The sequence below is a fragment of the Camellia sinensis genome, chromosome 5 (assembly GCF_055761805.1).
Source record: "Camellia sinensis isolate YWXY chromosome 5, ASM5576180v1, whole genome shotgun sequence".
In the NCBI taxonomy this organism is placed as follows: domain Eukaryota; kingdom Viridiplantae; phylum Streptophyta; class Magnoliopsida; order Ericales; family Theaceae; genus Camellia; species Camellia sinensis.
In genome coordinates, this window is record NC_138965.1 from 135490683 (window position 1) to 135634861 (window position 144179).

General features: G+C 35.9%; 9 protein-coding genes across 14 annotated transcripts; 5 read left to right on the top strand and 4 right to left on the bottom strand.

Annotated features, from left to right (window-relative positions):
• Window positions 1-329: 329 nt before the first annotated feature.
• LOC114308857 (uncharacterized) lies at window positions 330-8220 on the top strand. 2 transcript variants are annotated; one of them, XM_028254541.2, is made up of 9 exons: window positions 330-797; window positions 2554-2707; window positions 2978-3139; window positions 3254-3359; window positions 3703-3885; window positions 4149-4314; window positions 5644-5969; window positions 7059-7148; window positions 7744-8220. In XM_028254541.2, the coding sequence occupies exons 2-9, from the start codon at window positions 2693-2695 to the stop codon at window positions 7812-7814; spliced, it is 1119 nt and encodes a 372-aa protein (XP_028110342.2). In that variant the 5' UTR covers window positions 330-797; window positions 2554-2692; the 3' UTR covers window positions 7815-8220. The 2 variants fall into 2 exon arrangements, with proteins under 2 accessions (XP_028110342.2, XP_028110345.2); XM_028254544.2 differs by having other exon boundaries at window positions 341-797; window positions 2554-2715.
• An 8334-nt stretch (window positions 8221-16554) lies between these two features.
• LOC145791700 (zinc finger BED domain-containing protein DAYSLEEPER-like) lies at window positions 16555-17473 on the top strand. The gene is made up of 4 exons (XM_082872117.1): window positions 16555-17060; window positions 17144-17152; window positions 17253-17272; window positions 17427-17473. The coding sequence occupies exons 1-4, from the start codon at window positions 16555-16557 to the stop codon at window positions 17471-17473; spliced, it is 582 nt and encodes a 193-aa protein (XP_082728243.1).
• A 2238-nt stretch (window positions 17474-19711) lies between these two features.
• LOC114258422 (protein FAR1-RELATED SEQUENCE 5-like) lies at window positions 19712-26810 on the top strand. Its single transcript, XM_082872118.1, has 10 exons — window positions 19712-19879; window positions 20971-23091; window positions 23187-23255; window positions 23548-23616; window positions 23712-23774; window positions 23870-23932; window positions 24028-24090; window positions 24181-24270; window positions 24355-24439; window positions 26764-26810. Exons 1-10 carry the CDS (start codon window positions 19712-19714, stop codon window positions 26808-26810), a joined length of 2838 nt encoding a protein of 945 aa, XP_082728244.1.
• A 23116-nt stretch (window positions 26811-49926) lies between these two features.
• LOC114311536 (uncharacterized) lies at window positions 49927-50574 on the bottom strand. The gene has a single exon (XM_028257679.2). The coding sequence runs from the start codon at window positions 50572-50574 to the stop codon at window positions 49927-49929; it is 648 nt and encodes a 215-aa protein (XP_028113480.2).
• A 2992-nt stretch (window positions 50575-53566) lies between these two features.
• LOC114308858 (cyclic nucleotide-gated ion channel 1) lies at window positions 53567-65849 on the top strand. 4 transcript variants are annotated; one of them, XM_028254546.2, is made up of 9 exons: window positions 53567-53792; window positions 54958-55084; window positions 56060-56627; window positions 56929-57141; window positions 57970-58265; window positions 58673-58784; window positions 58877-59113; window positions 64748-65142; window positions 65295-65849. In XM_028254546.2, the coding sequence occupies exons 2-9, from the start codon at window positions 55056-55058 to the stop codon at window positions 65608-65610; spliced, it is 2166 nt and encodes a 721-aa protein (XP_028110347.2). In that variant the 5' UTR covers window positions 53567-53792; window positions 54958-55055; the 3' UTR covers window positions 65611-65849. The 4 variants fall into 4 exon arrangements, with proteins under 4 accessions (XP_028110347.2, XP_028110346.2, XP_028110349.2 ...); XM_028254545.2 differs by having other exon boundaries at window positions 53733-53792; window positions 54944-55084; XM_028254548.2 differs by lacking the exon at window positions 53567-53792 and adding an exon at window positions 53826-53892.
• A 264-nt stretch (window positions 65850-66113) lies between these two features.
• Window positions 66114-78008, bottom strand: LOC114308859 (beclin-1-like protein). Of its 2 annotated transcripts, XM_028254549.2 has the most exons (10): window positions 77707-78008; window positions 70893-71242; window positions 70600-70770; window positions 69213-69337; window positions 69027-69075; window positions 68280-68438; window positions 67788-67873; window positions 67424-67495; window positions 66802-66951; window positions 66114-66550 (listed from the first exon to the last, which is right to left on the bottom strand). In XM_028254549.2, exons 1-10 carry the CDS (start codon window positions 77861-77863, stop codon window positions 66313-66315), a joined length of 1557 nt encoding a protein of 518 aa, XP_028110350.2. In that variant the 5' UTR covers window positions 77864-78008; the 3' UTR covers window positions 66114-66312. The 2 variants fall into 2 exon arrangements, with proteins under 2 accessions (XP_028110350.2, XP_028110351.2); XM_028254550.2 differs by lacking the exon at window positions 68280-68438 and having other exon boundaries at window positions 77707-77997.
• A 5503-nt stretch (window positions 78009-83511) lies between these two features.
• Window positions 83512-86873, top strand: LOC114308860 (uncharacterized). The gene is made up of 3 exons (XM_082869848.1): window positions 83512-84339; window positions 85455-86076; window positions 86499-86873. Exons 1-3 carry the CDS (start codon window positions 83687-83689, stop codon window positions 86643-86645), a joined length of 1422 nt encoding a protein of 473 aa, XP_082725974.1. The 5' UTR covers window positions 83512-83686; the 3' UTR covers window positions 86646-86873.
• A 589-nt stretch (window positions 86874-87462) lies between these two features.
• Window positions 87463-98089, bottom strand: LOC114308861 (putative F-box protein At3g61730). Its single transcript, XM_028254551.2, has 8 exons — window positions 97951-98089; window positions 96133-96332; window positions 95976-96020; window positions 89978-90142; window positions 89827-89874; window positions 88925-89095; window positions 88430-88537; window positions 87463-87749 (listed from the first exon to the last, which is right to left on the bottom strand). The coding sequence occupies exons 1-8, from the start codon at window positions 98037-98039 to the stop codon at window positions 87667-87669; spliced, it is 909 nt and encodes a 302-aa protein (XP_028110352.2). The 5' UTR covers window positions 98040-98089; the 3' UTR covers window positions 87463-87666.
• Window positions 98090-104417: 6328 nt separating this feature from the next.
• On the bottom strand, window positions 104418-120560 carry SDG14 (SET domain protein 14). Its single transcript, XM_028270603.2, has 23 exons — window positions 119127-120560; window positions 118947-119002; window positions 118678-118864; window positions 116631-116759; window positions 116466-116534; window positions 116319-116387; window positions 116116-116207; window positions 115894-115986; window positions 115472-115607; window positions 114506-114578; window positions 114270-114369; window positions 113997-114121; window positions 113760-113905; window positions 112101-112205; window positions 107846-107910; window positions 106680-106908; window positions 106356-106442; window positions 106144-106200; window positions 105973-106062; window positions 105569-105655; window positions 105096-105170; window positions 104897-104997; window positions 104418-104760 (listed from the first exon to the last, which is right to left on the bottom strand). The coding sequence occupies exons 1-23, from the start codon at window positions 120006-120008 to the stop codon at window positions 104670-104672; spliced, it is 3144 nt and encodes a 1047-aa protein (XP_028126404.2). The 5' UTR covers window positions 120009-120560; the 3' UTR covers window positions 104418-104669.
• Window positions 120561-144179: the final 23619 nt, after the last annotated feature.

Consider the following 144179-nt stretch of genomic DNA (forward strand, 5'->3'; position numbering starts at 1 on the left):
AAAAAATACAAATTATTTCAAAACTATTTTCAAAACTCATATTTAAATAAATTTTCTTTTTCCAAATCATAATTTAAAAATTCAAAATTTAAAATACAACCACACACCCGTTTGGCAAGATTTTTTTTGGTTATTTTAACCACAAAAGACAAAATAGGCTATTTTAGTCACAGCAAACAAAACATCACATTCAATCCATAATCATTACACTCTTCTCTCAGAAAAAAATTAAAAAAAAAACTAAAAAATTCTTCCTAAACAAATTTTTTAACCCAAATTTAAATAATCAAAAAAAAATGAAAAAGCCAATACAATTCCCAAACGAAGACTAAACCCCACGGAGCGTTGGTTTGGTGAGATATTTTCTCTCCGTTTCCTTCATTTTCTATTCCGCCTCCCTTGCTTCGTCTCTCTAGCTGAAACGTCTCTTCCAAACTTTCCAACTACTCACCATCACAAATCCTAAAACCCATCTCACCAAACTCAATAGATTTTCCAGTCCACCATGGATGTACCTCCACAATTTCTCTGGATCTTCATCTACATCTCTATGCAAAAATTATCATTTCACTCCTTGCAATGCACCACCACTTGAACTCATACCCACTGACTCTGAGCATGTCTTTTAGAGCTTCACTCTGTCATCATCTGTAATTTCGTGAACCTATCTATGCTCGGAAGAGCCTTTTTTTTTTTTTTTTTTGGTGAATCTATAGCTCTTCAGAGTTAGGGTTTCAAAATTCGTCGATACAAAGCTAGTCTTCCTCCTTTTGGAGTGTCCAAAAGTTAGATATAAGGTACATAATCTCTAGATCTCGTTTTGTATAAGTTTGTGTATTTATATATATACTAGCAATGTGTTCAAAAGTGATAGTATGCAAAATTTTTGATGAGTTGATAAATGAGGAAGATGGGTTGAATTTGAAAGTTGTTAGTAGTGACAAGATAGAATAGATAGACACTATATGTGTGCAATTTTACTATATCTAATATTTTTTTAGGCGATTTGATGAATGAGAAATATGGGTTAGTTCGAAAACTGATTAGCAGTTAATTTACTAGATGTGTCATGTTTATTCATTCAGTTAGCAATTCTATGAGCATTTTTGAAAATCCAAATTGCGTGACAAAGCTTCAAAAATTGAGTTGTGGGCTTTATATAATGGAATAGATGTGAATACAGTTAGCTTCCAAGTTCAACTATAATTGCTCTGGGCTTCCGAAATAGATAGATTTGAAAGTTTTGTGTGTATTTATATACATGTTTGGTATAGTTTTCTCTGGGAGTGTGTATTAGCTGATGAGTTCTTGGAGGATTGAATTGGTGAATTAATTGACAATTTGGTTAACTGGGAATTATCTGATTTTGAAATTCTTGGATCACCCAGGTTATAGGATTGTGTTTGTGACAATGTTTTGCTGATTGTTATCGATGGCTCTTGGCAAACCTTATATTTAATTGCAAAGCATTATTCAATAGTCAAAATGTCATGTGGATTCTGGATACGTGTACAGAGATTTCTTTTCACAGATGATGACATAGATTTGCTTGTCATAATATGGGAATGTTTTGTCATCCCAACAATTGAGGACACTGTGGTATGGAGATCCTTCTTTTAAGCAGTGGGTTTATTGAAGTTTTGGAAAGTGTATGAATTTGTGAGTGTGTAATAGGAGATTAAAATTAAAATGACAGTGATTATAAAAGATGCACCGAGGCATTTATACACTGATGACATGCGGAAAGAGAGCATGCTGGATAAGTGCAGTTTGGATGAATCATGGATTCATAAAGATAGTCAATACATGTTTTGATTTTGGTTCATACTCTCTAACGATAATTGCTAATCATCCTTCACCATACTCTTATAAATTATGATGGTTAGTTCTATGAATTGTCCACTATAGATGAAGTTTCCTGACAACCTTATGTAGTCACTCATCATTATGTGCAAGTGTAAATTTGCTGCATTTATCTTTGGTTCATGGAATAGCAATTCTAGGCTGCTAGCTCAATCAAAGAAAACTCCATGAGCTTATTTGGATTGCTCTTTTGGTGGAAGTGGACGCACAATCTAGCTACCAATCATGTGTGATTACACTAATAACATGCATCCCTACAATCACAAACACTGTTTTGCTCATCACTACCGCAATGTTCACATTGCCTTTGGGCTTCCCCTATTTATCACATCTCTCTTCACCCACCTTTGAAGTATCTATAATAGACAATATTACAATCTGAGTCTTAATCTAAGTGTTAGCACCCTATGCATGTTGTTATGGTTTGTGCTCATGAATTATCATGGCTGCTGTACAGATTTTGCTGAGGTTTATGCATGGAAATTTTCCATTAAACAGATAGAACACATGAAAGCATTAGAATCTGTACTGTACATCATGTTTCCAGTCAGTTCATCAGGTCAATGAAGACAAATAATGCATGATGTTTTCTTAGTCGTATGCTGTACTTGGCATTATGTCTTGTTTCACTCTTAATCGATTTCATATTCTACGTGGTTAAATTTTATATTGGTGATGTTCTCTTTCCAGGTAAAACTACCACAACTTATTAAGTGTGATAAGGTTTAGCAGCAAACATTTAAACCTTGGTGAATTTGATGACCATAGCCATAGTCTGCAAGATACCAGAGATTAACGAGGAGATGCAATCAGCTTGCATTCAACTGAAATGAAGAACGTGCAGGTTCTGATGTTAGGACTTTAACAAAACTCATTTAGCCTTTATGAAAATCTGCCTTTTTGTTTTCTCATATTTGTTTGATAATTTCTTATATCATCAAAATCATATATAATATGGTTTCGTTGACTTTAGAGCTTATTTGTAGTTTTCCATCCAACTTCCTAAACATTTCTCTTTCTTTTTCTTTTTCTTTTTCTTTTTTTTTTTTCTATTTATTTATTCTGAATGTGATTTGTTTGTTGTAATTCTAATCAAAATTATAAAATTTCACAGGATCCGCAAAATACACCGGAAATACAATCCTCAACCCAGGTTTCTCATGAGTCCCAAGCTGACCAACAGAATAGTGCAACAGAGGCTCCTGTAGGAGACTCGGGTTCAATTTCTACTCCAAGCCATGATAATAGGAAAGTTTCTCGGGAAGATATTGAACTTGTAAGCCAGTCTGGTCCTTCAATTGATAGGTTTTTCTTTTTTTATATTAATTCCCACCCACTGTCACATGACATGTTTTTTTATTTTCAAACTTAAATGATTGGTTTGTTGCAGGTCCAGAACTTGATAGAACGGTGTCTACAGTTGTATATGAATAGAGATGAAGTGGTAAAAACCCTATTGAATCGTGCAAGGATAGATCCTGGATTTACAACTTTGGGTAAGCATCTTCAAACCTCTGGAAAAGTTTTTCGTAGTTATCACTTCTTATCATTTTGCAATTTTCTAACTGGTACTTTGGTTGCTCATCAATTTATGCTGTTGTATGAATTTTTCATCCAATCTATTGAAGATGATTTTGTAGTCCATGAATTTCAAACAGATTTTATATTATAACTTATAACAGACTAGATATGTTAGTTCTGATTTTTATGGCTTAAAGATAAAAAAGACCTTTCGAACTAATTTAGTTTATTTTTTTGCGTAATCATCTTTTAGCAGTCATTTAACTGTAGCTATTTATTTTCTTACTTTTCAACTGATCATTTTGTTTGTTAATTCAGTATGGCAGAAGTTAGAAGAAGAAAATGCTGACTTTTTCAGGGCCTATTACATAAGGCTAAAATTGAAGAAACAAATTATCATGTTCAATCATTTGCTTGAGCACCAGTATCATCTAATGAAGTATCCTGTACCTCCAAAGGTTCCTTTGGCTCCGATACAGAATGGTATTCATCCCATAGCAGGTGAATTCTCACTTTCATTGCTGTTGCCTTAAAAACACAAAATACAACTATTGTAAGAATAGAACAGGAATTGTGGTTGATGTGGGTACTCTGCACTTATTGAAGTGTCTGTGTAACTACCATATGAAGATTATAGAGTTACACCAGAATAAAGGTAGGTTAGTTTGATAGAATGATATACAAGCATGGTTGTGTTGTGTTGGTGTCCTGTCCTTGTATAATTTATTGTCATCATTGTTTAATACCATGCATTTGCAGTGCAGTTAACAACTTACCCATGGGATATCCTGTCCTACAGCAACCACCAGTTCCAGCTACAGGTCAACCTCATCTTGATTCCATGAGCTGCGGAATAGCTAGCTGCCATGTTGTTGATGGAGTGCCTGCACCAAACAATTTTCATCCCATTCGGATGAATTCTGGAAACGAGTGAGAATTATTTCCGATCTTCACCTCATTTTTCTTTTTGATTCTCCGTTAAATAGTTAACACAACCATGTCACAAAGGCATGTTTCTTCCCTGTTCCCCATTACTTTCCCCCCCTTCCTCTAACTGATCGCATATTCTTATGTATGATCGTATAGACATATTTCCATTTGTGTATATCCATGAAGCACGAGTACGGATACGAGTATTGGTACAGGTACGGTACGGGTAAATCGATACAGTAAAATTAAAAAAAAAACAGGGTACAGGTATGGGTACAACTTGGTACGCTTGTAAAAAAATATTTATTTTTAATTGAGAGTAATGCAAAAATTAATTAAATGGTTTAATTTGTTAAGGTTCAACCTACAATTAACATTTAATGCCAAAAGTAAAGATATAAATCAAAATTAAATGTCAATATATTAAATAACTTACAAATCATAGTTTAATTTAAAATCATGCTAAGCATAAAACAAAAAATAAAAAAGAAGTCTAGTGAAAGGAGTTTTATTTATGTAGTAGAAGAAAATATTATTTCAACTAAGGTATGGTGCAGCTTGGCTTGGGTATATATTAGGTACATCTAGGTACGCCAAAAATTAAGAGAAAAAAAAATTTGATTACGTGTTTCGTGTATCTGGCACGTATACAAAAGCATCATATGAGGTATCATACGCTGGTAAGTACCCGGTACGGGTACGACATGTTTTTCGAAGTAGTCATGCTGCCTCTAGGCAATCATTGTATTTTTGGAGCCCATGCTTTTTGTTAGCATGACAAAGGAATTTAAAAAAAATAAAAATAAAATTTGCTTGTAGTAGAAGAAAATATTATTTCAACTAAGGTATGGTGCAGCTTGGCTTGGGTATATATTAGGTACATCTAGGTACGCCAAAAATTAAGAGAAAAAAAAAATTGATTACGTGTTTCGTGTATCTGGCACGTATACAAAAGCATCATATGAGGTATCATACACTGGTAAGTACCCGGTACGGGTATGACATATTTTTCGAAGTACTCATGCTGCCTCTAGGCAATCATTGTATTTTTGGAGCCCATGCTTTTTGTTAGCATGACATAGGATTTAAAAAAAATAAAAAATAAATAAAATTTGCTTGTTTTCAGTTAGAATTGTAGAAATTCATGATGTCATCAGTAGTGGGGCTTACTATTATCCTGTCACTGCACAATGGCATTAGCTTGTGTTATTGTCTGTGGTCAAACTGTTACTATCTTAATGTAAAGTAATTCTATTTTTCCTTTTATCATCATGCAATGTAATTTACTAGAAATTATGCTCATGGATGTTTCTCTTTCCTCTGTTGAAGGATGGTGATGGGCAGCAGCGCAGCTGATGTGCCGCCTGTTGTTCCACCAGGCAGTGCTGTGTCATCCATGTCAGACATGGCTGTGAGTCCTCCATCAGTGGCATCTACTGGGCATTTTCCCTTTACTGCATCGGAGATATCGGGAATGGGAGTAGACACATCAGCGCTTGACACAGCATTTACTTCTGATGTGGCAAGTTCTGTAGGATTGCAGCTTCCACCAGATACTGGGGCTGGGAATTCTAGGGATTCCCTCAGATCATTGGCTCAGATTCCTTGGAATTTTAGCCTTTCAGATCTGACAGCAGATTTGTCAAACTTGGGAGGTAATTTGGAACATTTTCAACTGTTTTATAACTATGTACTGCAAGTTGTAATTGTGTGGTTCATTTTTTGAAAACTGCTTCTGAATTTTTTTTTTTTTGGTGTTTAGTGAGCTTTTTCACATTTTGCTCATTTTTTCAAAAATAAAAAATAAAAAAAATTAGATGCACCTAATCTAGTAGATTCATCTAAAAAGTTAAATATTTGTGAAGAAATCTGAAAAGGTTCACTAAAGACAAAGAAATACATAAATGTGTTGGAATTTTTATTTTTCTTTGTCTCTAGTGTACTCTTTTCTTTTTCTTTTTTTTTTCCCCAAAAATATTTTACTTTTTAGGTTGCATTTAAAAAAAAATTAAAAAAAAAACTAAAATATAGAATAAAATTCATTAAAGACAAAAAAATGATAAATAAAAAATTCAAAAACTGTGTTTGAGTTATGAACCAAACAGGGCGATTGTTTGGGTTTCAAGTGCTAAATGAGTAGACTTGATTCAGTTTCTGTAAAACTGTATTCTACTAGCTTAGCAAACCTGCAAAGTCTACTAAGAATTAACTGTAACCGTAGGCAAATATTGTAACGGTTGTCACTGTACAATTGTTTGCATATCCAGTTAATTGGGCATTCTATCAATAGACGTAAATTAAAATTAAAGACTATTGGGGGAACCAAAAATCTTTTCCAGAAGTAAATGCCTTTTTCCCAAAAAGATTGGAGGGTCAGCAAAAGTGCAACACTGTTATCTGTAATTATTGGCATCAATAAAAAATATAATGTGTGCCTACCACCACCTGTCTCTTGTTGTTAGACATGCAGTCATTGAGAAGTTGTCTGATCTATTGCTTATTTGTGTGTGTATATATATGTATAGAGAGGATCTAGCTACTTTTTCTAAGTAATCTTGTTCTAGCCCTCTCAAATGACATACTGGTGGTTTTAATATGGGCATGATCCTTTTAAACCTTTTTGGTTTGCTTAATTATGGGCATAGATTTCTTGTCTACTTTATTTTGATTGATTGTCATGTTTCATATGGATTTTTTTTAAGTGCTTTGGTTAATTGCACCTCTCACCTTGAAATTGCTTACAGATCTAGGAGCCTTGGGAAATTATCCTGGTTCTCCCTTTTTGCCTTCTGATTCAGATATTTTACTTGATTCTCCAGACCATGAGGGTATAGGTATGCACAATCATTTCTCTTGCTTCGGTTTTTGCAGCATTTGACTGGAAATGACAAAACATATATGGGAATGCATGCTAGCTTTCCATTTGTGTAGATGTGTATAGCTCTTCTATTTGAAATAAATGGTTAGATTCAAAGGTAGTAGTGGCAGCCAAAGAACCTAATGTTCAAACTACTTAGGTTTGGGTATTTCAAATTCATGGAAAACAACTAAAGCAAAAGAAAATAGAACATTATCTCTTGGAAGAATGATATGCAAATTAATTGCAAAAGTTCAATAACGAAAATTTTAGATGGCCCTTTGCTCTAAAGCTGTATATAATTAGATGGGCTGTGATGGATGTGGTAGTAAAAAAGATGAGAAATTATTGAATTTAGTTGATGTAGTCCTTGTCAGAGCAGAATAGCAAAAAAAGATTCATGTAAGCGGACCTGACCCCACCTGAGTGGGACATAAGGCTTAGTTTGGTTTGGTTATCGTTGAACTCCTTTCTCTGAAATTTTTAAAACAATGTAATTATAATTTGAATGTGCCTCTCCTTCCCCCTCCATTATGTGATTGTTCTTACACTCGGCTTGTTCTTTGTTTCAGTGGAGGAGTTCTTTGTTGATTCAGTCCCTGGGCCTCCAGGCTCTCAATCTGATGAAGAGAATCTAGGTTAAGGTAAGGCCTACCAATTTCTTTTAATTATTTAGGATAGGGCAAGTTTATTGTACAATAAAAATGGAGAAGAAACTGTTGACATTTACATATGTTAGTTAGGCATTCAGGGTTTAGTTATTAATCACTTGAGCTTTTGAGGCTTAGTAATGTAGTGGGATCTATATTTGCTTAGTACGAAGCAGTTGTTATATTAGTTCCATTTCTCACAATGTTAGCATAATGATTGGATATCGAACATCATCATTTGGAATGCTTGACAGTCTTATTATGTAATCTTGTATCTATCTCCGTTGTCACGACTCCTTCGAGGCTAGAGGTAGGTGTTCTCTCTGCGGTACATTGATGGGATTTCCGCATTTGTAAATTTGCTATTTGAGAGAGAATTGAACATCTTGTTGCCTGTAAGTGTCGGTTCTTTCCATTTTGGCTTATGTTTACTTTGTTAGGAAGCAACTAAACTTGTCAGGGCTCTGTTTGGTTGATTTTTCTGAATTTATTTCTGAATTATTTTTGTTGAAATTTTTTTAAATTAGTTTGACATCAAACACTTATTTTTATTTTTCAGTAGTTAGTTCTGTCTCAAAAAAGAAAAAAAATTATATGAAATAAAGAGTTTTCATTTTTGTGTGTTTTTGTTTCTAAAAATGTGGCAATAGTATAATCTTGTGTTTGGATCATGGATTTGGAAAGATAAAGATAATTAGAGAAACAATTTAGTTTATATTTTATTCACGTCTTATTTTTTTATCTTTTTTGTTTTTCATCTTTTCAATCCTTTACCCAAATTCTCGTTTTCATTTTTTTATATTTTGGAAATGTTTGTATATACTAAATAAGTTTTTTGTTTTTATTTTTTGAAAGGCCAAAAACAGAAACTAAAAAACTAAAAATCAAAAAGGCCAAAAACAGAAACTAAAAAACAAAATCAAAAATGTGTATTTTGTGTTTTCAGGAAATTGACAATATGAGCAAACAAATACTATTTGACATAGAGAGATGGGCTTTATGATTTTGTAGTAAATTTTGTAGTAAGTGATTGGAGAACATAAAAAATGTAATGATTTGTGATTTTGTATGAAGTGGTGGGAGAACGTAAAAAATGTAATGATTTGTGATAGAAGGGTTATGTCGATTGGTAAAAAATGTGAGATTTATAATTTTATATTAGATGATGATAATTTTCCTTGACGGAAAGATTTCAAATGTTGGATGGTTACTTTGATTGTGGTATTATTGCAATGAATTGAAGGTTCATGGAAAATGGGCTCACATGATGGGACTTTTACAATAGGTGGTGAAGTGGAACCATCATATTTCTATCATATGTATGGTGCTCGTCGATATACATCAAATGTATAGACATCATAATAGAACAAGTCCACTTCTCTCGTTAATTATTTAATAGTCTAAAAATATTATAATTATTTAGTAATCTTAGAATATCATGAGACATTATTTATGTAGTGTTCAAAATTAATCATTTAATAGATAAGTTCATAAGTCAATTTGTTAAGTAGTTAAAAGGTAAATAGTGATCTATTTAACGTGTGTTGTGATTTTTCGTCAACAAAAATATCATAAAGACAATTTCACATAATATTTTTAGAGTATCTAACTAATTTTCAATTTGTCTCTGGGTCATTGCATGTGAAAAACAAGGAGACGAATCTCACATCCATCACTCTAATAAAAAGGTCTAATTTTGTGCAAGTCTTACCAATAATAATGAAAATTTTTATCCTAAAGAAAAATTTATATAACAATTTGTATTTTAAATAAATTTTAAAGGAGTGTATTTGTAATTTATTTAAAAAATATCAAAAGAATAATATAATAATGTCATTGTTAAATAAAAATAATTTTTTATAGATGCTTTGTTTTAAAGTGTAATATTCATATTAAGTCATATTATTCTACATATGAATATTGAAATTTTGCACAAGTCCTACTACTAATAATGAAAACTTTCTTCCTTGCCAAAAGAATTATATTAAATAGTGTAAATTATACTAACACTTTTTGAGATTTCTGTTTGATACATATCTCCTTTTATATTTGAAAATTTACATTTTCCTCTTTGAAGTTTGTAATCTCATTACGAATTGCTCTTGGATTGTTGATATCATGTCCTAAATTTTTTCAAATAAGCATCTTGCCCTTTTTCTTGACATTTTCTCTTCATATTATCATTATTACATTCTACATCTTCCCATCATTAAATTATACCTGAACATATTCTTATTGAGTGATGATATACAAACATAAATTTTATATAGAATTTTCAAACGCAGTGATATAACTTAATGGTGACATTTCAATTTAAATCAAAACACCCATAAATATGATTTATATTTATAACAATATTACCATCACAAAATTTTTATGATATTTTTATATATGAATATGATTTTTTTATTTTTATTTCCACCATCATTTTTCTTTCTTGTCTATTCAGCCACACTAATTACAGTATTATCAAACATCATCATTAACGTAAAATCTAACTAACCACCTAATCAAACTTGAATATATATATATATATATATATATATGTTTGTAATAACAACAAAAATGTACTCGTCACCATCATGGAGTTGTTAGAAATAATTTTTTGACTTTTAAATTTATATTTTTGTATTTTTAATAATTTTTAAAATATTTTAATCAATTCATTTTTTACTTTTTAGATCAATTTAATCTAGATATATTAATGTATAAAATTTGTACAAAAAAATTTATAAAAAAAATCTATTGAATATAACAAAATAAAATAATGTACTGAATTTTTATATTTTTTTTTGTATTTGGTAAATTTTTAAAAAAAATTACAAAATAATATATTTCTTTAGTATATCTAAATTAAGTGTATCTAATTTTTTTTAAAAAAAATGCTTAAAATATTAAAAAAATTCACTAAAATAAAAATAAAAATAATTCAATTTTTTGTTTGAGTTAAACCAAAAAAGATGATTGTTATTTCTCTTGAAATAATATGAATAAAATATTTGTATTATTTTATTATTTGATATATATAAAAGTTAAGGGACAAATATGTCATTTTAATCAGACAAGGGGATAAGTGTAATTTTTCAAATGTGAGGGGACTATATTAATCAAAAATTTCAGGGGGTGTCAGTGTAATTTACCCTTATATTTAAATAATACCATGTAGTATTGTCATTTTTGTAAATAAAATAATTTTTATGAAGGTCTTTTGTTTTTGTTTTAAAGTATAGGGTTTAGATTAAATCACATCATTTTATATAAAATTATGTAATTTTGCATTAGTCTTACTATTAATAATGATTTTTTTTTAACTTTATAAAAAAAAATAACACAAGAATAATCTGGTGGGTGTTAGAGAAGAAATGAGTGACAAAAGTTATATTAATGTGATTAAGGACATATATGAAGTGGTGACCACTATTAAATCGTCTGTTGAAGGGACAAGCAAATTTTCAATTACTGTAAGGTTACACCAATGATCAATCTTAAGTCCTTATCTTTTTGCTTTAGTTATGGATGAGTTGGCGAGAAATATTCAGGATGATATGCCATGGTGTACATTTTTTGTAAATAATATCGTGCTAATGGATGAGACTAAATGAAGAGTCAATACTAAATTGGAGAATTGAAGAGAAACACTTGAATATAAAGGATTTAGGATAAACAGAATTAAGACGTAGTACATGAAGTGTAGTTTTAATAACAGTAACAATAGAAGTAGAGGATAAGTGAAAATTGAGAATCAAAAACATCTAAGAGTAAATATTTTCATTATTTATGATCGATTATCACAAGGATTAGAGAGATTAGAGTGGATGTGATCCATAGAATTAAGGCGGGTGGTTTAAGCGGAGGAGTGCGTCTGCGGTACTATGTGATAAACGAGTACCCACTAGACTAAAATGAAAGTTTTATAGCATGGCTATTAGACCAACGATGTTGTATAGGACGAAATATTAGGCAACTAAGAAATAACATGTAAATAAGATAAATGTTATTAAGATGAGAATGTTAAGGTAGATGTGTGGTAAGACTAAAAGAGATAGAGTTAAAAATAAGTATATTTGTGAATAGATAAGAGTAGTACTGATAGAAAAATTGAATAAGAATAGATTGAAATGGTTTAGTCATATACAACGGAAACCAACAAAGACAGTATTTAAGAAATGCGATACAGTAACGGTAGATAAAAGCGTTAAGAGAAAGGGCAAACTTAGATTGACATGAGCTAATTCTTTAATTTAACTAATCAAATAGTCGTTGATAGAGTCAAGTAAGAAAATGAAGGATTCATATAACTAACTATTTAATAAGAATTAAGACTTGATTTGGTATCTAATGTGCTAGTCTACTTGTCAATACTACATTACAAATATATATTAGTAATGAGACTTATTACACTATACTAAAATTGTGTTGAGAAGTAAAATGGTAAACAATGACTTAAAAGGCCTATTGGGTGAAAATTAAGAAACAGCAACTAAAAGTACGTCTATTTGCACTTTTCAATAATTAATTTTTTTTGGAAACACAAAAAATAAGTCATTTCTTTTTTTTAACCTTTGGTGATTTTTTTTTTTCAAAATTATACCATTTTTTTTTTGGGGTCTGTTTTTGTATAAACGAATTAAAAAGTAATTTTTTTTTATAAAAATTTTCAAAAATAGAATATAAAAAACTGAAAAACTAAAAAAGTCCACTATTTTTTATTTATTTTTGTGGTCGTGACACTATGATAGGAGAAGCTATTCACTGTGCCTCAGGGCATGGTCACCTGGTAATCCGACTTATTTTTGTAGTCGTGGTAGGAGAAGTTATTCACTGTGCCTCAGGGCATGGTCACCTGGTGATACAACTCAAACGTCATTGACAAAAATGTAGGGTTCATTGATTTATGCTGGTGATTGGGAGAACAATAGAGAATCTGGATATTTTACGATGCTTTGTTTTAGGTCGTATTTGATTTATGAATTTAGATAGAAATTTAATAAAAAAATAAAATATAAATAAAATATAATTCATTTCAGTCACCTTTTGTCCTTTCGTCTTTCCAAACTCTATTCAAATGACTTTGTTTTGAGTGACTAGTAATATTATTGTGCCCAATCTCATTAATATATCAAATCACTTCAGTATAGAAAAAGTTCACTTTAAAAGAAGTAAGGGGTTGGTAGCACATGAACATAGTTGATCTTCTTTATTTGTGGAATTAATTAGGTTATATTTTAGATTAAAAATTTGAATGATAATTTATGAAAAGAAAAAAAAAAAAATGAAAGGGACACATTTTATTATTATTTTTCTTTTATTTCTTAAATTCATCCTCAAAGCATTTGTTTATACACAATTTTAAAGATGTCTTTAGTTATAGGCACATCATTTTCTTCGTAGTATGGTCCTATTTGGTGCAATTTAAAAGCTACTTATTTCAGTTTTCAGCTTAATTTAAGTTATTTTGATATTTTAGTTTAGCTTATAGCTTATAGCTTATAATTTTTTAGAAGTCAAAAATCAGCTTATTCTTTGAGTGTGGCAGAAGATGCTTAATTCATAAGTCAGAAATCAGCTTATGTTCATAGTTATAAGCTACAAGCTGTTTAAGCATAAGCTATAAGTACTTTCCCACATCTCTACCAAACAGGACCTATATGTTGCATGAGCTATAACATGTGACTTAGAGCATTTCTAACGCTTCATCAAATTAGAATAAAAATTTGATGAAAATTTTGATATGATGTAACACACTCGAATAGTAAATTTAAATTTTTTATCAAATTTTGTTATAAGCACGGTTGTCCAGGCGGATGTCCAGCCATGAGCAAAAATTGGTGTTCAAATAAAAAAAGTTTGGTTGTCCAAGAAGAGATCCGGTGGACGTCCGGCCCAACCGCCATTTATAAAATTTGATGAAATGACAAAACTTCCTTAATTTGATGAAAAATTTAACTCTCCCTTTATTTAATATTGATTTGATAAAATGATTGGAGCTGAGTTTTAATGCGCTTTTCATCAAATTTAAATTTGGAGATCACCTTACATGCTATTGTTTAATATGTTATTAAAAAATATTAAAAAATCCAAATATTGATGGAAATTAATAGATTAATAAGATGATTATCTAACTATACAAAAACTTAATTTATTAAATTCACACTTTTATATGAAATGATGTGATAATATTGAAATTTATAGTTTTAAAATAAAAATATTTACTTACAAAATTGACACCACCGCATAATTGTAATGGACAATTAGGTATAAATTTCAATACAAATAATATTCAAACAGAATGCTTAAACATAGTTTTTGACAAAAAATAATATGTTAGTGACATTTTTTAAAAAATTATTTATTAATATATATTCTTAAAACACATGCTGAGAAATTTTTTTAAAATTATATATTTTTCATTACACGTATTTATCACCAAAATGTATAATTTTTAAATATTTTTTAATATGTGTTGGACATGTGAACAAATAGAAATGGCAATTGAAACTTGACCCGACGGGGACCCGATCCCCGACCCCGAATTGAGTGGTTATTCCCCGAAAAATATCCCCGATAGGCCGGGGGTGGTATTAAAAATTGAATCCCCGATGATATTCGGGCCGGAGATGGGGATACATGTTTCAGTCTTGGACCCGGCCTAACCTCGGCCCCGATCCCCGCCCCATTTGCCCCCAATGTAAAATTACTATTTTGCCCTTGTATATATATATATATATATGTGTGTGTAGGGTTTGGTTTGAACACTCACTCTCACTCAAACACATACACAGAGCTCTTTCTATCTCACGGTCTCACCATCGCTATTAGGGTTTCGCCTCCCTCTCTCTCTCTTTCACACAACAACGGCCTCCGATCCTCCGTCACCGCCGCTCATACCTCACTGTCGATCATCCTCTCTCACCGTTGCTGCTATTTAGAGTTTCACCTCCCTCTCTCTCTCTCACACATGATGGCTGCTGCTCCCTCACCGCCGCTCCTCCCTCTTACCGCCAATCCTCTCTCACCACCGATTGTCAAAGGGTATCTCTTTCTCTCTCTCTCTAGGGATTTCGATCTAGGGTTTACACACACACACACACACACACACATATATATATATATATATATATATATATATATATATCTGAGGCCATGTTTGTTTAGGCGGACTAGATTAGGTTGGATTAACATTCCCATGATTCATAGTCCTAAGACTACGAATCCCTTTGGATTGTATATCCTATCCTATGTTTGGATTGAGTTAGGATTATAAGGAGGGATTAATAAAATATTATCCAATCCAATGTTTGTTTAAGGGAATTGGAATGGATAGGACATGAGACATCCAATATATTGAACATATTATATTCATTTGATAAGTTAGTCCAGACCTTGACTTAGTCCCCTAATTTATATCCCACCCTTTATATGGGATTGAATAGTCCATCATATGTGAGATGTCATATCTGAATAGATTGTTAGTCCGTACTTTAATTTTTTAACCAAACATCGGATTAATAATTTTGTTGGACTATTAGTCCAATCCCAAGCACATGTTCGCCCAAACAAACATGACCTGAGTGTATATATAGTATCAAGTTCAGAATTTATTTTTTTTTCGATCTAGGGATTTCGACCTCTATTTTTTTTTTCTCTAAATTTTTTTTTATTTTAAATATATATAATCTGTTATTTGTATATGTATATATATATGATCTATTATTTGTTTCTCAGTTTTAAATCCCCGAAAATTTGTTTCTCATTTTCTCAATAATTTGTTTTAAATAAATTGGGAATTAGCTCACTTAATATTTAAAATGGAAGACTTGTGGCCAATGAGATTTTGTCAACTATGAGATTTTGAAAGATGAACACATTTGTGAGAACTTGAGAACCAATACGGCTAAATGAATGATATGTGTGTCTGAGTATATATTCTTCATATATGTGTGTCTGAGTATATGTTTGTAAATTTGAGGTATATATTTGTAAATTTACAAATCATTTAAAAGTTCTATCTTATTCAGTTCAATTTGCATATTATTAATAATTGTTCATGAATATCATATTTTAGGTTTATTTACGTTCCATGTCCACACACAAAAGAAGTTATTTGTGATACTTTGCTTGAGTGTATGATGGATTGGAATATTGATAGAAAAATCTCTATTGTTACTGTTGATAATTGCTCCACAAATGATGTCATGATTACTATGTTGATGGATAAGTTGAGTAATACATCGCTTTTGTTGGGTGATACTTTGTTTCATATGCATTGTTGTGCGCATATTTTGAATTTGATAGTGAAAGATAGATTGGATGTCATACGAATGGGTGTGAAGAAAATTCGAGAGAGTGTAGCTTATTGGACAGCAACACCAAAAAGACAAGAAAAATTTGAAGAAACAGTCAATCAATTACGTAATTCACATACTAAGAACTTAGGACTTGATTGTGCAACTAGGTGAAATTCAACCTACTTGATGCTTCAGACTGCCTTATTGTATAAGGATGTTTTTTCTCGGTTAAAAACTATAGAGCCCCAATATAAGACTGTGCCAAGTGAACAAGAATGAAAGTTTGCTAGAGAGATTAGTGGAAGGTTTAAGATATTTTTTTTCTATCACAGAGTTATTTTCTGGTACTAAGTATCCCACAACCAATATTTGTTTCCTAGTTTTATGTGAGATTAGGATGACATTGTCTCAATGGCTCTCTTGTGAAATTGAAGTGATTAAAACAATGGCATCAAAAATGGTGAAAAAACTTGATAAATATTGGTTAGTGATATATGATGTTATTGGAGTTGCTGTTGTACTTGATCCTAGGTATAAGATGAGTGTATTGGAGTTTTATTTTGAAAAACTTTATGGAGACAAAGCTGAAAATGAAGTTAATAGGGTTTGTCAGATTTGTTATGATTTGTTGCAAGAGTATCAGCACCGAGTTGGTATGGAGACAGATGTTGTTGGTGACTCTTCTATTCATCTAGAAATTGTTACAAAGACCCTTTCAGAATTTGATTTGTTTATTAGTAGAAAGAGAAGTAAAAAAGTGAAGAATGTAAGATTAGAGTTGGACCATTATCTAGAAGATGATGTTTTGCCAAGAACTTCAGGTTTTGATGTTTTGAATTGGTGGAAAGCCAATGGATCAAAGTATCCGACCTTACAGGCAATAGTTAGGGATATTTTAACTATTCTTGTATCCACTATTGCTTCTGAGTTAGCATTTAGTACTAGTGGAAGGTTGGTGAGTCCACATTGTAGTAGACTTCATCCAAACACATTAGAAGCATTAATGTGTGCACAAAGTTGATTGTGGGGTGCAGAGATGAAAGGTACTCATATTGTTATTTCATTCAATCTACATATTATTATTTCACTTTTATATTACCATGGAATAATTTCAATACTGAATTTATATTCTTTACTTTTTAGGAAATTCAACATTGGAATTGGTGGGCTATGTGACTATATATGATGATGATGAGATCGACTCGGATGAGTCGTATGCCACTTTTGTGTTATATCTTTATTATTTTAATTGTTAACATTTTTTACATCTTATTATTAGTATTGATTATTTGTTTTTTTCCTTATGTTATTTAACAGGAATTCAAGTTGAAAGAGATGATGAAAGTTGTGGTGTGGTTGTATGAGTATTGGAGAAACAATGTTTTTTTTTTTTTTTAATTTTATATTGCAATGGATTTGATTTTTTATATTGCAATAGATTTTTTTTTTGGTAGCCTATCCCTTGCGGGCTGTGCTTGGGACTATTTATTTTCTTTGCAACTTGTTGAATTTTCTTTTGTGTGTGGGCTGCTGGATAGATGCTATTTTGCTGTTTAGGATATATTGATTTGAACCGGATGCTATTCTACTGGACAGATTATTGAATAGGATATATTGACAGATGCTATTTTGTTGTTTAGGATATATTGATTTGAATAGGATGCTATTCTGCTGGACAGAGTTATTGAATAGGATATATTGATAGATGCTATTTTGTTGTTTACAAATTTTTTAATTTGAAAATATGTTGACAAATATGTTTGAATTGGATGTTTGTAGATTTTTTTAATTTGAAAATATGTTGACAAATATGTTTGAATTGGATGTTTACAGATTTTTTTAATTTGAAAATATGTTGACAAATATATTTGAATTGGATGTTTATAGATTTTTACAAATCAAAAAAACAAAAAATAATAATAATAATTCGGGAATTTTTCGGGGTCGAGGATACCCGATCCCCGATTGGGAGTAGGGGCAAGGGTGGGCGATGGGTCCCCGTTGGGGATTGGGGGCGGAGAATTTATCACTTTCAGAGATCAGAGACGTGAAGTGTAGTCCCCGGCCTCGGTCCCGTCCCGCTCCGTTGCCATTCCTATGAACAAAATTTTTAACAATATGAGAGAATTACACATTAGTGAGGATAACAAAAAAATATTTATAAAAAAGTGATAAGTATTAATAATTATAATTAATTTTTTTTTTTACATTATTGTAAATATTTTTTCTGATTCTACTTATGTGTGATTCCCTCTAAAAATATAAGCTACTTTGAGTATTTTACTCTAAAATACTAAAATCAGGGGGAAATTATAAAAAAAAAATTTCACTACAAATGGAAAATTTTTTTTTTTTGGTTACAACACTAACACATAAGAATAGTTGCACCAAGCACATGAAGGATTTACACCATGCACACAATAAAATTACACCACCATGAAAATACAAAAAAATTGACTATGTCACTGATTTGATATTTCTCCTAAAATCAAGTACATTATTACTCACATTTAAAATGGAAAATAATAGTTAAATAGTAAATTCAAAATATAATTTCAGATACATTATAAAGTTTATAAAATTATTTTTTAGTGTTACAAAATTTATCATTAATATATATATAATTATTTTTTAAATTACACTGAAATAAAATTCTCCCTATTTAAAATAAGAAGGAGGATCCCTTCAGTCCAGATTTTGGTTTAGAGGGCGCTGTTTGAGCTTGTGGGATTCACCGCAAGCCCGTTTTGATGATCTGAACTGTTTATTTTGTCAGGTATTTTGTGTATTTCGTTTATAAAAAAAATTAGATCGATTCGATAACTGTAACTTATTCAATTTATTACGTTTGTTACTAAAAGAAATATATAGTTTATTTTTAAAAATACAACAATTGTGTATTTTTTAGTAAAAAATTAAACAGTTACAATTATTGAATTAATCTAATTTTTTATGTAAATGAAATACATGAAATACTTATTGAAATGAGACTCGTAACGAGTTTAAACCGTGCCTTCCAATCCAAAATGAGAACTAAAGGGGATCTTTCTTAAAATGACAATAAATAAAAATTAAGTATTGTATTACTAATTATTTAAATTTTAATATTTTGATTGCCCATTTTTTTTTCATCGGACCAACCACTTTATCCACACACAGATGTACATCTGGGTTCCACAAAAAACGTCAAATTCTTAATGGGGAATTAGACTATTCTCCCGCCAAAGTTTTTTCTCTCTCTACTCTCTCTTTAAAAACGGTCACTGGTCACTGCAGTCTCCACGAGAATTCAGATCTTCGGTAACCCTTTCCTGTCACCCTCCCTGTTGCCCTTACCGAAACGGTGTCGTTTTCATTAGTTTTTTTTTTTTTATAATTTTTCCACAAAATTTGAAATTCTCGCTTGTTTTCTACTCAGCTCTGTGTTTTGTTTTGTTTAGCCCTAAGACAGAGATGGTAGACGAAGCGAGAGAGAGAGAGAGAGAGAGAGAGAGAGAGAGAGAGAGAGAGAACTGAGCTGAGAGATGAGACAGATGGTGGGGGGGCGCGACGGCGAGGGCGAACGAAGGATGGTGGAGGGGCGCGACGGTGAAGGACGAAGGATGGCGGAGAGAGGAGACTACCATTGCGAAGGACGAAGGATGGCGGAGGGAGGAGACTGCCATGGCAATGGAGGGAGCATGGCGGAGGGAGGAGACTGCCATGGCGAAGGACGAAGCATGACGGAGGGATGCGACGCGACGGCGAGGCAAGATTGCGGCCCTGAGGAGGTAAAATAAGTGAATATCTGTAGCTGATATTTTTCAGATTATTGTAGCTGATATATACATATATATATATATATATATATATTTGAATATCTGTCTGAAATTTTTGATAAATGTTTCTAGAAGTCAAAAAAGATTATAGAAAAATATTAATTCTGGGTTTTTCAATTTTTTTTTTTTTTTCATTTTTTGTTGTTATGTTCTTCAATTTTCTGTGGCTTTCAACTTAATATTGTGATGGTGACCCAAATATTTTTTCAGTTATTTTTTCAATTCTGTTAATTTTTTCAGTTAATTTTTTGACCTAGTGATGGAATTGTTCAAAAAGGTATATTCCACTATCAAACATTACAAAAATGTTAACAGAATTCTGTTAATTGAAAAAAAATTTGACCCAGAATTCTAAAAATTAACAGAATTGATAAACTATTATGTGTTCAAAAAAAATTTCAATTAATTCTATTAATTGTTCAAAAATGAAGAACATAACAACTACCAATTGATTTAATATTTGTGTTATGTGTTTGTATGACTTGGGCAAAAGGTATATTCCACTACCAAACATTACAAAAGAATGGAATTGGTGTTATCTGGAATTCCAAACCCCCTCTCTCTCCCTCTATGTGTCCCAGGAATTCCAGATAACAAATATTCCAGGAATTCCAGATAAAACAAATATGACTTGTGCTTCATCTTGCTGAATTGGTCTTGGAAGTGTTTTTTGAATCATCTTGCTGAAAATTTCACCACTAAAAATACAGTAATCTTTTGACTTGGGCAAAAGCTAGACATGGAATATTGGAAAAGCTTTATCGTGTGTATTTCAGTACCAAATATTACAAAAGATAACAATCAGAAAAAAATAGGTAATAAAAGAAAAAGAAAAGTTAAACAAAGCTGAAGCATATATATATATATATATATATATATATATAATTATTCATATCATTCATCAGTCCCACTAGTATATTATATGTATAGGAAAATGTTATATAAATTACTCAGTAGTATTTGTAGGCACACTTCTAAAAAATCCTATCCATCAATTTTTGGGAAGTAGCTTATTTTATTATTTGTATGGTACTCAATTGTAGGTAATGGAAGAAAATAATGTTGTTGATGAGTTGGGTAGTTGTGGTTGGAAGCCAAAATTGGGCATGCCATTTGACTCTGAACAAGCTGCATATGACTTTTACAATAACTATGGCGGAAATGTGGGCTTTAGTATTAGGAAGTCGTATGCACACAAGAACAAACAAACCAAGGAAATAACTTCACGGATTTTTGTATGTTATAAAGAGGGAACTCGGGGTATTGACAAGCGAGATCCACTAGTAAAATTTCCAAGACAAGAGGTGCGATGTAGTTGTGGTGCCCGATTGAGTATAAAGTTAGATAGAAATTTAGGGAAATATGTTGCAATTGATTTTGTTGAACATCGTAATCATGACCTTGTGCGTCAAGAGTGTGTTCATATGTTGCCATCCCAAAAAAAAATATCTACCACCCAAGAAATTGAAGTAGAATTGGCTTCAGAATCTGGAATTCCTCTTAGGTCTGCTTATGAGCTATTGGGTAGGGAATGTGGTGGAAGAGCATCACTTGGCTTCACCAAATTGAACCAAAAAAATTATTTAAGATCGAAGAGACAAAAAGATTTGGAATATGGAGAAGCGGGTAGTGTGTTGCAATACTTTCGTAAGAAAACTGTGGAAAATCCATCCTTTTATTATGCAGTCCAATTAGATTGTGAAGAGCAGATAACTAATATATTTTGGGCCGATGCTCAAATGATAATGGACTATGCTCAATTTGGTGATGTAGTGACCTTTGACACTACTTACAAAATAAATAACGAGCATAGACCTTTTGGAACCTTTGTTGGATTTAATCATCATCGAGAAACGGTTATATTCGATGCAACGTTGATGTATGATGAGACTGCCGAATCATTCACATGGTTGTTTCAGATTTTTTTGGAGGCAATGTCAAACAAAACTCCAAAAACTATTTTCACAGATCAAGATGCTGCGATGGCTAAGGCCATTCCAATTATCATGCCTAATACAAACCACCGACTTTGCACATGGCATTTGATGCAAAACGCTGTGAAGCATGTAAGTTGTCTTTTTGGAGATGTGGAGGTGAAGGGTGTGTTTGCAAAATTTATGCATGAAATTGATGATGAAGAAGAATTTAGAATACGATGGGACCAAATGCTTGATAGGTATGATGCACACAATAATCATTGGTTAAAGCAAACTTTTGGTGTGAAGGACAAATGGGGATGGCCATATGTTATGAATTCTTGGGCAGCTGGAATGAGTACTACTCAACTAAGTGAATCATTCAATGCATGTTTGAAGGATTATCTCAATTGTGATAATAACTTGATAGAGTTTTTCATGCACTTTGAGAGGGTGCTCTATGACAAGAGGTATAAAGAATTGGAAGCCGAATATAATTTGTCCCAAAAATTGCCAAGGGTTTCCATTCCAACTTTGATGTTAAAGCAAATGGCAGATATTTACACCAAAACAATTTTTGAGGAATTCCAAAATGAGTACGTGCAGTCCATTGAAGCATCCATTGTAGGCACTCTTAATGGTGGTGAGAGTACCATATTCACAATTCGAACGGTGGTAGATGGAAACAAAGATAAGAATGTGATAATGCATAGAGATGATTTTTTGAGTTGTAGTTGCAAGAAGTTTGAAGTGAAGGGCATAGTGTGTCGACATTGTTTGAAGGTGCTTAGAGAAATATTGAATGCAAAAGACCTTTCTGCACAATACATCTTGAAACGATGGACTAAGAAAGCAAGGGCTAAAAGTGTGAAAGATAGCCGTGGGTATGATGTCAAGGCTGATGTCAAACTACATCAAAGCGATCGATATAGGTCATTGATGAATATGTTTAGGGCAATAGCAAGTAGAGCCACGGAAAGTGAAGAAACTTATCATTTGTCACTTGCAAAAGGTGAAGCATTGAGCGTAATGGTTGAAGAGAAATTAAGTGTGCACACTTGTGGTGAAGTGGAGGTCACTGAATTGAGAAATTCCTCAACTAACACATGCCCACAGAGTGAGGAAGTAGATTGTCCAATCCAAGCTAAGGGACTGAAGAAAAGACAAGCAACTAGTAAGGGAAGAAGGAGGATCAAGGGCGGGATGGAAAAATCTATTGCGAAGAAGAAAAGAATGCAATCTAAGCAGGTAATTAATTTTGTTATGTGTGATTGTTATGTGTTATCAATTTTGTGTTATATGTGTTTGGAAAATCATGAATGAAATAAATTGGTTGTTTGCAGGGTGATGGTTTTTGTACTCTTGAAGGTCAATCTGAGCCTCCTGTCGCCATGGGTAATATTTGTAGTCAGGTAATATTTACTATTTTGTGCAACCTTGTATTAATCTTGCAATATTTATTATTGTGTGCAACTAGTAGCGTGATATTTATTATTTTGTGATGCATGTAGGGTGCTTCTTTTTCTGCTTCTCAAGGTCAATCTGAACCGTCTTCCGCCTTGGGTAGCCATTCAATATAGGTAATTGAACATGCATACACCTTAGGGTAATTGAACCTCATACGGCACCAACATATCTTCAATTGCTTCTTCTTGCAATATTGTCATGTGAATTTCTGTTTCTTTTTGCGCATTGGTTCTATAGGGTGTTACAGTTTACACTCCGCAAGGTCAATCTCGACCTCTTTTCGCCATGGGTAGTAATTATGTTAAGGTAATATTTCATATTGTCTGTTTTTTCAAAATGAAAATGCATTATTACTTTTTTTCATTTTCACTTATTCTTTTGTTTATGTTGGTTTAATTTAGGGTGTTTATACTCCACAAGGTCAATCTCGACCTCCTTTTGGCATGAGTCGTAATTATGTTGAGGTATTCTTTTCATATTGTATGTTTTTTAAAATGAAAATGCGTTATTACTTTTTTTGTTTTTCACTTATTCTTTTGTTTATGTTGGTTTAATTTAGGGTGTTTATACTCCACAAGGTCAATCTCGACCTCCTTTTGGCATGAGTAGTAATTATGTTGAGGTATTCTTTTCATATTGTATGTTTTTTAAAATGAAAATGCGTTATTACTTTTTTTGTTTTTCACTTATTCTTTTGTTTATGTTGGTTTACTTTAGGGTGTTTATACTCCACAAGGTCAATCTCGACCTCCTTTTGGCATGAGTAGTAATTATGTTGAGGTATTCTTTTCATATTGTATGTTTTTTAAAATGAAAATGCATTATTACTTTTTTTTAATTTCACTTATTCTTTATGTTGGTTTGCTTTAGGGTCATGATCGTGCAATTTATAATTCTCAATCCCAATCTGGACCTGAATCCCAATCTCAACCTCCCTTTGCCATGGGTCGTACATATGATGTGAGTTGTAATTGCTTACATACTTTATATTCAAGTGGTAGTATAGATTGTATAAATATTTTAATAAATGTATCACTATTGCAGGGAAATAACGCACCCCAGTCAATGCCGCCTCATTCAATGCCTTTAGTATATCCCACTCAAACATCGTTTCAGGAGTTGCTTCGAGGTACTAGTGCAGTCCAATGCTTCGTCCTTCGCCATGGCAGTCTCCTCCCTCCGCCATGCTCCCTCCATTGCCATGGCAATCTCCTCCCTCCTCCATCCTTCGTCCTTCGCAATGGTAGTCTCCTCCCTCCGCCATCCTTCGTCCTTCACCGTCGCGCCCCTTCACCATCCTTCGTTCGCCCTCACCCTCGCCCTCGCCCTCGCGCCCCTCCACCATCTGTCTCATCTCTCAGCTCAGCTCTCTCTCTCTCTCTCTCTCTCTCTCTCTCTCTTCATCTACCATCTCTGTCTTAGGGCTAAACAAAACAAAACACAGAGCTGAGTAGAAAACAAGCGGGAATTTCAAATTTTGGGGAAAAATTTAAAAAAAAAAAACTAATGAAAACGACGCCGTTTCGGTAAGGGCGACAGGAAAGGGCTACCGAAGATCTGAATTCGTCTCCACGAACCTTCTCTCTCTGCTTTTGCTTGACAATAGGCTTCGTTTGAGATTTGTTTATTTTAATTTAAAATTAAGGTCAAGTTTGACAACTTTAAAAAAATTTAAAAAGTTAAAAAATTATTTAAAAAGTTAAAAAATTATTACTATTCACCAATTAAAAATATAAAAATATTAATTTACACAATATTTCCATACAAAGACATGACTGGTGGTACCCGCAGTGCACTTTACTGGGCTGTCAATGGGGTAAAAAAAAAATTAGGTATATCTATTCATTAAATTAGAGGGTAATATTAGGCAGTGCGGGCCATCACAGATCTCTTTTTCATAATCTGAATCGTTCAATGTGTAGAACTTGTCGAGTACTATATGCCTATAAAAAATCACGTTAATCGGATATCGCTAACTATATTATCAAATTAGTTTTGTATAAAAAATGGATGGTGTTATAGTTAACGGTTAACAAAAAAACTAACACGATCAGATAGTTATCGATATTCGATCACCATGATTTTTTACAAACATATAGTACTCGACGAATTCTACACATTCAACGGTTCCGATTAGCAAAACGTGACCCGTGGTGGGCCCCCCAAGGGCCGGACAACACAGCCAATTTAAACCTGAGAAGTAGGCAATAATTTCCTATCTCCTAATCTGCCACTACTCTGCCAGACTGCTGTACCGGCTATCAATAACGAGCAAGGATCCTCTCCTTACCTTCTCCACTTCACTTCCTCCTTGCAATGGTTAAGATTCATTTTAAGAGAATTTAATGGTGGAGATCATTCTAAAAAAATTATTTTTTAATTTTTAATAAAGTAATCTGAGCCATTAAATTCTTTTAGAATGAATCTTAACCATTGCAAGGAGGAAGTGAAGTAGGGAATGTAAGGAGAGAATCCTTACTCATCAATAACTTCTCTTATACATTTTTTAATACATATTTTTTCGTGAAAAGTCAAAAAGTTAACTCAAACATTCATATTTTTTTCCTCAACTTTTTAGTTCAAAAAGACAAAAAATACACTTATTTAGGACATTCCAAACAACCCCTAAATGTTTCGTTTGAATTGAATTTTTTTGATTTGTCTAATTTTTATAAGAAAAAAAATAAAATAATTATAATTTAAATATTATATTTTATTTTATTAATATTTTAACTTATTTTATTTTTCACGACTATTTTAACCAACAATAATGCTAGATAGTCTGAATTTTCTTAACTTGAATGACTCAAATGTCTTAAAACGACGTCATTTTAACACATTCGAACCATTCAATTCAAACCACACAAATTCCAGCTGCCAAATATTTTTCTTTTAACTAAAAACCAACCCAACCAATACGCCAAACGAGTGCTACGACGCTGTCGTCTTCAACTCTTCATTCGAACATTCAATTCAAGGGAAAAAAAAACACACGTCAAAACCGTTTGGTTTCCGAGAAGAGTCAAGAAAACAAAAGCAAAGTCTGCAAAGATAAGTGATACATATATATATATATATATATATATAATTAAATAAATTGCGTCGGATAATATACAGAACCTCGTGCTTAAGCGACCTCCACACAACTGCTTAGCTGAGGTGAGGTTTTACTTTGGTTTTCATCTGTTTTCTCGGCAACCAACCAGGAAATTACATTGGTGCTCTGTGTTCTTGTCGTTTCTCCGTTTTCTACCTTTGGTTAACATGGAACTTCTGTGTCGATATTGAATTTATGAGAAAATTCTTTAATTTTTGTTCATTGTTGTTGTTTTGGTCTTAAACATAATTTTTGACAAAAATAATATGATAGTGACATTTTTTTTAAAAATATTTATTAATATATATTCTTATAACACATGTTGAGAAATTTTTTAAAAATTATATATTTTTCAGTGTTTTTAAAGGCGAAAGCGCAAGGCGAGGCGTTTTACCCTTGTTGAGGCGAGGCGTAAGCCTCAAGGCATTGAGGCGTAAGCCTTTCGAATTTTGATTTTTTAAATTTTTATAAAATATAAAATTAATTAAATATAGCATAAAAAGAGTAAAAAAAATAAGAATTACCAAATAAAATTCTTAAAGGCCACTCTAAGCATATAACCAAAATTAATTAATAATTTCAAGTATTATAAGTGTTTTCTAAGTCATTCTCATTAATACTATAATAAAAAATAACTTAAGTGATAGTCAAAATAACTTAAATTCCAATTGTTCAATAAACAAAATAACTTAAAACTCTAATACTCTATAAACAAAGCAATAAATAAATAATAGGTCACTCTAAGTCATCCTCATTAGTATTGTCATCATCTTCGTCTGCTATATCTATAATGGGATAGGTTCCATCATCTATTCCACCAACTTCTTTCAACTCTATATCTTTATCCACAAGAGTGTATCTTGCTGCCTTGCCTTTTCCTCTATCATTTCCTATACAAGAAATAGGATTCAAATTAATTAAATAGACACATATAATAATATGTATGCAACTAGTCCATAATTGTTTAACAACTTACTTGAACCTTCACCAACTTTTCTTTTCTTTGCATTCAAAGATGAGTCAACATTAATCGTAGTCGTAGTTAATCGATTCTCCACACTTCTATCATATGTAGTGATAGACACAGTCCTAATTGCTTCGGCATCGAACAATTCTTCTTCATCAAGCCAAGAAGCATCAAAGGAGAGGACAGGATCTTTTTTTCAGCAATCCATTCATCATCCGAATCAATTTCATTAATTAGTATTGGATCATCTTCTGATACTACTCTCTCTTAGTTTAGTGTTATACTTCACATAGACCAAAGCATTCAAATGTTTGTGCTCAAGCAGATTCCTCTTTTTTGTATGAATATAATATAATAATATAAGAAACTGTAGACCGCCCCGGAGAACTCCCGGCTCCGCGCCCGAGGGCGCGAATCCGTTTTGTTCTTTAGCTACTACAATTCGGACTCAATGTCGCTGTTTTGAATCTAATCTCACAAAGTGCAATGCAAGATCGATAAATCACCAAAGAATCCAAATCCGTCAAATTGTTTTGGAAAACTGATTTTTATAAAGAAGTGTTAAACATGGACTGCTTTGCCAGATACAGAGTCGCCATCTAAATGTTTTATTTTGGAGGAAATTTAGGAAATCCTGACTCGTGCCTAAGCTACGTATTCATCATCACCAAAGTTGTCTCGGCTTGGGAACTTGGGTACGAGAGGGGAAGGTCATGCAATGAGCACCTCCGCTGGCCCAATCAAAAGATCGGCCTTTACTAAGCATGATATTTTGTTTTTGAAAACACATGTGTTCTTATTCTGGTTATTAACCTAGAATTACTATGTGATGCGCACAGCATAAAAGTATAGACTAGATCGCCTAAGTTGAAACAAAACATTTCATGTTCGTTTGTTTGAAAACGGTTTGAAGTTTGCTACTCGCAAGTAGGCTAAGACGATGTTTTTGATGAATTGTTCCAATTCAAGCAATCTAACCTTCACCCACAGGCATTCATGCAGTCAATCAACTAAGCAGTTAGCCTCATGGCAAGCATGCTAAACATGGCAACATACACATCTCATGCAGTATGCTAAAGCGTAAACACTCACAGTGTACTCCGAGCCAAAACAGAGAACTAGTTAGAAATCATGCATGATCCTAGTTCATGTTAAGATGGCTAATGCAATGCATGCGAGAATGTAATTAAAATAGGCTCGGCTATTCTAATCATGTCATATGAAATGTAACTTGGTATATGTATTCAAATTGAAATTGAAATACAATGCAGTTTGTATGATGGGCCGAGCCCGATGCATGCAAAACAGATGAATGATGCACACATGCGAAGCATAAGGATGCTAATCAAAATATGCCCTAAAACTAACCATCGTAAGCGGTTAAGTAAAAGGGAGAAAGAAATGGAGGTTGAAAAACATGTATCGCACACACGCACGCTTATTAAAACAGTTGGCCCTCTTGACGGAGGGTCCGAATAAAAAGCTAACTAGCTAATCTAAGCTAATTAAACTAATTATTACAAATCAAAGCTAATTAACTACTCCTAGTTAACTAACTATTACAAAATGAAGCTAATTAACTAACAAGTTAACTAACTAGTTATTACAACACAAATAAGCAACTAAACGCATTAACTACTTATTTCCGGATCAAAGCATAAACTAGCTGAGGAAAGTAGTAAAGAGAGGTCCTCGGGATGAGGAGTGCATGCATGCTCGGTCGCCTCGTTTGGAAATCCAATGCGATGCCCCAACTTGCCTCTGTTTGTAGTTGTTCTCAGAACCTTGTACAAAGCTCCAGAAAGCTTCTCACTCACCATGGGGATCTGTAGGAGCATGGCCGACCACCTAAGGGTGTTGCCAGCCACTGGCCGACCAGTGTAAGTAGCTGGCCGACCACTTCAAGTGGTCGGCAGCTTTTCACCAGTTTTCTGGAGATATTTTCTCTCTAGCTGTCAGAGTTTGAGGGTACAAAAACCATCCTCCATACACGTGTATGGAGGGATGGCTTTGAGCCCTTGGCTTCCTCAACAAGCTTGAGGCTTGGTTCTTTATATAAGAGAACCTCCCCCGTCCTTCTTCAGGTTCAGAACTTTGTGCTTGAGAGTTATAGATACACATTTGTCTCTATCTTGCTCTTTGCTTCACATTTGTGCTTCAAAAGTGCCTTTTATCACACTTTAACACACAAACACACACTCAAACACCATACTCTTGTTGCTGAGGCTTCTTGAAGTTGTTTTTGAAGTTTTTGGACTAGTTTTGGTCAAAAAAAGTTGCTGGAGTTATAGCTTCAAAGCGGTTCTTCAAGGGTGAGTCAACTAGCCTTTTAAACCTTATTTTTGATTAAGCTTTTGGACCTATTTGAATGCTTATTTAGGCTTAACTTTAAACTACAAAAAGCTCTGATTTTGTATGCTTAAAATATTTGTTTAAGGTCACTTTTGTGTTGGGGGTGGTCTACCCCCCCTCTTAGGCCTTGTTAGGCCTTGTTTTGAGTCATCCCTTTAGGCTCTTGTTTAGCCTTTGCATGACCTTTCTACCACTGAATTCCAGAGGAATTTCAGTGGTGGAAATGGTGTTTTGAGGTCCCAAACAGGAGAGGGTCACCCCCTCTCCTTGTGTTTTTGAATGCTTGCTTCATTTGCCTCATGTTTGAGCATGTTTGTTAAGCTTGTGTTGGCCACATCTCAGCCTATTTTAGGCCTTATTTCAGCATGGCATACCACTGTTTTGACTTGGTTTTGTCATCCCTTGCACGCATAATACACTTGTAGTGTAATCCTCATAAACTAGCTTTGTATGCTTCATGAAGTAGCATGTCATTCTAGCTTGTTTTGAGTCTATCTCAACATGTTCTTGGTGTTGTTTTGCCATCATATACCTCTGTTAAGGTTTGGTTTGATAGCCCCATGCATGCTCCATGCACTTGTAGTGCAATTCCATGAATTAGCCTGATGTGTATCATGCTTTAGACTGTTATTCTAACGTGATTTTGGCTTAACTCCAAGAAGATTTTGTCCATGTTTTAGCATGATCTAGCTCTGATTTGTGTTGTTTTGGTCATGCATGCCATGTTTTGTATAGCTATAGTGCATTCTAGCTTGTTAGCTTTGTGTATTGAGTCCACTAGCATGCATTGCTTGGCCTCTTTGAATGATTTGGCATCATTTGAAATATGGTTTCAGTATATGTAGTGTGGCCACACAGTTGCATTTATCACTTTTTCCATACTTTGAAAGGTTGGTCCTCTATGCCTTAAACATGGGTCATTGTGTATGCCTTCATGCCTAAGCTTGCGAGCTATCATTTCAGTGTGTTTTTGAGGTTATTTTTCCATGATATAACTCTGATTTTTGTTGGTTAAGTCATCTTATGCTTGGTCTTGGTAGGCGTGGTGTAATCCTCCCTTTTGGCCTCGTATGTATCATGCTTTATGCCTCTCATGCTAACTTGTTTTAGCTTCCTTCCATGCATGTTTTAGACTCATTTTGGCATGATCTAGGACTGTTTTGGGTTACCTTTGTCACATGCTTCATGTATTGCATAGCTGTAGTGCAATTGGCCTTGCTAGCCTTGTGTTTTGATGCCTCTTGCATGATATCTTTGAGCTATTTGGATGATTTGGCATCATTTAATACTTGATTTCAGAGCATGTAACATTGTCATATTCTCATTTCTTTCACCCTTTGAGTGCCTCTAAGGGTTATACATTGTTGCCTAGTTTGTGGCCTAGCATGTATGCCATCTTGCCTAAGTCCTTGAGCCCTCATCTCAGCATGTTTTGGTCCTTGTTTAGGCCTATTTGAGCTCTATGCATGATTGGCTCATGCCTTTGGGCCATGTATTGCATGCCTCTTGTGTAGTCCTCTTTGGTAGCTTCATGCTTTAAGGACCCTAGCATGCCATACTTGTGTTGTTTGAATGATTTGGCATCATTTCATACCTAATTTCAGTACATTTAGTGTTGTTACACTTCCATGTTTGTCATTCCTTGAGCACTCTTGAGAGTTGTGCTCTTATGCCTAGTTGATAGGCCAATGCATGCGCATGCTTTGTCTTGCATTTCATGCCTTAGTTTCATCATTATGGCCACTGTTTTGGCAAGACTGAGGTCTGTCCATTTTGGTTTAAGTCCATCGAGCATGTTATGTGAATGTTGTTACATTGTATCATGTTGTTGCATGCTTATGTTACCTTGCATTGTGTATACATGCATTAGCATTGTTTGCATGTCATTAGCTTTGTTAAGTTGATCATGTCACATTGCATTGAGTATGCCATGTTGTTCTTCGTATTGTGTATGCCATGTTATTCTTTGCATTGTGTTTTGCATGAGTTGCATCGCATGTTTGCATGCTTGAGTTGCATTGCATGTTTGCATACTTGAGTTGCGTTGCATTTGTTTGGATTAGGTGTTAGTCCAAACACGAGAAGCGAGGGACATTTCATACTTGAAGTGATGAAATGTGCCTCAATTCTCGGTCGCCGACCCTCTTGATCATACATGATAGAGGTCAAGGCACTTATGTGTTTATGTGTGCATTCATTTCATATTGAATTGTGCAATTTGGATTCTCGGCCATCATGCATCGAGATGCGTGATTGGTGGCCTGAGGGTCGAGAACCGCACTCTCTTGAGCTTATGAAATGATAGGGAGGGTGGTTGTGCACACATATCTTGCAAATACATTGCCATGCCCTTTCTTGCTTTCTATTGCAGCAAACTGGAGAAGTGCAGCAACAAGTGGCCGGCAGACTAGAAAAACTAGCTGGCCGACCACTTTTTCTGGTCTGCAGCAATGGTAACTGGTCGGCCAGTGGCTGGCAACACCCCTAGGTGGTCGGCCATGCTCCTACAGATCCCCAAGGTGAGTTAGAAGCTTTCTGGAGCTTTGTGCAAGGTTCTGAGAACAACTGCAAACAGAGGCAAGTTGGGGCATCGCGTTGGATTTCTGAACAAGGCGACCGAACATGCATGCACTCCTCATCCCGAGGACCTCTCTTTACTGCTTTCCTTAGCTAGTTTATGCTTTGGTTCTGTACTTAAGTAGTTAATGCATTTAGTTGCTTATTTTTATTGTAATAACTAGTTAGTTAACTTGTTAGTTAATTAGCTTCATTTTGTAATAGTTAGTTAACTAGGAATAGTTAATTAGCTTTGATTTGTAATAATTAGTTTAATTAGCTTAGATTAGCTAGTTAGCTTCTTGTTCGGACCCTCCGTCGAGAGGGCCAATTGTTGTAATACGCGTGCGTGTGTGTGATGCATGTCTTTCAACCCCCATTTCTTTCTCTCTTTTACTTAACCGCTTACGATGGTTAGTTTTAGGGCATATTTTGATTAGCATCCTTATGCTTCGCATGCGTGCATCATTCATCTATTTTGCATGCACCGGGCTCGGCGCATCATACAAACTGCATTGTATTTCAATTCCAATTTGAATACATGTGTCAAGTTGCATTTCATATGACATGCTTAGAATAGCCGAGCCTATTTTAATTACATTCTCGCATGCGTTGCATTAGCCATCTTAACATGAACTAGGATCATGCATGATTTCTAACTAGTTCTCTGTTTTGCCTCGGAGTACACTGTGAGTGTTTACGCTTTAGCATACTGCATGAAATGTGTATGTTGCCATGTCTAGCATGCTTGCCATGAGGCTAACTGCTTAGTTGATTGACTGCATGAATGCCTGTGGGTGAAGGTTGGATTGCTTGAATTGGAACAATTCATCAAAATCTGCGTCTTAGCCTACTTGCGAGTAGCAAACTTCAAACCATTTTCAAACGAACATGAAATGTTTTGTTCCAACTTAGGCGATCTAGTCTATACTTGTATGCTGTGCGCTTCACATAGTAATTATAGGTTAATAACCAGAATAAGAACACATGTGTTTTCAAAAACATAATATCATGCTTAGTAAAGGCCGATCTTTTGATCGGGCGAGCGGAGGTGCTCATTGCATGACCTTTTCCTCTCGTACCCAAGTTCCCAAGCCGAGGCAACTTTGGTGATGACGGACACGTGGCCTTAGGCACGAGTCAGGGTTTCCTAAATTTCTCCCAAAATAAAATATTTAGGTGTCGACTCTGTATCTAGCAAAACAGTTCATGTTTGGCACTTCTTTATACAAATCAGTTTTCCAAAACGATTTGCCAGATTTGGACTCTTTAGTGATTTATCGGTCTCACATTGCACTTTGTGAGATTAGATTCAGAACCGTGACACGAGTCCGAACTTGTAGTAGCCTAGAACAAAACGGATTCGCGCCCTTGTGCGTGGAGCCGGGAGTTCTCCGGGGCGGTCTACAGTTTTTGGCGACTCTGTTGGGGATTTAGAGAACTTGACTCAAACTCATGATATCTTGTTTTGTTTACACTTATGTGTCTCTTTGCATTGCATGTGCATTGGTGTGCCTAGGACACCGTGTTCGCCGTCTACTATTCCTAAACGATTTGTCGGAGGCTGTGTGCCATAAGGTTGACCAGTTACGGGCTCTGCCACGATGGGAACACAAACCTCGGTTGTTACCGAGGCACCCTTTTTGACCATTCAACCTAGTGCATGTCGGAATCCATAGTGACCATTCCAAACTAGGACAGGTTGCTTACCCGATTATAGGTTATTTGAAACCACTGTGTGCGTAGTGAAACCCTAGCTCCTGACAGAAATAGGACAAGGAAACCCTACCCCAATATAGGGGTGTTTTGGCTCTCACTTGCTTGCTATGTGCTTTTAGAGTGTGCTTTTACAGGAATGCATATATCAGTTTGCAAGTCTGGGTACCAGGCCTGAGGGCATCAAAATTTGAGGAATCAGTTTTACCTAAGGGTATCAGTTTACAGGCAGAATTCTGGGCAGACTTCAGTAAAAAACATAGTCATTCAGTTATGCTTATATCTGTTTTGATGAAATCAAGCTGAGATGCTGTCTATTTTCTCTTTTGCAAGGTAGTCTGGGAACCATAGCTTTAGAAGGCTCCACTATTCCCCGGGTACATTGGGCTTGTGCTGATAGACTTTGTTAGGTCAGAAATTCAGTTCAGAGCAGCCAGTGTTTTCCTTTGCTGAGGCAAGGCAGAGAAAGGTCAGTCAAGGCTCACCGGTTCGTCTGATCCAACAGTCACCAGTCACATCACTTTTGTTCAAACTTAGCAGACCGTAATGACGCAGAGTTCGGATGAGGTTGTGGTCATGGCAGCGGCATTAAACAAGGGAATCACCATGCAAGGTGAGACCGATGCTGAAATGCAACGCCCATCTGGGGCACCTACCACATATCCAGTCTTGGAACCCCAATCATCTCAAACCTGTGAGCTCACTACTTTTGAGCTGATGGGAATGATCGGCGATCTTCAGAGAACTGTGGCTGATCTAGCCTTTGGACCATCGGCTCCGCCATCAACCACATCACATGCTGAAAATTTCACACCGGAAGACTCCCTACTCCTGGGGTGAATTGTAATTGAAATTGGCCAACCTGAAGTCATCCCAAGTTTGGGCAATGACATGTCGACAACAACAGGGCTCCGCTCTGATGCAGCGACCCAAACCTTCGACCAAGCTGAGGCGAGTGAAAAGAACAAGGTAGGGGCAAACATTGATCCCTATGAACACCTTCTGTGGGTTGTTGAGGCTTTGAGAGCCGGAGGACTGAACAAACAGCAAGTGCTTGCAGTTGTTGCAAAAACTGTGGATGACACTTTCATCACTCAGAATGAGAGCAGTTCAAATTAAGGGAAAAATCGGGAAAAGGGTCGTCGTACCAGAAATGATCTTGTTAGCTCTAATCCTGCACTCGGAGAGATCAGAAAACCAAGTCAGCACCTGCCGACCCCTTTGCTAGTGCGGCCAGCAAAAATCCACAAACCTCGAAGTATTTACCCCGAGGTCGCAGGGTCTTCCATGCCCTCTATATGCCTTTGTCCAAGGCTCTTCAAATCCTTGTTGAGAAGGGTCATCTCAAACCTCTTGAGCCTCGACCTCTCCTTGGTCGTCTTCCTCCCGATCATGATACTACCCAGTACTGTGCGTACCATCAATAAACCAGTCATAGCACAGACAATTGCTTCCGTCTTCGCCACGAAGTACAGGATTTGTTTGATAACAAGGTCGTCATCCCACCAGCTCAGCAAGGTCTATCGTCTTTAGATCAGTGAACCTAAGGAATAATGTGATGTGATCGGGGAGGATCAGCCACCCGCGGATGGCATCCAGTTTACTCTGGATGCGACAGATGGCCCGTACTGTTTTGAGCATTGTGCGAATGCTAGTTTTTGTACTTTCTGACTTGGGTATTGAGTCAGTTTTGTTATGTTGTTTAGAGTTAGTCTCGTTGTTTTGAGTCAGTTTTTTCATACTGTGTCAGTTTTTTTTTTTTTTTTTGAACAGAATACTGAGTCGGTTGGGTCTGTCTTGTTGAATCGAGTTAGTCCTGTTTTGTTAGAGTCGGGTGATTTTAGGGGTGTTACCTCGGACATCACTTGCTCGTTTTGTGTTTGTCTTTTCACTTTCTATTTCTGCCTTGGAGCCAATTGTACCCACAGATTTGAATGGAACAGCAGTGATTTTCATGTTTTTGTGTTTGTTTCTGCCTTAAGCCAGTTGCACCAGCAAATTCGAATGAAACGGCAGTGCATTTTCACCTGTTCTTCTGTGCCTTGAAATTATTGCATTAACCTAAGTTTTTCAAAACTTTTTGAACATTGTGATAAAAATAAAGAGGAAGAAATTCCTTGGGTTTTGCAAAAATTTGATCAACTGAGAGAAAAAGAGACGTCTTAAGCCCTTAATGAATGAGATCATGTTTGTTAATGTGAGTACTAAGAAGGATCCTGGCTTGATCCAGATTGGTTCTATATTGTTTTCAGCGCGAGCGACTAGTCGCTTTCTTAAAAGATTTCAAAAAATGTTTTGCGTGGTTCTGCAAAGACCTGTGTGGAATCGCTCTTGAGATTGTGCAGCTTAGGATCGCTCTCAGCCTCGAGATTCAACCCCTTTGTTTTCAAACCTTGAACTTGGATTCAGAATGTTCAACGGTCAACCACGATATGAGGCTTGCGTGGCCAGATCAGAAGCAACCCTTGAACTAGGGGCAAGAAAAGTCAGATCAAGAAGATCAGACGTCGTCAAAAAAAGCTTGCAAAGCTGGATGAGAAACACCCCTCGAACTAGGGGCAAAAATGTCAAATGTGCTCGAAGAGTCAAAGTTGGGGCATTTCTCGAGCTAACGAAGATTGGCAAGAATGCCAAATCCCAGAAGGGAGAAAAGAAGAAAGTATTGTTGAAGGACAATCGAGTTCCTATCCACAACAGTAGGGCCAAATTCAGCCCCCATTGGATGGACTCCTACATCATCAGCGAACATCAGCCATTCTCCTGGATTTAGATGGCTTCGAGATCCTAAAAACCATTTGACATAGACAAAGCTACACTTTTACCCTTGAGAGGCTCGCTGGGCCGAAAACCCGGAAAGACGACCCAGACAAAAGTTAGAGCAAGAAAAGAAAAAAATAAAAAATAAAAAATGCAAAGAATGAAAAAAGAAAAGAAAAAAAAAAAGATGAAAAGAAATGAAAAATAGAAAAGAAGAAATGAAAAGAAAAGAAAAACAAAGCTCGTAAGGTTGAAAACCCAAAAAGGGCGGCCTTGGCAAAAGTTAGAGCGCAAAAGAAGAGGTCAAATACCCGAGTGTACCTTAACCTGGAACTACGTCAAGCTTGATTCTCATCTTTGGGATACATAGGCAACTTCATTCTGAAGTCCAGCCATAAAACACTTTAAATTCAACTGTCCTGTCTATGAGATTAAATGGGTCATCTTTGTCTTCTCTGTATCCGAGGGTTCGGTTGTGGTTGTCACTACAAGAACTGGTTACAGTGTGCTGCGGTGTTATTCAAACAAGGGGTAACTTTCCGTTGCCATACAGTATGCTGCGGTGCTATTCAAACAAGGGGCAACTTTCCGTTGCTGTGCGGTGTCATTTAGACAAGGGGCAATTTTCCATTATTATGGATTTGAGGTTGTGCATCTCAAGAGTAAATTCCGTGCTGGTCAAGCAGTGGCCATTTGTAAAATAGTTTTTAAGGATTTTTAATAAGATTGACTAATTCTCTCGAAAATTATTCCTTTTTTAAAAAAAAACTGGACCATTTCTTGGACCCCCCAAAAAAAAGGAAAATTTTCAGTGCTCATAACCTGACTTGCATGATTTTGAATCAAAAAGTTGAACAAGTATGTTAATCTAACTCTCATATTGATCAAAATTGTTTTCGTAGAAAACCAAAAAAATGGTCAAAATAATGAACTAGGGGCACAGTTGAGTCAGGTGTTCTGTCTTTTCTCCATTGTCAACATACTTGCCAGAAAAGGCACTCTACTTGCCAGAAAGGGCACTCTACCTGCCAGAAAAGGGCACAACTGAAGCTAACAAAGGGCTGAAAGCTCTCTCACCCTCCAAGCAGCGAGGTATCAAAAGTGCGAAGCGCAAACTGGAATGGATCAAGATATTCCACTCCCTTGTTCGAAAAGGTCTGATCGCATCCAAACTGGCCAAGGGCATCATCAATGTCAGCTGCGGATCTACTGCACATCCTGTCACAACCCCTTTGTGGGAAAGTTCACTGTTGTGAGCAGAAGAAGAAGAATCTAGCAGAATGCTAGGGGCAAGAGCCCACAACTTCTCGCCTATCCATCAATCACCCAGGGGAGGGATAAAAAAAAAGAGAGATTGAAAAATAGAGGGGTGTGCGTGGAGAGAAAAATGAGAAAAGGGCTTTTCAGAAAAATAAAGATTGAGTGCCAGAGTGATGTGAGGCTCACAAATGAGAAATGGTGGGAAACAATACCAGAAGAAACTGGCTCCTCGTGAACTGAGAGGTCTCTTGCCAATGGAACACATCTGAGTGTTGTATGTGTGTGTGTTTTTGTTTGTCTCGATTCTTGCTTTGAGTCGTTTCGGGTGTCTATAGATGTGTTTAGGTTGTTTTACCTTGTCTTTTTTTTTTTTGTTGAGTCGTTTTGGCTGTGGTCAGTCGTCGGCTTAATACCTGGTTAAGAACTCATTTCTCAATTTCAAAAAATAATTCGTTTTGTGCTTAGAGTGCTGTGTCATTCTCCACAATTGCGCAAAACAGAATTTGTTCTTTCGTAAAACCGCAGGGTTCAACTTGGGTCATGTGAAAACAGTAGAACCAGGACCTATTTGAAGCTATATGGGTTCCAGACTGCAAAAAAAAAAAAAAAAGAGGGAAAATCGAAGCATCTGAGTTTGTTTCGACTTCAGCATGTTCCGAGATTGCATTCCGGATGTACCTTTTTAGGCCTTGTCAATGCTCCGAAGTATGAGTGTGCCTCTACCTCAAGCTCAAGACTAAGCCTGCTTCGAGCCAGAATGGCAATTAGAAGTGCTTTCCCTGAGCACCATTTCTCTGCCAAGGGCATCCTGGCCGTGTTTGCAATGAGTTCCTAGGAGATCAACTGCGACGGTGGAAACTAGAGTTCGAATGGCTAATGCCTAGAACATAAAGGTTTGGAATTTTCGAGACTGAAGTTTGGTTTAAATACGCAGGGGTGTATCCCCGGCTTGAAATCTGTATGAAAGCCCCATAAGTTGAGGTAACGGGTATGCGCCTCGGTTTTGGATGCTGACCAACCTAGTCTGCTACCTCGTTGGAGAATAGGGAAAGTTGTGAATATGATCAGGAAGGAAAACGGCATTTGTGGTTTCTACATGCAGAAGTTACCCTTGGTCAACATTTCAGAGCCTTTGTACTGCGAGTTGAAGGTAAGTGTTCGAGGAACACAAGGGGAGATCCCCGTCAGAGTAGAGCAGTTCACCGCCACTCACCCCATGAGGTGCTTTCTAAAGTTCCGCTTTGTTTGTTTATTGCATTCCCTAAACATCATGCTCTACATTGCTTGTAACATATATCGTATCATCGCACTTATTGCATTTATTTACATCTTGTGTTACCTTGTATCGTTTATCCGTTCATGCTGCACAGCGTTTAGGATCGTTGTCCTCCGGGGCTTTCTCAGGATGCGTAAAGCGCGGCCTTGGGCGTGTTTTATCTCAGGTTGAGTTGTGCACGCACCTGGATGGGTTGTCTTCTTACCTCTTCTTACGATTTCAGCGTGGTTAGAGTTTGTTCCTTCCTCACACGATTTCAGCGTGTTTGGAATTTATTTACCTCTTCTCACGATTTCAATGTGGTTAGAGTTTGTTTCTTCCTCACACGATTTCAGGGTGTTTGGAATTTGTTTACCACTACTCACGATTTCAGCGTGGTTAGAGTTTGTTCCTTCCTCACACGATTTCAGCGTATTTGGAATTTGTTTACCTCTTCTCATGATTTCAGCGTGGTTAGAGTTTGTTCCTTCCTCAGATGATTTCAGCGTGTTTGGAATTTGTTTACCTCTTCTCACGATTTCAGCGTGGTTAGAGTTTGTTCCTTCCTCACACGATTTCAGCGTGTTTGGAATTTATCTCAGGTTGCGTCGTGTACGCACTTGGGCGGTTTGTTTTCGGACCTCCTCTCACGAATTTAGCGTGGTTTGAGTGTCCCTTTCCTCACATGATTTCAGCGTGTTTGGAATTTATCTCAGGTTACGTCGTGCATGCTCCTGATTATTTGTTTTCGGACCTCTTCTCACGATTTCTGCGTGGTTTGAGTGCCCCCTTCCTCACACGATTTCGGCGTGTTTGGGATTTGTTTTTCCTCCTCTCATCATTCCAGCATGGTTGGAGTATGTCATCCTTTGCATCTACTATACTATCTGTTGCAGCGCACTGTTTTGTGCAGTTTTTCGAGCTCATCGCACAGTCTTGTGCACTCGCGTTGTTTAGCGCATCGCACTTTCTTGCGCATCACACTGTTTAGCGCATCGCACTGTCTTGTGCACGCGCGCTGTTTAGCGTATCGTATTGTCTTGTGCACTCGCGCTGTTTAGCGCATCGCACTGTCTTATGCATTCACGCTGTTCAGCGCATCGCGCTTTCTTGCGCACTCGCGCTTTCTTGCACATTGCACTATCTTGTACATTTCATTACGTGCTTTCATCTTGCATTGAAAATGCTTGTATCTGTTACATTGAACTTGCATTATTCACGCTATTTTGCGCACCTTACCTGCATTTGTTAGTGCATTGCATTGTTCGCGCTTTCTTGCGCATCTTACCTACACTTGTTAGTGCATTGGATTGATTGCGCTATCTTGCGCACCTTAGGTTGCATTGTCATGCATCTCTTTACCCGCGTTGTCACGTATACTTAGGTTGCATTGTCGTGCACCTCTCCACCCGCGTTGTCACGCACATCTTAGGTTGCATTGTCATGCACCACTCTATCCGCATTGTTATGCCCTCATCACTTGCATTGTTATGCTTGTTTCCCGTGCATTGTTATGCACTTTTCACTTGCATTGTTATGTACCTTCACTTGCATTGTCATGCACCTTTTCATTTGCATTACCATACATGTTTCTATCGGCATCGTATGTACGCGTTTATCTCATATTGGAATTGTACCATGATGTAACGCGGAGCATGTGTTTCTAACTATAATGTACTTGTTGAGTTTCTTTCTTATGCAGGCACGATATTGTATATACGGTTCATTTGAGGCTAGTGTGACCAGACGGTATTGTATGTACGGTATTGTATGTACGGTTCATTTGAACTTCTCTTCCTTCTCCACGTTCCGACGCAGTGAGAATTGTATAATTTTCTTACATCTTTTTTGCATAAAATGTAGTTTGGTTCGTATTCGCTTGCTTAAGCTGTTACATTTATTTTGCATATTTGCTTCATTACAGCTTTCTTTGCATGATCATAAGTTATGTTTGGCATTGTGCATGTCATTTGCATCTTACCCTTGCCTGCGGGCACATCTCTTTGTTATCTTGCTTGTTTGTCTAAGTCTTCAGTCTTGTCAAAAATGGGTCGTCTCTGGGCATTGATATTCACTCCCGTCATCTTATGACTTTCGAGTTTTGTCAAAGAGAGGCAACTGTAGACACCCCATTTTTTACCGATCTTAAGATTCAGACGTCATCGATTGAGTGCTCGGTGATTGTGCATGTTGTGCTCGTTCGAGTTTCCGGAGTTTTCAGCTGGGTGCCTTGCCTTCGGGCCTCTAAACTCTTTGTGCTTTGGCTCAGTTTGTGGACCGAACCTTGTTTTCTCTTCCCTAAAGGGAGGGAGAGGTCTTGTAGACCATCCTTTTGTGGTCGTAGATTACTTTTTTTGCTTGGAGACTAGTTTCTGATTTTTGGAGCCTTCGGCAGCGCGCCTTGTCTCGGGACTGCTTAACGTTCTCCGTTTGGCGTGGTTTTTGAACCATACCTTGTTGCCTTGGCCTAGAGGGCCATTGTGGTCTGGGAGACCACTTTTGTGGTCATAGACTACTTTTGGTGCCGGTAGACTAGTTTTTGAGGCTCCCGGCTGCGCGCCTTGCATCCCGAACTCTTGTCTTGCATCCCTTTTGGTTTATTTTTGGTAAAAACCTTGTTTTCCTTGTTTGGAAGGTGGTATAAGGGTGGGAGACCAGTTCTTCCCCTTGGGGACCACTTTCCTTTCTGCCAGCCAGTTTTCTAGTCGGCTAACTGGTTTTCTTGGTCTTTGAGCCACCTTTTCTGGTCAGCCACCACACCACCACCTTGGTCTCATGTTGCAGACCACCTCTCCCCTGTGGCCAACCACTTTTGCCCCTGGCCAACCACTTCCACTAGTCGGCCGAACACTTGAAGTGGTCGACAGCTTTTCACCAGCTTCCTGGAGATATTCTCTCTCCAGCTGTCAGAGCTGGAGGGCACAAAAACCATCCTCCATACACGTGTATGGAGGGATGGTTTTGAGCCCTTGGCTTCCTCAAATAGCTTGAGGCTTGGTTCTCTATAGAAGAGAACCTCCCCCTCTCCTTCTCTAGGTTCAGAATTTTGTGCTTGAGAGTTATAGATACACATTTGTCTCTATGTTGCCCTTTGCTTCACATTTGTGCTTCAAAAGTGCCTTTTTATCACACTTTAACACACAAACATACACTCAAACACCATACTCTTGTTGTTGAGGCTTCTTGAAGTTGTTTTTGAAGTTTTTGGACTAGTTTTGGTCAGAAAAGTTGCTAGAGTTGTAGCTTTAAAGTGGTTCTTCAATGGTGAGTCAACTAGCCTTTTAAACCTTGTTTTTGATTAAGCTTTTGGACCTATTTGCATGCTTATTTAGGCTTAACTTTAAACTACAAAAAACTCTGATTTTGTATGATTAAAATGTTTGTTTAAGGTCACTTTTGTGTTGGGGGTGGTCTACCCCCCTCTCTCAGGCCTTGTTAGGCCTTGTTTTGAGCCATCCTTTTAGGCTCTTATTTAGCCTTTGCATGACCTTTCTACCACATTTTAGTGGTGGAAATGGTGTTTTGAGGTCCCAAACAGAAAAGGGTCACCCCCTCTCCTTGTGTTCTTGAATGCTTGCTTCATTTGCCTCATGTTTGAGCATGTTTGTTAAGCTTGTGTTGGCCACATCTTAACCTATTTTAGGCCTTATTTCAGCATGGCATACCACTGTTTTGACTTGGTTTTTTCATCCCTTGCACGCATAATACACTTGTAGTGTAATCCTCATAAACTAGCTTCTATGCTTCATGAAGTAGCATGTCATTCTAACTTGTTTTGAGTCCATCTCAACATGTTCTTGGTGTTGTTTTGCCATCATATACCTCTGTTAAGGTTTGGTTTGATAGCCCCATGCATGCTCCATGCACTTGTAGTGCAATTCCATGAATTAGCCTGATGTGTATCATGCTTTAGACTGTTATTCTAACGTGATTTTGGCTTAACTCTAAGAAGATTTTGTCCATGTTTTAGCATGTTCTAGCTCTGATTTGTGTTGTTTTGGTCATGCATGCCATGCCTTGTATTGCTATAATGCATTCTAGCTTGTTAGCTTTGTGTATTGAGTCCACTAGCATGCATTGCTTGGCCTCTTTGAATGATTTGGCATCATTTGAAATATGATTTCAGTACATGTAGTGTGGCCACACACTTGCATTTGTCACTTATTCAATGCTTTGAAGGGTTGGTCCTTTATGCCTTAAACATGGGTCATTGTGTGTGCCTTCATGTCTAAGCTTGCGAGCTATCATTTCAGTGTGTTTTTGGGGTTATTTTGCCATGATATAACTCTGATTTTTGTTGGTTACGTCATCTTATGCTTGGTCTTGGTAGGCGTAGTGTAATCCTCCCTTTTGGCCTTGTATGCATCATGTTTCATGCCCCTCATGCTAACTTGTTTTAGCTTCCTTCCATGCATGTTTTAGACTCATTTTGGCATGATCTAGGACTGTTTTGGGTTGCCTTTCCCATATGCTTCATGTATTGCATAGCTGTAATGCAATTGGCCTTGCTAGCCTTGTGTTTTGATGCCTCTTGCATGCTATCTTTGAGCTATTTGGATGATTTGGCATCATTTAATACTTGATTTCAGAGCATGTAACATTGTCATATTCTCATTTCTTTCACCCTTTGAGTGCCTCTAATGGTTATACATTGTTGCCTAGTTTGTGGCCTAGCGTGTATGCCATCTTGCCTAAGTCCTTGAGCCCTCATCTCAGCATGTTTTGGTCCTTGTTTAGATCTATTTAAGCTCTATCCATGATTGGCTCATGCCTTTGTGCCATGTATTGCATGCCTCTTGTATAATCCTCTTTGGTAGCTTTATGCTTTAAGGACCCTAGCATGCCATACTTGTGTTGTTTGAATGATTTGGCATCATTTCATACCTAATTTCAGTACATTTAGTGTTGTTACACTTCCATGTTTGTCATTCCTTGAGCACTCTTGAGAGTTGTGCTCTTATGCCTAGTTGATAGGCCAATGCATGCGCATGCTTTGTCTTGCATTTCATGCCTTAGTTTCATCATTATGGCCACTGTTTTGACATGACTGAGGTCTGTCCATTTTGGTTTAAGTCCATCGAGCATGTTATGTGAATGTTGTTACATTGTATCATGTTGTTGTATGCTTATGTTGCCTTGCATTGTGTATGCATGCATTAGCATTGTTTGCATGTCATTAGCTTTGTTAAGTTGATCATGTCACATTACATTGAGTATGCCATGTAGTTGCATTGTGTTTTGCATGAGTTGCATCGCATGTTTGCATGCTTGAGTTGCATTGCATGTTTGCATGCTTGAGTTGCATTGCATTTGTTTGGATTAGGTGTTAGTCCAAACACGAGAAGCGAGGGACATTTCATACTTGAAGTGATGAAATGTGCCTCAATTCTCGGTCGCCGACCCTCTTGATCATACATGATAGAGGTCAAGGCACTTATGTGTTTATGTGTGCATTCATTTCATATTGAATTGTGCAATTCGGTTTCTCGACCATCATGCATCGAGATGCGTGATTGGTGGCCTGAGGGTCGAGAACCGCACTCCCTTGAGCTTATGAAATGATAGGGAAGGTCGTTGTGCACACATATCTTGCAAATACATTGACATACCCTTTCTTGCTCTCTGTTGCAACAAACTGAAGAAGTGCAGCAACAAGTGGCCGGCAGACCAGAAAAAGTAACTGGCCGACCACTTTTTCTGGTCTACAGCAATGGTAACTGGTCGGCCAGTGGCTGGCAACACCCCTAGGTGGTCGGCCATGCTCCTACAGATCCCCAAGGTGAGTTAGAAGCTTTCTGGAGCTTTGTGCAAGGTTCTGAGATCAACTGCAAACAGAGGAAAGTTAGGGCATCGCGTTGAATTTTCGAACAAGGCGACTAAGCATGCATGCATTCCTCATCTCGAGGACCTCTCTTTACTGCTTTCCTTAGCTAGTTTATGCTTTGGTTCTGTACTTAAGTAGTTAATGCGTTTAGTTGCTTATTTGTGTTGTAATAACTAGTTAGTTAACTTATTAGTTAATTAGCTTCATTTTGTAATAGTTAGTTAACTAGGAATAGTTAATTAGTTTTGATTTGTAATAATTAGTTTAATTAGCTTAGATTAGCTAGTTAGCTTCTTATTCGGACCCTCCGTCGAGAGGGCCAATTGTTGTAATAAGCGTGCGTGTGTGTGATGCATGTCTTCCAACCCCCATTTCTTTCTCTCTTTTACTTAACTGCATACGATGGTTAGTTTTAGGGCATATTTTGATTAGCATCCTTATGCTTCGCATGCGTGCATCATTCATCTGTTTTGCATGCACCAGGCTCGGCGCATCATACAAACTGCATTGTATTTCAATTCTAATTTGAATACATGTGCCAAGTTGCATTTCATATGACATGATTAGAATAGCCGAGCCTATTTTAATTACATTCTCGCATGCGTTGCATTAGCCATCTTAACATAAACTAGGATCATGTATGATTTCTAACTAGTTCTCTATTTTGGCTCGGAGTACACTGTGAGTGTTTTCGATTTAGCATACTGCATGAGATGTGTATGTTGCCATGTCTAGCATGCTTGCCATGAGGCTAACTGCTTAGTTGATTGACTGCATGAATGCCTGTAGGTGAAGGTTGGATTTCTTGAATTGGAACAATTCATCAAAATTTGCCTCTTAGCCTACTTGCGAGTAGCCAACTTCAAACCATTTTCAAGCGAACATGAAATGTTTTGTTCCAACTTAGGCGATCTAGTCTATACTTGTATGCTGTGCGCATCACATAGTAATTTTAGGTTAATAACCGGAATAAGAACACATGTGTTTTCAAAAATAAAATATCATGCTTAGTAAAGGCCGATCTTTTGATCGGGTGAGCGACGGTGCTCATTGCATGACCTTCCCCTCTCGTACCCAAGTTCCCGAGCCGAGGCAACTTTGGTGATGACGGACATGTGGCCTTAGGCACGAGTCAGGGTTTCCTAAATTTCTCCCAAAATAAAATATTTAGGTGGCGACTCTGTATCTGGCAAAGCAGTCCATGTTTGGCACTTCTTTATACAAATTAGTTTTTCAAAACGATTTGCCGAATTTGGACTCTTTGGTGATTTATTGGTCTCACATTGCACTTTGTGAGATTAGATTCAGAACCGTGACACGAGTCTGAACTTGTAGTAGCCTAGAACAAAACGGGTTCACGTCCTCACGCGCGGAGCCGGGAGTTCTCCGAGGCGGTCAGAGTCGCCAGAAACTGTAGAAGTGTAACAACACTAAATGCACTGAAATTAGGTATGAAATGATGCCAAATCATTCAAACAACACAAGTATGGCATGCTAGGGTCCTTAAAGCATAAAGCTACCAAAGAGGACTACACAAGAGGCATGTAATACATGGCACAAAGGCATGAGCCAATCATGGACAGAGCTCAAATAGGTCTAAACAAGGACCAAAACATGCTGAGATGAGGGCTCAAAGACCTAGGCAAGATGGCATACATGCTAGGCCATAAACTAGGCAATAATGTATAACCCTTAGAGACACTCAAAGGGTGAAAGAAATGAGAACATGACAATGTTACATGCTCTAAAATCAAGTATTAAATGATGTCAAATCATCCAAATAGCTCAAAGATAGCATGCAAGAGGCATCAAAACACAAGGCTAGCAAGACCAATTGCACTACAGCTATGCAATACATGAAGCATATGGCAAGGGCAACCCAAAACAGTCCTAGATCATGCCAAAATGAGTCTAAAACATGCATGGAAGGAAGCTAAAACAAGTTAGCATGAGGGGCATAAAGCATGATGCATACGAGGCCAAAACGGAGGATTACACTACGCATACCAAGACCAAACATGAGATGACTTAACCAACAAAAATCAGAGTTATATCATGGCAAAATAACCCCAAAAACACACTGAAATGATAGCTAGCAAGCTTAGGCAAGAAGGCACACACAATGACCCATGTTTAAGGCATAAAGGACTAACCCTTCAAAGCATGGAATAAGTGACAGATGCAAGTGTGTGGCCACACTACATGTACTGAAATCATATTTCAAATGATGCCAAATCATTCAAAGAGGCCAAGCAATGCATGCTAGGGGACTCAATACACAAAGCTAACAAGCTAGAATGCACTATAGCTATACAAAGCATGGCATGCATGACCAAAACAACACAAATCAGAGCTAGATCATGCTAAAACATGGACAAAATCTACTTAGAGTTAAGCCAAAATCATGTTAGAATAACAGTCTAAAGCATGATACACATTAGGCTAATTCATGGAATTGCACTACAAGTGCATGGAGCATGCATGGGGCTATCAAACCAAACCTTAACAGAGGTATATGATGGCAAAACAACTCCAAGAACATGTTGAGATGGACTCAAAACAAGTTAGAATGACATGCTAGTTCATGAAGCATACAAAGCTAGTTTATGAGGATTGCACTACAAGTGTATTATGCGTGCAAGAGATGACAAAACCAAGTCAAAACAGTGGTATGCCATGCTGAAATAAGGCCTAAAATAGGCTGAGATGTGGCCAACACAAGCTTAACAAACATACTCAAACATGAGGCAAATGAAGCAAGCATTCAAAAACACAAGAAAATGGGGTGACCCTCTCCTGTTTGGGACCTCAAAACACCATTTCCACCACTGAATATCCTCTGAAATTCAGTGGTAGAAAGGTCATGCAAAGGCTAAACAAGAGCCTAAAGGGATGGCTCAAAACAAGGCCTAAGAGGGGGGGTAGACCACCCCCAACACAAAAGTGACCTTCAACAAACATCTTAAGCATACAAAATCAGAGCTTCTTGTAGTTTAAAGTTAAACCTAAATAAGCATGCACATAGGTCCAAAAGCTTAATCAAAAACAAGGTTTAAAAGACTAGCTGACTCACCCTTGAAGAACCACTTTGAAGCTACAACTCCAGCAACTTTTTCTGTCCAAAACCAGTCCAAAAACTTCAAAAACAACTTAAAGAAGCCTCAGCAACAAGAGTATGGTGTTTGAGTGTGTGTTTGTGTGTTAAAGTGTGATAAAAATGCACTTTTAAAGCACAAATGTGAAGCAAAGAGCAAGATAGAGACAAATGTGTATCTATAACTCTCAAACACAAAATTCTGAACCTGGAGAAAGAGGGGGGAGGTTCTCTTATATAGAGAACCAAGCCTCAAGCTTGTTGAGGAAGCCAAGGGCTCAAAGCCATCCCTCCATACACGTGTATGGAGAATGGTTTTTGTGCCCTCCAACTGTGACAGTTAGAGAGAAAATATCTCCAGGAAGCTGGTGAAAAGCTACCGACCACTTCAAGTGGTCGGCCAGCTGCTTACACTGGTCGGCCGACCAGTGGAAGTGGTCGGCCAGGGGCAAAAGTGGTCGGCCACAGGGGAGAGGTGGTTTGCAACATGAGACCAAGGTGGTGGTGTGGTGGCTAACCAGAAAAGGTGGCTCAAAGACCAAGAAAACCAAAAAACTGGCTGGCAGGAAGGAAATTGGTCCCCAAGGGAAAGAACTGGTCTCCCACCCTTATACCACATTCCAAACAAGGAAAATAAGGTTTGTACCAAAAACAAACCATAAAGGATGCAGGACGAGAGTCCGGGAGGCAAGGCACGCAGCCGGAAGCCTCAAAAACTAGTCTACCAACACCAAAAGTGGTCTCCCAGACCACAGTGGCACTCTAGGCCAAGGCAACAAGGTGTGGTTCAAAAATCACGCCAAACGGAGAACGTTAAGCGATCCCGAGACAAAGCGCGCGACCGAAGGCTCCAAAAATCGGAAACTAGTCTCCAAGCAGGAAAAGTGGTCTACGACCACAAAAGGGTGGTCTACAAGACCTCTCCCTCTCTCCAGGGAAGAGAAAACAAGGTTCGGTCCACAAACTGAGCCAAAGCACAAAGAGTTCAAAGGCCCGGAGGTAAGGCACCCAGCCGAAAACTCCGGAAACTCGAACGAGCACAACATGCATAATCACTGAGCGCTCAATCGATGACGTCTGAATCTTAAGGTCGGTCAAAAATGGGGTGTCTACAGAAACGAAATAAGAAACATGAATATTTTATTTTATGCATAAGAAAGTTTAGGAAAGAAAGATATATTATCGACTCAAAGGTGCTCCAATTCCTCTCACATCCCGAAGCACTACAAGTTATACTAAGTATTCGAATAGCAAATTTTGTTAACTCTGGTGTTTTGCTCCCAAAACAAATCCACCAATCAGCTACATAATTTGAAAAATGCACAAATAATTTCAATCTCGTATTTTAATTTTATAGAATGTAATTGGAAAATTATTTTCATATTAGTTACTTACCGGGAGAGCGTATCACTCTGGAATCAATTGCAACACGACTTCCGAATTCCCCTTTTGCTTGATCATAATAGTCCAATTGGATATTAGCCTTGAGACACTCATCATAACTCAACATTCTATCCATGCACTGATACAATCCTTGCCTCACCTCCTCAACATTTAGATAATAACCAGCAGCATGTAAAGGTCTATGAAGTTGTGGTGTCCACCTTGCATCTATCTTATTCCAAATTGGTCTGTACTTTCTAACATTTCCTCCACAATTGAAAGCAATCTTTTCTTTAGCCAAATCCATCAACTCATAAATGTAACCCATAGAAGCCCTCTCCTCTGAATCAACTTCTCACAAAACACTAACCAAAGGTATTGTGCTTTTGATACAAAAAGCAACATTAGGCCAAAATTTTGGATCAAACAATACAATTGCACGAGCCTTTACCCCTTCAACCTTTTTTGCCCAACTACTAGAAGCCCACTTTTCTGAAGAAAACATAGCTTGGAGTGGTTGCTTTTGTTTGTAAAGACTTTGGAGAGTAAGATAAGCAGTGGCAAACCGTGTTACTGCTGGACAGAGTAGTTCACTGTTCTTTGTAAATGATCTCATCATTGAAAGAACCCAACAATGTCCATATATAAACTTGACCACTTGCCTAGCTAACGAGAGAGTTTGGTCACAAACTTTCAATTTTCCAATGTCCTCCAACATTAAATCAATACAATGCGCAGCACATGGAGTCCAAGACAACTTTTTCCTCTTCTCCATAAGTCTCGACCCGACATTGACATAGTTTGAAGCATTATCAGTAATAACTTGAACAACATTATCTTCCCCAATTTCATCTACGACACTATCAAGATAATTAAACATCAACTCCCCATTTTTTATAGTATCAGATGCATCCATTGATTTTAAAAACCAAGTTCCAGCAGGGCTATTCACAAGAAAATTAATAAGAACTCTACTTTTCCCATCTGTCCAACCATCAGACATAATTGAGCATCCATATTGTTTCTATGCTTTCTTATGTTCCTCCATCATGACATTTATATCCTCTACTTCTGTTTTAAGAATCCAAGTCCTCAATTCATGCATAGAAGGGGGTTTGAAACCAGGTCCATAATTTGCAATTCCATCAACTGCAACTACCCAATACGGATCATTTACTAAATTAAATGGAAGAGCTTTGCAATATATAAAACACCCAATCTTTCGACACACATCTTTTCTTTCTTCTTGTTTCTATTTGGAGTTCAGTGTAGATTGTCATGCTTGAGAACTAGCAAATTTATCCATTGGACCCCTCGGTTTTGGTGGTTGTGTCATACCACCAGTATCGCCTTCAATAGATTGAGAAACACCACTCTCGCCCTTTGCTCCAGCACCCATCCCAATTTCATATAGCATCTCATTACGGGCACTTTTTTGCTCAAAGAAATTTTTTAATGCTTGTTGGCATTCCAACTTTACATTTTCAGGAACTTTTGAACACGGTTTAATGCCTTTATGCGTACCGGCTAGATGATTTTTAAATCGACTTACAGTACCACTACAAGTTTGATCACAAAATTTGCATCTAAAATATTTTTCCCCATCAATTTCTTTTACATACTTCCAGACAAAATCTTTTATTTGGCCTTTGGGTTCAGTCATATTTTTTTTTGTTATCCCCACCAACTTATCTACTACAAAAATAAACAAATAAAAAAAATAAAAACAAAAAATATACTGGTTAGGTGGGATGGGATGGAAAAAAAATAAATAATAAATTAATAATAATAAATTAAGATTTATAAAATAATAATAATAATAATAAACTAAAGGAGAAAAATCTCAATAATAATATTAAATAATAATATATTAGACTAATAATAAATTAATGAGGGAGGAGCTCAGTTATATAATATATTAGACAAGTACAGATATTTGTGTGCACTAAAACAGAGAAGAGAAGCATCAGCCCTTGATAAAAAAGATGCAACGAGAGCAGAGAGAGAGACGATGCAGACAAAACGAGAGAGAGAGAGAGAGACGATGCAGACAGACAGAACGAGAGAGAGATGATGCACAGAGAGACGATGCAGACAGAACTGAACGAGAGAGAGACTCGACTCAACTCAAGAGAAAGAGAGAGAGAGAGAGACTTCGTACCTGGAAAACCCTAGTTCGTTGGAGAAGATTAGAAGACTGATTCGAACTTGTTGGGACTCTGATTTGAAGAATATGGACTTACAAGGTATTTATATCTTCTTCTTGAGCAATTTCTGTTTCAATCAAAGTCTTTTTTCTTTTTTGATTTTTGAAATCGAACTCCTCAAAAGGCTTGCGCCTCGCTGTCGAAAGCATGAAAATCGTATAAAGCGTGACAGGTGCTTATGCCTCTGTGTTTGATACATACGCATAGCTAGTGTCTCGCCCAAAAAATAACGCATCTATGCGTTTTCCGTATGCCTCGCCTCAAGTCGCGTCTCAAGTCGCGCATCGCATCATATACGCCTTTGAAAACTTTGATATTTTTCATTACACGTATTTATCACCAAAATGTGTAATTAAATTTTTTTTTTTAATATGTGTTGGACATGTGAACAAAATTCTTAACAATATGAGAGAATTACACATTAGTGACGATAAAAAATATATATTTATAAAAAAGTGATAAGTATTAATAATTTAATTAATTTTTTTTATTTTTTTGTAAATATTTTTCCTGATTCTACTTATGTGTAATTCCCTTTAAAAACATAAGCTACTTTGAGTATTTTACTCTAAAATAATAAAATCAAGGGGAAATTACCCCCCAAAAAAAAATTTACACCACAAATGAATTTTTTTTTTTTTTTTTTTTTTTAGTTACAACACTAACACATAAGAATAGTTGCACCAAGTACATGGAGGATTTACACCTTGCACACAATAAAATTACACCACCATGAAAATACAAAAAATTTGACTATCTTACTGCTTTCATATTTTCCCTAAAATCAAGTACATTATTACCCACATTTAAAAGGGAAAATAATAGTTAAGTAGTAAATTCACAAAATAATTTTAGATACATTATAAAGTTTATAAAATTATTTTTTAATGTTACAAAATTTATCATTAAAATATATATATATATATATAATGATTTTTTAAATTACACTGAAATAAAATTCTCCCTAATTAAAATAAGGAGGAGGATCCCTCCAATCCAGATTTCAAATTGGAGGGCACTGTTTGGGTTCGTGGGATTCACCACGGACTCCGTATTGATAATCTGAATCGTTTATTTTGTGGTGTATTTCGTTCACAAAAAAAATTAGATCTATTCGATAATAGTATAGTTTATTTTTAAAAATACAACAATTGTATATTTTTTTAGTAAAAAATTGAACAATTACAATTATCGAATTGATCTAATTTTTTGTGTGAATGAAATATACGAAATACTTATTAAAATGAGATTCATAATGGACCCCATGAATTTAAATAGTGACTTCCAATCCAAAATGAGAACTAAAGGGGATCCTTCTTAAAATAACAATAAATAAAAATTAAGTATAGTGTTATTAATTATTTAAATTTTAATATTTTGATTGCCCATTTTTTTTTCATCAATTGGACAACCAACCACTCTATCCACACACGCAGATGTACATGTGGTCCCACACAAAAGGTCAAATCCCTAATGGGAATTAGACTATTCTCCCGCCAAGTTTTTTTCTCTCTCTACTCACTCCCTAAAAACGGTCACTGGTCAATGCAGTCTCCACGAACCTTCTCTCTCTGCTTTTGCTTGCCAATAGGCTTCGTTTGCGATTGGTCTATTTTAATTCACAGATTAAAAGTTTCATTTGAATTGAATTTTTTTCATTTGTCTAATTTTTATGAAAAATAAAATAAAATAATTATAATTTAAATATTATATTATATTTTATTAATATTTTAACTTATTTTATTTTTTTAACTACTTTAACTAAAAAGCCAAGCCAATATGCCAAACGAGTGCTGCGACGCTGTCGTCTTCAACTCTTCATTCAACATTCAATTCAAGGAAAAAAACACACACATCAAAACCGTTTGGTTTCCGAGAAAAGTCAAGAAAACAAAAGCAAAGTTTGCGAAGCTAAGTGGTACATATATATATATATATATAATTACATAATATTGTGTCAGATAATATACAGAACCTCGTGCTTAAGCGACCTCCACACAACTGCTTTGCTGAGGTGAGGTTTTACTTTGGTTTTCATCTGTTTTCTCGGCAACCAAACAGGAAATTACATATGGTGCTCTGTGTTCTCGCCGTTTCTCCGTTTTCTACCTTTGGTTAACATGGAACTTTTGTGTCGATAGTGAATTTATGAGAAAATTCTTTAATTTTTGTTCATTGTTGTTGTTTTGGTCTTAATTCCCATTGTCGTGTGTATGTGCAATCTCTGTGTATTATTATTTTCCCTTTTCTGCTTCCTACAATTCTGTTCTTATTGGTGAATTTACAATCACATCAAGAAGACACACATGGTTTTAATTTATCAATCTCTCTCTGTGTAGGATTTTAGAGCTTGTTTGATTGAGCAGATTATAGCATAGAATTGAAATAGTTAATCATGGTACTCATATTTCATTGTTTGGTTGAATGGGCGGATGGATATTCTATCCAACAAAATTGATGAATTTTTTAATCCTACAACTAATAAAGCAAAACAAACATATATATTTGAGATAATATATTTTCATATCGATTGTAAAATAAATGTAGACAATAGGTAATTATTTATCTCACTAATCCAGCTGGATAACCGATCATACACAAATCTCATGTATTGTTAATCCCCTCACTATAAATCGTACTAATCAAACAAGGCCTTAGTTTTAGGAAATGAGGGTGAGGTTTATTTGTCAATGATCGAGGCATGTTAAAAGGTTTGATATTGGACTTGTTAATTATGATGTCTGTATGGGCTGATTCATATTACTAATTAGGGCATGCCATAAACTTGTCAACCCCAATAGTTAGATGAGTGGCAAGTTGAGTTGAGTCATGATAAGCATCTCAGGAACAATAGGTTACAAGTTCGAATTGCATGACCTGTGTACATGTAAGGAAAAAGTACAAAGTGGCTGCTCTCAGGTTCGAATCCACATAATCAAGGTTGATGGGTAGAGTTTTAACAACTAAACTAGTGGTCCCTGTTAAGTTGTGTAATTTGTATATGTAATTATATACACATGAATATGTACACATACATATAATAAATGTATACCTAAAAGAAGGATGAAATTTGAAACCTCTACTGCCAATTTAACGATATTGTTATATACCTTTTTTTGCTGCGCTTGTGCATTTGAGATAGTAAAGAAAGTTTCCAATTGTAAGGTGGTATTTTGCAGGGGGTTTGTATGATACTTCAAAGTTGCAAGTAAAGTCCATCCTAGTCCGCTGGTGAATTAGTTGTATTGGATACTGTGCAGACAGATTTCCTAAAGTCATGAATTTCAGGCAAGATAAATTTGTAAGGTTAGTTTGTTTGATTCTCCTGTACTATCCGGTCATGTTCTATTGATGTTATTTCTGTCACTCTGTTTTTGTATATGTAACTTCTTTATGTGGTAATACAGGACATCTGGAATACAGAGGATAAATCACGACATTACTAGTCATAATTTATCATATATTTGTTGTGTTATTGATTGATTTGATTTGAGATGTAGCATCAAACCCAGTAAGATGATGAAGCTTGTATTAGACACTATGATGGGGTAGATATTATAAACTTACTTTTGTACGAGTTTTATCCTCTCTTTTTTTTTTTCTTTTTTTTTTTTAATATTGAATTTGTTGATCATATGATGAAATAAGTAGTTGGATAGGAAGATGGGTGTGAAGACATTCTGGAAGACCTCAGATTGGCTCATATAATTTTCTCTATACAACATGACCAGTTGTTGGATTGAGTGGTTTCCCCCACTACCAATAACCATCTTTCAGCACATACAAGACAAAAAGACATGAATGAACAATTAAAAAAAATCATGAAAAAAGAAAGAGGACTGGAATCTACACATTGATTATTTTTTTGCAATTTTTTTGAATGGTATGCGTCAGTTCAAGTCTTGGTCGGGATATGGGTGGTGGGTTCAAGTCCTGATTGAAAATATTCTTAAGAGCAAACAAGCATAGTTAATCCTTCATCGTATAATAAGATCTTCGTAGTGCATCTATTTACATTCTGACCTTACATTAGACCACATACAAGGTGACCAATAGGCCAATATCGGATTTTCAGCTACGCTTCTGATCCCCAGAATAATGCATTATTGATGGCTAGTACTGTCCAATCAGGTCATATTTTAGAAGAAATTCAGCGTGGGCTTGTGGTTTCAATGTTTTTTTTTTTTGGTAAATATTTTCTTGTTTTGTTACCATGTATTACATATTTCCATCGTAATTGAATTTGGACATGCATTCAGTTGTGATGACCCTTTTCTTCAGGTTTGAGGATTCAATTTCAGAGAGATCTTTAAGTTTTGAGCGTTCCACCGAGGATGGACTACGTACTAGAAGAAGCAGATCAATTGTAGGCTCAGTATTGGGGAGTATTCAGAGAGGATTTGAGAAAGTTTCGAAAAGGATTAGAAGCTTAAAAAAACCGTTAGGCAGAAATCAACTCAATGATCAGCCAACAAAACAATTGGGTCATAAGAAGACAATTCTTGATCCACAAGGGCCATTTCTTCAGAAGTGGAACAAATTTTTTGTGCTTGCTTGTGTGATTTCTTTGTCCTTGGATCCCTTATTCTTTTACATCCCTGTGATTGATAGCAAAAAGAAGTGCCTCAGTTTGGACCGCAGTTTGGGGATCACTGCTTGTGTTCTTCGCTCGTTCACTGACGTCTTTTATATACTTCACATTCTCTTTCAATTCCGTACTGGGTTTATTGACCCTTTTTCTCGAGTATTTGGAAGGGGCGAGTTAACTAAAGATCCTTATGCTATCGCAAAAAGATACTTGTGCTCCTACTTCATTATTGACATTTTAGCAATTCTACCCCTCCCACAGGTATGTTCTTTTTTTTAGTGAATCTGGGCTATCACTAGGCCACAATCCTCTTGCATTAATAATATCAATCTAGTCCCTACTATTTCATAGAAATACAGCCAAAGGGAATGTACAATTGCTTCTTTTTTTCTTTTTCACTTGTGTGATTGTGAAAACAATTTGATTTTGATGTTTACATTGAATAATGAAGCCATTTTGTTAAATATTTTCTAATTTACAGTGAAATCCAGTGCATTAACTTCATTTGATTAAAAAGCTTCTGTTTAATTGCATCTTCTGGTGTACTCTTTGATCTGTTCAGTTGGTGATTTTAGTTATTATCCCAACAAATGAAGGCCCAGTTGCACAGCTTACAAAGGAATTGTTGAAGGCGGTAATTTGGACCCAATATTTTCCTAGAGTTATTCGGATCTACCCTCTAGTTAAAGAAGTGACACGTACATCTGGCTTATTTACGGAAACGGCATGGGCTGGAGCTGCCTTTAATCTCTTTCTCTACATGCTAGCCAGTCATGTAAGTTCTATCTGATTTTTATCTTATTCTCAACACTCCTAAGAATCAGAATCTCATGAAAACGATTTTGTCATGATTGTCACTTTGCTATTTGTTTCTTTTGCTCTCTCTTATGTAATACTTTGAATTAAATTTACTTTTGGGGATTTTAGGTAAACTTGTGCACAGATACAGGATGCATAGGGACATTGAAACACCTGTGATGCTCTGGGGATAGCCATTTGTAGAATTCAAATCATAAAAACATAAGATAAATTAATGAAGGAGTTCTTATAATTTGACTTTAAAAAACAAGGGTACATAAAATCATGGTATTGTGGAAAGAATAACTTGTCCTTGTTTCAACTTGTAGTTTCACAATACAATCTTCCGTGTTCTTAGCAATGATCCATCCAAGTTGTTTTCATTTTTTTCATATCATGGAATTATCTTTTTGTTTGGTTGAAAATATATTTTTACAATGACCAAACCGCTGGACTTAACCATGGATACACCAAATTAAGGTAAAGAAGGAACACAAACACAACAAGATTTGTGTTGTCAAGTGTATGGCTAGACTACTTCCAAGGAGGAGCAGAGAAGAACCTGCTCCTAAATTGAAGTCGTGAGGTGTCTCTAGCATCAAGAAATTGTGATTCTTCTTTGCTTTAGAAAACGGTTGAGTGGCTATCCTGGATTGTGCTTATGTTTACAACCAAAAAAAAACCTTTGCACTGATTTAAAAATCTAATGACCATAACTTGATATCTATTCACTAGAAAGATTCTCTGTTAAGTTTGGAGACATCATGTCTATTGTTCTGACAATAAAATGAATCTGATGTACCAGGTTGTTGGAGCCTTCTGGTACTTGTTCGCAATAGAAACGGAATATAGGTGCTGGCGTAAAGCATGCAAGGATCAAACTTGTATTGATGATCTCCTTTTATACTGTGAAGAAGCAAATAATGATAGATTTTCGCATCTGGATGGTTCTTGCCCTCTTCTTGAACCCAGTCAAATAAAGAACTCAACAGACTACGACTTTGGAATATTCCTCGATGCTCTTAAGTCTGGTATAGTTGAAACAAGAGATTTTCCAAAGAAATTCTTCTATTGTTTTTGGTGGGGGCTGCGAAATCTAAGGTTGGTGCATATATGATCATTTAGTGATTGAGCTATTCTAGTTTAGTGTTGCTTCATTCAGTTAAATTCTTGCAGATAAATATTTTTTTGGAATTCTTCTTTTTCCTTTGACAAGTGACAGGGTTGTTTGACTTCTTCCAGAGTTCTCAATATTCTCAATATTAAAATTGTATTCCTCAGTTTCTATCTTTAAAGGCAAATTAAACTTGACCCCCCTCAACTAAGGGCCATTATCACTACACCCCCTCAACTAAAAAGTGCTACATTTGACCCTTTGATCTTTTGATTTGTTTCATTTCGATATCAACCTTCTGTATTTAGTTTAAAAATATATGCGCTGGCTTATATGAAAAACTGCAACCTTATTTTGGAGCGAAAGTAATTTTTCAGTTTTACTCTTTCTGCAGTTCTTTTGGCCAAAATCTCAAAACCAGCGTTTTTGTTCGGGAGATTATCTTTGCTATCTTCATTTCCATCATTGGATTGGTTCTATTTTCGTTTCTCATTGGCAACATGCAGGTAAATATTCAATTCATTGTAGCAAATTATCGTACTCATCCATATTATATTTGGTGCTGAAGTGCTAAACCATTGTTTCGCCGGCTGTTCAGAAATATCTGCAGTCTATAACCGTCCGAGTAGAAGAGATGAGGGTAAAAAGGCGGGATGCAGAGCAGTGGATGGCCCACCGTATGCTCCCTGAGAACCTGAGGGAGCGTATTAGGCGCCACGAACAATACAAATGGCAAGAAACCAGAGGTGTTGAGGAAAAGTCTTTGATTTCTAAACTTCCTAAAGACATCAGAAGGGACATAAAGCGCCATCTTTGCTGGTCTTTGCTCAGAAGGGTAAGTGCATTTCTGTGTCTCCTCTACATTTAATTAGTATTCTTCATGGTGTGAGCACATGAGTGCATTGTCAGGGACAATATATGATTTCTCACAAGTAAATCAATTAATATATATAAAAATTAATACAAAAAATTTAAATCAACGATACAAAAATTTTTTCGTGATTCCCTCAATATGAGGTACATCTCGAAATCCGATTCTACTATCAATCAATAGTTTTCAAATGATTACAAATGAGACACAAATGGTCTTACAAAATCATCGTTAGGTGAATTCTAAATAATCACAAATAATCAAGAGGAAAGACCTCACTAAATAGATAACAAAAGTTTTCAAAACAGAATTGTAGAAGACCCAAATCAGATTTCGCTGAAGAAATACTCAGCAACTAAACGGAGCCCTTGAATATGCACACAAGAATCACACAACAAGCTTGATATATATATTCACCGAACTGGATTACCCAGGAAGCACTCTCTCATTGAATTAAATATGAATCAATATTAGCAGCCAAAAACCCACCGAAAACTATGTACCTAGCTGTCGCTGTGCCTCCTACTAATTAAATAATATTTTTTGGGCTTTTTATCAAAACCGTAACTGTTACCAAATAGATTATTAAATATATATTGGGCTTCCAAAAGTTAGATATAATATATAAAAAATATATTATAACTAACACCAAACTAAATTAAATTCTTTTAATAAACCAATTGAGTCTTGTACTCCAATAAGGAGGTATACCCAACAATTCCCTCCCTACCAACTTAGGTGGAGACATCAACCATACCCGCCAAAGTTCGACAAAGTTCGACACTTTAAATGTTTGTCCCTCGACAAAGTCTTAGTCAACATATCCGAAATATTATCATCTGTGTGAACCTTTTCGAGTTGCAATAATTTCGAATCTAACACATCACAAACCAATGGTATCTCACATCAATGTTTCGATCTCGAATGAAAAGTAGAATTTTTACTCAAAATAGTATTTTGACTATCACAATAAAGTACATACCTTTTTTGATTCACACCCAACTCTTGCAAAAATTTCTTCAACCATAACTCTTCCTTGCAAACTTCCGTAATGACAATAAATTCAGCTTCGGTAGTTGAGAGAGCAACACATTTTTGTAATTTAAATTGCCATGTCACAACTCCCCCTACAAAAGTCATTAAATACCCCGAAATAGATTTCATGAATCAACATCACCGGCCATGTCGAAATCTATGAACCCATCAAGCATCTGCTTACCATTCCTAAAATACAAACACAACTTTGAAGTCCCTCAAAGATACCTTAGAATCCATTTTACCGCTGCCCAACGTTCTTTACCTGAATTAGAGAGAAAACGACTCACCACACCAACGGTATGAACAATATACGGCCTTATACAAACCATGGCATACATCAAAGAACCAATCGCTGAAGCATAAGAAATTTTCAACATCTCTTTCCTGTCTTTCTCACTTATAGGATATTGATTCGAACTAAGTTTGAAGTGACACACAAGTGGACAACCAACCGACCTGAAAATTTCATCAAAGTCAATACCTTTCTTTTCCCCAAAACCTTTCACAACAAGGCGTGCCTTGTACCTTAAATTCTTGCCATCATTCTTCAATTTGAAAACCCACTTATTTTTTAGCATTTTCCCCCCCTTAGGTAACTTCACCAAATCATAAGTGTGGTTTTCAAGTAAGGAATTTATTTCCTCTTCCATGGCCCTTTTCCAATCACCTTTCTTTACATGCTCAATTGCTTCTTGGTAGCCCTCGGGCTCCCCTTGATCAGATATCAACACAAACTCATTGGGATGATACTTTTTAGAAGGTTGTCAGTCCCTTGTAGATTTTCTCAACTCAAGTTGTGGTGGCGGTTCTTGAGTTGGATGTTCTTCCTTAATTTCGGGCTCAACTTCATTAGGATTAGCATCATCATCTACATCTTCACAAGGTGGCCACACATCTCCCCCATTTTCATCATCAATTGAAGATGAAGGAGATGGATCCACGTCAATGAGATCACTAGTTTTTTGTTCCAATTGATCACATTTACCAAAGTCTTCAATTGTTTGGTCTTCAAGAAACACAACTTCATGGCTTCAGATAACTTTCTTATCGATCGGATCCCACAATCTATAACCAAATTCATCACGCTCATAGCCAAGAAAAATGCATTGTCTTGACTTGCTATCAAGCTTGGACCTCTCATCCTTTAAAATGTAAACAAAAGTTAGGCAACCAAACACTGTCAAATACTCGTAAGACACATCTTTATCAGTCCAAACTCTTTCGAGAATATCACCATTCAAAGGATAGGAAGTAGACAAATGGATCACGTCAACCGCTGTCCTCATTGCCTCACCCCAAAAGGATCTTAACAATTTAGCATGTGAAAGCAGACACCTTGTTCTTTCCACAATAATGCGGTTCATCCTCTCGACAACTCCATTTTGTTGAGGAGTTTTCCTAACTGTCTTTTGATGCCGAATACCTTGGTTATAACAATACTCATCAAATGACCCAATGTATTCACTACCATTGTCTGTTCGGATGCACTTCAATGTCTGCCCTGTTTCTCTTTTAACCATGGCCTGAAAATACTTAAACACATCTAGAACTTGATCTTTAGTTTTTACTGCAAAAGCCCAAACTTTCCTTAAATAATCATCAATGAAAGTAACAAAATAAAGTGCACCACTATGTGTTTTAACTTTTAAAGGGCCATAAACATCCGAATGAATCACCTCCAAAACATTTTCTTTTCTAGAAGCAATATTTTTATGAAAAGAAACTCTATGTTGTTTACCCGCCAAACAATGAACACAAGTTTTAAGATGTGTATCTTTCAAACCAGGTAGAAGCTCTTTCTTAAACAAAACTTGCAGCCCCTTTTCACTCATGTGCCCAAACCGCTTATGTCAAAATTCGGTAGAAGTATCATTCTCAAGTGCATTGATAACACCTTTACAAATTTTTTCTTGCATCGAATAAAGTGTGTTGAGTCTTCTTGCACTTAGCCACAACCAAAGAACCCTTTGTGAGCTTCCATTTTCCATCACCAAATTTGTTGTTGTAGCCTTCATCATCTAGCTTCCCGGTAAAGATCAAATTGAGGCGAATGTCTGAAACATGCCTCATATCTTTAAGTAACAACTTGCAGCCCAAATTTGTTTCCAAGCAAACATCACCCATGCCAACAATCTTGGACAAACTTTCATTATCCATTCAAACACACCCATAATCTCTTTTGGTATAGGTAGTGAAGAAATCAACTTGAGAAGTCACATGAAAAGAAATACTGGAATCAATCACTCAATTGCTCTCTTGGCCCACAAAATTGACACAATCATCTTCACAAACGACCATGAGATCACCATCAGTAGTAACCGCCGTTGTGTCTTTTTGCTTCTTATCCACACTTTTGTCACGCCTTTTCTCCTTGTTCTTGAGCTTTTGGCATTCTCGCTTCATGTGCCTTTTCTTATGGCAATAATGGCACTCAATGTCTTTTTTTGAAAAAGAACCATTTCTTGATTTGTCACGGCTTTGATCACGACCATGAGGAGTCTTACTCCTCCCCTTTGTTTTGCTTCAGCCTCTCACAACAAATGCTTCCGAATGAAAGAAACTCGCTGATTTTCTTCTAATTTCTTTATTCAATAAGCTACTAGTAACTTGGCTCATTATGACAATTTCATCGAGTGTCGAATTATTAATTGTCACAACCAAAATCTCCCAACTTTTGGACTAAGAATTAAGTAGTATCAAAGCCTGCAACTCATCATCAAAAATAATTTTCATAGAAGCAAGTTGGTTAATAATACTCTTTATTTCATTCAAATGTTCCGGAATAGGGTTGCCATCTTTGTATTTTAGATTAACCAACTTTCAAAACAGAAAGGCTTTATTTGTGGCTGATTTTCTGTCATAAAGGCTTTCTAATTTTTTTCATAACTCATGTGCTGAAATTTCAATAGCAACATGATGAAACACACTGTCATCCCCATTGATGAATAACACCAGCGACTTTTTGATTAAGTCTCTTCTTTCATACCCTCGAGTTTGCCACTATCACTCTCAATGGGTCCATACAAATCTTTATAAAATAATAGGTCCTCCATTTTAGTTTTCCAAATTACCCAATTGCTTCCATTGAAGCTAGACATACGACCCACATTCCCCTCCATTGATTTACACAAATAAATAAATTCAAATAACTATAAGCTCTAATGCCAGTTGTTAGGGAAAATAGATGATTTCCCACAAGTAAATCAATCAATGAAAATAAAAACTAATGCAGAAAAATTAAATCAACAACACAAGAATTTTTACCTGGTTCTCTGAATGTGAGGTACGTCCATGAGATCGAAATCCGATTCTACTATCAACTAATAGTTTTCAAACGATTACAAACGAGACATGCATGGTCTCACAAAACTACCCTTAGGTGAATTCTAAATAATCACAAATAATCAAGGGAAAAAATCTTACCAAATAGATAAATAAAAATCTTCGAAACAGAGCTATAGAAAACAGGAATTAGACTTTATGGCTGCTGAAACACTCAGCAAACAAATGGAGCCCTTGAATATGCACACAAGAATCACACAGCAAGCTTGATATATATATATATATATATATATTCACCAAATTGGATTACCCAGCAAGCACTCTCTCACTGAAGTAAATATGAATCAATATTAGCAGCCAAAAACTCACTGAAAACTATGCATCCAGCAGCCGCTGTGCCTCATATTAATTAAACAATATTTCTTGGGCTTTTTATGAGAGCCCTAACTGTTACCAAACAGATTATTAAATATTCATTGGGCCTTCAAAAGTTAGATATAACATATAAAAAATATATTATAACTAACACCAAGTTAAATTAAATTCTTTTAATGAACCAATTGGGTCTCATATTTCAATAATGAGGTATACCCAACATGCATCATCATGTGCTGAGAAGCACGGATACTTCTAAGAAAATGACATGTTGTGTTGGACATCGTGTCGAACAGAGCACAACATAACACTCATTGGACACTTACACCTGTCAGCGACATGTCCAAACGCATCCTACTATTTTTTAAAAATTCTAGACTCCGACCCTATGTTACCTAGAACGTGGATTGTTCCAGTGCGTGGAACAGGAATGAGAACGGGAACGGGAACGTGGAACGCCACTTCAAATATTTTGAAAACATGAATATTTATCACTTAGACACACATGAAACATATTTACAAATTTGATCAAAATAACTTGGAATTGAATGATAAAAGAAAAATAATGTATATTTACACTTATTATTCTCCTTTAAACTTTAGAAATTAGTGTCACATTGTGTTTTATTATCATCATTGAATTAAATATTCATATACATAATATAATACTTTCTTATCCTTATAAGTTTATATGACATATAGTGATATATAAAATTATATATTTTACATGTACACCCCATGTGTCGTATCCTATTTTTTTTGAAAATTTTTGTGTCATGTCACGTGTCTGTCTGTGCTTCTTAGACAATGTGCATTAGGAAGTAGTTTTCAGATTCTATCAATACATATTTTTCTTGTCGTCGCAGTACTTGAGAGGTTTTATAAAAAAAATTTCCCCTTCAGGTGCCATTGTTTGAAAAAATGGATGACCAATTGTTGGATGCAATGTGTGATCATCTCAAGCCAGCTCTTTACACACAGGATAGCTTCATAGTTCGTGAAGGTGATCCGGTTGATGAGATGTTTTTCGTCATGAGAGGCAATCTTTTGACAGAGACCACCAATTGGGGAAGAACTGGTTTTCTCAACTCTGTTAATCTCACAGCTGGTGACTTTTGTGGAGAAGAGCTTCTTACATGGGCTTTGGATCCCAACTCTTCCTCCATTCTTCCTACCTCAACCAGAACTGCACGAGCCGTAACAGATGTTGAAGCTTTTGCCCTGATGGCTGATGATCTGAAGTCTGTGGCTTCACAGTTCCGGCGTCTTCAGAGCAAGCAACTCCAGCACACCTTCAGGCAAGTATTAGATTTTTGTCCTCCAAGTGTCTGGAGCGTGTCAGTGTCTGAGACAGACATGCTACCTTCTTAGAAGTGCCCGTGCTTCTTAATTGTTACTAATTGCACTAATGGGGCCAATAACATTACTATTGTTCTCACTACAATTTCAGGTTCTACTCACAGCAGTGGAGGACATGGGGAGCATGTTTTATACAAGCAACATGGCGGCGACACTCTAATAGGAAGATTGAAAAGTCCTTGCGCGAGGAAGAAGATAGGCTCAAGAATGCTTGGGCAAATGAGGTTGGAGCCTCACCAAGCCTCGGTGCCACCTTTTATGCATCAAAGTTTGCTGCCAATGTTCTACGAGCTCTACATCGCAATCAACCACAAAATACCAAATTGTCTCCCAGGTTGTCACCCAGGTTACCACCGTTACTGCTCCAGAAGCCATCGGAGCCTGATTTTACTGCCCATGATAATTAAAAAAGGTGTAATTTTTCTTTTGTAATGAAAATGGCAGTTACTTAAATATTTCATGATTTGTACCCAACTATAGTCTATAATCATCTATAAATTTTGAGGAAGAAGTTGAGATGACCATTACGAGAGAATTAAGGGGGCATGTTTGGTACTGTTTTCGTTTTCTGTTCTGGAAAATAGAAAATGGAAACTGACAAATATTGGATAGTTGAATGACAATAACTTCTGTTTGGTTGGTAAAACCAATTGCAGAGTGTAAAGGAACAGAGTATAGCTTACTTTTTATATCATGGATTTAAAATTCTTAACATGTGTGGGGGAAAAACTTTTACAGCGAAGAAAAAGATGTAAAAAAATAAAGAAGAAAAAAAGAGAGGCAATATTTAATAACTCATCTGGAAAGTGAAAAAGCATTCATACTCTATACATCTCCATAAAAAAATAAAAAAATAAAAATAAAAAAAAGGTTTCAACCCCGGAACAAGTGAAAAATAAGCCATAAAAAATAAACAATAAATGACATTTGTTATTGAAGACTTAAAATATCCCAGACAAGTAATATGAAGGTACAAGATCCAATCGAATCCTTATATCTATTTACAATTTAGTATATTGCTTCAAATATTGTTTTACAAAAAAATCTAAAAACACAGAAACCGGTCCACTTCTGTGATTAGTTTCTGTGCATATAGAACAACTATTGTTTCAAGGGTTTTTAGAGTTCGAGTCGGCGTTATGTTTCAAGTACAAAGAGCCTGCTGCAGCCGGAACTTCATGATCAGAGACTGTCGATGACGGAAGAGGCTGGAAAGTTGTATTCCCAACAAACCAGTACAGAGTCCGCTTTAAATTCCAGAGAGTGTACTTGAGAGCTTTAGTCCAATTCTCCAGCTTGTTGAAGCTCTGTGTAATAGAGTAGTTTTCCACTCTGTCATTCTCAATCCTGCAAAAGTTAACCCTAAACTTTTACATACCATCACATATGTTACGTAGACTCAAATATAAACATGATTATTAGAATTTTACGATTCATATGATTCTATAAGAGTATAAAACCAAGTTATATGGTATCATTACATAAATATGATTCAGTATGGGCTATGGAGTATTTGATTTTCTAAAAGATATAGATCATAGCTATATATATACTTGCAAAGCTATTAATTGAATTTTCAAAGAACACAGGGGACTTACTTATAAGGCAGCTTGAAACATTTCTCAGGCGGGATGTTGCTTTCTTTATCCTTGGAATTTGCAAACTCTGCAAACTCCTTTAGACAAGTCAAGAACAATGCCATTGCTTTGTCGTAGCGAGTGCTCCAGAACAAGTTCACCGGACCAAACCTAAGAAAAACCCACATCAGTTATAAAATCTAATCATCTACAAGAGCAAAAGCAATGAGCAATGATCAGTTCTAATCATCTACAAGAGCAAAAGCAATGAGCAATGATCAGTTCTAATCATCTACAAGAGCAATGAGTTGGCTTTGAGTTCCTATTCTAGTTGTTCTATTTCTCCTGTAGTACTAGCAGAACCAGAAATAACGAATAATGAAACAATTCATATATTGACATTTCGTGCTCATTTCAAAATTTCTGCTTTTATTCCTGTCATCCGGTAACCACAGGATGATCCACAAGAAAGGTGTCAGGATTTGAACCTAAGGCATTAGTACCCAGTGCATGGTGCATTCAGTTCACACTCCTTGATTGTTTCCATAAGTACCTTCTCAAATGGCCTACCTAGATGATTGTAAGTCAATTATATAAAGCCTTAAGCGCAACTACTTGGGCATCGATCCTGCTATGTACTTACAAGTCGTAAGTAATGTTGTTGCTGTCCATTACTCGAGGATAACTCCCCATGGGAAGAATCTTTATCCGATATCTGATTACCGATAATCTAAGGATAAAAACACACGATTTTGTAAAGAAGACTTCAACAGTTAGAATCATGTGGGTCATTGGCTTCAGATCAATGAGTCTTTTATGGGTTCTATTTGACTCACAGAAGAAACAACAAAAGGTTTTTCTTAAAACATCATTTGAAAAAAGAAAAGGACGGAATTTCTTTCTTCCACAAGTTTTTGTTTATTAACTTCACAAGTACAAAACAATAAAGCAGATTGATTTCTACAAGAAACACAATAGAGATGCATGTATTCCAATAAAAAGGATACGAGAATTTTGGCCGAAAATACTGAGCCATTGTATGGAGAAGAAGGCAAGCTTGGCCCCAAGCAGCATTTATCTCGTCCCACTCGACCTAAAGCATTTCCAAAACATGGGAAACATTGTAATCAAAGTACTGCTGCAAAGATGAAGGAAGGTATAAAAAAAATAAAATCAAAATTATGAAGGGGAAACATCAAATAAGTTGTAGTTTGAAAAACTAATTACAAATCAGTGACAAACTTTATAAATATTAATAATTAAAATTATAAAAAAAGTCATGAATCTGCAATTAGTTTTTGAAAAGCCACTGAATTGTAATTTCCCCAATTATGTATAGGTGTAGGATAAGAAGCCATCTTTCTATCATGTCAAGAATGGCATCAACTGCCATTTGTTTCGACAAATAAACCCTCAAAACTATAAGCTCATAGAACATCACCGCAGGACATTACGTCCTCCTATTAAAGGACATCACATTTTGCACATAGTTTTCATACCGGAATATTAGGAAGTCTTCCCAATCGAAAGTTGTTAATTGTTCCAAATTCACCATCATACCAGATGGGGAAGGCATCATTAAGCACATTGGTTCGCTTCAACAACTCTAAATGTGCTTGTGAAACTTCAATCTTGGCCAATACTGAATCCCTCTCTTCCTGTTGGACAGAAAATCCTAGTTTAAACTTTAAAATATATGTTTTGAAAAGGGGAACATGGTTTTCAATTCCAATTATAACTAAAAAAGTCAACAAGATAGCCAAAATGGTTGACAGATGAGAATGAGACACTGAGCTGGAGTTGCCATATCAAGGCATAATCCAGTTGGCAATCATACATATTTCATGCACAACATGGAAATGATCCTTCTCCAACAGAAATTTTACTGAAACATTAATATCAACTCACACCATCATTCATTCTACCACACCCCCAATCTGAAATATCCCCTTCTTTTGCTTGGCAGGAAATTGGGAACAAGTTCACTTAAGCTGTGTTTGGATCAAAGAGAGAGTGACCGGAGCAAGGAGAGTAGGCAAATTATAGATCCAAATAGAGCCTAAAGGAAACTAATTGCCTCACCAGAGGATTTGGTTGAACCAATTCAAAGATAAGTAACTGTAGTGGCCCAAAAATATGCAGAAATTATTTATAGCTGACAAAACTTCGAACTCCAGAATAAATCTCAATGCATGCAATGATTGGAAGAAAATGACACTCAGAGAAAAGGATTAACAGCAACACACCTGATGTAAAATTAACTGAAACTGAAAATTGTTGAACTTATGCCAATACCTGATACACAAGAAAATAGCATGTTTCAAAATGAAAGGGCTTTACAAACAAAGTCATGGGTCATTTTAATACTTCATGAGAAACCATTAAAATAGGCAGATTTAGTTTAGTGAATAATTTCGTGTTAAGAAATTTACCGCTCCTCCAACTCTTTGAAGCGGCTAGATTTTAACTCCAATTCTTTCAATTCGGCAGTCACTTTCTCACACTGTTTTTCTGTCTCTTCAATTGCTGCTTCGAGTTTCCGCTCTTTTTCTTCAATCTTAAAAAAGAATCCACAGATGAAAATATAAACATAGTGAATCCAAAAGCAAAACTTTCTGCCTGAGATTTTAACTAATACCAAGAATAAACATTAATACAAGTGTGATCACTCCAAGACATACGCATCTAGGGCTCATTAATTCCAATTCTTTAATAAATTAAAGGTGACTGATAGATACATAAAGGGGAATATTGTTGGGGATCGGGGATCCCGCCCAAGACTTTCCAAAAATTATACCAAGCAGAAAAATACACCCACACTCAAGGAGACACCATATTTAACGTGGTTCGGCCTCAATGCCTACGTCCGCGGGAGAGTAGCCGGTTATCACTATAACAATTGAGAGATTATAGAAAAATTACAATAGAGGAGGAACTCACACTCTCCTCACTCACCCACTCATCCATCTCCCTCTCTCACACCGAGAGAGACGGTCTCTCCGCCTCACATCTCTCACTCTCTTTGGTTGCTCTTTCTCTCTCTCTCCCCCCTCTCTCATCCTTTCCATTTATACGCATAATGGTAGGAGAGAGAGTCTTCCATGTGAGCTGGCTGCCAGCCCTTTTCTTCTCCTTTCAGTGGCCGTCCATTACGGCTTGTCGGTTGGCACATGCTACAGCACATGGAGAAGTGAATCACCCCTCACATGGGGTGATATCTAACAAATATTTAGCATCGATAAAATTCTGGACTTCCTATGTAAGGCGAGTAGCCATTGTAGAAATAATTAGCCAACAAAAGGCTTCTAAATGAAGGTTGAAGTGCTTCGAGAAGCATTAATTTTTGCAATACTTTAAGCCCTGCTGAACAAATTTTTTTTTTTTTTTTAATTTCCTTTTCCATAGTATTGGGGGAAAATAGGAAAATAAAATAATTGTGAAATTTGCACTCAACAAAAAGAAAATACAAAACATAGATGAACAAATGATTACCCCGAAATTGGTCTCCATGACCAAAAGAAAAACTACAATGGTGATAGTTACTAATGAATTATACTTTGTATGCCTTGAACTAGTAGTGATCCAAAAAGATTGCTCAATTCACTACTCTAAGACAGCAGGTTGCCTATGCACCTATTAATTTTATGAAAAAACAAAAGCAAAACCCACAATATCATTTTATTTATCAACAACGAAAAAACAAAAACAAAAAATACCCACAAAATAGTTCATCTTCAATTTTATTTATTTGACTAAAAAAAATCTATATGTAAAAAGCAGAGTGATTTAAGCATGGGAACTGGTTATGGAAGAGTTCACCTTTAGTTTCTCCTTGAGAAAATGAGCCTCACTAACAACATTTCGTGTTTCACCCTCCAAGCGTTGAAGGCAGGCTTCATAAGCTTTGATGTCCCTGTTCACATCTTCAACCTCCTTATCAAGTTTATCGGATAATACCCTCATGCACTCTAGGCATAAAGGTTGCTCAACCTAAAACGGAAAAAGAAACAACAGACCATGTAATTTGAAAATTTTGAAAAACCAAAACAAGGTGAATATAACTCCTATTGAAGCTCGTATAGAGCCAAGAAAACGATAATAGTTATGTATACCTGCATCTGGGTCGTGGCAATATCAAATGCACGTTTGAGGACAGTTATGGTCGAGTGAAACTCAGAATTGTTTGGCTGCATAGGAGCACCCGTTCCACCCTCTTGTGATGGAAAATGGGTTCCACCTCCATCACTCTTGTACACAGATGCAGCAGGGAGAGGCAACACGACAAATGACTCTTCCAATGCCTTCCCCGACTGGCTTGCATCAGTCTGCACCCCTCCACCACGGGGACAAGGAGGTACCCCCAGTGCCTTATTTCTTTGCTTTGGCAATACAACAAATGAATGGTCCATATGTGTTGACCCCAACACACTGCCAGCACCGTGGACCGAAGAGCCCTGCATTCCTGCAATGATTTGTCCCAATTTGGATTTGAAGTGGAATTAACATATAATTTCCCTTGATATCATGATCATATTGCAATAACTAGCAGCCGGTGCGTTTCTAATTTTTTGGGTTGTTTGCTGAATGAGAAATATGAGTTGGTTTTGAAAACTGATTAGCAGTTATTAACTGAATGTGACATGTTTATTCTTTCAATTAGCAATTCTAAAGGCATTTTTAAAAATCAAAATTGTGTGACAAATATTGAAAAAACCGTAGTCCTATAAAACTTCATATACATTAGACATGTGCTAATGAGACACGAACATTGTTAACATATAATACTATATATGATAGTATATGAATATAATTGTTAAATACTATATATGATAGTATGTATAGATAGTTGTTAATATAATATGTTACCACTTATAGCATGTATATAATATAGAAAGATAGCTTTCGGTTGCTTTCGGTCGCCCACCATCTTTCGGCGTCCTTTTTCTTATTTTATTAAATTACATCATTATGATGTTTTGTATCCGAGCTCCTATATTATGGAGTCTCTATTTTGTTTCTGATATAGAGTTAATATAACAGAATTCTCTTTCAATATTACTCTCTCAACTCTCTCAATTTCTCTTTCATGGTATCAGAGCACAGGTGTTTTTCCTAAGTCTCTGCATCACATATTTTGTTCCTGACAGATTGCTGCGTACCTCGTCCTTACCTAATACACAGATTGGACCATACCACCACCTTCGTCTCTTCACGACGAAGCCAACGCCACCAGATTCATCATCATCTACGGCTGCACGTGCCTCCACGCGCCGCCAGAACATTCGGCCACGCGCTCACTCGGTTCAGACGCGCTCTACGCGCTTCCTACACTATCCGGTGCTATTGTGCGCCCCGGCACCATCCGCTAACGTGAGCCGCGTGTTTCTGACGTCAGCCGACGTCAGCCCTAGCTGCTTCCGTGCGCCGTGTGTCTCTCGCCTGCTAACGTGCGCCACGCCACTCTCTGCTAACGTGCGCTGCGCCTGTGACGTCAGCCCTGCATCATCCTGTTTGACCAGCTTCGTTGACTAATCCATTTTCTGCCTTTCTGGTCATATTTTTGGTCAGTTCACTCCTTTTCTGACTAATTTCGACCTTCTGAATTCACTAGTAACCTCATTTTTTTCAGATTCTACTTCATTTGTGCTATTTTTCTCTCATGGATCGCCTAGACTCCACTACCCACCCTATTTCCGCTATTCTTGACGGGACTAATTATGTTCTATGGGCACAAGCTATGTCTGGCTTTCTCAAAGGAAAGAAACTTTGGCGCATCATTACTGGGGATGTGTGCAAACCCGTTCCAGGGACCACAGATTCCGCTGCCACGGACTCCGCTGCCAAATATATGGACCGACTGGAAGATTGGGATAGTAAAAACTATCAGATCATCACTTGGTTTCGCAATACTTCTATTACATCTATCAGCCTTCAGTTTGGTCGGGTTCCAACTTGACTCTGCTTCCTCTCCTGCCAAAGCCATCTGGGATTTTTTACAAGAACGCTATCAGACTACTGGCCTTGCTCACCAATATCAGCTTCTGAGTCATCTTCACGGTATGCGCCAAGAAACCACTCAAACCATTAATGATTTTCTCTCCCAAATGTATTATGCTTGGGATCAGCTCGCTCTTTCTGAACCTCCATGGGACTGTACTAAGGATGCTACCTTGTTTACTACTTACTGTGACCAACAGCGCTTGGTTCAGTTTCTCATGGCTCTCACTCCTCGATTTGAGCCAGTACGCGCATCTCTCCTTCATCGAACTCCTTTACCCACTCTTGAGCAAGCAATTTCAGAACTGTTGTCCGAGGAAACTAGATTTGGTACTCTCCATCCGCACCCTGTGGACTCTGTTCTTGCCACTCCCCAGATTCGAAGTTCTCCTTCCTCACCTTCACCACAGAGGTCCAATGCCTGCAATTACTGTCACAACCGCCATCTTCCATCGACTCATCTTCTGGTTAATTGTCCAGTTCGTCTTTGTCGGTTTTGCAACAAGACTGGCCCTGGTCATCTCCAGCATTGCTTCCGCAATCCCGCCCGTACCTCTCGCAATGGTCCTTCCACTGGGAATTTTTCTCGCAGCCACTCTCACCGTTCTGGGACTCCGTTTAAACCAATACCTGCTCAACACACTGCTGCTGCTGCCTCAGAGGATTTACCTTCCTCTGTCCCTATAGACCCTTCCACTCCAGTCTTCTCTCAAACCGATGTCGCAGCCATGTTTCAACATTTTTGGCAGAATTCCGATACTCCTCCATCTACTGCTTTATCTGTCACCGCAGGTAACACTTCTTGGTACTTTGAGTCCGCTTGTTGTAATCACATGACCTTTGACCCTACTATTTTTACTCCTCTCTCTTCTCCTCCTCATGTTCCTTCTATCCATACTGCTGATGGGTCTCTTCTGTCTGTAAGTCATGTTGGTTCTGTTTCAACCTCTCACTTATCTTTATCCCATGTCTATCTTATGCCTGCTTTTACTTTAAATCTTATCTCCATTAGTCAATTATGTGAGCATGGTCTAACTGTTACCTTTTCCCGTACTGGTTGTTTGGTGCAGGACCCTCGGACGGGGCAAACTCTTGGGATAGGCCGTAAGCATGGACATCTCTACGAACTCATCCATCTTCATGTTCCAGATTCCTCTCAGATCACAGCTCCTACCACTGCTACCACTGCTCCTCCTTTATCTCCTTTTCAGCTTTGGCATTGTCGTTTAGGCCATCTTTCTGTTGGTCGTTTAAAATCTCTAATTTCCAGTGGTCATTTAGGTCATGTAAGTTCTGATGTTTTAGATTGTGTGTCCTGTCAACTTGCCAAACAACCTGCTTTGTCGTTTAATAAAAAGTGACTCTGTTTCTCTTGCACCATTTGATCTCATTCATTCTGATATTTGGGGACCTTCTCCTACTCCTACTATGGGAGGCGCACGCTATTTTGTTGTTTTTATAGATGATTTTTCCCGTTTTACCTGGTTATTTCTTATGAAAAATCGCTCTGAGCTCAAACAACTTTATTACAATTTTGCTACAATGGTTAAAACTCAATTTTCTAAAACTATTATGCTTTTTCGCTCCGACAATGCCATGGAATATAAAGATTTTGACTTTCTTTCCTTTCTTCAGAGTCATGGTACTCAACCTCATCGTTCCTGTCCCGGTACGTCTCAACAAAATGGACGTGCTAAACGGAAACATCGACATATTCTTGACACTACTCGAGCTCTCCTTCTGTCTTCCTCTTGTCCGGAACATTTTTGGGGCGAGGCAGCTCTCACTGCTGCTTACACTATCAATTGTATCCCTACACCTGTCATTACTAATCACACTCCTTATGAGCGTCTGCATGGCACCCGTCCCCCTTACACCAACCTTAGGGTCTTTGGATCTGCCTATTTTGTTCTTCTCCAACCTCATGAACGTACCAAACTTGAACCACGTTCTCGCCTTTGTTGCTTCTTACGGTATGGTATTGAACACAAGGGGTATCGTTGTTGGGATCCTCTCTCCCAGCGCCTCCGTATCTCTCGTCATGTAGTCTTTTGGGAACACAAAATGTTTTCCTCTCTCTCTCTTCCGTTTGTCCGTTCCCTCACCCTCTCTGTTTTTTACTGACCCTTCCACGGATCTGTTCTCTGATGACCTTACTCCCTCGCCCTTGCCAGCCTCTCCCGAGTTCTCTGATGGGCTTACTCCACCGCCCCTGCCGGCCTCTCTCGAGACTGCCTTGCCTTCCGGTCTGTTCCATGCCCCTTCTCACTCTGATGGTCCTGCTCTTGCTTCCTCGGGATCCTCCCCTCCTGGTGAGTCTCTCCCTCTGGCTCCTCCTGCCTCTACTCGACCACACCAGGTAACCCAGCCTTCTACTCGTCTTCGTGACTTTATTGTTGGTTCTATTGCTTTTTCCACTTATGAACCGACCTCCTATCGTGAGGCTCGCTCTAATCCTCTTTGGCAACAAGCTATGACTGATGAATTGCAGGCTTTAGACAAAACTCACACTTGGGACATTGTTGATCTTCCTCCTGGCAAGACTGCCATTGGTTGCAAATGGGTCTACAAAATCAAAACTTGTTCTGATGGATCTATTGAGCGCTACAAAGCCCGCCTTGTTGCAAAAGGCTTCAACCAAGAATATGGTATTGACTATGAAGAGACGTTTGCTCCTGTTGCTCGTCTCACCTCTGTTCGCAGCCTGATTGCGGTTGCTACCTCCCGACACTGGGATCTTTATCAAATGGACGTGAAAAATGTTTTCCTTAATGGTGTTCTTCTTGAGGAGGTCTACATGCAACCTCCCCCTGGGTCTACTTATCCCCCTCATAAAGTCTGCAAACTTCAGCGTGCTCTATATTGTCTCAAACAAGCTCCGCGCGCTTGGTTTGCCAAGTTCAGCTCCACTATTCATGACTGTGGTTTCACCCCCAGTTCTTATGATACTGCTCTTTTTATCCGCAAAACTGCTCAAGGGACCACCTTGCTTCTCCTTTATGTGGATGATATGATTATCACCGGTGACGATCTTGATGGCATTGTATGCCTTAAACAGTTTCTTAGCCATCATTTCGAGATGAAAGATCTTGGTCCTCTCAGCTATTTCTTGGGTCTTGAAATCTTCCATGATTCCACGGGGTCTTTTCTCTCTCAGGCTAAGTATACCTCTGATCTTCTCACCCGCGCTGGTCTTACGGATTGCAAGACTGCCTCCACTCCCCTGGAGTCTCAGAGTCATCTTACACCTCTTGATGGCACTCTTCTCTCTGATGCTACCCTATATCGTCAGCTGGTTGGCAGCCTTGTCTATCTCAATGTTACTCGTCCTGATATTGCCTATGCCGTTCATATTGTCAGCCAGTTTATGTCCACTCCTTGTACCCCTCATTATGCCGCATTAGTTCGTATCCTTCGTTATCTCAAAGGTACCTTGTTTCATGGACTTCATTATTCCGCCAACTCCTCTCTCCAGCTTCGTGCCTTTTCCGATGCTAATTGGGCTGGGGATCCTACTGACCGGCGCTCTACTACCGGGTTCTGCTTTTTCTTGGGTGATTCTCTTATTTCTTGGCGCAGCAAGAAACAATCTCTTACTGCTCGCTCCAGTACCGAGGCTGAATATCGTGCTCTTGCTGATACTACTCAGGAACTTCTGTGGCTTCGTTGGCTTCTTACTGACATGGGTGTTTCCCCCTCTGGTGCTACTGCCCTCTTTTGTGACAATCAAAGTGCTCTTCAAATTGCTCACAATGATGTTTTTCATGATCGCACCAAACACATTGAGATTGACTGTCATTTTATTCGTCAACACGTCACTCATGGTACTGTCCATCTCCATCCAATCTCCTCTGCTGATCAACCTGCTGATATCTTCACCAAAACCCATTCTCCTGGTCGCTTCGTTGAACTTGTCTCCAAACTCAAGTTGGTTGATGTTTGTCCTCCTTGAGTTTGAGGGGGGCTGTTAACATATAATACTATATATGATAGTATATGAATATAATTGTTAAATACTATATATGATAGTATGTATAGATAGTTGTTAATATAACATGTTACCACTTATAGCATGTATATAATATGAAAAGATAGCTTTCGGTTGCTTTCGGTCGCCCACCATCTTTCGGCGTCCTTTTTCTTATTTTATTAAATTACATCATCATGATGTTTTGTATCCGAGCTCCTATATTATGGAGTCTCTATTTTGTTTCTGATATAGAGTTAATATAACAGAATTCTCTTTCAATATTACTCTCTCAACTCTCTCAATTTCTCTTTCAAACATAATTGAAATTTTCCAATGCGGTGATAAACTTATGAGTAGAAACCCAGCTTATTCATAAACTCAAGCACATATTTCAGTAGCTTATCTAAGCAATAAATCTCAAAATTGTCTCAAAATACAGACTCAAACTGAAGGCTATAAAATCAATACAAATTACCATACCATTATACACATAAATTATAATACAAATGCGCATACATATATAAGTATAATCGGAAATTCCATCGACACGTTGAGTTAAAATGATCGAATTCATTCAGCTATCCAAACTTGATTGAACATCCATCTGAGCAAAATTATAATTCTGGCCAAATAGCCAATTTCAAAACTCACTCTCCTCCAGCAATAAATAAAATCATAAATTTTCCATTTTTCATGTTTAATAACCCGATTTTACAACAACCCAATTGGTTTCATATGATTTCAAGATCAGTTGTAACCCTTATTTCACCAAATGGTCAGTTTTGCACCAATCAAATATTCACTCGGACCATACACAACCATTTCATACATACTGTTACTATCACGAAACAAATACGATTTCATATCGAAAAATAGAACAGCTAAAGAAATCAATATTTACGAATCAATTAACAATTCGAATCAGAACCCAAAAAGAGAGAGAACAGAGAGAGAGAGACCGGAGCGAGGAGAGAAGTCGTTGAAGAACTTGTCGGAGTAAGAATCGACGCCGGCGATGCAGAGGTTGTGGCGACAGTTGTGGCAGACCCATCTCGGGAGGTTCGGGTCAACCCGTAATGGCTGACCCTTATCAGCTATATTATTGCTGGTCTCCATCAACTTGTCTCGATTCCAAATGAAAGTTTGATATCTATCGCGTATATATATATAGACAGAGAGAGAGAGAGAGAGAGTAGTTTCAGTGTTTCAGTGCTGTAAGGTACACTAACGTTGCATTTTTCTCAGTAAAAATTTTTCTCTCTCGTTTATCTGTTTTTAATTAAAAGGAGAGGATAATTTTTTTTCTTTTTTCTCCCCGTTTGTTGGACGAAAAATGTTTTGCGTGTGTAGTTTCAGTTTTTTAAATTTAATTTTTTAATAATTGAGTTTTTATTTTTTCATATTTATTTCTTTTAGTGAATATTTTTAAAATTTTTAGTATTTTTTTAATGTACCTTACTTAAATATATTTAAATAATAAAATATTTGTGAAAAAATATTTTTAAAAATTAATAAATATACAAAAATATGAAAAATATATTGTTTTCATTTTTTTTGGTATTTAGTGTATTTTTTAAAGATTTTTTCACAAATAATATATTTTTTAAGTGTATTTATGTTAAGGCCAAGTTTGGCTAACCTAAAAAAGTGCACTTATTTCATCTTTTTATTTTTTTTGGGTCACATCAATCAACATCTCCTCTCTACTTTTTCTACACATAATACAAAAAAAGTCAAAAAGTACACTTATTTAGTCTTTCCAAACTTAAGTATGTCTAAAAATTAAAAAGAATTGCTCAAAATATTAAAAAAAAATCATTGAAAATATTAAAATACAGATAATAAAAAGGTAGAATTTTTTAAAAATGAGAACCAAACAAACTAGCATTTATATATTTGGTGGTAGTGGTGGTGATGGTAGAATGAAAATGGAAGTGGAGGTAGTGGGGCGATGGCGACGGTGATGGTGGTAATAATTGTAGCGATGGTGGTGTGATAATAGAGATGAGAGTATTGATAGTAGTGTGGTGACATTAGTAAAATTTTAATTCAAAAGTTGTTTGTTAAAAGTTAAAAATATTTGTTATCTATGAAAAATATTTTTCGTTGACTTTTATTTTTCATTATACTAAATATCAAAAAATACAAAAAATATTTTTCAAAAAATATTTTCCATCCAAATATTTTTTTTTACACATTTTATTATCATTTTTTCTCATAATTTACAAAATGAATTGTTAATACTAGCATTGCTAATTTTAACATTCACCCAAAATATTGTTTTCTTGTGCTTGAAACCAATACTTCTAATTCACTAAAATTTGATGAGCTACTATAAAAAAAAAAAAATTCAAAAAATAATTCTACGACTATCATCATCTATTATATTTTATCTAGCATTTTTACATGACAAACACATACGCCATGTTTTGTTCGATTTTCATATACTTATTTCAAAAAAATATTCTAAGAAGTTAAATTAATTTTGTAAAAAAAAATTAAAAAAATAAATCAATAGCACTTATCATTTTTGTATAATTTTAAATATCTCTAAAGATACAATAATTTTTAAGAAATTGTTTGGGATGCGTTATATAAGTACAATTTTTTACTTTTTGGCTAAAAAAATAAAGAAAAAATAGATATATGTTTGAGATAACTTTTTAAATTTTTACGAAAAGATGTGTAATGAAATATTGTAGTAAAATCAAAATGACCATTCTACCCTTATTGACTTTTTGACTTCTATCTTTTTGACTTTTGGGTAATTGAATTCAAATGGCAAAATAATAATTTCGTCTTTTAAGCTTCCCCCACAAGCTTCTCCCAAATAGTATGGACTTTTTTATTTTTTTAATAACTTTTCAATTTTTTTACTTTTTTAGGTTATCCCAAACTAAGCCAATAATAAGTCCAAAAGGATTTTGACTGATGTGTTTGAGATAAATTTTGTAAAATATTTGAAATCACAAAAACATTCTTACAATATGACTCATAATAAGATAATGCGATATGTGTCAACTTTTAAATTGTTATACACAAATAATTTAAAGCTTATCTTTTTTGTCACATCACTATGAATATAAAATTATGAACCTTCGACATATTTCATAAGTTTTAGAGACAAACATAAGATTTTATTTGCCAATTATACAGTTTTATTCTATTTCAAAGTTTTTTTATATTCACATTTCAATATGAAAAAAATTGAGAGAGTTGTACAGGTTATCACAAGTGTAACAACCCTTACTTTGTCTTAGTCACGCTTACATGCATTTGCATGATCTTTGTCTTGATTAAACTTGCATCTGCAGATCTTGATTTGTTTTATCTAAGTGTTGCTTGCATGCTTTGTTCCTTGCTTATTATGTGTAAGCCGAGGTCATCTTAAGCCTACGTCACACCTTTGAACCTCTTACACCTAGGACCATCTTGGAACCACTGTGATTGACCTCCACCTTCACCCTGGCATATTGGCTGAGATGTGCATCATCTCGGCTGAGATGTTATCATCTAAGCATCCGACATCCTTGATCCTTGCACCTAGTGATCTTGTTCCTGGACTGGTATGACCTAGACCGAGGTGTGGCACATCTAGGCCGAGGTGTGGCACAACTAGGCAAAGTGTTATCCTTCCTAGCCGAGATCATTGAGACCTTATTTGCCGAAGCCCATGTCTTGATCCGAGGTCGTTGCCTTGTCAGAGTGCCCTTGTCACCTTGCTTGTTGTACACACTTTGTCATGCTCTTGTCTTGTCAGTCAGTCACCTTTTTTAGGAGAGCCAACCAGTAGTTGTCACGTGCCCTAGCAGAGGGTTAAGTCAGCCAGTAGAGTGAGAAAACATATCATTTTGTCATATCTTTGTCTTTGAAGAGAGAGAGAAGCTCTAGGAAGAGGAAGAGGAGTTTTGAGAGAGAAGTAGATTTCCAAGCTCAATCTTTAGAGTCTAAACCGTTTGATCCGAGTTTTGAGGTCAGATTCTTGATTTGCTCTTGTTGTCCTTTATGTTTATTCAATCACATTGCATGATTTAGCATGATTCGTAAGCCATGCATTGATTTAAAGTTTAGTTTTAGAAAGAGAAAATGATGTTCTTGTGTTCTTGAAGAAAAACCACGTTTTGATCCGAAGGTTTGTATCAAGGTCCATGTTTTTGTGTTTGTTTTCATAAGATCTTCAAGCATGGTTACCCAGTCCATGTTTTCCAACTCATCTCATGAAATCTCAGATTTTGAATAAAGAAGTTATGATTTTAGCATTCATGTCTTTCATGTTCTTCATGTCCATCAAGGAGGACACCTAGATTTCCAGACTTCACCTTTCCTTAAGTGTGGTCACTAAGACCCACTCTTGCCTAGATATCACACCTAGTCCAAGCATCGTATCTCACATTGGCCTGCCCTGCATGATCACTTGCACCTTAGTCTACCTTGCATGCGCACCTAGGCCTAGGAGGTCATACCTCGGCCAAGAGGTGTGAGACCTCAGCCAAAACCTAGTTGGTACCCAGCATGTTTTCTCGAAATGAAAAACATAGTTTTAACTCCCAGCACATGTTTTGCTTTGTCTTGGCTTAGTTTTGAAAGAAATGCCGAGATCATTTGCACTCAAGTAAAGCTTATTATAGGAATGCATTTTATATCCATCTTTTAGCATCTCTTCTTGACTTCTTGAAATGCATTCAATGGGGTTTTATTATGTACTTGTAGGCTTTGGATCCTCGCCTTAATCCCTACACCCGAAGAGCTATGTGAGTGGCATTTTTGATAAAATTATGTTCTAATGTTTTGATAAAAGCTTTGTTTTGGAAAAGTGTTTGTTCAAGTGTGAATGATTATCCCTAGTTTTTGTATCAAGAATTATCTTGTTTTGATGGCATTCTTGGAAAGTCCTTAATGCTAGGGGACTATAATGCAACTAGTACCCTTGTTTGAGATATCTCTCTTGCCACTGACGGTCTTGTGCGGGTGGGCTTGTCTAATCGATTCCGGGTCGATTATTCCCTTGTTTTGTCAGGAATGTCATCCCTTATATTATATTGATGCTAGTACGCATCCCTTGAAGTTTTGAAAGACTTGATAGATGAACTTGGTTCATCCCTTGATTTTGTGCAAGCTATGATATGTATTGTTTGATAAAGATCTCGGATATCATTCATTTAAACATTTATTACTAATATCATTCACTGAGTATCCAAGCTCACCCCCTCCTTATATATATGTAGGTGACGAGCAAGAAGGCGGTGACGCCTAGATGTGTTTGCAAGATGTTTTGGATTCATGTTTTGTATCATCTTGAAGATTATGCTTCTTAGTTTGTAACTCATTTCTTTTGTATATGTCAGCTTGAAAAGCCTTTTAATCAAGATGTAACATGCACTTTGTTTTATTTGTATTCAAATTGTAAAACTATGTTAAATATATGTCATCTCATTTAATCTATGCACAGTTCTTATGGACTAATTAGATTTAAATATATTACTTCCGCACATGTAGGCCCCATATGTATACTCTGATTGTGTGTGAACCCTTGTAAGTTGGCCTTTAGTAATCTCGGATTACTGGCCATCACGGCACCATTCTACTAGGGGCGGAATGGGGTCGTGACAACAAGTCTCATTTTGATAATCAGACCTATTCATTTTTTAAGACTTATTAAATAAAATATTTATATAAAAACTTAAGACAACCAAATATCGATAGTTTTATGTTTGAATCAAATTTGTATTATAAAAAATGAATAATTATTTTTAAAATTATATTTGTCGTCTATTTAAAATATATATATATATATATATATATATATATATATACTTTAAACATATAACTATCGATTTTCAATCATTTTTATTTTTGATATGAACATTCTACTCAACAAGTCCTAAAAAGTAACATTTCGAATTATCAAAATCAGTTCCAAAATTGGTTTACGAAAACAACTTGAGAGAAGTCAAACCCAATGACCTCGTTTATTTGATGGATTAAGTTTGATGAGATTTATGAATTTGGTGAGACTGATGAATGAAGGGATTATTAATTTTGTAGTATTAAAGTTGGAGATATAAAATAAAATATGTTTGTTTATGTACTTATGTGGTGATATTAATTAATTATAACTAAATCTATAAAATTACGTAAAAACTCTTCTCACATATAATATAATTTTATTGATTTTATAGAGGGGAGAGTAAAACGATAATTTACCATCAATTTGTGTAAAGGGAATTAACCATCCCAACTCTCTCATGAAAATGCTCATGCCACTGTGCCTCCGTTTAGGAAGTGGGTTGGCTTTTTAACTTTTTAACTTTTTTAGCTATTTTAGAGTTGGTTTGGGGTGTCCTAAAAAAATGCACTTTTGTCTTTTTACGAAAAGATGTGCAGAAAAGTAGAGAGGTGATGTGATGAAAAAAAGATAAAAAGACAAAAAGATGGATTATATAGTTCATGCCAAACCAACCTTTAGTCTGGGTAAAAAAGTTTGGTTTGGGAAGGATTTTTTGACTTTTTTGTGAGAGAAGAGTATAATGATTATGAGTTAGATGTGATATTTTGTTTGTAATAATTAAAATAACCTATTTTATTTTTTGTGACTATTTTATGACTATTTTAATCTCATGATATTTTATTACATACAAACATGAATTAGTAGGTTACACATGATAGGTAATCCAATCATCTTTTCCAATTCAGGTCCCACATGGTAATCCAATCATCTCTCCTAAACACCCAAACCCAAACCCGAATCCTGACCGGGTAGTCTTGAAAACCCAAACCCGATCAAAGTGCTCAGTGCTCACCTGGCCCCACATACAATATTCTAGGGCATATATAAACAGTGGAAAGAAACCGTACTCCCCCTTTTCAATTCCTCCTCTGTTTCGATTCGATCACGAGAGAGAGAGAGAGAGAGAGCTTGAATCGATCGATTGATCGATCATGGAGGAAACATACCAAGTGTACGTCAAACTCTTAAATGGAAAACACAAAGCCCTAAATTTCACATCTCCATCAATCCCAATCCTCTCCATCAAGTCTCGAATTCGCGAAATCACCCACATCCCAATCCACCACCAGCGACTCCTAACAGGCACCAAACAACTCCAAGACTCCTCCTCCCTCCTCCTCCTCAATGGGTCCTCCTCCCACCCAGTTCTCCACCTTCTCCTCCGCCTCCGCGGCGGCAAGGGCGGCTTCGGCTCCCTCCTCCGCGGCGCCGCCACCAAGGCCGGCCAGAAGAAGACCAACAACTTCGATGCTTGCAGGGACATGAGCGGGCGGCGGCTCCGCCACGTGAACGCCGAGAAGAAGCTGGAGGAGTGGAGGGCGGAGGCGGAGGAGCGGAGGCTGGAGAAGGTTGCAGAGGAGTTTATAAAGAAGAAGGAGAAAGTGGCGGCGAAGAAGGGTGGAGGAGGGAAGGGGGGGGATGCGGCGGAGAAGTATGTTGACAAGTATAGAGAGGATTCGGCTAAGTGTAGGGAAGAGGTTGAGAAGTCGGTGAGGGAAGCGATTGGGAGTCATGTGAATTTGAAGAGGAAGATTAAGGCGAAGGGATCGGATCCGAATCCGAATCCGAAGAGGTTGAAGATATGGTAAGCTTCTTCAATTCATTGTTGTCCTTAATTTCTTTTATCAAATCAATAGAGTAATTTTTTTTCATCAAATTGAGAACTTGTCAAATCCTTCATCAAATTCGAATTTGATAAAATTTTAAGAAGATGACTTTTTTATCAGAAATTTGGGATAATAGGGGAATTTTTTAAAGGGTTTTGATGAAAAGATTGGAGTAGTTCATATCAAATCAAGATATTTACTCAATGGCTTCTTCTCCATTACAATCGCACTTTGGAATTAAATTAGATGAAAAAATTGTGGACGGGTTGGAGATGCTCTTACTCCGTTGATTTGGGAAGTAAAAAAGAAAAAGGTAGGTGGAATGTGATTAAAATATATCTGCATTTCACTTTCACTTAGTTTCATGGAACTTTTCTCCTTCACTTTCTTTTTCCAAATCACTTGCCAAATCTCCCAACGCTTGGGGTTTGTTTATTTTGTGGGAAAAAATGAAATGAAAAATGAATGAAGGAACATGATAAAATTTCTAAAATATTGATTCTGCCATACTAGTAAGGTTAATGGGGCCATTATGTTTATCTGGTTATCAAGAAATTTGAGTGAAATATGTTTTTCGTATTTCAATTGCCTGAAACACTACAAATGTTTAAATACGACAATAGAAAGATTGGTGAATTAAGGTTGGTAGAGTGGTTTTGTCTTCCTTGGTCCTATAATTAGGAGAACAAGTCTTCATTATTACTTCTATATTATTATTTTTTATCCATCATGGTAAAACAGTCAAATTTGCTGTTGAGATACATATCTATACTATTAAACCTAAATGTGAGCTATTCTCCTTGAAAAATAAGTACCAAATCCCTTGGTTCAAGTCAATAAATCCAAACACAACCTAAAATTTGAGTCTTAGACTTCCCTTCGTGAAAATGGAAAGCTCCATTAGCGTGCCTAATTCAACTATTTGGTTTAGTTAAGTTGACAAAATTGACTACAGCACTATTATCAGCATATTTTTTTTTTTTGTCAGTAGCAATATATTATCAGAGATAGTTATAGCAAACTTTATAACTGAGATTTTTTGCATATGATTTGTTCATTTTTTGTGATAATCTGATTGGTTGATCTTTGTTAGGATGGGAAAGAGAAAAGTGGGTGACAGTGATAGCGACGATACGGACGAGGATGATAGTGATGATGATGAAGAGGAGGAAAATGAGAAATCCATTGTTTTAGACAATGGGAACTGTACAGTCTCAAATAAAGAAACGGAGGGTAGTTCAGATTCTGTTACTGGTGGGAAACTGGATGGAGACTCTTCTGGTGGAGGTTCATCTGAGAGTGGTTCTGAGGAAGAGAAGGAGATTGCTGTAAGGAGTGGTGAAAGTTCTGATGGAGGTCTGGTTGGTTGTGAAAACAGTGATGCTGGGGAACCAGCAATGGAGATTCTTGAAGAAAGGATAGTACAGAATGGAGCAATATCTTTCTCCAGGGGGGCAGAAGCCTTTGAGAATGAGAAGCAAGAATCTGGGGAAATTGAGTCTGGTAATCTGGAGGGAACAGAGGGTCAGCACCCAAGTGTTTCTAGCTCTGGAAAGGGGGAAGGTTTTGAATGTGGAACAAATGATGCAGAAGTCAACATTGATTCCGAATCCAAACCTGTAGTTCATGAAGAAACTGTGGTGATGAGCACTGATGTTTCAGATACGGTGAAGCCACTGAACTTCGATGAATTTAATTCAGCAGCAGAGTTGGAGGTATTATGACCAACTTTTCTTTCTGTTTATGTGTGAAGTAAATTGGTTTTGATTGCCTTGCTTTCGGATTAAACTGGGAAATTTTTTCTTAAAACAATCAAGGGACTGATGGTCTCTTCCATGAAGTTGTCAATTGCAATGCATTCTGCAAAAGAAGAAGATAATAGCCTGTTAGTTGAAACTGTGTCTGTTCTTGAACTGTGTTTATTGAATAACGTGTCTCTCTGATTTCATAATGTCCTATAGAGAGGGAAAGAAACAGCATAAAGTTATAATTTGCAAAATTTCACATTGCACTTGTAAAATTATCTTGCCAGTTTTATATTTATGATGTCTTATTGTAGTCAAGCTGACACAGGCCGTCTACTTTTGCAGCGTTGACAGCAACTAACATTTTGAATTTTTCTGGTATGATCTTTTAGGTTCTCGGTATGGAAAGGTTAAAATCGGAGCTGCAATCACGTGGGTTGAAATGCGGGGGTACATTGCAGGAGCGTGCTGCCAGGCTCTTCCTTCTCAAAACCACACCTTTGGAGAAGCTTCCAAAAAAGCTGCTTGCTAAGAAATGAGATATCACATCCCTCTGATAACTTTGTTTTTGTTGTGGGTGAATTTGTACCTTGTGATGTCCATTTTGAAGTCTCTTTACTCCTTTTTTGATTGGTCATGTAGTTTATGTATGCCTTGATGTTCATGTTGGGAACCCAGGGGAAGCAATCCGATGGGGTTCCTCTGTACTAAAACATTCCCTCACGTTCTTTTGACAATAATGGATGTATCATTGCTTATTATCACTACATCTTGATATTTTCTGCTATTTTGTTTGATGATTATAGATAGTTTTTTTTTTTAAATATAGTTTATATATCTAGCTTAGACTTAAGGGAGTAAGGCAGCTGCATTGGGTTGGTGTTAGTGTTGCCCAATCTTGCCTCTAGCAAGGATCAAATTCCCCAATCTCTCGTATGTGAGAGGGGGAGGTGCAGCTGGGCTGGAACATATTTGAAGTTAATTATGTGTTTCAATTGTATGTCAGCACTACTACTGATTATTAGCTCTTTTTGTGAAATTGTTAGTCGAAACAGTGGTGTATCAGGTACATAGAGAAGGTCATTACAATGTTACCAACAAAATTGTGAACTTTCGGAAGAGGACAACTTGTGATCACATTTTTATGCCAAGAAAACAAGCCCAGGAAAATTAAGTTGAAACATTATCACAACATTTTGCAAATTATCATGTACAGATGGGTTTTACCTTCTTTATTTTCAAATTATGTGAGTTTTGAGAATTTTGTTTTAAAACCTGGGTTTGGTAAAAAAAAACTCTACAAGTAGCTGTTAAGATCATTCATACAGGTGCACCGCTGCGTATGCAAAGAGGAAGTAAAAATCGCTGAATTTATTTATTTTATTTTTTTCCGCAAGGGGTTATTATGAAGTTATTACACTGATTGCAACTACACCAACTTGATTTATTTGGTTAAGTATTAATATTCGATCTGAATAGCAAAATTCAAAAGAAAAAGAAAGAAAATTCTAATTTCCCACCGTGGAAAAGAGAGAGAGAGGGCCAGAATTTGGGCACAAATTACTGGAGCTGCTGAGAGATCCGAATCGAAACAACTTCTCCATCAGCTCCAGCTCTCATGGCATGGTATTTTATGTGTAGTCCTGCTTTCCGCATCAAAAAATAAATAAATAAAACAAATAGTTAATTTCGAAACGAAACCTTTCAAAGAAAATTTAAGCTATTGTACTCTTTGCCACTTATAACTAGTGTCATTGTTTTGGACTTCATCCTTTTCAACTTTTGAGTCAAAATAAATACATTTTAAAATTCTTTCTAAATAAGAAGATTCTAATTTTTTTTTTTAAATTCAGTAAAGATAAAAATAAGCTAACTTTTCATATGTAAACTTTCTTCAAAATTTTAAAAAAATTTAGAGTCATCTAGTCTTGAAGAAGTTTAAGAGGAAAAAAAAATATATATTTGTTATAATTTTTAAAAATTTTACTAAAGACCAAAACATGTCAAAAACAAAATCCACTTCAAAGCTTATAAGTTGACACCAAAGAATTGTAACTTTCTATGTCCAATCAAGGCTAGAACCTAATTAGATTTCTCTTGTCTCACCTCAAGGTATCTCTTTACCACACGATGAGTCTCTCTAACCTGATTGTGTGGTGAAAAGAGACTTTGCAAAATGAGACAAGAAAGATCCGAAGGGAGAATCCTACAATGATTCATTGATCACGCCTGGAACTATAGAAGGAGGAGCAAGAAGGAAATTTATGCAAAAAAAAAAAAAAATGATTTAAATGGGACAGTCAGGATTGAATAAGCTCTATACCTTCATTTTCCTGTAAATTGGTGTTGACTGCTACTGCATGAAGAGTTATCATGGCTTTTGGTTGCCAGTCCCTGGGTTTCCCCGCCCATGATTTGAGATCAAACACCTCTGCCAATACATTTGGAAATCGAAGAAGATCATTTCATGCATTCAATCTCCGGAAATAACTAATAATTTCACAAATATTGAGTGACACAGAAGTGAGGCAAAAAGTACCATTGCTGGAAATTATGTCTGTTTGGTTATGTTTTTGTTTTTTTGTGTTTCAAAAATAAAATAAAAAATAAAAAAAAAGGAAAACACCTTGCTTTAAAGTAGATTTTTTTTCAAGAAATTTTCCAGAAAAACAGTTTGCCAACAAGATTCTAGTGTTTTCCTAAAAATGAAAACACATAACAGAAACCGAAAGCAAAACCAAACAAAAGAAACGCAATTTTGTGACATAAAGAAAATCTCTACCACTCCACAGAATATTCAAAATTTGTCGGAAATTACCAGAGGTTGAGAGATCTCTGATATGTTTAATGTCAAAAATGCCACCGGAAGCTCCATCAGCATGTTTTTTGATCTCATGAGATCCTAAGAAATTGTAATCCCAACTCTCGTCCTGGTATCCCTTGCTCAAGAACAGCTCTATATGCCTCGCATCCAATGTCTGCATTGTTCCTGCATAAAAACAAGGGAAAATTTATCATTTTTAAGTGCTGAATACTTCTCATTGTAACATACTGGCTATAGTGACAGCTATTACTGATTGATACATGGCTATTCAACAAACACAAAATTGTGGGTACGTTAACGGCAAAAATTTCTGGCAACTAAACGAAATTGGGCCTCCAAAAAAAGAACCAACTTATTGAATTCTAGTATCTACAAGTTACTAGGAAATTACAAATAGGGTATGATACCCTCTTGCTTCATTTGCTTTCATTTGTAAGCAATGGATTAACGATCCATCACTAATTTCTTAAGTAAATGAGTTACATTTCCCTCCCGTTATAGAAAAGAATTTATCGACAATTTTTGAAAACTAATTTGGTGAAAAAATAATAAAATATTAAAAATGGCTCACGATTTTCATTTTGTTTTCTTTTTTGTACAAAAATAGTTTTTAAAAATTCAAAAATATTTTCACCAAATTAATTTTTAGTATTCTTCAAAAAAATAAATTCTGAAAACAAAACTGAACAATCCAAATGCTACAAGTTACTATAGCAAGACACGAGGACAACGTCCAACATCTGTTTTTATGCCCTTCCCCATCATAGGCCTATTGATGGACTTGGATGTGTATCATAATCATGCTCCTTATGACTATCTTACCTGCTGAAATTAAATAAAGGAAATTTTAATTCTTGTGGATGTTTATAAAGAAGGAACATTAATTTGTGACGCACCATCGCATGTATTGAGGTCACATACAGGGCATCGAACAAGCTGTAAATCTGATCCAATTAGAATTATGCAGTTAGGATCCATATAAGTGATTGTAAAACTTTGAATACTTGCTAAGAAGTAGCCCGGGTAATAGCATCAACTTAGAAATACCTGCTATCCAGATTCCAGTTTTAATGTTGTTCAACACGCAAGAGCCGCTCAATTGCAACATTTTCTCTATGGTCTCTTCATGTGGAATTTTCACTGGAGGGATCAGCTTCTCCGTCAAGAATGCAACTGGGGAATCAAAGAAAAATGCTCCAATTCGCATCCAATCTGATACCCCCAAAAAACAAACAAACAAAAATAATAATAAAAGAAAAAATCATGAATCTGGGCATGGAGTGTGCTTATCTGTCATTGTTGTTTAATTGAAAAAGTAGATCGAATAGAAAAAAAAACTCACTAGTTGCCCACCCCCTCATGCTACATGTGAGTTTGGTAACGAGGGAGAGAAAAAGAGAGGGACTGAAAGTTGGTGTTATTGTATTATGTTTCTGTGTAATTACAAGAGAGCAAGCTCCCTCTCTTTATAGAGAGGAGAGGGAGACAATTAGCATCGGATGCCTATAATTAACTAAAGCTAAAGTAAAGTTCCCTTCTTTACAGCTACACATGGAGCCTTTACAGATGCAAGGATACAGCTATACATAGTGGGGGATATATTATATGTATATTATATGTTAACAGCCCCCCGCAAACTCAAGGAGGGTAGGCATCGACCAAGTTGAGTTTGGAAACAAGATCACGAAAGCGCCCAGGAGAATGAGCTTTGGTGAAGATATCAGCAGGTTGATCGGCAGAAGCAATTGGGAGAAGATGAACAGTACCACGTGTAACATGTTGTCGAATGAAATGGCAATCAATCTCAATATGCTTGGTGCGATCATGGAAAACATCATTGTGAGCAATCTGAATAGCACTCTGATTGTCACAATAAAGAGCGGTAGCGCCAGAAGAGGAAATACCCATATCAGTGAGGAGCCAGCGAAGCCAGAGAAGTTCCTGAGTAGTATCGGCAAGAGCTCGGTATTCAGCTTCGGTGCTAGAACGGGCAGTGAGGGATTGTTTTTTGCTACGCCAAGTAAGAAGAGAATCCCCTAAGAAGAAACAGAAGCCCGTGGTGGAGCGTCGATCCGTAGGATCCCCAGCCCAATCAGCATCAGAGAAGGCACGCAGTTCCAGAGATGAGGAAGCAGAGTAGTGAAGGCCATGGAACAGGGTGCCTTTGATGTACCGAAGGATGTGAAGGAGAGCAGTATAGTGGGGAGTGCGAGGAGCCGACATGTACTGACTAACAATGTGAACAGCATAGGCAATGTCAGGACGAGTTACTGTGAGATAGACAAGACTGCCGACGAGCTGACGATAGAGAGTAGCATCAGGGAGGAGAGCCCCGTCGAGAGGAGTGAGACGAATCTGAGGATCAACTGGAGTAGATGTAGTTTTGCAATCAGTAAGACCAGCACGAGCCAGAAGATCGGATGCATATTTGGCCTGAGATAAGTAAGAGCCAGTAGGATCATGAGAGACTTCAAGGCCTAAAAAGTAGTTGAGAGTACCAAGGTCCTTCATCTCAAACTGTCGGTGGAGAAAGCGTTTGAGGTGGAGAATACCAGCTGCATCATTACCAGTGATAATCATATCATCCACATACAGAAGGAGAAGAGTGGTACCATGAGGAGTAGTCCGGATAAAAAGAGCAGAGTCATAGGAGCTGGAGGTGAACCCAAAGTCATGAATGGTAGAACTGAACTTAGCAAACCAGGCACGGGGTGCTTGCTTGAGGCCATAGAGGGCACGCTGTAGTTTGCAAACCTTATGAGGGGGAAAAGTAGACCCAGGGGGAGGTTGCATGTAGACCTCCTCAAGAAGATTACCATTGAGGAAGGCATTTTTGACATCCATTTGAAAAAGCTCCCAGTGGCGAGCAGCAGCAACAGCCAGTAAACTGCGAACAAAGGTAAGCCGAGCAACAGGAGCGAAGGTTTCCTCATAATCAATCCCATATTCCTGGTTGAAACCCTTGGCAACAAGACGAGCTTTGTAGCGTTCAATCGAGCCATCAGAATGAGTCTTGATTTTGTAAACCCATTTGCAGCCAATCGCAGTTTTGCCAGGAGGAAGGTCAACAAGATCCCAAGTATGAGTTTTGTCCAAAGCCTGAAGTTCATCAGTCATAGCTTGCTGCCAAAGAGGATTAGTACAAGCCTCACGATAGGAGGTAGGTTCATAAGTAGAAAAGGCAGCAGACCCAACAATATAATCACGAAGGTGGATAGGAGGTTGAGTTACCCGGTGTGGTCGACCCGTAGGAGGATCGGTGGGAGGAAGAACCAGTGGAGAAGGAGGTGGTGCAGGGAGAGGTGGACCTGCAGGGAGAGCAGTCTGGTGGGGAGCAGGAGTAAGCAAGGGCGTCTCAATGACGGAGGGACCTGTATCAAAATCATCAGAGAAGAGATCGATGGAAGGATTAGTAAACAGTACATTAGTGGAAAGTGCAGGTAAGTGAAATGAGGATAGGGAGGAAAACATTTGGTGCTCCCAAAAAACTACATGGCGGGAGATACGAAGACGTTTAGAGAGAGGGTCCCAACAGCGAAAGCCTTTATGTTCAATTCCATACCCAAGAAAGCAACAAAGACGAGAACGCGGTTCAAGCTTGGTGCGTTCATGAGATTGAAGGAGAACAAAGCAGGCAGAGCCAAAAACCCGAAGATTAGCATAGGGAGGGGGAGTGCCATGCAGACGTTCAAATGGAGTTTGATTATGGATGACAGGGGAAGGAGCACAATTGATAGTGTAGACAGCAGTGAGGGCAGCTTCCCCCCAAAAGTTTTCAGGGCAGGAAGAAGAAAGAAGGAGAGCGCGAGTAGTGTCAAGAATATGCCTATGTTTCCGTTCAGCACGGCCATTTTGCTGGGACGTGCCAGCACAGGAACGATGAGGCAGTGTACCATGACTCTGAAGAAAAGAAAGGAAATCTGAATCCCGATATTCCATAGCATTGTCGGAGCGAAAAAGTTTGATGGTTTTAGAAAATTGGGTGTGGATCATTTGGGCAAATCGATAATAAAGAGTTTTGAGGTCAGACCGAGTTTTCATGAGAAAAATCCAGGTAAACCGTGAAAAATCATCAATGAAAACAACAAAATAACGAGATCCCCCCATAGTAGTGGTAGAGGAAGGGCCCCAAATATCCGAATGTATAAGATCAAAAGGTGCACAGGAAACAGAAGTACTTTTATTGAATGATAAAGCAGGTTGTTTGGCAAGTTGACAGGGTATACAATCGAAAGTATCTGGAATTACATGACCCAATTGTCCACTAGAAACCAAAGACTTTAAGCGAGTAATAGAAATATGTCCTAAGCGACAATGCCAAAGCTGAAAAGGAGATAATGAGGACGCAGAGGCAGGAGCAGCAATCTGAGGAGAGGCAGGAACATGAAGGTGAATGAGCTCATAGAGACGTCCATGCTTACGGCCGATCCCAATAGTCTGCCTCGTCTGAGGGTCCTGCACCAAACAATGAGTAGCAGAAAAGGTGACAGTTAGACCAAGTTCACATAATTGACCAATAGAGATAAGGTTTAAAGTGAGAGCAGGGATATGATAAACTTGAGGTAAAGTTAAGGAAGATGTGGAAACAGTACCAAGATGACGGACAGTCATGAGAGAACCATCAGCAGTTTGAATTGAGGGAATATGAGAAGAGGAAGAGATAGAAGAAAATATAGTTGAACTGGAGGTCATATGATTACAACAGGCAGAATCAAAATACCAAGAAGAGTTACCTGGAATTACAGACAAAGCAGTAGGAGGAGGTGTACCAGAAGGGGAGAGAAGGTGTTTGAACATGGCCTCGACATCTGTTGGAGAAAAGAGAGGGGTAGACGGAGCCGGAGACTCAGAAAAACCCTCGGCGGCAGCAGCAGCAGTGGCGGTGTGAGGAAACTGATTCCCAGGATGAGATTGGTTTCTGGAACGATGAAAGCTTCCCCGAGAAGAACCACCGCGAGAAGAGTGGTTGTTGGAGGATGAGCGGGATGGATGGCGAAGACAATCCTGTTGCAGATGACCAGGACTAAGTTTGTTGCAATATCGGCAGGTTCTGACTGGGCAATTGACCAGGAGATGTGTGGAAGGAAGGCCCCGATTCTGACAGTAGAGACAGGCAGTGGTCCGCTGGGGGAATGATGGTTGGTACGGGGGAGTGGCAAGAACAGAGTCCACATGATGAGGTTGGAGAGTACCAAGACGAGTCTCTTCTGATAGCAACTCAGAAATAGCTTGTTCCAGAGTGGGCAAGGGATGGCGATGAAGAAGAGAGGCACGTACAGGCTCAAAAGATGAAGTGAGAGCCATAAGAAAGTGCACCAACCTTTGCTGATTACGATAAGCAGTAAATAAAACAGCATCTTCTTGGTGAGGCCAAGTTGGTTCAGAAAGAGCAAGCTGGTCCCAAACGGAGTACATTTGAGAGAGGAAGTCATTGATGGACTGACTAGATTCTTGGCGCATCCGATGAAGTTGGCTCTGAAGTTGATATTGATGAGCAAGACCAGTAGTCTGGTAGCGTTCTTTCAAAAAATCCCAGATATCTTTGGCAGGAGTGGTGACAGAGTCAAGCTGAAAGCGGCCAAACTGAAGACTGATAGAGGTAACAGACGTATTCCGAAACCAGGTAATGATTTGGTAATTCTTACTGTCCCATTCCTCAAGGCGATCTTCATATGTAGGAGTAGCAGGGGAAATAGTGGTTTCAGCAGTGTCTTTGACCGGTTGGGTGATGTCCCCGGTGATAATTCGCCAGAGCTTCTTTCCTTTGAGGAAGGAAGACATGGCTTGGGCCCATAGAACATAGTTGGAACCATCCAAAATAACGGAAATAGGATGGGAGGCATCAGGACGATCCATAATAATAGATGAGGAGGTCTAAATGGATAGGGAGAGACCTGTAGGAGCAAAATTAGGTAAAACAGAGTGTACCAGTGAGTCCGGAAGGTCGAAAATAGCTAGGAAAGGTGGGCTGTGCAAGGATGATGTCAGCAGGGTGGAAAATGAGGTCAGCGGCGCACGTTAGCAGGAAGGGCGTGCGGCGCACGGTAGCAGAGGGGACTGGCAGCGTATGTTAGCAGAATGGCGCACGCGGGTGCACAATAGCGGAACGGCGCACACGCGGCTCACGGTAGTCGAACGGCGCACGCTGGTGCACGGTAGCAGGTACGGCGCACGACAGGGCAGGATGGAAGGCGCGTGGCAGCGCGTGTGAGAGTGGCAACGGAAGCAGAGACGCGCCGAGAGAAGAAGCGGCGCGTGAGAGCGCGTGAAGGCTTGTTTGGTGATGGGCTTGGTGCCGTTGGGATCGTAGGGAAATTCCGAGCTGTTTGGTATAGTCCACTGTGTACGGAACTAAGACCTAAAATTGAGGGATGCCAGAATTGTGTTTCTAAGCTCTGATACCATGTGAGTTTGGTAACGAGGGAGAGAAAAAGAGAGGGACTGAAAGTTGGTGTTATTGTATTATGTTTCTGTGTAATTACAAGAGAGCAAGCTCCCTCTCTTTATAGAGAGGAGAGGGAGACAATTAGCATCGGATGCCTATAATTAACTAAAGCTAAAGTAAAGTTCCCTTCTTTACAGCTACACATGGAGCCTTTACAGATGCAAGGATACAGCTATACATAGTGGGGGATATATTATATGTATATTATATGTTAACACTACAAATTAGTTCAGATTAATAAATAAACATTGGTATAAAATTGGCCTAAAATGCATCTTCCGTAGGGGAAACAAAAGTGAACAATGCATATTCCACATTTCACTCATTGTTCATCTTGTTTTTTCATAAATAAACACTTCTGAAGTGCCATCTATCAACAAGAAACTGATCTAAAATCTCCCCAGAGGTAATTATGTGCTTTCTTTTCCTCTATGCTCAATGCACAATTGGTGGCATATTGTGGTACAAAAGCCACCAGTACCTGAATAAATTTCAGAGGGAAAATACTAGGGAAATTATATCTTTTTAACATCTTGCAAAGAGATTGCGAGAGGTTGAAAGTGGTGTTTGAATATCAATTTCCAAAACAAAAATAGTTACCGATATGTTTCTCCTGTTGACGGAACATGAAAGAGTGACTTCCATCTGCAAGTAATCAATCACATCTTGATCAGATCATGAGAATGTCATTTACTAACCAATTCTGTTCAATTTTATTGCACTACCAATAACGTGTTAAAAAAGCTCCAATCTTTACCGAAAGCTGAAGCATAGAGCTCAATCCATGTGAAAGCCACGCCTCCAGGATCAGGGACCTGAAGATCTCGCAAACAGGCAAACTTCCATATGCTCTCCTCCATGATAATTTGGTAAAACCACCGGCATGTTATTGCGAGCATTACCAGAGATTTCCCATCCAAGTATTTGGCAATTTCAGTCCACACATCATCCTCGTACCTTTTTGTGTTCAAAGTAGACAAACACAGATCAATATATGCGACAAATTGAAAGCCAATTCTGGAAATAAAGCAAAACAAGCGTGAGTATCATTTTATAGAAATTTCTTTTGTAAATTCAAGCTCGTGCAGGAATTCAAGCTAAATTTCAATCATCACTGGAAATTAGTTTAGGCAGTTCATTAATTTCGAGTTTCAAGTGAAGCGTAATTCAGAAACACAGAGAAGGTGAAAATTCTGATTAATGAAATTCAAGGCAACTACTGACTAAACTCGCAGGTTTGTTCACAGATGTTCTGTTTGGTTTCTATGTAAATAAAATAAGTCAAAGCTTTGAATTTCTGATTTATTTATTTATTTAGTTATTTTTAATTACGAAACCAGAGAAAACTACATGACATAGTTGAGCCCGGTAGTTTGATCTATAAGAAGCTAAATCAGCAAAAAGCCTAAGATGAAAAACTATACACACTTTTCCTTGTTTTCTTTGCATTCTAACAGATAATAAGCAATTCAAATAAGCTACTCTACGCTTTATTAGATCTATAAGAAACTCAACTCAAGCTCATCGCTTCACATATATTGAAAAAAAAACAGAGATCGATATACTACTCATGATTCGATGTTGAAGATCAGCAGATACAAAGTTGAAAACCAGCATTGAAGTTGTAACCAGTACATCAATACTTAACAGAGCTTCAATGATTAAGAATGTATCCAATTTTTTTGAAGATCAGAGCCAAAATTAATGTGCAAAGATCTTAAATCCAGCAAGGAGATCAAATGAAGCTCTACATTAACATCAAAAGCACTCACTCTACAACAAATTTCTACACGTTGATCTACAAGAATTCAAATGTTATCATATTCCACTTGATCTCTTGCTCAGATTTGTGTGTGTGTGTGTGTGTGTGTGTGAGAGAGAGAGAGAGAGAGAGAGAGTAAGCTTTCGAAATTCTAGTGAATTTCAAATCAAATCAACTCACACCACAACAAATTTCCGCATATTGATCAACACAAATTCAAATTGTATCAAATTCGATTTGATCTTTTGCTCAAATTTTAAGTAAAGAGAGAAAGAGAAGTTCACAAAAATTAAAGTAAAAATATCTTAAATCCTGCAAGGCGATCAAATGAAGCTCCACATTAAGATCAAAAGCTACTCAATCTACAACAAACTTCTGCACATTGATCTACAAAAATTCAAATGTTATGAAATTCAACTTGATACAGAGATAGAGAAGCTTGCGAAATTCAAGTGAATTTGAAATGCATTTCGTATTCAAGTTGATTTTTCTCAGAAAATGCTGCCTTGTGTAATGTATACTTAAATCCAACAAGGAGATCAAATGAAAATGAAGCTATACATTAAGATCAAAAGCAACTCGCTCTACAACAAATTTCAGCACATTGATCTACAAAAATTCAAATGCTATCAAATTCGACTTGATCTCTTTCTCAAATTCGAAGTACAGAGATAGAGAAATTGCGAAAGTCAAGTGAATTTCAAATGATATTCGTATTCAAGTTGATTTTAATCAGAAAGTGTGTGTGTGTGTGTGTGTGTGAGAGAGAGAGAGAGAAAGTGAGAGAGAGAGAGAGAGTGAGAGAGAGAGAACCAGGAGAAAGTGGAATGAGGATTGAGAAAGGAGAAGCGAGGAGAGGCGCAGCAGCAGATTGATTTGGAGCTTCGCATTCGTTTCACCATTGTTTCTGCTTCTGCAACAAAAAACAGAGCGAAATTCAAATGGCTGTGAAAGCTGGAAACTCCAACTCTATATTTATAGGCGCGGGAACACTAGATTCAAATAAGAAAAATACCAACAAAAAAAACAAAAAGGAAAAACAAATTACACTCACTAGTAACTCCTCATAGAGTTAAAAAGAGAAAATACAATAAATCTCATAATTTTAATATAATTATATTTATTTAAACAAATTAAATTAATGCAGATGGTACAAAAGGGTAAGGATAAAAAATATATATACATTTTAATATAAAAAAAATGACTATATTATTTTTCTATTTATATGATTAACAAATTATAGATGAAAATGGAGTTGAGAGTTAGATGAATTAAAACTTTGTGGGAATTCAATGTAATTATGTTAAAATTATAGAGCTTATTGTATTTTCTTTAAACTTTAAAATAGTTCAAGTTAAAAGAAAGCAGGGTAAATTATAGTCACCTCCCCTTAGCTTTCTAATAATTATAAGGACCTCCTCTGTAATTTCAATAATTATAGAAATCACCCTTACTTTTAAAACTATTATTAAGATCCCCCACCGTTAATCTTCTGATTATTTATTTGACAGAATATGATGACGTCATGCTGACATTATGTTCTGTGAGTAAAAAATTCCAATATTGCCCTTATATATTCAAATAGTAAATTCCACTCACCTCCCCTAAGATTTTATAAAAAATTAATAAAGACTCATACATTATTTTAATAATGTTAAACAAAATTATTAAATTCTATAGAATATTTTAAAAAATTCTACATTGTTGAGACAAGCATATATAGTAGAATAACCAAACATTGCCTTATCTATAAAAAAAAAAAGAAAAAAAAAAGAGCTAATAAATTGATCACCATTAAACCTTATACTAGATTAAATATAATCATTTATTTGAAAATTACTAAACAAATTATAAAAGATGTTTAATTTTATAAATAATTATTTTGAGAAATTATAGTTTGAATAAAAATTTAAAAATACATATCGGTATTTAATTATTTTTTTCCATATGAAAAATATATATTTGGAGAAATTGTCCCTTTCTTTCCATATATATTTATTTCTTCCATATGAAAAATATATATTTGGAGAAATTGTCCCTCTCTTTCCATATATATTTATTTCTTCCATATGAAAAATATATGAAAAATATATATTTGGAGAAAGTGTCACCGTAGCAAATAGCAACACCATATAATTTAGGGTTAATTACACTAATAGTCCCTATATTTTGGGACTTGTGTCACTTTGGTCCTTGACTTTTCAATTGTGACACATTTGACCCTGAATTTTGAATCTTGTTCCAAATAAGGACAATTGAAAATATCATTAGATTTTTCAAGGGTAAAATCGTCAATTTGATAAAATATAAATTAATTTGACAAAAAAAATGTCAAAAAAATATTTTTAATTTTTTAAAAATTATTTTTATCCACCAGTGATAAAATTATGTAAAATTAATAAAAATTATATGATTAAATTTTTAAAATTAATTTTACATGATCATCATCCAAACACATAATAAAAATTAATTTGGTAAAAATAAATAAATAAATATCTAAAATATTTATCAATTTTACATAATTTTATTTTTAGTAGGTAGAAATAATTTTAAAAAATTTAAAAATATTTGTTTGACATTTATTTTATTCAAATTAGTTTATATTTTATCAAATTGACAATTTTACCCTTGAAAAATCTAATTATATATTCAATTGTCCTTATTTGAAACAAGATTCAAAATTCAGGATCAAATGTGTCACAATTGAAAAGTCAGGGACCAAAGTGTTACAAGCCTCAAACTATAAGGACTATTTGTGTAATTTGCCCTATAATTTATTATTATTATTTGTTTTCTTCTCTATTCTTTTTCCTCAATTTTTTTTCTCTTTCATCAATGTTTGCTAGTATCACCCAATATCATAGCAACTTACGAAACATTAATTTTTCTTTTGTTTGGTAAACATACTTGTGTATTAAATTTTTTTTTAAGAAAAATAAATATAATAACATTTCATATTTATAATTTTAAAAAAATTTGACTTATAAAAATTACCAAATGTTACCCCATAAATATATTAAAAAAAATATTATCATTTTATCTTTCACAATCCTATATTATTCTCAAATTTTAATTATCATTGAAAAAATAAGTCAATATTTTTCACCTTAATAATAAAATTTTTAAAAATAAATATAAAAGTGAAAATATCTAATCACGTTACAATAAATTAAAATTAGATGTAGGGAATGAAAGATAAAAAAAATGATTTGAGAATAATAAACTATTTAAATTTGTCATTTCTTACATCTAATTAAAATAGGATTTTACTTGATGAAATAAATTTTTTGAAAATAATAAAATACTTAAATAATTTGTTATTTATTACATTTAAAATCTATATCTCCATCAATAAGGGTTTTTTTATTGAAAAATCTCATTTGGAGGTGTTTTAACCTAATAAGTCTATTAAGAAAAATTATAACCTAATTAGTCTCATGTATTTATACTTTTATTCCATGAAGTCATTTTTTCTTGATTTATATTTTTTTTAGACTATTATACCCTTGTGTCTACTGTTGATATGTATTACATAGAAAAATGATATGCACATTTCCTTTTTGTTGATACTTCTATTTTGGTAGTTACCGTTATTAACGTTTTTCTTTTTGATTAATTCCATTCATATTTGTGATATTGTTTCATTGTGCTAAGGTTTCGAAACTCTCTATTTGGTAGGGTTTAGAAACTCTAGTTTACACATGATGCTGAAATAATATTATATTCCTTCATTGTTGCGGTGAAGTTTTGTGTTCCTCCTTTGTCACTTTGTGCTTGACATTCTATGTTCATCCATTGTTGCTCTGTGTTCGAAACTCTATGTTTCTCCATTATTGTAAGTCAAAGCTCTGTTTATATCTAGTCATTTTTGTTACAAACATATTCTTCAGAGGTAAGTTTGGTTTGGTTTGGTTTGATTTGATTTGGATTAGATTGGTGGAATGGTAAACTACATAGATTGTTAATGATAGTGATAATAATAAAGGTGATGATGAAGATAAAGATTTGAGTGATATTTTTTTTTTTTTTAGAATAATTAAGTTTTTTGCGGATTTCTAATTCTATTGTTGCCATTGTTTCCATTTTTTTGTCAATTAGTGTGAATATTCACATTTCACATTATTTGAAAGTCTGAGAAATAAGTGATGGAATATAGATATGGACATAATTATATATATTTGCAAGATATGAATGCTTACATATCATTGGTTATTTGTTATTATACTTGTTGTTTAAACAATCATTTTTGTTACCATTAAACAATTGAAACAGTCATTTTTTTTCTTTCAATTTTGTTGCATGCTGCAATATGAATGTTCACATTGGTATAAATTTAGTTTTTCTAAGATTAGTTGTATGTTAATTGTAAATTGTAAACATTCACATTATATTTAGGTATGAGTTTTTTATTTTATTTTTTATTTTTTTCAAAAGTTAGTTATAGTTTATTATTTTTTTACTATACTTGTTGGTTGAACAATAATTTTTGCTATCATCGAACAGTTAAAGTAGTCGATTTTCACATTTTTTTTAATTTTATTTTATGTTTCCATGTTGTAGTATGAATGTTCACATTGGTATAAATTTATTTTATTTTTTTTAAAACTAGTTATATATTAATTGTAAATTGTGAACATTCACATTGTATTTTAGTATAACTTTTATTTTTTCAAAAGTTAATTGTATGTTTATTGTTTTTGTTACTATGCTTGTTAGTTGAACAATCATTTTTGTTACCATCAAACAATTGAAATACTTGATTTTCACTTTTTTTCAATTTTGTTTTATGTTTTCATGTTGCAATGTAAATGTTTACATTGGTATGAGTTATTTTTTTTTAAGGCTAGTTGTATGTTAATTATAAATTGTGAACATTCACATTATATTTTGGTATGAATTTTATTTTTTCAAAAGTTAGTTATATGCTTGTTGTTTATTGTAACATTCAAATTATAGTTTAGTATATTTTTTTTTTTCAAAAGTCAGTTGTATATTTGTTGTTTTCCGTGAATATTCACCTTATATTTTAATTTTCATTTAGAATTTTTATTGCACTATTTTTAAAATTTTCAAATTATAAAAAAGTTCAAAATTCATAATTTGATATTTTCTCCATAGAATGCAAGAGAGATTTTCTCCATGAAATAATGGAAAGATTTTTTCTTTAGAATGAATGAGATATTTTTTTTCCTCATAAAATGATGGACTATTGTTATGTATTAGTTTCAAAATAGAAATATATGCAAAAAATTAGAAATAATGATTTGGTCATATTATATTAAACAAGATTTAGGCCTAGTTTGGGAAGACTAAATAAGTGCACTTTTTGACTTTTTTATTAAATATGGGTTGGGTTTGGGTTGGGTTTGAAGTGATGTGTTAGAGAGGTGATGTGACTTAAATAAGATGATGTGACTTAAATAGGATAGTGACTTTTTGTCTTTTTTCAATGGAATACTAAAAAAGAATATAAGTTAAATGAAATAAAACACTTAAAAAGAGAATTTATCAAAAAATAACCCTTTAAATTATTTTTATTAAATTAAATCTCAAAATTAATTCAAATAAGAAATATGGATATTTTTTCTTAATTTCATTAATTGGTTGATTTTTATTTTTATTTTTTAACTTATAAAAGTTCAAAATTTATAGTGGGAAAAAAAAAATACAAAGTCAAGGAAATACAAAAAAAAAAAAAAAAATTGCAAGAAATAAAATGATAATTTAATGTATAGGTAAATTACAATTAAAGGGCATTAAGTGTAAAGGGTATTATGGTTATTTGTACAACCAAGTTAACACTGTTTGACTTAAATTAATGAAAAGATGGAATCTTGATAATGTTGAAAAAAGTAAGGGAAGTTTTTGTAATTATTGAAACTATAAGGGAAACCCCTATAATTGTAGAAACCTCAAGGGGAGGTGAGTGTAATTTACCCATAATATAACTTGTCTCACATGTTAAGATAATTACAATTGTGCCATAATTAGAGCATATTGAAAGGTAAGCTATATTCAACTATTTGACATAGGTTCTCTTCTGATCTTAAATTTGTAAAAAAATTAATAATAACATTTTCCCTTCACAAATACAGGAGCTAAACATAATTTTAAACTTTCTTCCGATGTAACCCCCCCCCCCCCCCCCCCAACACACACACACAAAAAAAAAAAAAAAAAAAAAAAAAAAAAACATAATTTTAAACTTTAAATTAAAATCAAGAGTTTATTACATACAAGGGTGGGCCAAGTTTTACGGGCTCAAGGCAAATTGTTAACAAAAAGGTCACCTTTGTTTAATAGATTAAATTAAATGGAATTATTAGTAAAGGGATTAAGTAAAAATAAATTTGTTTTGATGATAGTATGAGAGATAGTTAGTGATAAGATTGTTAAATTATTTTTATATAAAATAAATAAATAAATTTATTTCTATATTAAAAAAAAATTAAAGCAAATAAGTGTACTTGATAAAAAAATATATAATATATATTTTTTAAAATATATATAAAATAAATTCGATCCACTCACTATTTTTCTAACCTTATTCAAAATCTAGCCAAGCTAATCCTTGAAGGGGATTATTAAGCCCCTCACACTGTTAATTCCCCCTACTAAATCATCACCAAACAAAGTGTGACCGAGACCCACACTCATACTAATCCAATCCAGGCCCCTACCCTGCTATGGCCACAGCCAATAAACCAAATAATTAAATTAAAAGGACACTTGATTCTATACATAAATATTTCAAAATTCATGTTATTTAAAAAGTTAGGAAAAATATATAATTTTATAAAATTTTCACCATTGGCAATCATTATGTAAGGTTTAATAGGACAAAATTTTCAACTCATTAAGAGAACATTGATTTTTTTTAGTCCTACCATATTTAGGTTTGAATGTAAGCATATATGGATTAATTACGTTGACAATTCCTCAACTATTTTAAATATTATTATAGTTCCTTTAATTTTAAAAACGTACATTTAAACTGAATTTGTTGACTACAAGCACTACCATCTCCCCTTCAATAGAGAAGGGCGATCCACGTATGTTCATCTGCCCCCTGAATATGTGGATCTTCATCTCCCCATTCAACTTACCTTCCACACTCCAGCAATGAAAGGTAAATTTTTTCATTAGAAAGTTAACCCAATCTAACAGGGAAAGGGAAAAAACAAAAAACTTGATTGAGAAATTGCAATATTTTAACAAGGCTTCTTTTTTTTTTTTTTTTTTTTGAATAAGTAATTTTAACATGAGTTGATTCCACAACCTTGTCTGCAAAAATTTATAATCATTAATAAGAAGACAGGCAGCAAATCTACAAAAATACCAGCCTATAGTCGGTGAATTCACATGTTATTGTAACTAAAAAAGCAAATTACAAAAAATGGTTGGGGTTATAAAAGAATTACAAATTCACTATAGTAAACACACCAAATCTCATGGGTTGTGAGATGGTCAAATGCCACTTGAAGAAGAAAAAAAAAAAGCTGTCCATTCTTTTCTTTTTTTTTCATGTAAACCTAATTCATGAATTTCCGACAGTTAGGAGCTCTACATAAACAGGGGACTTTGGATTCTTCACGCTCATCAGTATCGAACAAGTAATCGTACCTGTCAGACAGTGACCAAACATTATGCAATTGAAAGAATAAAAGGAAATGTCAAGGTTGGATTTAATTCATCGATCTTGTTCAAACCAAAACTGAAGCAACTAAATTTCAAGCAAAATGAATTCAGAGACACATACGTTAACTCATCACCAGCGGCCACATCAGTCTTGGCAATAAGAACTATCCGACTTTCTTCTTCACCCATACTCATGATCCTTGCATAGCAGTTGGGCATGCACTGCAGCAAGTAAAATGTTATATATATACACATGCACACACTAGTGAATTGATATGATAAATAAACAAAATTCGCTAATTTCTAAAATAGAAACTTACAGAATGGTTGATCAATCGTCCTATATTTCCTTTATTTGTAGCATCAATTACTACTTCCTCGCTGATCTTGAATAGCTGCAAAAACATTTCATCACAGTGAACATACAAAAACACACTTGACCAAGTGCAATCAAGAACAATAAACATTGAAATAAGAGGTGTTTTGAACAAGCTTGATTAAAAACTAGCTTGGTTTAATCAAAATGCTAGTAATGTAAAATCGGAATAACAAAAATAAAGAGTCCTACTCAGATAAACAAAGATTCCAGAAATGAATTCAGTTAAAGTTTTGAAATCTTCAAAGAGTACATTGACAATTTGGCAGGTCACTTAAACTTTGTTCAAATCTCAAGTTCTTAGTGAAATCAAAAAAAAACATTGAGAACAGATTGAAAACTGAAAATTGACATGCATGCATGCATGCACACAAAAACAAACAAGCGAACAAAAAGTATCATAAAGAATTAACTCACATAGCAATCTTTTCCTTCTAACCGGTAGCGTGCTTCTCTTAAATCTGCAACACTACGCCTCACCTGCTCACCACGATACTCAAGAACCTGAAGATGTATGTTGCCAGTATCAATGATTATATCACTATCAAGGAAAAAAAATTACATTAAATAAAAGTATGCCACAGAAACTCCAGCGTAATGCAATACTTGAAGAAACTACTTCAGAGAATGGAAGGGAACAGTTTGGGGCATTAGAGTATCATTTCAAAATAAATACAAAACCCAAATGTATATCTACGTCTATAAAACAACATGCATCATATGGAATGCATCAAACATAGAAAAGATTTTTGACATTGGTAATAAAGGAACACACACACACACACAAAGATATAGACTTTTTTCCAAGTCTACACGGGTACCATTTCTCCTTCTTGAATATTCTGACGTGCAAATAGGCCCCATCCATGTATTCCAGATTTACCAAAACAAATCCGATAACGTTCTGTTTTCTGAAAAATGCAAAAGTACTTGTAGAATGAGAGTTATACAAAGTAGGCAACAATAACAGCTCATAGTGAAAGAAAGTTTGCCTGCAAGTGGTTGAGCCGTTCCCTGAATGTAGCAAAAGCCTTTGGATCTTCAACTTCCTATAGAAAGTAACAAAACATGTAAATTACAAATTTATTTATCCTATAAGGAAGCTAACCAAAAGTTGCTTAATAAAAAAAAATTGAGGAAAAAAAGTTCAAATGCATCTTTTGAAAGCATAAAGAAACTCCATATACTGAGGTGTTGAAATTACTCCATCTGAGTTTAAGGAATCTATCTCGTCTAAAGAATGATGGCTTGGCCCCCTCAGTCGGTGGGATATTGGTTCTGCTCCAGCATTCTACAAAACAGTAAGGGGATATATATGAAAGATAGGTCCCAGTTAATATACTGTTACAATCTAGCTAAGAGAGAGAGACCCTTGGCCTTGACCATAAAAACCGCAAGGGTACATAGGAAAACATGCAAGAAAGTAACAAGAATTATCACAAATAAATAAAGAACTTAATTATAAACATTCAAGATGCATTAAAATGGCGTCTAATGCCACATATAAAGAAAAAATTATATATTATACCTTATTGTTTGATCTTCTAAAGATACGACACCTTGCAGCAGAGAGTGGCTCAAAGTCATTAGTATCCACGTTTGAATCATTTGACAGATCAGGAAGTTCTGCTCTCTTAGTTGAAACAAGCCTTGAACCCCTGAAGTAATGTTCTTGCTTCTGGTTTTGGAGCAAGCCTCCAGTAGAGAATACCCCAACCGGAGTCTGCATAATTAACACGCCGTCTGGGTTAGGGTCCCTGCACCAAAACAAACAAGGTATGAAAACACAGTATCTACAATAGCCAAAGCAAAACCAGAACTACCCTACATTTTTCTTGTCTTTGTGGGGTTAGAGGGTTGGGGGCAGGTTAGTGGCTACCAAGCATTAATGAATCCAAAATTCAAATATTCATGCCATTTAAAGCAGACCAGAGCCAAAAAGAAATGGCACTAGTCTAGTGCTCCTTGAACTTGTAAGAGAAGGAAGCAAGAGAATCAAAAAGAAAAAGTAACTCTTTTTCCATGACTTCAGTGAACGAGCAATCAATTGCAGAATTTACTGTTACCGACTTGACGCATTTAGATGCATATGCATTTAACATAAAATATCTCAAAATCAAATCAACAGGCCCCTTTCCCAATTTTTTCGGGTAGGCTAAATGAATCACTTTCTTCTAGTTGACTCTATTAACCAATATGCATTTAACATAACATATCTTATGTCCTTTCTTACTGTCTCAATTTGTGTCCTTGGCCTACCCCTATTTCTTTTAGCACCGTCAACATAGTTCAAATCACTCCATACTGAGACAGTAGTTGGTCGTGGTACCATCTTGAACAACTTTAGCTTCTTTTTATCTACAAATGGTGCGTTTGTAACTTCCCCTAATGCATTCATTTCCTAATCTCTCTTTTCTGGTAACCGTAATCCTCCATCTTAATATTATCATTTTAGCTACTCTCATTTTTTGACTATGTTAACCAAGCACCATTATGTAACCATAAATCATAGCACACCTTATAAACGTCCTATAAAACAAGCTAGATTTCACACCTGACTGCTAACCTCTGCTATAGAGATTATAAAAAAAATGGGATCTATTTTGCACCAAAAACTGTAAATGTAAGTGAAAAACGAAGCGACGGTGAAGAAGAAAAATAATTGAAGGAAACAGAAGAGGGACAAAATTCTACCTGTGAGCCGCACAATATGAAACCCATTTGGTCATTTGTTTCCCATTCTTCTCCAAGCAATGCATCTGAAAGTCAAATCATGATAATCACAAACCTAGCAGTGGAAAGAAAATGGAAAGTATTCCCTGTTAAGTGAAGGGATATCTTACAGAGCATTTTGAGCATTAAAATATCACAATAACCATGTCAATTTGAATCTTTGGTCTTGTCTAAAATAACTCATTTATCACCACTAAATTGGCACATTCTCTTTTTTTGCTATATATCAGAATATCATCGGTTAGTGTTAGAATTTCCCATCTTTACCTTCACCTACTCCACTACACACTCCACTACACACTCCACTTCACCTAACCCACTATCACCTCCACTACACCTACTACCACATTACCTTCACCTACTCCACTACACACTCCACTTCACCTACCTCTACTCCACTACACACTCCACTTCACCTAACCCACTATCACCTCCACTACACCTACTACCACATTTTCTTCTATATATAGATTGTATAGGAATTGTAATTAATGCATCTTGTAATATATCAATAAACATCAATCAATAATACATAAATTTTTACATGGTATCAGAGCAAGGTTAAGACCTTAGTATTTCTCGCTTCACCGGCGGGCGGCAACCTCGCCTTGGCCGCCCGCCGGACCTCAACCTATTCCGCTTATTTTCTACACATACCTTGACTTCTTCAACATTCACCTTCAAGATCAGAGCATCGACACCATCACCCAGCCACATGTACGCCTCATGTGCAGCTTCGGCGGCAAGATCCTTCCCCGGCCCCACGACAACCAACTCCGCTATGTCGGCGGCGGCACCCGCATCATCGCCGTGACCCGCCGTACCACCTTCTCATCTCTCCTTAGCATAAAGCACAGGCTCCAACATTTTCTTACACCCCTCCTCCGCTATGTCGGCGGCGGCACCCGCATCATCGTCTAGCCTCTATCGCCGTTCACCTCGCCTCTCACATATCCGTGGTTGTACTCTTACTCGTCGTTGGCGTTTCTGGCGCTGCTTTTCTGCTCGTCACTGTTGTTTTTTTCCCGATTTGCTCTCTCTCTCTTAGCCATGGATTTGGGTGTGGGGTGTAGAGCTGTGGCTCTGTTGTTGGTAGCCATGTTTGCTGGCTTGAAGGTTTCAATGGCAGCAGTGTACAAGGTTGGGGACTCCACTGGTTGAACCATCATTGGGAATATTGATTACAAGGCCTGGGCTGCTTCCAAGACGTTTCATGTTGGAGATGTCATCATTTTCGAATACAATTTTCAATGTCACGTGTTGCAAGTGCCCCACAAAGAATACCAAGCCTGTAGAAGTGTAAGACAGTAACATGCATCTTCACATACAGCTTGGGTAATGTGTAACTGTCAAAAGCACAAGCTTCTTGGACATCCCTCTCTCTCTCTCTCTCCATGGACCCAACATCATCATCATGCACCCACTCTATCTCCCTCTCTCTCTCATCTTTTCCCACTTTCAAACCCACTTTAATCATATCTCTCCTTTCTCTTAATTTATTTCATCCACGTTCTTTCACCCTTTTCTTTTATTTTAATATATATATATATATATATATATATATATATATATATATATATATATATATATATATTTATTTTATTATAATATATTTTCCCTATCCCTTGTTAGTAAGCATCACCCGTTTTTCATTCTCTTATTATTATTTATTTTATATTCCACAAAAAAAAAAAAAAAAAAAAAAAAAAAAAAATCACACTGCTGTTTTTCTTATCACCCATCCACAAATATTTTTCTCTATTTTCTTTATCCATTATTTTCTTTTATTTTATTTTTCTTATTAAACAAAACAACACCACAAAATAACACCAACAACATTCCACAACCTTGTCATTTTATTCATATCAGGGGATCAACCCCGATCACACTTTTACATCAAAAAAAAAAAAAAAAAAAAAAAAAACCCACACAAACAAAAACAAAACTACCACACCCACAGTGGGATTTTTTCTTCTCTACTCAGCCGCCGGTCTTTTCTTCTTGCCTCCGTCCTGGGTGGCCCTTGCCGGTGTTGCCTCCGTGCTTCCTAGTCCACCGAGCACGTTCACTCCCCCGTACTCCTCCACTGCAGCATATGGCGGACCTCCAAATCGAAACATCACGGTGGCCTTCCGCTTCAGCTCCTTATTTTCCGCCTTTAGCACACTTATCTCTGCTCGCGCATCCTTATACATGCGCTGGAGCAGAGCCAGTTGGGCGTTTAACTGCTGCACCTCATTTGTCCTACTCTGCAGCCGGTTCGACAAATTTGTGACCGCCGTCATGGTTTCCACGCATGACTTCAGAGTATACTGATTAGCCTCAATATCAGTTTGCACCGCCATTTTTTGCTCCACCGACCGCATCGGAAAGTTCAATGGAGCAAAACCAGAGGTGTTTGGTTGAGGTTCACTGGCCACCGCACCAGTTATTTCTCTTGTGGGCTCGTTCAGTTCTGGAAAGAGCGTGAGCAGGTTCTGGGTAGCTGGACAGGAAGAAGAGGCCATGTTTTTGGGTTGCTAAGTGTTTCAGCGAAATAGCAATTTCAGACTGGTAATGTTCGGAAGGGTTGGTGACAGAATGGCAACAAAGTGTTCCACAGTTTCTCTCTCCGCAGAGGCAGAGTTTTTTCAGCGAAGGGTTGGTTTCAGAGGTTTCAGAATGGTATGCCTCAGCCTCAGCCTTCGTCTTGGTTAAATAGCCGAGGCAGCCACGCGTATCGCGCGCCTCTTGCCGCCCGACAAACTGGCACGCCTTTTCATGGCACATCTTTTGACAAAGTGGACACGCCTTTTGATGGCACGCCTTTTGATGGCACGCCTTTTGATGAATTGGGCACGCCTTTTGATGGCACGCCTTTTGACAAAATTGGGCACACCTTTTGAGGGTGCAACTTTTTAAGAGTCCGACAAGACTCTGTAAACTGTCCCGACATTGATTCCGGTTAGTTTTTACAAGTGTCCGACAAGACTCTGTAAACTGTCCCGACATTGATTCCGGTTAGCTCCTTTATGGGTCCGACAAGACTCTGTAAACTGTCCCGACATTGATTCCGGTTAGTTTCTACAAGGGTCCAGCAAGACTCCGTAAACTGTCACAACATTGTCTTCTACAACGGTCCGACATGACCCCATAAACTGTCTTCTACATCGGTCTGACACCACCATACAGTGTCCTCTACAACGTTATGACACCCCATACAGTGTCTTCACCAACGGTCTGACACGACCATACAGTGTCTCCTATCCTTTTTTATTTTTATGTATTTTCTTGTTTTGTTACTCTCTCCAAACTCAAGTTGGTTAGTTTCTCTCCTCCTTGAGTTTGCGGGGGGCTGTTAGAATTTCCCATCTTTACCTTCACCTACTCCACTACACACTCCACTTCACCTACCTCTACTCCACTACACACTCCACTTCACCTAACCCACTATCACCTCCACTACACCTACTACCACATTACCTTCACCTACTCCACTACACACTCCACTTCACCTACCTCTACTCCACTACACACTCCACTTCACCTAACCCACTATCACCTCCACTACACCTACTACCACATTTTCTTCTATATATAGATTGTATAGGAATTGTAATTAATGCATCTTGTAATATATCAATAAACATCAATCAATAATACATAAATTTTTACAGGAATTACAAAGGTGCATTGTGCATTGGCACAATCAATTCAGTGATCATGGAATTCTAGTTGGTTGAGAGCACCCTTTTCAGCTTTATTCTATCAACCCTTTCTATAAATACCACGCACACTGTACAATTTGTATAGATCTCAAAGATGCTACAAATGAGCATAATACTACAACCCTTTTACTACAGCAATGGATACCATGAGAATCAATTATGGCATTTCTGGTAGTATGGATCCATATTACGTCAATCATTGCTTATAAGATCTTGCCCCTTTGACAAACATGAACAGAATAAGATGCAATGATCTGATGGTCATTCAAATATGAAAACAGATTTCTATTAAACACCATAGACAAGGTATTCCGTTTATTTATTCCAACTCGAGAACTGTAATGAGATAATCATCCTAAAATGCATATGAATACAGACGTGTTGTAAATTTATTGCAAACCATTCTGAACTCCAAATAATAATTTCAATAGCTTAAGTAGCCTATAAAAATAGTGTAGTTTCTCAAAATTATTTGTTCATAAATAGAAAAAGAAACATGGCAAACTTACTTCCATGCGATATCCTGCTCTCAATGCACACATTGAATGAAAAGCAGTGGCACACTTGTAACACTGAGTGCAAGAACCATGAGTCTGCTTGCAAATAACACATGGCTGCAGTTCAAACAAATGTATCACATTTAAAATAGAAGGTTAGAAACATGAGCGCATATCACCAGATGAATTTCACGGTGTTTTTTTTCAGCCTCCTATGTAGATTCACACAACAAACACTGTGTACATGCAGGAGCCATCATATTTAAAAAATAATAGTCGGTCCATTTTGTTTCTAAATATGGTGGATCCTAGATGTACAATTGTCATTTTTTGTGTGGATTCATGTAGAGGAGGTGAAAAAACCAAAGACATAACATTTTCCTAGGAACAATGGCAAATTGTTCCACTAAATAGCAATTATACATTTATCATCTAACATATACTCTAAAATCAGAAGCATATACACTTCCAAGAAGTTGGAGTGCCTGTCAAACACTGACACTTGTCAAACACTTTGTGTCCTACTATTTTTTTCAAAAAATTGACCCAGACACACTTCGGACACTTAGGTGAACACACGTAACAAGTTAGAAAAAATAAATTTGGATACAACATAAATTTATACATATTAATCCCTCCTACTTTAAACCTAAGAAATTAATGTTTATCATCTTTGAATGAAAATCATATATATGAAAAATAATACAAATATATCTTTTGCACGTGTCCCTCACATGCCATGTCTTCTATTTTTTCAAAATTATCATGCTAGTGCGTCCATGCCCAAGTAACTAATTTGGCAAAGATCGAGGGCACCTTGAGAGCATCTATAATATATAATTTTATATATCATATTATTTTTAAAAAAAATAATTTATTTAAGTATTGTTATATTTTAATATAATTAAGATTATATTAGTAATTATTTGCATAATTTGAGTCAAATAATTTTTATACTAAATATCTAGATGCTTTTACTAGCTGATTCAGTACTTAATTTTTTGTAAGTTCAATAAAATCAAGACACGTAAACAAATAACAAAAAATGGAGTCGAGTGGTGCAACAGAAGCTTCTCTTAATTCATAAAAGTGACAGGTTCAAATTCAAATCCTTCAAAAAGCATTGTTGTTTTATTATTATACACGGACACACAACGAGCCAGCGAGGTGATGGAGGATACTAGGTGAACGTGGTACACTAGTAGTTTATGTGTTATTCAATTATTGGCTAATCCATCAGTGGCTGGGGGAATTCATGAACTGAAATTAATTGATCCACAGATTAATCATGGATTAAAACTCAATCCGTCAATTTGCATTCTAGTTGACGATTCACCACCCATATTGCTTCAAAACTCAACAAAGGCACATCCAAACTATTTCAAACCAGCTAAAACCGCATGTTTTGCTGGTATAAGAAGCACGGACACTTTAACATGGTAATTTTTTTGGAAAAAAAGGACACCACGCGGATATATAATTTTATATATTTATTTTGTCATATTTATGAATAATAATTCTTCAATGATAATATTAAAAAAAAAATAATCTAATAACAGTATAACACTAAATTATATTCCAGCCTTGAAGCACTGCTGTCAGAAAATTTTATTGCGTCACTGTGTCAGTTAGAAACACCATTTCTACAATGATTTTAAATAAGACTCATACCTTTACAAAAGAATGTGATGGAATTCTAAGAATTCCAACTGCAGGCTCCATCTTCTCAGCATCTACAAAAGCAACTTCAGGCTGGAACCAAGCACATGTGACATGGACCCACAGGGAGTCAACATCAGTTGGTTTCAAAGCTCCCCCTGCAGATGCAGCATTCAAATCTATAAGAATCAAAAAACAGAAAATGAAACTGGGTATTTAACGCATAAATAAGGATATCAACGGGAATGCCTTTAACAGGGCAGAGACAACACTCCCTCTCAACATTAGGAGTTTCGCATGCTCTGCAAACCCATGATGTAAAATCCTGAACATTGTTTGCTCCATAGCACTCTTGATGGACTGCTATTTGACACCTGAACTCAACAAGTTAACAATAAAATTGACTCAATGATTCGACTAGAGTGCCTAAATCAGGTGCTATCTCATCTCAGCAAATAAATTGTAATTCAAATGCATAAAATGTGATGATTAAGCATAAAGATTCATGAAGAATAGTAACACCTGTTGCAAATAACAATTTTGTTATAGTCCCAATCCTCAACCCATCTACATATAGCACATCGTTCTGTTGTCCACTTTGCATGAACAGGTTCATATTTCTCTGTCACAGTAAAAACAGTGGCAAAATCAATTAACTGCTCAGTAAGATTTACCCAACAAATGCTCTCACTCCATGTTCAACAAATAATACATAAACAACTTCAATGTGTAAAAATTTCAGTGAAGTACAGTGTTACCTTGGAGAAAAGAAAGTAGCTGCTGTTTATTTAACTTCAGCGGATTAAAGCCATTTGCATTATACTCTGCGATCTGCAAGGATATATGCATAGTGTCAATTCATTAACCATATTACTGGATTATCATATGATGATTTTTAAACTTTCCATAGAAAAAGATAGACTAGAAACAACATTTGTTATGTCAATGACACCAAAGGGATATTAAATGAATGGAATTGGGATATGGATGGAATATAATGAAACATAGCCACTTTGAGGTTCCCTATGAAATGAGGCATGGAAGGGAGCCACTACAAAGAAGTTCCGGGAGTTACGAAGGAAGCATCAAGTTAGCCTACAAAAGACGAAAAGTCTCCATCTTCAGAAGTCAAAGATGGGAAGGGGAGCTCAAAAACAGAATTAAAAAATGTGTTATAATACCAGATGTTACAAGCTCATAGTTTCACAGAAACACATTACATGTTCATGCTACAAGCATCCGACATTCCAAAACCAAAACACATATAAATCAAGGCTAAATAGAACAGTTTCAGAATACAGAATAATAATATCTTAACAAAGGCAGGATAACTAACATATGTGCATCTAGCCAATGGATAACCCATTTTACCAAGTTTAAATATAATGCTTAACACTCACTATAGAGGAACAATTTAAACACAAAATAGTGAAGTAACAAGTAGACATTATCTACCATCCTCCAGCAAGCTACAACACTCAATTTGGTTATTACCTCGATCCAGAATAGAGAAAAGATGCAACAAAAATTCAGAATATTAGAATATAATGTGATATTCACATGATGTCAACCATGCATTTGATGCATAGAACAACCCGTACTCACCAATAAAAAAAGCAGTTTATTATCATAGCCTGTTACTATTAAACTGAATAAACAAGTCAAAAAACAGATTAGACAAGATAATTAGGTAAAGCTTCAGAATGAAAGGATCTGGTACAAACCCATTTCTCCAGCGTTAGAGTTGAACCCTTCACTTTGATGCTAACCTTCCATTTTTTCGCTCTAGAACCTGTATGTCGTTCCCATTCACCAACTGTTTGTTTCTTTGTTCCACATGAACCACACTTGCACTCAACTCTAAAGATGAAGAAAACATAAGCAAATTAAACATCATACCTAATTTTCTTTTACAATACATCACAGATACAAGCCAAATTGATAAACCAAGTTCGAAATCGGTGCTTAAGAATTAGACGAATTCAACAGTTGGACACATACCCATACTTGACCCTCCACCCAAGTCCATCTAACATAGGTAAAGATTAACTGCATCCTAGATTCTAGCAGGTATTTTCCAGGAGAGTAAAGAACATTATAAGAATCCATGTAAAAATCATCCTTTATGTTATGGGTCAGAACTTACAAATGAAGACTTGGAAAATAGATCCCTTCCATTCCAGTGCAGACAACAGTTACTTTTTCAGGCATCACAGTTTGACCACTGTTTTCAGTAGGCCTGTTTAAATGATCAATCACATCATTAAGCATAAAACTTCCAACATCCAAAAGAGCTTTAAGAAAGTAACATACAACGTTGCTCACAAGCAGATTGCAGATAAGATAAATTCCATGTATGCTAATGTACCTGACTTTTGACTGCTGTTTTTCTGTAACCAATAGTTCACAATTAGACTCTCCTTTGCACTCAGGGCAGTAATAATCAGTGTGCTCCAGATCCTTCAAAATTTAATCCATTCAGTAACTCTTCCACATCACAAAGTCATGCAAGACAGATATAGAAAAATGCAAACCCTAAGATTGCAGATCAAGCATGGTACAAGGGCAGACCTTTAAAAGTTTGCCACAAATTTTGGCACACTCAGCATGCACCCAAACATTGCAACCATCACAGCATACCTAAAGAAAACATCCATTAATTAAATAATCTTTCAGAAGAGAATGATACAAAATTAAATACAATGCTGATTATCTCACCCAGCTCCCACCATCTGAATGATGCCAAATCTTCTTGCATACACCACAATATTGTTTTGATTTCCATAACTGTGAAAACCATTCATGCGTACATAACATAAAAACATTGTATTTTAATCTAATTAAAAGTAAACTTTAAAACAAATTTAGGCATTTCATATTAACCTTAGCACAATGTTCGCATAAATACTGTACTTCACAAGTTGAGCCCTTCTTTTTCTTCGTTGTTTTGCATGGCAGAATCAAGCCACAGCTGTGACAAAGTTGTGTGTCCTTCTTCTTATAATATGCATCCTGCAAAGTAAAATATATCAGGAGCAATTAAACAACAATTTGAAAGTACTTCAGTTGAACTAATAACTTAAAAGGTTAAAATTCAAAAGATAATGTTAAGGACATCTGCATATGCATTATAAAGCAGCACTTTGCATTTTGTCAATGTTAAATGAAAATGGTTCACTGTAGCTCGTATACAGAACCCTGGTCTTATTCAGTTGCTTTCCTGTTATTTTCCATTTTATCATTACGTATACACTCATGTGGGAAGAGATGACGAGGAAGGAAGAACATCACTATCTTCAACTTTGAAGACCCTAAAATCTAGCATAAGCCATATAATCAACCAACACCAAGTCCTTGAGTCCACAAGGAAAGTAGAAAAGCTCTCTAAATATATTTAACCAGATGGTTTCAATAAAGCTCAACATTAGCACTTTCTAAGGGCATCTCCAACCCTTAACTCAAACCTATATCAAATTTAAAATTTGGTAAAATTACTCAAAAACCACTCCACTCTTTGACTCAAACTTATATCAAATAGAGTATTACCCTTTTTTTTTTAACCCAAATCAAGGGAGACTCAAATTTTTTAAGACCATTTTGTAGCTTTCAAATCAGGGCCGGTCCTGAGATTTTCGGGATCCAAAACCGATAATCAACTAATAAATTTCTAGGGCTCTTCACATTTGTTTTTTTCATTGAATGAAAAAAATAATAATAATAAATAATAAATAAATAAAATAAAATTTGAAAGTAAAGGACAAAAGATTTGCATCAAAATCACAAAACATACTTAGCATTACATTACAACAACTAATAAGTATTGCTTGATCCTCGCTCTTCTTGCATTTTTAGAAGCAAATAAATCAATAATACTTGCATACTTTAGTTTTTTTTGAAAAATCATTTTCAATGGATGACAATACTAATTATTTTAAATCGGTCTTTCAATTTTTTAATGGATCAATTTATTTTAAGTTAATTTGGGCCTTCTTTAATTTTTTTTGGACTTAAAATATACTTAATATATTACACTAAACTATAATAGGAGAGGTCCCTTTTTTGAATTTATTTTCAATGGATAGCAATGCTAATTTTTTCGAATAGGCCTTTAAATTTTTTAATCGGTCAATTTATTTTAAGTTAGTTTGGGCCTTCTTTAAATTTTTTTTGAACTTAAAATATAACTAATATATTATAATAGGAAGGAGCCCTTTTTTTGGGTCTATTTTGAGGGGCCTTAGGCCATGGCCTTGTGGGCCTATGCCCAAGGCCGGCTCTGTTTCAAATTTACAACTTTGCCACTACTGAAGCTTATACTTAAATTTACGGTTGAATCTAAGTTCCGTTGGAGTGCTTCATATGAAAAAAGCTTTTACTCAAATTTAAGTAAAAAATTGTTCGACAGGAGAGGGCCTAAGGCCTATATAGGGCTTAAGGCCTACCAGTGACCTATAAGCTTAAGATCTCTAATCAGGTAACAATCTTGTTATCAAATAGGTTGGTGACATTCCAAAAGCAACGCCATTTCATCTGCAACAAGTCAGCGCAAGAGATTTTATTTTAGAGTAGCATCTGATATTCTGATGTCATGATGAAGTTGGCTGGATATGTCCAACCTTCCTGAAAACTATCTTGTCACTCAACAATTGAAACCCATTTACAGACCTTTGAAACATCAACCTAACAAAATATTTAAGTAACATCAACCTAACAATAGCAATAAACTAAAAAACATAAACTGTAACCCTGAAGTAATTCAGAAGAATAATTTTAAAATCATGCTCCAAAAAATTAAAAAAATAGAAAGAACTCAGCTATGTTGATAGACTTCTACATTCCCTTTAATTGTGCCCCAAAAAACTTTTTTCAATCATCAATTATTAGCAAAAAGTTGGAATCAATGAAGACAAAATTGGGATCTGCAACTTGCCTGGCTATGAGACCAGCCCTCTTGATCATGATTGGAACCAGTTGCCTCTTGAATTTCAATGTGATTTGTTGCAGGATCAGTTTCAAGTCCTGTATCAGTGTAACCATTTTCTGCTAAAATTGCCTCGTCTATTGCCATTTGAAAATCTATTGGCTTGCTGCCATACAACTGTGTCTGCGTCCGAAATCTGAACAAGAGAAATTTTGGTGAAACCCAATATCCTAATCACAATGAAATTGCAATTTTATTAAAACCCATATCGTACTCACCTGTCCATGTACTCTAAGAATGGGAAAATCATTCCATCTTTCACCCATGCATAGTCCTGCAAATAACAATCAATTTAGGTCCACCAAATATATATATATATATATATATATATATATATATATATATATATATGAATGTTTGTTTAGAGAGAGAGAGAGAGAGAGAGAGAGAGAGAGAACCCTTTGTTTTCCATTTTTTGAAAATCCATAATACATAACACAGATGGTGCCGGGAACACAAGCCTTCAGGACCGGCTTAGGAGCTTGCCAAAGGGGATCGATCACAATAGCCGGCCAAGCCGGGTATTTCTTCCCTGATTTTGCCCAAACGATATCACCTAAAACAAAGTCCTCTGGCTTATAAAAGTCCGTCCTCTTCGAAGCTTTCCCTGCCGATTTCTCTTCACCGCTAAAATTACTAGGCAGCCTTGGAACATACTCATCAGCTTCTAACAAAGGTGAACTGTTCTCCTCATGAATCGATGTTACAGAGCTTCGAGAACTCAAATCCTTGAACCCATTGCACCCAATTGCTCCCTCCTCCTCTACTTCCACAGAAAACGGATTAAAACTATGTTTTTGTAAACTACACTTGTCTCCCAATTCACGTATAATTCTCTTTTTATTGAACATTGCAGTTTCACTACCATCAAAACACGATTCGTTATCATCATCAAGTGTAGAACAGTTCTTCTTCTTCCATGAATCGATAACAGAGTCATTGAATCGAGACGGAAGTACCTGAACACGTCCTCGCGACGATCTCAAAAGCGGAGGACGACTCTGATTTCCATTATTAGGGTTGTTGAAATCCGATTCAACTTCGACGGCAAGATACGAAACTCCGTTGCAACAAGAATCCACGACGCTACTGTAACCTCCTTCATCGCCATGAATCCTATCGAAGCCCTTCTTCACGGGAACTGAGTAAAACCCATTTTTCTTCTGCTTCTTCGGATTGACAGAACCCGCCTCTCTCTCCTCCTCTTCCGAATCAATGTCCTCCGCCATGCACCGCTTGAGGTTCTGCATTTCGAATTTCATCGTCCGTCTAAAAATCATCTTCTCCAAACATTTTAACCTATCGAATTCGCTTCCCGAATCAACAACATAACCCTAATTTCACAACAAACTTCGATTCAAACAAACACCAAACCTCAGAATCTCGCCGAATTGTTCCCCAATTTGAACCCAAAATTATCCTATTAAGCACGATTCCAAAATCAACCCAGTTCACGTCAATCTCCTCCGAAACCCTAATTCCCACAATGTAACAGTAAACTGACGAAATTCAACGAAATCCGACGGAATCTTTTTCTTCCGCGAACCGAATCGGAGAGAATTCGATGTTTGGGTAAGGAAGAAACAAGAATTTTCCAGGAAAACAAAAAGGAAAATTGACAAAGAAAAAGGAATCGAATTGGAGGATGAGAAACTGATAGCTGTTGAGTAGTCGACGAGAGATCTGTCCGTCGGAGAGACGAGGAAGGCAGATTATATACGTGGTGCGTGGGTAGGGTGCGAGTTTTTTTGATTATTTAAATAATAAAAATAAAAACAAGTTTTTTATTTTTTTAATGTAGGACTGGTTTTCAAGTTGTTTTGGAGCTTTTATGGGGTGTGTTGTTGGCGCGCGTGTGTGTCTGTTTTTTCTTTTTTTTTTCTTTGTTTTTTGGTTTTGGGCTCCAACAAAATTTGGGGCGAAATTTCGAAGCCGTAATGGAAAATTGCGAGGGAGACGAAGGTCAAGCGCCAAAACAAAATGTGGTGTGCGGCCGAAATTTTGGTTTCATTTTTATAATTTATTTTTTATAAAAATATTTTTATACCTAAAAAGTTTTTTTTTTTTTTTAAAAACATATAAAGCAGTTTTATTAAAATAAAAATAACTAATATACCAATTAAGAAAATGAAAATAATAAAATTTTAAAGGGCCAAATAAATAATTTAACAAAAATTATAAACAACAAAAAAATAAATTCATCAAAAAAATAGTTACTGTTTAAGAAAAATCATTAATCTTTTTCTCATAAATGTGTTTTGAAAAGGGAAGATCTGCATTAAATATGTCGGGTTCGTTTGGTTTGTATTTCTGAAAAATTTTTGAGAAATTTTCTCTACAAATAAGTTTTTAAAAGTAATCAAACTAAACAAATTTTCCCAAAAAAATTTCTCAAAACTTGTAAACCAAACAAGTTTTCCAAACAAATCTCTCTCACACACACATCAAATCAATCACTTTTTCCAAAACTCTCTCTCAAAATAATTTTCCAAAACATCTTTTGAAAAAAATCAAACCAAACAACTTTTCGTACTTTTTATCTCTAAAACACATCTCTCAAACACAAACCAAACATACCCGTCGTCTCTATTGACGTCATTCCCATCACCGTTGCCTAACTTCCGCCACCACTGCTATTGTACTCGGATATTTGCCAAAATATAATGTTGAAAATGAAAAACACCCACAATAATATGAAATAATGATTAAGAGAAGAGACAATCATCGTTGATGTCAAACCAAAAGGATTAAAAATAATATAAAAATAATGTGAGTTTATAATTTTTTATTTTTTTATTTTTAAAGATTTGATTTTAACAATCAAATGAAGCAAAGTATGTTATGAAACATATATTCGAATGTTGTCTTTATACTTGGTGTGAGGTAAACCTTATACGGAATTGTGTCTGATTTTGTAAATAAATTATGTATAAGTAGAATAATTGGGAAAAATTATTAGGAGTGTTAAAAAAAAATTGATCATCCAGTAAACCTATTTAATCCACTTTAAACTGTCATTTTAGTATAGTTTTTATTAGTTTTGATTCTAATTATGGTTTTAAAAATTGTTGAATCGTTTAAATTGACTCAATTCTCGATTATAAGGCCTTAGTTATAGTTTCAAACTGAACCAAAATTAATATATTTGCCTATTATTATTATTTTTATGTAAAAATAAATATTTCTCATAAGATTTGAATATTAATATTAAGGGCGAATTATATTAATGGTCCCTATAATTTAAGATTTGTGTAATTTTGGTCCCTGATATTTTAATTGTGATATATTTAACTCTGTATTTTGAATCTCGTTTCAAATAAAAACAATTGAAGACATTGTTGCTCCATTTTAAGAGCAAAGTTGTCAGTTTGATAAAACATAAACTAATTCGACACAAATAAGTTTCAAAAAATTATTTTAAATTTTTAAAAAATTATATCTACCCACCAAAGATAAAGTTATATAAAAATGATTAATCTTTTATATTTTTATTTTATTAGCAAATTAGTTTTTAATATGTGTTTGGATGGTGATCATGTAATGGGTGGTTGTTTTTGTTGATATTTTTGAACGGTTTTCATGTACTAGATGGTTGTATTTGTTGTTAACAGATATTTTTGGATAATTATCATGTAATGGATGGTTATTAAGCTTTTAATGTATAATTGATATGTTTAACATATGAAATGTTTTTAGCTTTGAATTTTTTGATTTAATGGATTGGTTTAAGAATGACATCAAAGTTGTCGTCATGTTTGATTTTTGCAAAAATACAAACTAATTTAACGAAAATAAATATAAAAAAAAATTATTTCTACACTCCCAAAAGATAAGATTATATAAAAATGACGTGTTTTTATTTTTTTTTCATCAATTCAATTTGTAGTTTCTTAGAAAAAAATTATGAAAACCAAACCAAACAAAATTTTATAACAAGTTATTCATTAAAAAAAAAAACATTATATTTCAAACAACATATAAGTTAATCAACACAAAATAAATTGTATGACGATTTTGCCCTTCAAATGGAGCAACAATATTTTCAATTATCCTTATTTTGAACAAAATTTAAAATTCATAGTCAAATGTATCACAATTAAAAGATCAGGGACTAAAGTTATACAAGCCCAAAATTATGAGGACTGTTAGTGTAATTTGTCCTAATATTAATTGTAAAATTGACAAAATCTAACCAACTGAACCAAATTAATTGTTGCATTTGGCTTAGTGGTTGTGTAGCACCCTTTGTGATGTGAGGTCTCGAGTCGAACTCCTATAAAAAGGAGCTTAATATTATTTGTAATAGTTGACTTATTTCTCTCTCATTATGAAGTTTTATATGATAATTAGTGGTTGTTGGGCTTGACTTTGTGAGTTTAGTGGATTAGTTGTTAGATTTTACTGATTATATTTCCAATAATATAATTACTCTTCATCTATTACAAAACAAAAAAAAAGTAACTGGTCGTGGTTAGTTTGTTTAATAATATAAATATATATTTGGTTCCGATTTTATTGTAAAAAAAAATAAAATTAAGGGTTATTTTTAAGAATATTTAGAAGAAATTAGACAATTTTTTTTTTCTAGGGTTTGACCATAGTAACAAATCAAACCCTACCACTTTAATTGTTTCAATTTAACCTTTAACTTTTAAAATAATATCAATGCTAACCATTCATTAGTTATATCTAATAGAACATAGATAATTTAGATAATTTAATCACTTTTGTCGATAGTGTTAAATGGTGGCAATGGTTAGAATCTAGAGAAGGAATAAAAGGAGTGACAATGAGTTAGAAAATAGAAGAAGTAACGGCGAACGAAAAAAAAGATAAAAAAGGTGGTAATGTGTTAGGAAGATGAGGGATGGTGGTGGACAACAATAAAGATTAGATATGAAAAAATTATTAAATTGTCTAAATTATCTCTTATTCATTAATTATTACTAATATATATAAACAATGGTTAGAATATATACAATTTAAAAAATGAGAGTTTAAATTGAAATAATTTAAAAATTAATATTTAATTTGTTACTAAAATCAAACCTTAAGATTTTTATTTTTATTTTGTTTCCTCAAATATCTAATACTTCTCTTGATTTTTAATGTTAAAAAAATAAAAAATCAGATTTTGAAAAAATATTGGAGGAAAGTAGCAAACCGTTAGCCTTGCATTGAAACTTGTGTAGCCCAAAGCATTGCGTTCATGAGTTGTGCGGCTGTGTGTGTGTGTGTGTGTGTGTGATGAGTTGTACTAGAAAGTACAGGTGAGATCTTCGTGGTTGTCTGTGTATATGTTGTACTCTCTTCTGTCATTGTGATGAGCTAAGCCTCGTCAGAATGGACTACACGTAATACTCGTACTACCCATTTCTAGCGAGTCAAGATTTCCTCCTTGAGCCCCTCCTTCATTCTTTCCTTGCAGCGACCTTTGGGTCTATTTTGAGACTCAGTTTTGATAATTCGAATCGTTCATATTTTTAGATTTATTCAGTATATTATACCTGTAAAAAATCAAGTTGATCGGATATCAGAAAGTATGCGTTCAGAAAATTGGGACTACAAACTATTTTTTAATAAATAGTTTTCCGAACACATACTTTATGATATTCGATCAACTTGATTTTTTATAGGTATGATATACTGAATAAATCTAAAAATATGAACGGTTCAGATTATCAAAATTGGGTCTCAAAGTGGGCCCGAAGGCCCTGCAATGAGGGAATAAAGGACCGAAATGAAGGGGAGGATCCCAATTCATTTCTAACGCCCCTATTCAAATGTTGTGGTAACGCCGACTTAATTTGGAACCTTCCTTCTAAATTTTAAAGTTACAAAATTATCTTCAAATTGTTAGGTTGCTTTCAGGGTGTTTGTGAACTCAGTTGATTTGTCAAAATTGATCGACTTAACCTATTTCACGTGAATATTTTTTGAATTAGTTTATGTTTAGATGGGTGACAGATGAAAATTTATCAGACTCAACTTGATTTGCCAATCTCCTTAAGAAAAATTATATTATGCTTTTATACTTTTTTTATTTTTTTATTTTTATAACTGAGTATCCGGGCCAGCATCCCTTCGAAGTGACGCACCTCGACTAATCTCGGGGTCCTGAGCCGATCGACCGGGCAAAGACACAGTGGCCCGCCAGTAGCCAGCTGGGGGTGGGATTCGAACCTGAGACCTAGAGAGGAGCAAATTCCTAGGCCCCTAATCCCTTGCCCTCAACCAACTGGGCTACCCTTGCGGGTTATGCTTTTATACTTTATATTAAAAAATATTTTAATAATAATATTAGCTATTTATGAACTATGAAAGTTAAACATCTATTTTTATTAGAAAAAAATAAAGAATAAATTTTTTTTGAACTCAAATAAGGCAAAAAATAGTAACAAATTAAGGTAAATTACCAATAGGTCATACTTTTAGAACTTATTACCTATTAAGTTTTTGTTTTTACGAATAAATTTACAGTAATAAATTTATCAATTAGGATCTATAGCCTGTAGGTAAAGAGTAATGGTAGGGATACTAAATTTTTTACCAAATAAATTATCAAATGTCTCATACGGGAGTGGGGTCCGCAACCCATATAAGACATTTGATCATTTATTTGATAGAAAATTTGAGACCTATAGCATTTTCCGTAAGTAAATAAATATAATTAATATGACTGATTGGTAAGTGTCTAAAAAAATTACTTCTAAAATAATTCGAAATTAAGTCCAAAACAATAAAACCCAAATTGCCAAATCAATTCGCATTCACTCGTCAACTCACATGACATGTTCAATTCGCATCAACTAAGGGAACGGATGTAGATTATTTTTTTCAATCCACCTAAGTTTAGATGGATCGTGGATGGAAGCCACCAAACCCAACTCAATTTGTGAACACCTTTAACTTCCGTGGGCTCATCACAAAATCTATTTTGATGATCTAAATCATTTTTATTATAGATGTTTTTGAACAATTTATTCATAAAAATATGTATTGATTAAACAATGATAGCACATAGTAATATCACGTTTATTATTAAAAAAATAAATAATAAGTGTAATAAATAAAATAAAATATTTATTATTTTTAAACAAATGAAATCTAAGTATACATTTACAATTGTCTAATCAATTTATTGTTTTCATAGATAATTTACTGGGAAAACCTAACTGTTCAGATTATTAAGGTATGTTGCATGGCGGGCTTATGAAGGCTGAATGGTACCTCCAATTGGTTTGATTAGAGAAGCGCGAGCATTGGCGGTCTAGGTATACTTAGACGGTGTAAAATATTATTTAATTTGTTAAAATTGTATCAATTTGTATCGGGTCATCTGTTGATCACGGATTAAATTGTGAAATTTATAATTTGCTTTTGAATCACTCCTTTCCATTATAATTAATACATGAAATATCAAAGTAAAAATGAATGTGAAAAATATTTAAGAAGTGAAATTTGTTGCAAGTTAGTAATTATATATGAAAAATATTATGTAAAATTAATTTATGTTATATATATGAAAAATATTATACAAATGAATATTATATATGATGAAAATACTTGATAATTATTTAAAAATATTCTTCAATCAATAAGCAAATTGAAACCACCTCAAATTGTCCAAATCACTGTTTGGTTATTTGTTGATCTGCCATTCACGAGTTAATTTCTAATTTTACTCTCCAATTACCCAAACTACACTGCGCACACCCCTATGCATAGTAGTGTAGCTTCAATTAACCCCCCTATAGTTTGAAAATTCATTAAAAATATTATTTATATATATATAGGTGAAATTAAATCCATTAATTAATAAAAATTGACCCTAGTACAATTAGTTTAAAGTAATTAGACAGTTTAAAAATATATATAAATCATTTCTATAAGTTCCACAATAATCAACAGTTGAGTAGTCACTAAAAATTTCCCCGGGGGGCGGGGAGAGAGAGAGAATTCAAACCAAAAAAAACTATGAAAAAAGACCTCAAATACCCACTAAATGCCACCAAACTATACGACTATTATGTTTTTCTATTGTTTTTTAGGGTAGTTAATACTTTCTTGTTATTAATTCAAGCAGGTAGAAATTGCATCCATCCCCTCCTCCTTTTTCCCCCTCAAAATAGCTATTTGTAATCAAGCTCGCTATTTTGGTTAAATAGAAGGTGTTCAGTGTCAGGTGCCAAAAGAATTACTGGGTTGTGTATATATATATATATATTATCATGATTTTTTATTTATTTGTTACAAAATCAATAAAAGATCAAATCAATCAAGTATAATGGCATCGCAAGATTTAAAAAAAGATAAACAACTCCCATAAAATGAAGGATCTAAGCCTCCATAGAGTAGGAGAAAAGTCCCCTCTGGTAGCAAGGGAGGGAAAAAAACCTCTACATAGGAAGGGTTATCACATCAACATGCTAAATTTTTTTTTTTTTAAAAAAAAAAAACCATATTCAAGTCATCACCAAACTCATCCAAAATTCCACCGCTTCACAACTTTCAACTTGGGATTTGAAGATCCCACCAAGTTAAGGTAGTCGCCTAGCGTGAACTTAATGCATTGTCCAGTGTTGGCCTTCAAATAATGAGAAGATTTGAAGTCAGGTCTTAAAATTTTGACCTCGAGGGTGGAGAAGGTAAAATGGTAATGATTGGACTAGTGAATCAAACATCATATTTGAATTAAAGACCTAATCTGAAGAAAGATTAGAGGATGAGGGAGAAGAAGCGAGAGATTAGAGAGGTGGGGAACCACCACCATCTCTCTCTCCACTAACCCCTAACCTCATCTTTAGTGAAGCTTAAATATGTGGGTGGTGCGTTGGGTATACCTCTTTAGTGAAATATGAGACCCAATTGGTTTATTAAAAATATTTAATTTGCTTTGGTATTGATTATAATATATTTTTATATATTATATCTGACTTTTAGAGGCCCAATGAGTATTTAAAAATCTGTTTAGCGGTAGTTGAGGTTTTGACAAAAAGCCTAAGAATCACCAATATGTTTTTGGTATTGTTTTCTTTTTCTGAAGTGGGTAGCAACTGATATCAATCAATTCGGTGGGTTTTAGTTCTTGATATACAAACCTTGCTATGTGATCAATTCGGTGAATATTCAAGTGCTTAGTCTTAGTGGCGGAGAGAGTGAAGGCCCAGGTGGTCACGTGCCCCCCCTTGGATTTTATTTTTATTTTTTTAAATTTGCAAACATCAAGAAAATATTTTAGATAAAGAAAATTACAAAAATACTATTAGAGTGAAATGTCAATGACATTTTAAAAATTATGAAAACAATAATGGTTGTTTTAATTGAAAATGAAGAGACTACTATAAATCAGATTATCTATGAAAATTTTTGAATGTAACGGTGATGTCATTATTATTGACATGCAAGTATAAGTAATCTCACTATAAAGATATAAAATTTATTAGATTGTTAGTTACATTTGACATGTGAGGTTCACTCTCTATGTATTTATGTACTATAAGTTGGTGATATTACATATCAATGATAACGTGGTATTACCATTATATTGAATTTTTAATCAAATTTTGTAGAATTTTTTTTTGTCATTATATAATTTATTTTAAGACTTATATCTATATATTTTTTTGTATTGTCCATGATACACTAGTTACAAATAACATTATTTTTTCGATATTTCTCGAAATCAATCATAAAAATTTGTGTGAAACATTTTTGTAAAAATTTTTGATATTGTAATTAATAAGTGCCCCTTCTAATTTAATTTTCTGGCTCCGCCACTGCTTAGTGTTGGTATTCAAGAAAGCTTAGTGCTCTATTTGTTTGCTATTTCTCTACTGTGAAGTTAATAGTTTTGGGAGTATTTCAGTAGTCATTGTGAATACTGATTTGCGTCTTCTACAACTTGTTCAAAGGCTTTTGTTTATCTAATTTGGTGAGGTATTTCCTTTTGATTATTTGTGATTATTTGGAATTCATTTAAGGGTGATTTGTGAGACCATTCATATATTGTTTGTAATCATTTGAAAACTTTTAGTTGATAGTGGAATCGAATTTCGATCCTGTGGACGTACCTCATATTGAAGGAATCACGTAAAAATTCTTGTATCGTTATTGATTTAATTTTTCCGTATTAATTTTTATTTCCATTAGTTGATTTACGTATGGAAAATCATCTATTTTTCCTAACAACTGGTGTTAAAGCTTATAGTTTGGAGTGGTTTGGGATGATCTAAATAAGTGTACTTTTTGACTTTTATAAAATACGGGTTGGGTATGGGTTGAGTTTGAAGTGATGTGGTAAAGAGGTGATATGACTTAAATAGAATAGTGACTTTTTGACTTTTTTAGAGTACCCCAAACAAGGCCTTTGTTTGAGTTTATTTATTTGTGTAATCAATAGAGAGGAATGTGGGTCGTATGTCTAGCTTTAATGGAAACAATTGGGTAACTTGGAAAACTAAAATGGAAGGCCTATTATTTGTAAATATTTGAAAAGCCGTAGGTGTTATTCGTCAATGGATTGATGACAGTGTATTTCATCTTGTTGCTACTGAAATTTCGACACATAATTTATGGAAAAAATTAGAAGGATTTTATGATAGAAAATTAGCCACAAATAAAGTTTTTTTGTTTCGAAAGTTGGTTAATTTAAAATATAAAGAGGGCAGCCCTATTTCAGAACATTTGAATGAAATGAAGAGTATTGTTAACCAACTTGCCTCTATGAAAATTATTTTTGATGATGAGTTGCAAGCTTTGATGCTACTTAGTTCTTTACCCGAGAGTTTGGAGACTTTAGTTGTGACGGTTAGTAATTCGGCGCCCAATGGGGTTGTCACAATAAGCCAAGTCACTAGTAGCATGTTGAATGAAAAAACTAGAAGAAAATCAACAGGTTTTTTTTCTCATTCGGAGGCATTTGTTGTGAGAGGTCGAAGCAAAACAAGGAGGAGGAGTAAGACTCCTCATGGTCATAATAAAAGGCGTAACAAATCGAGAGATAGTTCTTTTTCAAAGAAAGACATTGAATGCCATTATTTCCATGAAAAAGGGCATATGAAATGAGAATGCTGAAAACTCAAGAACAAGGAGAAAAGACTTGACAAAAGTGTGGATAAGAAGTAAGAAGACACTACGGTGGTTACTGTGAGAACCCGCATTTAATTTTTCAAAAACAATAATAATAATAATAATAATAATAATAATTTTGCATCATAAGACGCGAATAATAAATTAATTTTATCTAAAGGCTATTTAAAATAGTGCATACGTTAGTTTTGAACCAATCCAATTCAATCACTAACCAAAAAAAAAAAAAAACATTGTTAGGAATAATAATTTTTTGGGTATTCAGTATTTATCGTTTATAATTTAATTTAATGAGTATTCAACATAATAATTATTTTTACTAAATACCTTAGTTGAAAACTTGAATTAATTAATTTTAAGAAACCCACACAAACAAAATATAAAAAAAAAAATGAAATTCGGTGGTAGTGTGGGTGATTAATCACCCAACACTTGTATGCATGCGTGTAATAGTAGAGAAATAGGCTCATTATATGTCTTGGAATTAGAAGATATGATGGGACTTATTAGAATGATGAGAGAGAGAGAGAGCGCCTCAGTCAGATGATGAACTCCTATATATACATATGCTTGCATTCTTCTCTAATCGGAGAAAAGAAAAAAATAAAAAAATAAAATTCCTGTGAGCAAGCTAAGTAGGAAGAAGAAGAGAAGAAGATCAAGGAGGTTTATAATTTTCCCTACCATTTCATCACCCGATTTCAATCCTACTATTAAATAAGAAAACCCTCTCAACCCTCTCAATTTTTTTTATTTTTTTTATTTTTTTGTTGAAATTTTCAGATTTGTGTTCATATGATTGTAGATAGAATTTTATTTATATTTGTATGTAAATTTTGTGATTTGTATATCAAATATTTGAAAGTTATTAGTAGCCTTAAAATCATGGTGAAATTAGACTTGCATCTATAGTTTGTGCCATTAAAGACATGATTAAAGATTTTATTTGATTTGGTTATATGACTCTTAAATCTGCCAGAAACCTGTACGAAGTTTTAGACAATTTTATATTCAAAAATTTGAGATGATTTCTTCTACAAAGTTGTTAAAAATGATGTCTAGTTCATCTAGGAATGTTTGTAACAATTATTATAGTTTTGTACGAGTTTATGCAAAATTTTAATTAAATCTGAAACTATAGACAGATTTTAGTGCATGTTTGAAAAATCATTAAAAATCCTATATTAAACCAAATCTGGTCATTTCTAAATAAAAAATTAAATTTGAGAAGTCTAGTTTCATAATAAATTTGTAGAATATGAAATTGTTCTATAAATTTAAGTGTGGAATTATTTTAAGAAAATGTGACGAATTTGTGTCATGGAATTTCTTGAAATTTTATAGAATTATTTATAACTTACTTTTGAGAATTTCTTAACCATAACATGTTCGTTGAATATTCCATGTAATTCAATGAATTAGAATTGTATAAATAATTTATTTATAATTTTAATTACAAAAAGTATGTTCTGAAATTTTTTGAACAGATTGAGAAGGAACCAAAATTATTACTTCAATTATTTATTGGGACTAAAAATAAATATTGTGTTGATCCAATTAATTAAATCCTGTAAATTAGTAGTCCATACATGTATGTGGTTGTGGTTCACTCTTAAGTATCTAAAATTATCATTTCATACCATGGTTTAATTTAACTGTTTATTATAATTTTGTACATTGATTGATTATTGTATAACATATGTGTAATATTTTCTGTTGAGAATTTTAATGAAATGGTATAACACTTATGGTGATTTAAATTTGTAATTATTTGTGATTAACATAAAAACTAACTAAAATCATTCACTACATGTACAAAATTAACTATTGAGGGTTAATATCAGTAGTTTAGGGTGAGCCCTGATTTTTGATAATTTTTGCATAATTGTGTCGCCAAACCCTAAGATGGCATTATTTGAACCCTTATCGGTATTTGGTTTTGGGATAAGGGTGGATATGCGAGTGGCACGTAAAGAGGTTACATATCCCTGGTAAACCATTCTCTTGGGGCAGACCGCAGATGCCACAGCTTGGGTATGTAACTCTGGGTGTGGGCATTCTTGGTAGTTATAGTTGGTAACACTTGGATATTTGACCAAGGGGAGTTTTCAAATTAACCATTGCCGTGACTTAGTGGTAGGTAAGAAAATCTCTTTGGTGAGATTTTGAGTGTCACCTACATTATTAAAATTGTTAAAATTATTTTAACGGTTGTTATATTTTTACTCTATTAATTTTGTTATTTTTTTTAATTGGCATGATTATTAATTTGATTATTTTCTCTTAAAAAAATGGTAGGTTTGTTATTGTAGACACCCCATTTTGACTAGCCCTAAGGCTTGGGCGCTTTCTATTGATTACCCGATGATGACAATGAAAATATGTTTCTCACAGAATCCTCAAAAGAGAGATGGAATTTGAGCTTTAATCTAAACCTTACACCCTATTTTGGCCAAACTATTTTAGCCTTAAAACGTTCTTTTCAATTTTATTTTTTTTAAAATAATATTTCTATGATGTTCCGAGACTCCCATTTCGATTAAAATATTGCACTTTTCAGTAAATTGAGTAAAGACAAAGTGAAAATAAATGAAAAGGAGGTTAATTTTTTAAAAAATATTCTTTATAGGTTTGGAGTTGAAGGAAATAGGGAAAGGATGAACATCAAATTGTTAAGAATGAAATGAACAACCTTTATTAAATTAGGCATATCTCTTTGTACACTTGAATTTTATATGTGAGGCCACCACCATTGGAAAGTAGACTTCTGAGGCTTCAATTTAGACCCAAGAACCACCTAAAATCAAGTTTGGATAAGGGAGATATACCCATTTGAAGTTGGACTTAAGAGCAAATTTTGTTGACCTGGCCCAAGGGAAATGAACAACCTCCACTAAATTAGGCATATGTCTTTATACACTTGATATTTACATATGAGGCCACCACCATTGGAAAGTAGACTTCTAGGGCTTCAATTTAGACCAAAGGACCACTTAAAACCAAGTCCATATAAGGGAGATATACTCGTTTGAAATTGGGCTTAATAGCAGATTTTGTTGACTCGGCTCAAAACAGCAGCAGCCCCGTTTTTCTTGGTTTTGATTTGGTTGAGACACCCCATTTACCTATTTTCTGATCCATTCAAGTGTACCCACTCATCCTCCATTATCTCCACTCATCCCCCATTGTCAAAAAGAGATTTTGTTTGCATCCATAAAAGAGTATCCCATGCAACCACCTTGAAAATTTGCCCTTTTATCACATTCTTGTCTCCCACCTTGTCTCCCACCTTCTTTTTGACCTTCACTCTCCCTCATTGGCTATATAGAATGATCATATTGTAAGAGAGAGGAGAACCACAAAATTGAAGAGAAAAGAGTGAGAAAAGGGTAAAAAAAATGAAAGAAAAATTGAGGCTCTGTTTGGTTGTGCTCTGTAATCAGTTTTCTACCCCTGTGTTGGAGCATGATGTTTGGTTTCGTTTTCAAATCAATTTTCTACATTCTGCAGAGAGAACTCTGATGCACAGGCGCCTTTTTTGTCCACCCGGTAGACCACTCGGATGACCACCCGGTTGACCACCCGGATGTCCACCCGGATGTCCGGCTGATTTCCAGATTTTTTTTTTTTTTTTTTTGCAATTGATTTACATAACCGGGACAAATATTTTCTGAAAATTTTTAAATTTTTTATGTGCTTTAAAATAATTTTGAGTTGTATGTTTAGTTATGAGTTGTAAATTTTTGTATCACATATCAAATGTCACATCAATAATTCCCCACTCAAATCAAACCTCTTTTCCAAAACTATTTTCAAAACTCTTTACCAAACAAATTTTCTACACTCAAATCATAATTCCACAACACACAAACTCAAAATACAACTCATACTCTCAAATCACATTTACAAAACTCTACCAAACGCTACCTGAGTTTTTGAGCAAAAAATACTCTTACCTTCCATATACACCCCATAGCTTCTATAGCTATTGAAATTCTTCATTTCCATACACCAAAACCACTCCAAAAATTCTGATATAACCAAACAACAATTGCCTTGATCATAAGGAAGAGTGTTTAGTGATTGAAAGTGAGAAAAACTAGAGAGTTAGCCACTTTCCATACCATAAACTCCATAATTTCTAATTGAGGATTTGAGAACACACTTTCTACACTTGAGGGTGATCAAGAGGAAATTTAAAAATTAAGAAGTTCAATCTTTCTTTAGAAGGTAAATTTCTAGTCTTTCATATATATATATATATATATATATATTCTATCTCATATTTATTTTATTACTTTTTATTTCATAGTGTTTTGTTATAATCCAAGTGGTTTGTTTATCTCATATTTATTTTCTTACTTTATATTTCATAGTGTTTTGTTGTAATCCAAGGGGTTTGTTTAGCTCATAATTATTTATTTATTTATTTATTTTTATTTGCTTGCTTTAATTTCATATTATTTTTGTTGTAATCTTGCATGTTCTACCTCATATTTGCTTTCTTGTTTTAGATTCATGTTAGTTTTGTTGTAATCTTGTATGTTCTACCTCATAGTATTTTGTTATAATCTAAGTGGTTTGTTTATCTCATATTCATTTTCTTACTTTATATTTCATAGTGTGTTGTTGTAATCTAAGTGGTTTGTTTAGCACATAATTATTTATTTATTTATTTATTTATTTTTATTCGCTTGCTTTAATTTCATTTTAGTTTTGTTGTAATTTTGCATGTTCTACCTCATATTTGCTTTCTTGTTTTAGGTTCATGTTAGTTTTACTGTAATCTTGCATATTTTCTTGTTTTCGCTTCATAATAAGCATGTTGTAATCTTGCAGCTCCTAGCTTATATTTTTCATATATTAGTCTCATATTAGTTTTGTTGTAATCTTACATGTTCTATCTTATATTTGTATTATTGTTTTAGGTTTATGTTAGTTTTGTTGTAAGTTTGCACTTTTTTTATTTTATATTTGTTTTCTTATTTTTAATCTAACCGGTAGTGGTTAGTTGAGCCACCTACATATTTCTTATTTGTTCATTTTCTTGGTTTTGCAATAAGACAAGTTTTGCTAGGCCTAGTTGGCCGGCCAGCCAGCTTCTTTTAGACAAGACCGCGTTGTCTTCCAATGTTAACCAACTTCCGATGGTTTCCAAGGCACACAAAACTTTTTTTTTCTTCTTTTGTTTATTTTATTTTGAGTGTATTGTGAGGTTTTCATTTTGTTGTAATATTCTCCTTATCCTTTTCTAATTTGGTTTGTAATTATTCTTTCAAGAGTTGTAATAATTCATCGCCTCACTTCTTTCTATCCCGTTCTTTTACTTGCTTTCTTTATCTGTGAATATGCATCATATTTTTTCTTTCATTATATCCATGCTTTACATCCATGTTTCATGCATCTTGATTCGGCTAATTTTACATTTGTGAATTTAATTAATTCCTATATGGTTATGTGCGCTACTTTATGTTCTTGAGATGATTCACATGTCATATCTTAGAAGCCGAATCTTTAGTTGCATCTCATGAGTGAATTGCATTAGGATTTTATATATAAGATCATGCATGTTTTACTAACTTTGTTTTGTAGCTGTTCGAGGGACGTCGGTAAATATGTAAGTTTTTATGCTTTAGCATCCTGTTTGTGTGTGTTTTTCTTATTATGTTTAGCATCCTACCATGTGGCTACTCGCTTACTTGATATAATTGTATGAATGCCAGTGGATGGAGGTTGTGTCGCTTAATTTGGAATAGTATTGATTTTCATGTTTGTAAACTCAATTTATTTGGGTTGTACATCTCCAAAACTCTTTCAAAACTACATGAAATCAAATTATTCCAAAATAAATGACATCGTCTATACTTGTATGCTTCACATAGTAATTTTTAGAATTTATTAAATAATTGAAATATGAACATATAAAGTAAATAAAATTCATATCATAGTTTAGTAAAGGCCAATCTTTTGATCAGGTAAGCAGGGGTGCTCAATTAATGACTTTTCCCTCTCATATCTAAGATTCCGAACTGAGGCAACTTTGGTTATGACGAATAGTGGCTTTGGCACGAGTCATGGGTTTCCTAATTTTTCAAAAATATTAGGTGGCGAATCTGAGCTCTAATGACGTAGTCCATTTCTGGCAAAAGATTTTGCAATAAAATGGATTTTCTAAAAGTTGTCAAATCTGGACTCTCATCTATGTTTCACATTGCACTAGTGAGACTAGATCAAAGAGATCTCGGGAGTCTGAACTATTTAACGTGTGAGGGTACTCCCCAGGCATGTTACAATTATGTTTTCTTACTATATTGCAAAACTCATTATATGTTTTGTTACCCTGGTGTTTTATGCCAGATTTTGACGAGTAAGGAGTGGAAGCTGAAATTGGAGCCGCTGCTTATATAGAGCCTTGACTAACTTAAAGTCATGACTTTAGCAAAATAAAATTTTACTATCTTATGTATTAATGATTTAGGATGTTATAATGTTGCTTAATATTGTATTTGGACTTTTAATTTTTTTTTTAATTCAGTGTTGTTAAACTTTTGATTGTGTGAGAATTGAAATTTTCAAATTAAGATGTTAAATTTTCAATTTAATAAGCTATTTTGTTATTTAATTTCCTATGATGTTTCAAAAAAAATTTAGGGTGTCACAATTTGGTATCAGAGCTAGATTCGAACCTTTGGGCCATGGGTAGCAATTATATTTTTTTACGTTTAAGAAAACCTTACATTGCCTTGAAAATTCCGTGACATAACTAAGTTAGAACCTTTTTAATTGTAGGATGCCAGGATTATTGGATGTTAACTCTCATGATGAAGACTTGGTGGGAAATTATGAAATAGAGTTTGACCCGAGTAAATCTAGTATGTAAATCTTATGAACTAGAAATTTTCAGTTCATATTTGATCTGTGATCTAAGAGTTATGGATTGGTTATCGGTTCATTAAGCTATTATCAATTGTTACTGTAAAACGGTGATGGCATCCTCTCTTAATGGTACAAAATTTCAATTTAAATGAGATAGGCAAGATTCTTTAAATCCAATGTCATAAATCATGGTGGCATGATCGACTAACTGGATGGTTGGCAAGCTTAATTTTGGAAGATGAAAACCGAAAGAATCCAGGATTACCCATGTGGTGTGTGAGTACGTTGACGTTTTCCTTAATGAATTACCGGGATTACCCCCAAAACGGGACATAGATTTTGCGATCAAGCTCCAATCTGGGACTTCACCAATTTCTATGACACCACATGGTATGGCACCAGCTGAACTGCAGGAACTGAAGGAGCAATTGCAAGAATTGTTGGATAAAAGGTTCATCAGACCAAGCACGTCTCCATGGGGAGTACTAACATTATTCGCAAAGAAGAAGGATGGAACCTTGAGATTATGCATCGATTACCAACAACTAAATTGAATCACCATTAAAAATCGATATCTGTTACCAAGAATTGATGACTTGTTCGATCAATTAAGAGGTTCAAAATATTTTTCCAAAATTGACCTTAGGTCTGGATATTACCAACTTTGTGTCCAAGAAGAAGATATATCAAAGACTACGATTTGAACCCATTATGGCCACTATGAGTTTGTGGTAATGCCATTTGATTTGACAAATGCGCTAGGGGTATTCATGAGTTTAATGAACAAATTTTTTACATCTTATTTGGAATAATTTGTGGTAGTATTCATTGACGATATTTTGATATACTCACGATCGGAGGACGATCATAAGCAACATCTGAGAATTGTTTTGCAAATTCTAAAGGAGAACCAATTGTATGCCAAACTTAGCAAATGTGAATTTTGGTTGAAGGAAGTAAAATTCTTAGGTTATATTGTGTATGAATCGGGAATATCAATGGATCCTGCTAAAATAGAAGCAGTAATGGAATGGAAACAATAGTTTCTTGGGATTAGCATGTTATTATTGGAGATTCATTCAAGATTTCTCCAAATTAGCCAAGCCGATGACATGTTTAACACAAAAAGAAGTAAAGTTTGAATGGAATGAAACTTGTGAGCAATCGTTTCAAAAACTCAAGAAGAGACTAACAAGTACTCCTATACTAATCATACTTGAAAGTGACATTGGGTACACAATTTATTGTGATGCCTCTATAGAAGGGTTAAGTAACATGTTAATGCAAAACGGGAAGGCAATGGCTTATGGATCAAGACAATTGAAGAAGCATGAGAAAAATTACCCTACCTACGATATGGAATTGGCGGTTATAGTCTATGCACTTAAGACTTGGCGACATTACCTCTACGGCGAAAAGTTTGAGATATTACCGACCACAAAAGCTTGAAGTACTTGTTCACACAAAGAGATTTGAACATGAGGCAAAGACGCTAGATGGAGTACCTTTAAGATTACCATTTCACTTTGTCTTATCATCCCGGAAAGGCTAATGTTATAGCAAATACACTAAGTTGAAAGACAAAAGTGATTGTAGCCAACATATCAATTAAAAAATAAGAAATGGTAAGTACTGTGAATGAGTTTAGATTACAACCGGAGACTCAAAATGGAAAGGTTAGGTTGTTTGCAATAGTTACAACACCTCAACTTCTTACTAAAGTGCTGGAAGCTCAAAGATTTAATCAAGAGACGAACTTCATTAGGGCACGATTAGTATCAGGAGAGTCCTCACTGGATTGGACACTCTATCAAGATGGTAGTTTAAGGTATTTAGGTAGAATTTTTGTGCCAAATATCAAACAATTGTGAGAAGAAGTACTTAAAGAATTTCACCATTCAGTTTTTGCAGTTCATCTGGGAGGAGACAAGATGTACCAGGATCTCAAGCAACAGTATTGGTGGAGTAAAATGAAGAAGGACGTTGTTTAATTCGTATCTAAGTGCTTAATGTGTCAGCTAGTGAAGGCAGAACATTAAAAGTTGGCAGGGAAACTCCAACCTTTACCAATACCTGAATGGAAATAGAAACACATAACAATGGATTTTGTAACGGGACTACCCCGGTCGCTGTAAGGCCATGATGCCGTTTGGGTTATGGTTGATCGGTTAACTAAGATGACACATTTCCTACCAATAGGACCAACATGCACACTCAAATCATTTAGTCGATTATTTATTCGATGAATCATTAGGTTGCACGGAGTACTAGTCTCAATAGTGTCAGATCGTGAACCTCATTTTACGTCACAATTTTGGCAAAGTCTGCAAAAAGCTATGGGTACAGAGTTATGTTTTAGTACGATTTTTCACCCTCAAACTGACGGTCAATCAAAAAGAATAATTCAAATTTTGGAAGACATGCTTTGAGCTTGTGTGATGGATTTCAAGGGTAGTTGGGAGAGACACTTATCAGTAGTTAAATTCTCTTACAATAACAGTTTTCAAGTAAGTATTGGTATTGTCGATCACCAATATGCTGGACGGAAGTTGCCAGAATTAGTTCAAGAAACTACCGAGAAGGTGAGATTAATTAGACAAAGACTTGAGACTGCTCAGAGTAAACAGAAAAGTTATGCAGATCAAAGAAGAAGACCTTTAGCATTTCAGGTTGGAGATCATGTGTTCCTAAAAATACAACCTCGTTGAGGAGTTGTTCGCTTCAGAAAGAAGGGAAAGCTATCACCTCGCTTTATTGAGTCTTTCGAAATTTTGGATAAAGTAAGAGAGGTGGCATACCGTTAGGCTCTGAACTGGCTAGGGTACATAATGTTTTTCACATCTCTATGCTACAAAAATACGAGCCGCACCCATATCACATCATCAACTAGAAGGAAATTAATCTTGATGAAGATGTGACATTTGAGGAAAAACTTGTCAAAATTTTAGATCGTCACGAGAAGAATTTATGAGGTAAGACTACACCATTGGTTTGAGTTCTCTAGAGACATCGTAGGATAGAGGAGTCAACGTGGGAACGAGAAGGTATGATACATGTTAATTACCATCAACTTTTCAAAACTAAATTTACGAATTAATTTCGAGGACAAAATTTTGTTTTTGGAGGGTAGGCTATGAGAACCTGCATTTAATTATTCAATAATAATAATAATAATTTTGCATCATAAGACGTGAATAATAAATTAATTTTATCTAATTTTATCTAAAGTCTATGTAAAATATATATTAGTGTATAAGTTCGTTTTGAACCAATCCAGTTCAATCACTAACAAAAACAAAAACAAAAAAATTTGTTAGGAATAATAATTTTGTAGGTATTCAATATTTATCGTTTATAATTTAATTTAACGAGGATTCAACATAATAATTATCTTTACTAAATACATTAGTTGAAAACCAGAATTAATTAATTTTAAGAAACCCACACAAACAAAATAAAATAAAAAATGAAATTCGGTGGCAATGTGGGTAATTAATCACCCAACACTTGTATGCATGCATGTAATAGTAGGGACATAGGCTCATTATATATCTTGGAGTTGGAAGATATGATGGGACTTGATAATGCTGTTCGTCCCAGTGAATGGATCGGGCAGGTCCAAGCTCCTCAAGCCCGCGTCCAAATGATCAAGCCCACCGGATAACCTGCAAGCAAGTTCAACGGGGAACGTGGTAGTCCCCCAGTGAACTCTCCGACGAGCAAGTTAGGAAGAGAAGTAATGTGTAGAGGGAGAGGATAGGGATAGAAAAGCTTAACCTTTTTCTTGTCTACAACGTTCGCTTATATTCTTTGGTAATCATTTCGCTGTCCCTTCCGACCTGCTCTCCTCGCCGAAAGGCTATACTGTAGCTTACCTTGCTCAGGGTAAGGGGGGTCCTGTTCCGGTAGGGAGGTGTTGTCGTAATAAATGCTGTGATGGGCTGCATTAATGATGATGTGCAGTGGCAATAACTTTGCAGATCTTTGTCTACTGATGTGGCTCGTCCTTCTCTTGCTGTGTGTCTGAATGTCATTGGCTCTTTATGCCATGTTGGACTCCAGCTGTCCTGGACCTCACCAGTTGGGTTATGCACTGGGCTTCAAGTGATGGGCCATAGGTGACTCGTGGCCTTTATGGGCTTATACCTATCAGTAGTTCCACATTCCCGAGTGCAGCTTTAGTCCAACGAAGGGAATATTAGTGACGTAGACGAGTGTGTTAGGGGTTGGTAGGATGGAGGTCGACTGGAATAGGTGATCGAGGGGGGTGGACCGACCGAGAGGTGGTCCGACTGCGCAGGGCGACCGAGTGGAAGGGCCGATCACGGAGAGGGCCGACCGCGAGGTTGGCCGAGCGGGACGGTCGACACCAAGGAGGGGTGACCGCGAGGGGGCGGGGGGGGCCGACCATGGTGTTGGCCGAGCGGGAGGGCTAACCACGAAGAGGGCCGACCGCGGTGTTGGCCGAGTGGTAGGGCTGACCACGAGGACGGCCGACTGGAGTGTTGGCCGAGCGGGAGGGCTGACCACGAGAAGGGCGGACCGCGACGTTTGGCCGAGCGGGAGGGCTGACCGCGAGGAGGGCTGACCGCGGTGTTGGCCGAGTGGTATGGTCGGCAGCAAGAAGGGCCGACCGTGAAGGGTGAGGTGGAGGGGCGTGGGGCTCGAGACGCGGTGGGTCACGTGGTGAGTTGAAGTGGAAAAGACAAGGTAAGGAGAGGAGACAGTGGATCGTGGGCGTACACGTGGCAACATCCCGTAGGGGGGAAGATTAGGCGTTGGATCAGAAATGAAACGGTAAGTCATTATGGGTGTTGAAGAGACAATTTTGGCGGATGATTTTGAAAATTTTTCAAACTGGCGAAAATTAATTGGGATCCTTGGAATACGGGCAAACCGTGGGCTTTTGGCATTGTTCGATTCACCTATCTATTTACGAAAAATCGAAATATTCCAAGTTTGGATTCCTTTGTTGCTTACAATACACCTCTGCAACACTTTTTCGATTTCCTTGTTCCAGCCGCCAAAGCGATTCGCAAACAAACCACAGAAATGGCCCGAGAAGGGAATGCGATTGTCAGGGTGGACCCGCTTGGAGATGACGATGCTGTGGAGCTAGCGGCGCAGTATAGGACAGAGAGGGTGGGGGAGTCAGTGGTACGATCCCACGATTCCACCATGATAGCAGCTCCAAAGCCAATCAGCCAGGCGGAACCAGATCATTGGCACACGAAGGCTGACAAATCCACGATTACTGAGGCGGAGTTGGAGGCTATCCGCGAAAAATACCAGATCCCTGGGGAAGTGAAGTTATTGCTGCCGACATCAACGGAAAGGCCGTCTGACTCCAGGCCAGGAGAGTTTTCCCTTTATGAGGAAGCTCTGAAGGGTGGACTGAGGTTGCCACTGCCGCAAGTGGTGGTGGATGTGCTTAACCGTCTAGAGGTAGCACCGGGGCAACTAATGCCCAACGCATGGAAGATCCTGCTGGCCTGTGCAAGTACGTGGTCGAAGGCAAATGGAGGGGAGGCCATGACGGTAGACGAATTCTTTGCGTGTTATAAGGCTTCGAGGCAGCAGGAGACGTAGGTCACTCTGCAGGCAGCAGTGGGGAAGGGGTTGGTGGCGGGTCTGCCGTCATCGATCAAGGGGTGGTGACCGCGATGGTTCTACGTGTCTGCCAATGGAGGGCTTGGAGCGCGCACCGTTTGGAAAGTACCCATCAGGTCTGTGGAGCCGAAACTGGGGGCAGCTGCGGAGGGGAGGGTGAAGAGGGTGAAGGAGTGGAGGGAGAGAGAAGGGGCCAAATGAGACAAGCTCGTTCAGCCGTCGGCATTGTTTAAGGCGGGTTGGGTCCAAAGCCAAGTAGTAGGGACCTCGACCGAGCGGAGTTGGAGGCGAGGAGAAGGGCTCAAGAGGCGGAGGATCAGGCCATCCTTGCTAAAACCCAACAATTCAAAGAGTCCCAGGCTGACCGACCACCAAAGCCGGTTGCGAGGGAGAGGATTCGACCTCGCCCCAAACCCTTGGGAGAGAAAAACTTAGGAGATTTTGTGCCGTGGCCGCCCCCAGCAGACCCTTTGAAGGAGAGGTCCTTGAAGGAGATAGAGGCGTTGGGCGTGGGGAAGAAGAAGAAGAAGAAGAGGGTGAGTCAGAGTGAGGAAGTGCCTGCCCAGAAGAGGAGGAGGAAGGCAAGTGTGAACAAAACCAGTGTGGCCGAGGGGGTTGAAGGGGGAGAAGTGGAGGGGGCCTCAGAAAAGTTAGGTGGCCCAGAAGTGGTGGATGTTGCCTCAGAGGGCATGGAGGTGGTGCCAGTGGTGGCGGTGATCACCGCCGGGGTCGCAAAGGCCGCCCCCGAAAGGCAAATGGAGGGCGAGGTTGTTGGCCCTGGGCCAAGGAGGGAGGAACAGCCCCAGGGGGGTCTTGCACCTCAAGAAGGAGGAATCGGTGCGACCACGGCGATCTACCATGCTCGTGCGGTGGCGGGGCAGCTAGAAGATGTTCAAACGTAGAGCTGAAGAGCTGTTCCCAGACTTAGACCTTAGTAGTATAACGATTGGCGAAGACGATGTGGCCCAAACCCCCCTGGATGAGGGCATTGAAGAAGAAGACCTCCTCTCCAGTGAGGAGGAGTTACTGGGGAGGAAGGAGAAAAAGATACTTTGTTGTTTTGTTTTGTTTTGTTTTGTTTTTTCTTTTTAATTGCTGTAATGAACTTTTGTACATGAATTGCTGTAATGAACTTTTGTACATGAATTGCTGTAATGAACTTTTGTACAAAGTTGTGAACGAATAAAATTTCAGTTGTGTTTGTTATTTGATTATTTCTGCTTGTGGATCTTAAATAAATGAGGCGTGGGCGAAGTGTGTGTAGAACTCCTTGTTAATAAGAGTGAAATTGAAGCTTGGAATAAGGACTCAATGCAGAGTGAAGTTAAGAATTCCACAATGCAGAGTGAAATTTAAAATGTAATAAAATGATAGGCCTGAGAAAGTTAAATGTAATAAAATGATAGTGAAATTTAAGAACTCCACAATGCAGAGTGAAATTTAAAATGTAATAAAATGATAGGCCTATGAAATTTAAATGTAATAAAATGATGGTGAAATTTAAGAACTCCACAATGCAGAGTGAAATTTAAAATGTAATAAAATGATAAGAACGTCTTTGGAATTTGACTAAGCAAAGAGTGGTGTGAAGACTTGGACCTGGAATTGTGACTAAGTGTGTTAATTAATTCCACAAGTATAAAGTTTTGCATGGGTGGTTTTGACCGAGCCCTACATGTTAGGTCTGGACGAGTGCTTCACGCTCAGTCTGGATGGAGCTTTTAGTGCTCGGTCTGGCAGAGGGTGTTAATCGGTCGGACTGCCCGAGGTGGCTCATGCTCAGTCTGGCTGAAGCTTTTAGTGCTCAGTCTGGTAGAGGCTTTAAGTGCTCTGTCTGGCAGAGGCTTTTAGTGCTCACACTGGCTGAGGCTTTA

What these genes read in the sequence shown, in the direction of transcription:
- LOC114308857 (XM_028254541.2), top strand. An exon ending in CGGATGAATTCTGGAAACGA is followed by an intron (nt 4,315 to 5,643) that starts GTGAGAATTATT and finishes CCTCTGTTGAAG; the next exon opens with GATGGTGATGGGCAGCAGCG. An exon ending in AGATTTGTCAAACTTGGGAG is followed by an intron (nt 5,970 to 7,058) that starts GTAATTTGGAAC and finishes AATTGCTTACAG; the next exon opens with ATCTAGGAGCCTTGGGAAAT.
- LOC145791700 (XM_082872117.1), top strand. Translation starts at nt 16,555, where the DNA reads ATGGCATCAAAAATGGTGAAAAAACTTGATAAATATTGGTTAGTGATA. An exon ending in GAAATTCAACATTGGAATTG is followed by an intron (nt 17,273 to 17,426) that starts GTGGGCTATGTG and finishes GTTATTTAACAG; the next exon opens with GAATTCAAGTTGAAAGAGAT.
- LOC114258422 (XM_082872118.1), top strand. Translation starts at nt 19,712, where the DNA reads ATGGCGGAGAGAGGAGACTACCATTGCGAAGGACGAAGGATGGCGGAG. An exon ending in AAAGAATGCAATCTAAGCAG is followed by an intron (nt 23,092 to 23,186) that starts GTAATTAATTTT and finishes GGTTGTTTGCAG; the next exon opens with GGTGATGGTTTTTGTACTCT. An exon ending in GTTTCAGGAGTTGCTTCGAG is followed by an intron (nt 24,440 to 26,763) that starts GTACTAGTGCAG and finishes TATATTTTTCAG; the next exon opens with TGTTTTTAAAGGCGAAAGCG.
- LOC114311536 (XM_028257679.2), bottom strand. Translation starts at nt 50,574, where the DNA reads ATGTCTGATGGTTGGACAGATGGGAAAAGTAGAGTTCTTATTAATTTT.
- LOC114308858 (XM_028254546.2), top strand. Translation starts at nt 55,056, where the DNA reads ATGAATTTCAGGCAAGATAAATTTGTAAG. An exon ending in TGGGGGCTGCGAAATCTAAG is followed by an intron (nt 58,266 to 58,672) that starts GTTGGTGCATAT and finishes CTCTTTCTGCAG; the next exon opens with TTCTTTTGGCCAAAATCTCA. An exon ending in GCTGGTCTTTGCTCAGAAGG is followed by an intron (nt 59,114 to 64,747) that starts GTAAGTGCATTT and finishes TTTCCCCTTCAG; the next exon opens with GTGCCATTGTTTGAAAAAAT.
- LOC114308859 (XM_028254549.2), bottom strand. Translation starts at nt 77,863, where the DNA reads ATGGAGACCAGCAATAATATAGCTGATAAGGGTCAGCCATTACGGGTT. An exon ending in TTGCCACGACCCAGATGCAG is followed by an intron (nt 70,771 to 70,892) that starts GTATACATAACT and finishes TTTCCGTTTTAG; the next exon opens with GTTGAGCAACCTTTATGCCT. An exon ending in TTCAGTTAATTTTACATCAG is followed by an intron (nt 68,439 to 69,026) that starts GTGTGTTGCTGT and finishes TCTGTCCAACAG; the next exon opens with GAAGAGAGGGATTCAGTATT.
- LOC114308860 (XM_082869848.1), top strand. Translation starts at nt 83,687, where the DNA reads ATGGAGGAAACATACCAAGTGTACGTCAAACTCTTAAATGGAAAACAC. An exon ending in CCGAAGAGGTTGAAGATATG is followed by an intron (nt 84,340 to 85,454) that starts GTAAGCTTCTTC and finishes GATCTTTGTTAG; the next exon opens with GATGGGAAAGAGAAAAGTGG. An exon ending in ATTCAGCAGCAGAGTTGGAG is followed by an intron (nt 86,077 to 86,498) that starts GTATTATGACCA and finishes ATGATCTTTTAG; the next exon opens with GTTCTCGGTATGGAAAGGTT.
- LOC114308861 (XM_028254551.2), bottom strand. Translation starts at nt 98,039, where the DNA reads ATGGTGAAACGAATGCGAAGCTCCAAATCAATCTGCTGCTGCGCCTCT. An exon ending in TCAACAGGAGAAACATATCG is followed by an intron (nt 90,143 to 95,975) that starts GTAACTATTTTT and finishes TGGGGGTATCAG; the next exon opens with ATTGGATGCGAATTGGAGCA. An exon ending in CAGAGATCTCTCAACCTCTG is followed by an intron (nt 88,538 to 88,924) that starts GTAATTTCCGAC and finishes ATGTATTGGCAG; the next exon opens with AGGTGTTTGATCTCAAATCA.
- SDG14 (XM_028270603.2), bottom strand. Translation starts at nt 120,008, where the DNA reads ATGATTTTTAGACGGACGATGAAATTCGAAATGCAGAACCTCAAGCGG. An exon ending in ATTCAGATGGTGGGAGCTGG is followed by an intron (nt 116,388 to 116,465) that starts GTGAGATAATCA and finishes TGTTTTCTTTAG; the next exon opens with GTATGCTGTGATGGTTGCAA. An exon ending in ATATTCAAGAAGGAGAAATG is followed by an intron (nt 105,656 to 105,972) that starts GTACCCGTGTAG and finishes ATACATCTTCAG; the next exon opens with GTTCTTGAGTATCGTGGTGA.